The sequence below is a fragment of the Halichoerus grypus genome, chromosome X (assembly GCF_964656455.1).
Source record: "Halichoerus grypus chromosome X, mHalGry1.hap1.1, whole genome shotgun sequence".
Lineage (NCBI taxonomy): Eukaryota > Metazoa > Chordata > Mammalia > Carnivora > Phocidae > Halichoerus > Halichoerus grypus.
This window is the reverse complement of record NC_135727.1, coordinates 121,352,769-121,496,947: the sequence shown is the minus strand read 5'-3', so window position 1 is coordinate 121,496,947 and position 144,179 is coordinate 121,352,769. Positions and strand designations below refer to the sequence as shown.

The window sequence follows — 144,179 nt, the reverse complement described above, 5'->3', positions numbered from 1 at the left end:
CATCATGGAAATGCAAATCAAGACCACAATGAGATATCACCTCACACCTATTAGGATGACAATTAAAAAAAAGAGGGAGAACAAGTGTTGGCAAGGATGTAGAGAGATTGGAATTCTTGCACAGTTGGTGGGAATGCAAAATGATGTAGCTGCTATGGAAAACAGTATGAAGGTTCCTCAAAAGATTAGAAATCCAGCAATCCCACTTCTCGATATTCATCCAAAAGAATTAAAATCAGGATCCCAAAAATATATTAACATTCCTATGTTCATTGCAGCACTATTCATGGTAGCCAAAATGTAGAAGCAAACTAGATGTCAATCAACTGATGAATGGATAAAGAAAATGTAGTATATACCTATAATGAAATACTATTCAGTCTTCAAAAGAAGGAAATTCTGCAATATGCAACAACATGGATAAATACTGAGGACATTTTTCTAAGTGAAATAAGCCAGTCACAGAAAAACAAATACTGCATGATGCTACTTATACAAGGTATTTAAGATGGTCAAATTCATAGAATCCGATCAGTACAATGGTGGTTTCTAGGGGCTGGGGGGGGGGTGGGTAATGAGGAGTTACTAATAAATGGGTACAAAGTTTTATTTCAGCAAGATGAATAAGCTCTAGAGATCTGCTGTACAATGTTCTACCTATAGCCAACAATTATGTATTGTACACTTAAAAATTTGTTAAGAGAGAGTAAATTTCATGTTAAGTGTTCTTACCACAATAATACAATTTAAAAAAAGAATTGATAAGCAATAAAATCTAGAAATACTAGTTATTATTAGTTGATTCCTTTCTGTGCACCACATAGTCTTTTGAGGACTTCCATTTTCCAGACTGATTTAGGAATAAGTGGCATATATATTATATTGATCTTCTGTCATTTTTTTCAGGTCCTTTATGCCATTCTATGACATTTTGTAAATTCATCCAAAAGGGACTTGTGCATGCATTGCTAAATGTATTCCTAGGCATCTTTCAGTATTTTGTTGTTATTGATTGAAACATTCATATGTACTCTAATTGGACATTGCTAATGTGTAGGAGGCACGTTGATTTTGGTATGGTGATCTTGTACCAGCAATCTTGCTGAATTCTCTTTCTAGTTCTAGTAATGGTTCTTTGATTATTCTGTATTTTTCAAGGTGGTTATATCATCTACAAATTAGGATCAGTTATCTCTTCGTTTCTCATTCTCATACGTCCTTTATTCCCTTTTTCTAGTATTATTTCATTGAGTAGGCCCCCCATTAAATATTCAGTGATAGTAAGGGGAACAGGGTAGCTAGTCTTTTCCTTGACTTTAATGGGTAAGTCTTAAGATTTTACCAATACATATGATGTAATATAGGCTTTTTAAGAAATTATTGTTTTTGTTGTTAACAAAGGTCCTTTTTCTTTCAAGCTTTCTAAGAATTTTATCTTGAATGGATGTTGAATTTTACCAAGTGTTTTCTTTTTGTTTCCACTGAGATAGCCAAATAACTTTTCTCACGTAGCTTGTTTATGTAGTAGATTAGATTACATCAGTGTATTTTTATGTTTTACCAATTTTGCATTCTGAATGTAAACAAACTCTACTAAATTTGATGTATTAATTTTCAAAACCACTATTGGATTTTATTTGCTAATATTTTATTTAGAATTCTTTTAAAAAATCTATGTGCATCTGTAATTCCTTTTTCTTGTACTGTTTTTGGCTGGTTTTGATCTTAAGTTCATACTAATTTTATAAAATGAGTTTGACACTTTCCTCTTCTTACAGGTATCTGAAACAGTATAAATGTGTGTGTATATATATATATATATATGTAGTATAAAGGTACATATATATGTAACATATATACCATGTGTATACGTGTATATATATATTGTATAAACAGTATAAATGTGTGTGTGTATATATATATATATAGTATAAAGGTACATATATATGTAACATATATACCATGTGTATACGTGTATATATATATTGTATAAACAGTATAAATGTGTGTGTGTATATATCACTTATATACCATGTGTATATAACATATACATATGACACATGGAACTATATATACATATATATGCACTGTTTGGGAAATTTTTTTGGGCTGATCCATTGACCAGAACTCAAACTCAGTGACTATCCACATGTAATCACAAAGGAGCGTGGGAAACAGTCCAGCTGTGTGCCCACTAAGAGAGAAGAACACAGATATTGATTAGCACTAGTAGTCTGCTATAGTAGTTTAATACGTTCTAGAAAATTTCCATTGCATCTACATTTTTGTATTTATTGGCATGAATGTATTCATTGAATTCTTTATGACTTTTATAAATTTCTATTATGTCTTTGGTTATGTGGTTGTAATAGTGTTTATTAGCATGCCCTCTCTTTATTCATTTATCAGTCTTGCTAGTAGCTTATTTATTACTAATTTCTTTATTAAAGCTAGGTTTTTGTTTTGTTGAATCTTCCTATTGTTTCTATTTTCTGAATTTCTGTGTTATCATTGTCATGTTTTTCCTTTTGTTTTCTTGTGTCTACTCTATTGTTTATTTTCTAGTTTCTTGAGTTTTCTTATTGATTTTCCATCCTCGAAGTTTCAAAAAGTTCTCTCTCTCTTTTTTTCTTCATAAATCCCACCACACTCTTCCCCATTTGTATCACCAGTGGTCCTAAAGAAAGCTCCCAACCTGTCATACCAGGCATTTATCCTTGCCTAACACAAAGCAGACATACTAGGGGGTAATCTGTGGTAGCAATAATAGTAAGAGGCCTGTGGTTCCCAGACAAACTTACTGTACCCTAATCGTAGAACTTTATCAGTATAGATAGTTGAAACAGCAAGATTAAACCATAAATTAAAAGTAACCCAAAGCACACAATCTTAATTCCATCACATAGTTCCTTTTACTATACTACACAGGCCCATTACCCAAGGCACTCAGTTCCTAGCCATTATTTCTTCTTGTTCTACATTAACATAAAACAATCGCATGCCTGCATCTCAATTATACTTCAGTTCCTTTGTTTCCAACTAGGTTGTTCATATAGTGTGTCCACATTCACAGATATTTAGAAGAAGGGCTTAAATTGTTTTGCTAAAGCACAAGATACAAAAACAACACATTCGAGAACAACTCTAGCTGTAGAAATAGACAAAAAATGTGCTGAATCATTATCTACAGGAAAAAGGTAGGACAGTTGAAAGATGTCGCACAATATGGAATTAGTCTTGTAGGGATTAATGGGGGAGAGCAGCTGGGAGACAAGAATGCGTATGGTGGCCAAGAGTATGTGGGAATGAATTCCCAGTTCGGAGTTGGCGGTGCTTTGTGAGATCCTTGGTGGTAGAGGACATGGTCTTATTCACATTTGCATTTATCTATCCTGGTCTTGGCTCTTAGAAGATTCTCTGGGTGTTTTTTTTTTTGTGGTTGATTAACAACCAGAACTGAAGAAAGGGAAACGTCAGTGTGGTCGACTCTGCAATAGCTTGGAAGGTTAAAATACACGGTCAGAACTTTGCAATTATAGAATTGGAAGGAGTTATACATGTTAGACTGGAAGAGAATCTAGGAATAGTTGGGTCAAGCCCCTTATTTCACAAGTGAGGAAACAGCAGCTCATAAATATAAGGCATAGTTCTCATGGTACCAGGAATATAACTGATTAAAATTAATAATCATAGGGGAATTCAGGCCCGTGGGGCCATTTTGTAGTTATAGGAACTTTGGATACAACCAGATTTGATGTATTTTTGGAAAGCTCACTCTAGGTCAGGAGTTGGCAAATGATGGCCTGTGGGCCAAATTCAACTGGACACTTGTTTTTGTAAATAAAGTTTTATTAGAGCACAGCCATGACCGTACATATTGTCTATGGCTGCTTTTATACAACGATGGCAGAGCTGAAGAGTGGCATACGCTGTATGGGCCACAAGGACAAAAATATTTACTACTACTTGGTCCTTTACCGAAAGAGTTTGCGGACCCCTGTCCCAGGTAGTTGTATTCTCAAAGCTACCTTTTATTCCACAGCTGATCTAGGGGGCCTGTCTTTGTTGCTATTGCTTTAGCAATAAATTAATTTATTGCTAAAATTAATCTGACAATTGATAATTTAAAGAGTGACCCGATGTGCTATTTTTGAGACACAAAGTCGTCGAGGCAAAACTTAAGAGCCTCCAAAGTAACCATTCGCAAGAAATGATCCTTTCACAGATTGGGGCTTGTGGGTTTTCCTCTGGATGAGCGAGATGGACGTCGGGAAATGGGCTGAACCAGTAAAAGTCATTATGAAAGTAATTTCCAGCGATCCTGTAACATTTCCTCAAGAGGGCCTTGTCTCGGTGCCTCTTTAGACACTGCTCATTCAGCCGGATCGCCCTTTTGAAAGGCACTGGGATTTGCCCTTCTGAACACAACCCTCTGCCGCTGGGGAAGTGGAGCTCGTTATGGGTGAGGGCTTGCTGGAAGGTTCACATGTAACCCAGTGGCAGGAATGGCGCTTGGAGGAAAGAGGACAGGGAGCTCAAGACCACAGCCAGTTTAAAATGCTGCCTCATTAGTGGCAATTAGCACTCAGTCATGCCTGGGAGATTGTCCCCATAAAGCAGGTCAAATCAATTACTGTCTGCCTCTCAGACAAAGGAGGAGGCTCTTGCGGACGGCTCCAGCTCCTTCTGGGTTTCTGCGTCTGAGACCAGGAACGGTTTGGACTACACTTTAAAACCTTCTCTCCAGAGGAAAGCTTCCCTCTTTTCTTATGCTCTGTGTGCACCAAGAAATAATAGCTCCTGTCAAAAAAAAGGCCCGTCCGTAGCTCCAAGGTTTTGGTTGCAGGAGCACTGGGGCCGACTTGAAGGATGCTGGAAACTTTGTGACTTTGTGAATGCATGCAGGGACCCGGAGGGCTTTGCTCACGGCGAGGGACAGACTGAAAGCGAATGAGGTTCACACGTGACGTGGAGGCTAATTCCTCTCCCTGGCACATACGTAAACGGGCTCTAAAGAAAATCAAAGAATTGATTGCGTCCCCGCTCCTGGCTAAACTGGTGACAGCGTTTTTGTCTTTTTAGGAGGTGATGGAGAAGGGTCGGCCAAGGTGCTTCATGAGCTTCTGGGAAAAAAGATATGCAAGTGCCAGACAGGGTCCTGATGTGGCTTCTTAACTGCTGGCGATGTGCCCACAGGTGCTTTCTGTCCTTCTGCACAGCTGGAGCCCAGAGAACAGCAAGGCAAGCTCCTTGGGAAAGAGCTGGAGACTTCTGCTTTTTATGTAATATCTTATGTCAATAGCACTTTGGGTAATTTTCGGTTGGTGTTCGCAATAAGGCTCTCTCAATGAATATCACTTTGCGTTTATCTAGTTCCTTTGCTCTGATGCTGAATCCACTTTACAAGTGCCAGGAGCTGTTCTTCTGTGGGTGATATAAAGCTTCTCTTCACCTGCCCTCGGTCATCCATGAGGAAACCTCCCTAGGCTCCTCCCAGAATGCCCCTCCGAGGCCTCATTAGCGGTGGTCATCAGAGGGGTGGGGGGCAGTGCGGTGGCGAGCTCAAGGGCAGAGACATGCTGAGGTGTGCCTGGGGTCCTGTGTCTGCCTCCTCGGTCTCAGCACACTAATTGTCCTCCAAAAAACATAGCATCCTGGGAAAAAAAAAAACCCAGTGTTCTTGCTACGCTGAGCTTTACGGCACGTCCTTTCTTCTGGACCAGACTGCCGTCCCTAAGTCCCTTCAATACTGAAATTCACCAGCAAAAAGCTTCAAGTGGCTTTTCTCAAAATATCTGAGACTACCTGCATGACAGTCACTGAGGGTGCTTGTTAAAATGCAGATGACCAGGCGCCTCCAAAGCCTACGGAATTGGAATCTGAGGGTAGGGTAGTCACATAATTCTCACATTGACTAAAGGCTGAGAAGTGCTTGTTTGGTTTCCTAATGGCATGACGTTTCACTTATGGTCAGTAATCCTGAGGATATGAGACTTCATATACGCTGTATGTGATGCTCTCATTCAGGGTTTTCCAAATCTGTACTCTTTAGCGCGAACCTTTCTCTGATTTAGCCTTTTCTTTGCCAGTGTTCCCAGGACAGAGGAGTTGCCAGCCTAGGTCAGGACTCGGGGCAGCCATGAGACCAGAGGAGTTCTTGAGGCTCTCGGTTCCCCATAAATTGTGGAGGTTTCCATGGGAAGGAGAGCAGAAATTGAGACAGGCAAGGTATAGATAGAGTAGTGGGCTAGGAGCTGCGGTCAGGAATCCAGTCAGCTAAGCCAAGACACCAGCATCCAGAATGCCATGACATGAAAATGCATCTGAGCTTTTCAACAAGGCTTCCCTCTCTCCCCTTTCTTTATTTTTCCTCACTGGTCTGGACTTTGCTTGTCCTTTACCCCTTTTCACTCTGGGTGCACCCTTTTGATACTCCCCTCTTGATCTCTAGAATTTCTTTTCTCCTTGAACTTATATGGACTTTGTCAGGTCACTTCAAGTCCCTGGGTTCTATTTGTATTTGCTTTCTCCACTTGCATGCACGGGTCATTGGCATGGAGAAGGTCATGGAAATATATTGGCCGAGACCACTTTGAATCCATTCTCTGTGGCCTTGCCTGGCTCTTGCAATGGCTCTGCTGTTCTCTTATTTGCGTTTCCTTTCTTGCTTTTGCAGACATTTTCTCCACCTCTCAAAGCCTCAGTATGACTCCCGTCTCCCTCACTTGGAGCAGACAAACTTGTCTCTTATGTTCTGTAGAATATCCAGAAGACTCAGGTGAACTTGCTAATTCCGCCTTCTTCTGGTCATTATATCTTCACTGCTCCAAATTTATATTTCTACTTAACTCACCTCTTTTGTCTCAAGAACTCATCTCAGCCTTTCAAGGCTAACTCTTGCATGTAGGTTCAAGAAAGAAAACTTCATAAGTTTTTGGAAGTCCAGTATATTATACCTCCCCTTTGGGGGATTTACATGGCACATTAGCATATTTAAAGCTTTGATAAGTTGTGCAATAATAAAAAATGTTTAACTTTGTTTAAACCAGTGTTTGTCCTTAACTGTAGGACACTTTTTTTTTTTGGCAATACTGATTAATACTCTGGACAACTCATTTTGGAAAACATTACTTGAACATCTAAGAGGTTGAGAACTTATTTTAAGAATCAATCGGAGGGGGAGACGAACCATGAGAGACGATGGACTCTGAAAAACAACCTGAGGGTTCTAGAGGGGAGGGGGGTGGGAGGATGGGTTAGCCTGGTGATGGGTATTAAAGAGGGCACGTTCTGCATGGAGCACTGGGTATTATACGCAAACAATGAATCATGGAACACTTCATCAAAAACTAATGATGTAATGTATGGTGATTAACATAACATAATAATAAAAAAAAAACATTCAAGTAACAAAAAAAAAGAATCTTTTCATCCGGGGCACCTGGGTGGCTCAGTCGGTTAAGCGTCTGCCTTTGGCTCAGGTCACGATCCCAGGGTCCTGGGATGGAGCCCCATGTCAGGCTCCCTACTCTGCGGGGGGCCTGCTTCTCCCTCTCCCTCTGCCTGCCCCTCCCCCTGCTTGTGCTCCCTCTCTCTCTGTCAAATAAATAAATAAAATCTAAAAAAAAAAGAATCTTTTCATCCTATCTCCCAGTATAAACCCTTTTCCTTATGGCCTGGTGTCTTTTTGCAAATAATTGATCTTCAGTAAATGTTTGCTAAATGAGGAAATGAATGAGTCTATCTACTCACTAATGAATACTTGGGATGCCCGGGTGGCTCAGTTGGTTAAGCATCCGACTCTTGGTTTTGGCTCAGGTCATGATCTCAGGGTTATGATCTCAGGTTGCTTAAGATTCTCTCTCTCCCCCTCCCTCTGCCCCTCCCCCCACACCTGTGTTTTCTCTCTCTCTCTTAAAAAATAATGAGTATTTATTGAGTTGTTATTGTGTTCTAGGCACTGGCGATACAATGGTGAATAAGACACAACATCTCTTGCCCCCAAAGATCTTCCTTTTTAGTGGAGGAAGCCAACTATAGATAGATGAATAAAGATAGATGAATAATATCAGGTGATGACAGGGACTCAGATACTACTTTTGATGGAAGTGGGGTATCAAGAAGGACCTCTGTATAGTGGTAACATATGAGCCGAGGCCTGAATAAAGGGGAAGAGTGAGATACTGAAATATTTATAGACAGAGGACAGCAGATAGAAGGAAAAGCAAGTGTGTGTTGCTTTTAAAATATGTCTACAAATTCTTTGGTAGCCTCTCTTCAAGAGATGGAACTTACTACCCATCCCCATGAGTATGGGCTAACCTAGTGACCTCTTTCTTTCTTTCTTTTTTTTTTTCCAATTTTAGTATATGTGCTGGTGAAGCGAGCACTTTAGTGACCTCTTTCTTAAAAAGAGTATACGGCAGAAGTGACGTGTGCTTTCTGAGACCAGGTCATAAATGGCATTGCAGTTTCCTCCTTGACTTTTCTCTTAGGTCACATGCTCTGGAGAAAGCCAACAGCCATGTTGTAAGGACACTCAAGCAACCCCTCTTCCATTCTCATCTGGCTTGATGTACATATAATCTTGAGCCAACCGAGATTATTCAGCCCTTCCAAACTCCCCTTGGTTGGCACAATCTCTTGTGTTGAGCCTACTTCAGCCTGTGAAATAAAATCAACCCGAATCCAAAGTCCTTTCAAAGCTAAAGAGATAAATCTATGTGGTGTTGGCAGGATCTGAATTGAAGGGTAAGCAAACAGCAGCAAGGGATTATAAATCCCTGCTTGCTTCAACTATAAACCAATCTGTCCACAGCAAGAAAGCATTTAATAAAGGGTTTCATTGTACTGGAGGAAATGGAAAATTATACTCCATGAGTGAATGGTCTGCCAGCAACAGCCCGGAACCAGCAGTGTGGATGCCTTTTAATAGTTTTAAAAAATCGATAACTTTAGTCTTTTTAATTAAATTGCTATAAGTGGGAAGAACACTTAATTACAGCTTCTATTCCTTCATAAAATGTTCTCCATGAAGAACTAGTATAATCATATTTGGATTCTTCCCGGACAACATACATATGTATTTTTCATTGCGTTAGTGGGCTGAATTCTGTTTTTGATGGCCTAGAAACAAAAATGAGGATAAATGGGAAAAAGTAACAAAATGGAAACCTACCTAGACAGCATCTGTGACATCACAAATCCCAACTTGGGCACTAAGGAAAGGATGGGGGGAAAAACCCACAAGATTTCAAATAGCAGACACAGCACATCCTGTTCCTATTCTAAGCAAGAACAGGCAGGAATTGGCCAATGTCCAATCTTGAGAAGGCACTTAGAGATTTTTAATATATTGGTGAGAGCAGTGGGTGTTTTCAGGGATGAAATGCTAGCGTGGTGCTTCTAAAAATATCCAAATGCAATGGAAGTCACCTCTTCAGTCACTCTATTTTAATTAGAGTCTCTCCTCTGTCTATTTCTTATTTGTGCTTTCTTTTTATTTTTCGCATTCTCTTGCTGTCCTGGGGGCTCTCCTACGTGAGCACAGGCGGTGACGCTCAGTGGTACTGACAGGCTGCCAGGCCGGCTGCTGCCACTCTCCCCTGGAGCCCAGCTTACACCAGCCCCCTGCTCTGATTCATGATCTAGAAAATTCCCTCTGCTCAGGTATGACAGATTTGACCCTGCACAGATGCTGGCCACAGCTTAAAGACCCCTACCTTCCTTATTCTTCAAGACTCATTTTCTGAAGTGACAGACCTGAATGTCAGGTAAATAAAACCTTCCAACTTAAAAAAAAAAAAAAGGTCTTTATCTCACACACAAGCAAGATCAACTTAAAAGTCACCTTGCCATGCTATGGGCGATGACATAGCATAGGTGGCGGGAAGCCACGCGGAGGGATGTGACTCTGTCACGTGTGTTGTGAGAAGCCCGGGAAGCTAACGCACGTTCAACATGTTCAGTAAGTAGGTTTAGACCCACTGTAGCAGTTTTCTATAAAATCATATCGTGTCGTAGAGGAGCTGAGGCTCATGGTTGAGCTAGATACTCATGGGTTGAGTATCTATCTAGCTCTATATAAAGCTGCAGCATCATCAACCAGAAATAGCACATAGGACATGACAGGTAACCCTTGCTGCTACCTCAGCGCTGTTCATTCGGAAGACACGCTTCATCTCACAAAAGGCAGGGCCAATTCTCTTGTCTTATTTTACTATTTTAGGCCCCATCTTCCCAGCCTAAAAGCCCCTAAGTAGGCTCACAGGAAAAGCACCAAGATGAACAGATCACAAAGTGAGCCCTAGAACTAATGCTCATAGAAGTGAAAACTCTAGCTCAGAAAAGAACAACCATGTAACAGTATGGGAGAGCTTTTTTTTCTCACCCCACGCCTATAAAAGGAAAGCTGGATGGTCGCGAAGAATTGGTTCATGCAGAGGAGACCTCCTCTGAGTCTGTCTACACTTGGCAGCAGGACGAGCGCCCAGTTTGCCAGCAAAGTTCCCCTCTTGGCAGATCGTCAGAAAGGGCCTATGCTGGCCTGACTCTTCCTTCTGTCTTCAACCCTCTGCAGCCCCCATAGTTTTGCCTGTTGAGGTTGAGTTGGGACCAGTCTCTTGCTTTTGTATGTCCTTGGAAAGAATGATTGTTTATAGCATTAACAAGGAATATTTTTTGTGATGAAATTCGTAGTTTCTTTACTGGCACTTCTCTGTCAGTCTTCCCTAGGAAACCCCCAAAGAAAGAGACCATGCCCCTCTTACTCAGTGACTCTCCCAAAGAGAGTGATCTGGGTGAGAGGTCACCATCTTAGCCAATTGCCCTTGAAATATGTCAAAATCCGAATGAGACAGACTTGGAAAAGAATGATATGGTAGATTCTCTCTGGCTGAAATATTGGCAGCTATCAATTACCATTGATGCAATGGCTTTGACGAAAAGGCTCACCTTCTGAAAGCACAGATTAATGGAAGGGAATCCAACTGCTGTGCGAGCTTTCTTTTTTTAATTAAGGGAAGAAAGCATACATTCAGGAACAGGATCATACTTGCAAAAGTCAGAGGAAGAAGGAAATATGAAAAGTATTGGCCCTTCCAAGAAATCGTACATGATAAAATTCAGAACATGCCATCTGACACAAATCTATTTTAGATACCTTCTGTGATTCTGTGGTAGGTAATTGGCTCTGTAGCCAGCCTTGCCATTGCCAAAACGCCTGGGCTGCTCCCTTTCCTCCACGCCCCTATCAACCCCCATCAAACACACACAGAAACCCCGGGGGTAGGACCTGGGTGACTCCAATGCGCAGTCAAGGTTGAGGACCAGAAGCTGAGCACTTGTGCTAACTTTCTGTGCTGAAGTCAGAGCCTCCAGAGGTAAAATGACACAGATATATTTATCTTTCTTATCTTATTTGTGATAAATGGTGCCTGCACTTTAGCTAGATTAAATGTATCAGAAGCCTTTCCCTAGTCCCTGAGATTGAAGACCATTTCGTATGACCAAGCCATCCCTCGAAAGAACACTGATTATAAAAATGGGTAGTTCTCTAACAGTGAGCAAAATGTGCACAGAACTTTGTAATGCCACCCTCCGATCCTGGTCTCATACTCTTCTAGCTCACTGAGATGGGAGACTAGAAGGAGTTATTTGGAGCTTCTTGTTTTAAGTACCTGTCACAATTTGTGGGGGTATTTAGCAGCTTGCTGCCCTTTCCCATCTTTGGGACCATCACCAGTAAAAGTGTCACTTGGGCCAGCTCATCTTCTTCGGGCTTTGTCACCTATACTTATTCTGAAAAATGTCCAGGAGATAATGATATCATTTTTCCCGACACAAGGAGGAGGACAGGTGTGTAGGTGTCCTCGGCAGCTCTGCACTCATTAGCTTTCCTGGCTTTTAATGATGACCTGGCTCTCAGAGGAATAAAGGTAATCTGGAAAACTCACTCATCACGAAGGGCTAAGATCCTCGGGGGTTGATACTGCAGTGCCATTTGCAAATAGAGAACAGTGCTTTCCATTGACTTAATACAACAAATAATTGAGCCTTTTTGTGCCAGGCACTGTGCCATTGACCGCAAATACACTGGTGAACAAGGCATTGTACGGCGCCTGACTTCATAGAAGTGACCTCCTGATGGACCGCTCATGACCAAAAAGGACTGGATTATTAATTTTAGAATTTCAGGCATTTACAGAGAAATTTTTGAGTCATCTTGAATTTCCTTATATCATTGTCTACGGGATCCCGAACACTGCTCTCAGTAAGCTTGGCCCCGTAGCTCCCTTTTGCACAATCTGAGTGATGTTTATATAAATATATCTGTGTGCACACACACACAATCGGGTTTGAGTATTATTTGAATTGCAGGCTAAATACTTACTAAAAGCTTATTGTAAACCAGGTACTACTTGAGCAGACCCGGTAAAATGACTTTTAAGACAAAGAATATCTTATTTAAAAAAATTACCACCAGTACCTTCAGCTCTCCTTCTCTCATTTTTTCTGTCACTCTGGTATTTAGTTGAGCCTGTAGAAAAAAGAATCGTCGAGGCCCCTGCCTATATTTGCTCTCACAAGAGCCTTAAGGCATTGAACCTCTGGCAATCAGCACATTCCAGGCAGTTTGACTCAAGAGACGGTTGATAAGTTTTTGAAGAAAACAAATCTTAGCAGGTTACAGAAGGGAAAAAATGAGAGACAACACGCAAAGCATCACTGGAGTGGCATGGCGCCAGGGCTGCTTGGGTCACAGGGCTGAGCACTGGGAAGAGTCACTCGTGTTTATCATTTAGTAGGGTCATTGCTTGGCCTTTCAAGACTCTCTCTATTGCGTAAATTGTATTTTTTCCTTCTTTCCCCTGCATTGTTTGTTTTTCTGAATCTTTGAGAAAATGAAGTTTTACTAAATCCATTTTTTATGTTGTGCTTGGTTTTAACTCTCAGCATGAAAGCTATCTAAAATCATAGCACTTAAGATAGATTATACTGTGTTACTAAAGAGAAAATTTTAATAAAACAGAAATCATTTGGGAGAGTGAAAACAGTCTTTTGGCAGTTGTAGAACCTTAATAATTTCATCTATTTTTATTTATCTATTATCATCTATCAGTCATTTTGTTTCCCTTAGCATATATACCTTTATGCTTAATATAACCAGGAATTATGTAGGGATATGAAGGTTACAAAGATGAATAACCTTCTTTCCTAGTCTTCATTTTTGTATAGTCCAGCGTTTTGCCTAAAAATGACCAGACCTGTGTTGGTGATGGTCTGTTCCTGACAAGGAGGATGCACACAACAGCAGGGGATGACAACTCGAGGGCTCTTTTCTAAAGCCAACAAGAGCATGGGTGCCTGGGACAGCTTTTATAGGTCCCTCCGGATAGTGGTGACCAATGAAACCATAATTACTAATTAGCTGCTCTGCACAAGGCTCTCGCCAAGTACATTTTAAGGGATGGATGGATAATACTCCTTCCTATTTCTAAAAGAACCTAAGATCCAGGTGGAGACAAATGGACAGTAGAGGAGACAGGCATGACCCCAACCACACTTAGCCAGGGGAGTCTGAAGGACACAGAGGAGGGAACACAGGATCGGAAGCTGAGTAGGGGGTAGATAGGTGCAGTGGAGCTGTAGGGCATTCTAATCTGAGCACACAGTTGCCAGGGAAGAGCTTGAGAACCAGAATGTCCCTTGGGCCCCATGGCTGACAACCTAACGACTGGCACCATGCCACACTGTAATGACAGACACCTTCTCCTCCTCTCCGTCGAGGTCAGCACACTTCTTCTGTAAGAGGCCAGAGAGTCAAGATTTCTGGCTTTGTGGAGCATGCAGTCTCTGTTGCAACCACTCAATTCTGCAATGTTAGTGAAAGCAGCAATAGACCATATGAAAACGAATGGGTGTGGCTGTGTTCCAATAAAACGTCATTTATTTATTTTTAATTTAGATTCAATTAGCCAACACATATAGTACATCATTAGCTTCAGATGTAGTGTTCAATAATTCTTCAGTTGCGTTTAACACCCAGTGCTCATCACGTCAAATGGCTAATAAAGCTTTATTTACAGAAACAGGTGGCAAGTGAGATTTGGGCTGCGAGCTTTCATTTGCTGACCGCTTTTCTTTCTTTCTTTGTTTTTTAAGATTTTATTTATTTATTTGACAGAGAGAGAGAGAGAGAGGGAGCACAAGCAGGGGGAGGGGCAGAGGCAGAGGGAGAAGCAGGCTCCCCGCGGAGCAGGGAGCCCGACACGGGGCTCACTCAAGCCCAGGACCCCGGGATCATGACCTGAGCCGAAGGCAGACGCTTAACCAACTGAGCCACCCAGGTGCCCTGCTGACCCCTTTTCTATTCTACAAATCTATTATTTAGTTGTCCCCTGTTTTCTTTGCAGCCAATGGTAGTGAAGCAGCCATTTTCTAAAAGGAAACTTAAGGAAGAAATGAAAACAAACTAGCCCGTGTAAGTCAGCTTAGAAGATGGGTGTCAGAGCAGCGCCTTGGTTGCACAGTCAGTTGAGCATCCGACTCTTGGTTTTGGCTCAGGTCATGACCTCAGGGTCATGAGATCGAGCCCTGCATGGGGCTTTGTGCTCAGCGGGGAGTTTTCTTGTCCTTGAGACTCTTTCCCTCTGCCCCTTCCCCCCCATGCAGGTGTATGCATGTGGGTTCTCTCTTTCTCCCTCTCTCAAATAAATAAAAAAATCTTAAAAAAAAAAAAAGAAGATGAATGTTAGAGAACAAATCATGGACCAAACAGAATCCACAGAGGAGCTTGTCTCTAGTTCACCTGGCACTTTCTTGGCTCTAACTCCATCTTAACAAACTCCAGTTTTCAGCTTACTTACAAGGATGAAATGACCTGTTAGATTTTGGGCTCAGTGAATGGAAAGAAGTTATCTGATTTACCCATGTTTTGTCTGAGCCTCATCTTTTGGGCATGACCGAGCTAAGGTGGAATGTCCCCTAGAGTCACTAAATTGCATCTTTGCAGCATACACTATTGTAAACACGCAGCGAATTCTTATTCATTAATTCCCAGCAAGAGTAAAAGAAGCATTTCCTCAGAAGTCATGATCCCTATTATGTACAGTGACAAAGCCCATTCTTTTATGTAGTGCATAAATAAGACATTATTAATGATATGTAGGTAGATTATATTAGAGAGTGCATAATATCTTCAAATTTAACATTCTATTTCCCACACAGCAGTATGAATCCATCAATCTTTATGGAATACAGGATACAACGATAATTTATGATTCCTAAGCCCTTAATAGACAATAGCTCTTTCTCACACAGGAGATAGCAACAGCACCAGTAATATTAACAGAAAGAATTTAATATAAATAATATTCCCAGGCATTGGAAAACTAAAAAGGCAAAAAGGAAACATGTCTCATGTGGGAAGTACAACCTCTGTGGCTCAGCAAAAAAAGAGGAAGAGGAAGAGGAAGAGGAGAAAGGAGGAGGAAGAGGAGAGGTTGACGTTACTAAAACTAAGAAGCTTGAAGGACGGGGCCCACAGAAGTGGGACTCAGGCCTCTGGGGAGATGGCATGCCTGGCTGACGTTGGTGTCTCTGAGCTCAAAGAAGGGGCACATGGAGCTGGGACCTAGACCTCTAGGAAAAGTACTTTTCTAGTGAGTGATAGCTCCAAGAGCACACAATGAGGCCGGTTCTGAGAGTGTCAGCAAAATATCAAAGTAGAATCAACTGGTGCTACTGGGATGAACAGCCATTGCTAGGATAAAGAAGCATTGCTAGGATGATGCTGACAGAAATGAAAGCAAAGGGAAAAGAGCAATTTCCTTCTTCCTCTTCTGGGCTTGAAATGCTCCCCTAGCGTCCCCTATTGGCAGAGCTTAACAAAGCGGCTGAGAAGCTGCAATGTCGTTTGCAGAGTCCCAGCTTCAGCACACAGAGCTAAAAATGGAAGATTGGACCACATCTAATATTACTCAGCCATCAGAAAGGATGAATACCTACCATTTGCATCGACATGGATGGAACTGGAGGGCATTATGCTAAGTGAAATAAGTCAAGCAGAGAAAGACAATTATCATATGGTTTCACTTATTTGTGGAATATAAGGAATTGCATGGAGGACACTAGGAGAAGGAAGGGAAAAATGAAGGGGGCGGAAATCAGAGGGGGAGACAAACCATGAGAGACTATGGACTCCGAGAAACAAACCGAGTGTTCTAGAGGGGAGGGGGGTGGGGGGATGGGTTAGCCCGGTGATGGGTATTAAGGAGGGCACATATTGCATGGAGCACTGGGTGTTATACACAGTGAATCATGGAACACTACATCAAAAACTAATGATGTAATGTATAGTGACTAACATAACATAATTTAAAAAAAAAAAGGAAGGGTGGGTTTGAAGCTGAGAGTCAAGGCCTTAGAACTGGTGTGTCCTGGAAGAACATGCCTCTGAAAAGTCACATGTGAGTCAAATTGTATTAAATAGAATAAATTCTTTTCACCAACTGTCAGAATGATTTCGGTAGCTGCTTTATCTGTATTCCGGGGCGGGGGGCAGAAAAGCTGCAGACACTTGGTTGCTGGACATTTTGAGTTTTCCATGTCTCTCCTTTCTTTAGCCCAGGGGACCACAGACTTTTTCTGTAAGGAGCCAGATAGTAAATATTTTCAGCAATGTGAGCCATATGGTCTCTGTCACTCTACTCAGCTATGCCTTTGTCACCACTAAGTACTCAACTCTGCCTTTGTTGTGTGAAATCAGATGTAGACATACATGGAAATGGCTGTGTTTTGATAAAACTTTATTAACAAAAACAAGTAGCCATAAGGATTTGGCCTTCTCTTGCTCTAGTGCAGTGATTATCAACCCTGAATGCACATTTAGATTAATCCTGGAAAGGTTTAAAAATACCGATGCCCAATTCCAACTTCCAGAGATTGTTATTCGATTGGTTCAAAATGGGACCTGGGCATTCGGATGTTTTAAAAGCTTCCTAAGTGATGCGAATGTGCAACCAGAGTTGAGAACCGCTGCTTTAGACTCCCTGTAATTCCTTAATCAAGTGATCAATCATCAATAATTCTTAAATGCCCTAAGGGGATTCACAATTTGAAAGAACCCAGAGATGAATTATTTCATGAAAATTTTTTTGGAAACCAGAAACATCATATCCTCAATTATCTTTCATAAGTTCAGATTTCCATACATGAATTTTTAAAAAGTAGGAAGCAAGTGTATATATACAAATAGGACTCTTATGCATTTGTTGGTTTGGAGTAACAAGATCTATAACGAGACACTGGTGTCTTACTCATCTTTGTGTGTCTGGCATGCAGGGACGGTTGAAAAATATTTGTTGATGGAATAAACAAGTGAATGAAGAAAGGAAGGAAGGAGTTGCCATAGAAATCTTAATCATCATTCAACTGAGATTGTGCCAAGGCTTAAGTGACAACTACTATAAGGCCACCATTGAAAATATGTCATGTTCTTTATCCATTCATCTGTTGAAGGGCCTGGTGATGGGTATTAAGGAGGGCACGTATTGCATGGAGCACTGGGTGTTATACGCAAACAATGAACCATGGAACACTACATCAAAAACTAATGATGTACTGTATGGTGACTAACATAACATAATAAAATAATAAAAGAAAAAAGAAAATCTGTCATGGATATAATAGCCTTGACTTCTGTACATAGATTAATTTCCTTCAGGATACGGTAAAAGCAAGTGACACGACACCCAAATGACAGGGCAAGACCCAATGGCCATTTCATTTCCTTAGGCTGCACTTGGAAAATTCTATTTTTATTTACAGTCTCACATGTAGAGTCCTCAAAAACCCAACTGTTTTGGATGGTGTTATACTTTCCATAGCAATGTGTTTATGGTAACCTTAGTGGTATTAGCAGGGGAAAGGAGGAGATAGAAATATTAAGATGGTAATACTGTTTCCCTTTGTTTTATTGGACTGCTCCAGGCACTAAGCCTGATGGCTTGGGTAAAATGGGGACTAGTGGCTGTGACTGCAGTGGGGATGACACCTGGATGTCATTATTAAGAAATTAGCACGGCCAAAGCTTTATAGTCCCAGGCTTACATTGAATGCCTTAATTACCAATAAGATCTCCTCTTTTAGAAACACTCAGCTATCTAGTCCTCCTTTTGAATAACAAGATCTTAAAGTATTTTGAGTAGTTTAGATATTTTAAAATTCAAGTCAAAAGTGGAAAGAAACCATTATAACTTCCTAATGTATTTTCCCCATTAAAATGATTCTGTAGGTATTATCAGACCATAGAACCGCTGCCAAATAAGATGCCAGTTTCTGTGACTATTGTATGTTTTACTACAATGTATATTGGCACAGCTAAGTAAGGGGTCCTAGAGAAATTTTTTACTCTGTGGATTTCCAGACCTCTGGTCTCTTAGCCAGTCCTGACATTAGTTACAAAGTTAAAGATGTATAACTTCCCACCCGCTGCTCATCTGTTCTCAGCCTTGATTTAACATTGGACACCTGGGGAGCTAGAACACTCAATGGTGATGAGGTCCCACCCACAGACGATTTAATTGGTCCAGGGGGTCTGCTGGTACGCTTGCCCAGATAATTTCACTGTGTAGCCAATGCTGAGCACTTTTATGTTATGTCCTGTGCCGATAACGCGCTTTTCTAATTCAAACCATTTTGCTTCTACCCCCCCCACCACCACCATTTCAAAGGTCTTCCTGGGACTGGGACTTTGCCTTTTCTGAAGATCAGAGAACAATCTTTGAGTGGTCTTGTAGCAGGGCTGTTTACTTGCCTGTTGACCTTTATTTTATCTGCTTACAATTTGAGCTTGGGATCTTTGTGGAGTCTTTGCTAGCCTTCCCGTTAAAATGCATTCTGTGCCGGACTGCTAAGTGCTGCATGCTTGGCTGGGTGGCATTTATGATTGTGCCTATTATCAGCACACACAGGCTTTCACACTCTGCCTCCCAGCCCTTGTCTACCTTCCCAGCACCTTTTGCACCCCAGAGGACAGATCTTATTTATTCTGAGCGTCTGCCTTTCTCAGCCTATCTCATTACGTTGCAGTTTCCTGGGCTGTATCTGATTGTGTCCAAATAATTTATATAAGCCAATATATTTCATATAAAAAGTACTTTTGCTCAAGGAACTCAGGTATGTGTAAATGATGTCAGAATTCTTAAGTTTCTTCAAGTCACACGGTTTGAAAAGGAAGTAAAAGTTTTCCTCAAGTTCTTTAGAAAGGCGAAAGGGAATTCACTTGAAAGAAATATACAAGATTCAGTTCTAAACCAAAGCAATCAGAAATCTTATAAAGAAATTTATTTTATTGATGTCTTCCTTTTCCTTACTCTCCATTCCTGTAGCAGAGACAAGGCTATCTATCTGTTCAACAAACTGTTGTATTTTCCTCTTCCTGGGCAGACAGGAAGACTCATTTCCCGGGATTCCTCATAGTTGAGGCCGCACAACTGGGTTCTGTCCACTGGGTTGTTGGTGGAAGCTATCTAAGCCATTCCCTAACCAAGTCCTTAAAAGCATCCACCCAGTTGTTCAGTTTTCTCTTCTCCTGCTGTATCCTTGGAGGCCAGATGCAGCTACAAGATGGTGGGGTCTCCACCATCATGTATCCCTAAATGAGAAGACAAGACCCTCTTTGACCAACCATGTTGGATTTTTAATGACAGAGAAATATACCTTGGTTAAACCACTGAGTGTTTTAGTTACCATACAATAGCCTGTGTATCCAATTAACACATTTCATTTCTATTTTTTCCTTATATTTTGCTTCAAGATATAATTGAGAGAACAACACAAAGTTTGATGTAGAACCACCTGTTGAAGACAAATGATCAAAATCTTTTACCATGGCAGGAAGATAATAATAATCTATGAAATAGTCCCATTTCCATAGGAATTTATTATTTCTATTTATAATATCTCTACAGGAAAAGAGTAATGACCTATTTTATGCCATACATACACATAGCAAATTCTTACAAATACGAATTCACACAGAACAGAGATCTAACTGCTTCATGTATGTTTCCATACATCCATAGTGTCATGAGGCCCTAGATGGAAGTTGCCAGAATGTTAATCACACCCTTCTCCTTGAAACTTTCTTTCACTTGGTTTCTAGGACACCACATACTTCTGGTTTTCCTCCAATCTCAACATCCACTCATTGTCTCTTTTACTGGTTTCTTCTCGTCTCCTTGAACTCCGAGGTCTTGCTGCCCTGGGCCTTGGTCCTTGGATTTGTTCTTTTTCTACATAAAATCCTCACTTAAACTTCATGATTATTTTCATGGCTATACATACTATACATACATCAAGAACTTCCGAATTCATATTTCCGGTTTTGATTCTCCCTTGCGCTTCAGATTTGTAAATACAGCTGACTTCTTGACATCTCCATTTGGATGTCTAACAGACATGTCAAACTTAGCATAAGCAAAACTGAACTCATGCTTTCTCCTGGAAACCTACTCCTCCTACAGTTTTTCTTGTTTCAATACTAGGCAATTCATTTTTCCAGGTGCTCAGATGAAAATCTGGGGAGTCATCTTTGACTTCTCTCTCATCTCACTCATTTCCAGACTGACTGTAGAGAGAGGAGCTTCTCTGACCATTGATGGTGGAACCAGTTGCCCTCTGTCAACAAATACAGAATCCAACTACTTATTTCACCATTGTTCTCACTACATTCTCTGTTCAGATTATTGCCTTCTAGCTTCATTGCCATAATCTATTCTCAACACAGGAAGCTAGGGTAATCTTGTTAAAATGTTAGTCAAGTCATGTTATTTCCTCATTGAGATCCTTCCACTGGCTTCCTACCACACTCATAATAAAAGCCCAAGTCTTTATGATAGCATACAAAGGGTTATAGGATGGATCCTACATTGCCTCTCTGACATTCTCTCCTACAGCTCTCCCCCTGGGATCAAGTCAGCCAGGTTGGTCTCCTTCCCATTCCTTGAACAAACCAGGCATCTTCCCAACTTGATCAAGGCCTTGAAAGGGAAGCCTTGCTATTGTTCAGCCTGGGACACTTTTTCTCCCAGATAATCACATGCCTCCTCCCTCAGCTACTTTGGGAGTTTGTTAACACGTTACTTTCACAGGGGAGTATTTCCTGACCAGCCCATTAAAAAATGTACCTCCAAACTCAGCCCTCTTTATCTTCCTCCCATTCTTTAAATTTTTCCATATCACTATTCACCATCGGACACTTACATTTGTGCTTACTTGTTTATTTCCATTAAAATATAAACCCTATGATTATTAAGAATTTTGTGTATCTTATTTACTACTATATCACCAGCACCTAGAATAGTGCCTGGCACAACTTGAGTGATAAATAAATAATTGTTAAATGAATAAATAAATAAGGGAAGGCAGAAATGAAGAAATGGATTTTCCTCCAGGATTTAAGTGGCACTGGCCTTAAACCATTTCAGAAAGATTCTTAAAATATTATCACAGGGTGGCCACACATTCAGTGGATTCTAATTAAATCCCATTACTAACAGGAAATATATGCTGATGTTACAGCTTTCATTGTGTGTGAGTTACTTATATGTGACCTGCTGAGGTTTAAAGAGATTTCTAGTCCTTGCTCAGTGAAGATGGATAAACTGATTGTAATGCTTCATATGATTATATTATCCAGAGTCTAGTAAAAAAAAAACCAGAAATCATACTTGGTACTTCAGTTGAAGAAACTTAATGCAGGGAACTGATTGCACAGCATTGGAGGTTAGAAAGAATGAAAGGGAACACTGAGGTCATCTAGTGATTCTAAGTGAAGGGGGGAGTTGCTACTCCTGGGGCTGTGGGAATACAATAAAGAGATGGAGATCATCAGAATTAAGAAGTTTGGAAAACATATCACCTAGTAATTCCACTTTGAGATAGATACCCAAGAGAAATGGACACATGGGTCTACACAAAATTTGTACATAAATGTTCATAGTATAAGTATTCACAAAAGCAAAGAAGTAGAAGCAACCTGAATGTCTACCAGTTGATGAACAGCTGAACAAAATGTGGTCTATTCATACAACGGAATACTATTATGCCGTAAGGAATGAAGTACATGCTACAACATGAATGAACTCTAAAAAAATTACGCTAAGTGAAGGAAACCAGTCACAAAGGGCTGTAAGTTGTATGAATTCATTTACATGAAATGCCCCCAGTAGGCAAATCCAGAGACACTGTAAGTAGCTTAATGGTTGCTTTGGGTGGGAGGAGGGGTGGAAAGTGACTCCCAATAGATACTGGGTTTCTTCTGGGGATGGTGAAACTGTTCTAAAATCAGATTGTGTCGGTGGTGGCACAACTCTGAATATACTAAAAACCACTGAAAGGTATAATTTAAATGGGTAAATTTAATGGTACGTGAATTGTATCCCCATAAAGCTGTTAAAAAAAAGAAGCTTGGGAGAGAGGCTCTGTGGATCTCGGGCTCAGACCACTGATGAAGGGCCCAATCTGACCGCGTCTGGTACCTCTGAGGTAACATGATAAGGCTGGTTTGGGGATAGAAATGAAAGTTGGAGGCTGGAACTAGCTGCACTGCTGTGATAAAGGTCTATTGCTGTTGAGATGACACAGAAATAGCCAGGAGAAAGGTATTCTTTTTTTTTTTTTTTCTCCTCCGGGCTTTTATCTCAGTCTAGCTCCCCCTACCATCTGAACTTCACAGGAAGCCAGTTGGCAAAGGACAAACATAGTTTGCTGAGATCCAGTCCCAAAGCAGCCTAGAGGAGGGTGCATTAGAGGTATCAATGGCCCAATAACCGAGAGAATCCAGATTTGTGGTATCGCAGGATCCACACACGCTCTTGCACATATTCTAAATTCTATTAAACTGAAGTAACAAATTTATTATTGTGCCTAACGATATATAACTATCCTTTGCATAAACAAAAATGCTCTCATAGTCCCTTCAAAAAGGGGAAAGACTAAGACCCAACTATCATGAGAGTCATCTGGGGTTGGCAGTCACTACTTCTCTTTCTGGATAATTTTATCCCTCCTTGAGTTTAGTCACAATCACACTTGAGTATTCTGGAAGCTAAAGGCTAAACTATGACAATTTCTGCAATTTCTGAGTCTAAAATTACTTCAAAGTAAAAGAAAGACTAAATTTTGAAGTTAACTATCACGAACAATACTTACACAAAATAAAAAAGGAAAAGGAGACGAGAGGAAAAAAGGAATTGGTACCACATATACGCACATACACGCGTACACACACACACACACACACACACACACACAGTCAGCGGCAAGGAAGAAAATATAACTGAAGACTTCCTTTCTATAACCAAAGACCCATCACTGATGTTTGTAACTGCCTTCTTCCAATAGCCATTTCATATTCCTTTTTTCCTGGGCCAGCCAGTTGCTATTCTATTCTTTTACCTGGTTGGGTGGTTCTGCCTTTTTTTCCCCCCAGGGGACAGGGTAGGGAGGTTGCTATTACCATTAGCTTTTACTCTTGGACACAGAAAGTACCAGAAGGATTCCCAGAGAATCCCTTGGATTCCAGACATAATCTACTCTAACTCCACTGAGTAGCAGCAACTCAATCTCCACCTTGAGAATCCAGATCAATCGTCTCAACCAGGACAGGTCTTTACCCTTCTTTGCCTTTGGATTCAGGTGTGCCGGGGGAACAAAATGGCCAGTGGTAGTCTCAACTACCAATTTAATGAAATCATGGTCATGTCCCCTGCTTGGAACTAAGTCCTCCAAACCAGCGTGACCCAAGTAATGGGTTTTAAATCAAACATTCTGTGAGTAGGATATTAGGTGTAATGGTTAGAGGAGTTATTCCCACTTCCACCCCTTGATTCCTGGGCCTATGATTTCTAGCTTGTGGGAGCTAGGCATCGATATTTGTTGCTGATTCAAAGCATGTGCTACCTCCTGTGAGATCTTTTTTGTTTTACTTATCTCCCAACTGGTCATAACTAAACCTTTAGTCAGGCTTTTCTTTCTTCCATTAGACCGGCTGCTTCTGGGTGATGAAGTATGTGGTAAGAGCAGTGAATTCCATGGGCATGCAGTCATTGCCACACTTTTTTCTCTGTGCCCTGAGCCTTTGGTCAGAAGCAATGATTTGTGGGCCATCATGATGGTGAATGAACCATTCCGTGTGCGCACAGATGGTGGTGCTGGCAGAAGTATTATTGGCAAGGAAGGCAAATCAATATCTAGAAAACATGCTGCTCAAGCGAAGAGAGAACACTACTCCATGGGTGACAGAAGGGATCCAGTGTAATTAACCTGCCACCAGGTGGCTGGTGTGTCCCCTGGGAGAATGTTGCCATATTGGAGACAGCGTTGGTTTCTGCTATTAGTAGTTTAGGCACTCAGCAGAGGCAGTCGCTGTATCAGCTGGATCAGGAAAAGCTAGCTTTTTCCTTTTTTCTTTTTTTAAATTTAAATCCAATTAGCCAACATATAGTACATTGTTGGTTTCAGATGTAGCATTCAATAATCTATCACTTACATAGAACACCCAGTGCTCATCACATCACATACCCTCCTTAATGCCCATCACCCAATTACCCCATTCCCTCCCACTTCCCCTCCAGCAATCCTCAGTTTGTTTCCCAGAGTTAAGAGTCTCTCATGGTTTGTCTCCTCTCTGATGACTTCCCATTCAGTTTTCTCTCCCTTCCCCTATGATCCTTTGAGCTATTTCTTATATTCCACGTATGAGTGAAACCACATGATAATTGTCTTTCTCTGATTGACTTATTTCACTTAGCATAATACCCTTCAGTTCCATCCACGTCGATGTAAATGGTTAAGTATTCATCCTTTCTGATGGCTGAGTAATATGCCATTGTATATATATACACACCACGTCTTCTTTATCTATTCATCTGTTGAAGGGCATCTCAGCTCTTTACACAGTTTGGCTATTGTGGACATTGCTGCTATGAACATTGGGGTGCATGTGCCCCTTCAGATCACTACTTTTGTATCTTTGGGGTAAATACCCAGTAGTGCAATTGCTGGGTCATAGGGTAGCTCTATTTTCAACTTTTTTTTTTTTTTTAAATTTTTTTTTATTGTTATGTTAATCCCCATACATTACATCATTAGTTTTAGATATAGTGTTCCATGATTCATTGTTTGTGCATAACACCCAGTGCTCCATGCAGAACGTGCTCCTCAATACCCATCACCAGGCTAACCCATCCTCCCAACCCCCTCCCCTCTAGAACCCCCAGTTTGTTTTTCAGAGTCCATCGTCTCTCATGGTTCTTCTCCCCCTCCGATTTCCCCCCCTTCATTCTTCCCCTCCTGCTACATTCTTCTTCTTCTTTTTTTCTTTCTTAACATATATTGCATTATTTGTTTCAGAGGTACAGATCTGAGATTCAACAGTCCTGCACAATTCACAGCGCTTACCAGAACACATACCCTCCCCAGTGTCCATCACCCAGTCACCCCATCCCTCCCACCCCACCCCCCACTCCAGCAACCCTCAGTTTGTTTCCTGAGATTAAGAATTCCTCATATCGGTGAGGTCATATGATACATGTCTTTCTCTGTTTGACTTATTTCGCTCAGCATAATACCCTCCAGTTCCATCCACGTTGTTGCAAATGGCAAGATCTTATTCCTTTTGATGGCTGCATAATATTCCATTGCATATATATACCACATCTTCTTTATCCATTCATCTGTTGATGGACATCTTGGCTCTTTCCACAGTTTGGCTATTGTGGACATTGCTGCTATAAACATCGGGGTGCACGTAGCCTTTCGGGTCCCTACTTTTGTATCTTTGGGGTAAATACCCAGGAGTGCAATTTATTTTCAACTTTTTGAGGAACCTCCATACCGTTTTCCAGAGTGGCTGCACCAGCTTGCATTCTCACCAACAGTGTAAGAGGGTCCCCCTTTCTCTGCATCCTCGCCAATATTTGTTGTTTCCTGTCTTGTTAATTTTAGCCATTCTGACTGGTGTGAGGTGGGATCTCATTGTGGTTTGATTTGTATTTCCCTGATGCCAAGTGATGTGGAACATTTTTTTCATGTGTCTGTTGGCCATTTGTAGGTCTTCTTTGGTGAAATGTCTGTTCATGTCTTCTGCCCATTTCTTGACTGGAGTTTTTGTTTTTTGGGTGTTGAGTTTGAGAAGTTCTTTATAGATCTTGGATACTAGTCCTTTATCTGATATGTCATTTGCAAATATCTTCTCCCTTCAGGAAGAGCTAGCTTAAAGGAAGAAGGAACTCCCTCTTTCCTCCTCCTGCCTGTCAACGTTTCTCTAGTGCCCCCTATTGGCAAACCCAAACAGGATGCTAACTGGTAAAGGAGAAATGCCATTTAACTGACTCCCAGCCACAGCTTCCTGAAGCAGAATAAAGACTGGTGGATTTTGTTGTGAGAGACAATAGCTTAATAACCATTTGTACCTGGTAAATGTAACTCTCCCCTTCCGGGGGCAGAAGAAACAGCATCATGAGGCTGAGCCTTTTCGATGTGAACTGAGAATCATGAGGCATAAGTGAATGAGCATGAACTTTGCGGTCAAATCTCCATTCCACCACAGAACAGTTATGTGAGAAGTCGGGCAAATCACCTGATTCCTATGAGTCTCTGTTTTCCCATCCATGAATGGGTAATAAAAGCTATCTCATAGACCTACTGTGAAAATTACAGGAAGTATATGAGGTAATGTCTGTCAAAGCACTTGTTGCTCAATAAATATTGTTTCCTATCCCCTATGTACTCCCGGTTTGAGTCTCTGATCACTTACTTGAGTATGGAATTACTCATTACCTTTTAGCAGTGGTTCTCAACAGGAGTGCTTTTGCCCCCCAGGGTTCACTTGGAACTGTCTGGAGACATTTTTTGGTTGCTACAACTAGGGTAGGGGTGCTAACAGCACCTTGGGGGTAGAGGCCAGGGATGCCGCAAAACATCCTACAAGGTACAGCCCTCCACAACAACAACAACGACAATCAGGCTTTACATATCAATAATAGTGCTGAGGTTGGGAAACTCTGCCCCATAGCCAGGGCCACTATGATTATTATATGCTAAAGCCACTTTCTCAGATGGGAAGCCCAAAGGGAAGTAACTGCAAAAGTGGCTGAGTTAACGGATTCCTTGCCACATTGCCTTGATTTAGCTCCAAGCCTTGCTCCCAAATGGGTTCATAATGGCACTTTCAGATTATATTGCAATGGAATAGCACAAGAACGCTTACAGAAGATAAACAGCTGCCAAACTGGCCAGAGACCGGCCATCTTCCTCTTTAAATTTATAGCAGTCTGATCTTTGCCTCATGGAGCAGGGGATGAGCCAGCCACATACTCTCTTGCCCAGGTTAAACAACAGTGACCCCTAGGACAGCTTCAGCATCAGCAAGAAGAGCTAAAATATATGGAGTGTTCACTGTGTACCAGCCACTATGCTAAACATTTTCCATGCATTATCTCGTCTTGCTTTTCTTCAGAGGTCAACTTTCTGGATCTTCTTTCACATTCAGTCATCCTATTGGAGCAGATCAAAGTGTTAACCCTTTAAATGGTACTGCAGGGACATTCACAGAGCTCAGGCATTAATTATCCAAGATGGTAAGTGCTACTGTCGGTGGGAATGCAAACGGGTGCAGCCACTGTGGAGAACAGTATGGAGGTTCCTCAGAAAGTTAAAACTAGAACTACCCTATGATCCAGTAATTGTGCTACGGAGTATTTGCCCCCAAAATACAAAAACACTAATTGAAAGGGATACACGCACCCCCTATGTTTATAGCACCATTATTTACAATGGCCAAATTACAGAAGCAGCTCAAGTGTCTGTCATAGATGATTGGATAAAGAAGGTGTGGTATATATACACAGACCATGATTCCATTCCATTCCATTCCATAAAAAAGAATGAAATCTTGACATTTACAAACACATGGATGGAGCTACAGAGTACAATGCTAAGTGACATAAGTCAGTCTTCTTAAGTTGAACTTAAGAAACAAAACAAATGAGCAAAGGAAAGAGAGAGACAGAGAGAGAGAAAAGCCAAGAAATAGACTCTTAACTATTGAGAACACACTGATGGTTACGAGAGGGAAAGTGGGTAGGGGGATGGGTGAAACAGGTGATGAGGACTAAGGAGTGCACTTGATGTGATGAGCAGCGGGTGATGCATGGAAGTGTTAAATCACTATATTGTACACCTGAATCTAATGTAACACTGTATGTTAACTATACTGGAATTTAAATGAAAAAAAAAACAAAAAACCAAAATGGTTAAGTGCTATGTAGGTATTACGCGTTTAGTGTTCTCCTTCCCCTGGAGACAAACTATCTGAAGACAGAAATCAATCATTGACTTTCAGACAATCAGTTTGCTGCAAGTATTGTCTACATATAACTCAGGGGAAAAGCAACATCTCACGGTCTGCAATTTAGGAAATTATTTTGCACTTGTCTTTTGGCTTCTAGATTACAATAAACCGAAAGAAAATAACCTCACAAATGTTGCAGCGGAAGGCTCAAAGGCACTGTGATTTGGTGTTAAGATGGAGAAATTTTCCATAAATTTTGGTCACTAAATATTTGGCTTTGCGAATCAATAACAAAACACGATTTCGGAACGTGTGACTTGACAGATCTCTTCCTGGACGAAAACTCTAGAAGAGTCACAACTCACACCTACCTGTGCTCAGGTTTGCTGTTAATGGTTTCCCATGTTAAAGAGATGGTTATCCAGTGCCAGGAAAAGCTCTGGCTTTGGAGTCAGACAGATCTTTTATGACTTTGGGGGAGCTACAGAATTTTAAAAGGACTCAGGAAAATGAAGATAATGAGACTTATTTTACAGAGTCTTTCAGAGTATGGGAAGAACAAAGGCAGTGTGCCTCGTATAAAGTTGATGCCTTATAATAGTATTTGCACTCTCCTTCTGCAGCATTAAAATGGCATTTCCAAGAGATCAAGGTGAACATCCCTGAGTAAAAAGACATATCAACATCATGAAGCCCTTGATATGATACCCTCTTGCCAAAAACACATAACTTCACTCCAACTGTAAGAAATATCAAAGAAACCCCAAAGGAGGGATATGCTTCAAAATATCAGTACTTTTCAAAAGTTTCAAGGTCACAAAAGACAAGGAAAAACTAAGAAACTGTTACAGATCGGAGGAGACTAAGGGGAAATAATTACATACAAAGTGGGATCTTGGCTAAGATCCTGAAACAGAGTAAGTACATTAGGGTAATAACTGGTGCAGCTTGAATAAGTTCTGCAGTTTGGTTAATAATATGCTAATGCTAATTTCCTGTTCTCCATAATTGTACTATGGTTGGATGTCAACACCAGGAAAAGTGGGCAAGGGATACATGGAGACTCTGTATTATTTCTGAACTTTTATGTAAGTCTAAAATTAGTTTAGAGTAAAAGAAGGCAGATCCAATAATTTGTTGGGGTTAAACAAATACATGTATGACTTGTGTTAATTATGTGTTAATTGTATCATATTAATTTCCCCAAATTGTGAAGAAGATTCTTTTTTTAAAAGATTTTTTAAATTTATTTGACAGAGAGAGAAAGTGAGAGAGCAGGCGAGCACAAGCAGGGGAGGGGCAGAGGGAGAGGGAGAAGCAGGCTCCCCACTGGGCAGGGAGCCCCATGCGGGGCTCGATCCCCAGACCCCGGGATCACCACGGGAGCCCAAGGCAGACGCCCAACAGACTGAGATGCCCAACAGACTGAGCCACCCAGGCGCCCTGTGAAGAAGTTTCAAAAACAAGTTTTTTTCTTCTCCAAGGACTAAATGCACACTCTCTTTCACACACTTGCATACACACATATACAAACGCACATATGTTTGCAGGACAATTTGGAAATATATACCAAATGCTTTAAAATATGCATACATTCTGACTCTGCTATCCCACATCTAGAAATTCATCCCAAGGAGATCATGCTACTCTTTTATAATAGGTACTCAATAAATATTAGTTAAGTAATTGAATGGATTGAAGTATATAAATGAAGATGTCTTTCAAAGGTCGTCTATCACAATAGAAATAGAAAGAAGGAACAGTTTCAATCTATGTCAAGAAGAAATTGATTAAATAATGGTAGCCTCCATACAATGGAATAGCTTTTAATTGTTAGAGATGTTGATGTAGAGATTTACTGACATGGGAAGATGCTTAGAGTATCTTGCTAATTGAAAAAAAAGTTCAGTTACAAAATAATCTGTTTTGTTAAGAAAAATATACTTTATATATAGAAAAGCATATATATCCAAATGTTTTCAGTGATTGTCTCTGGATGATGGAATTCTGCATGTGTAACTCTGTTAAGATGAAAATTTCAGGCCAGACAAGAAATCACAACAGAAATTACAATAGATATGAAAGCGCCAAACGAGTCAGCGCAAGCATCACAAATGTGATTTTAAGGGACTTGTTCTAGGACTCCTGGACCCCTCAGCCACATTGAGGCTATAAAAAGGCATCAGAGAGAGGACTTAGTAAAGGAGATTGCAGAAGAAATTTCTTTGCAGAGGACCGCTGCCGAGAGCTATGGGGTGTCACTGCTTTTAGAAGGTGGGCTAGCAGGGGGGCCGTGGGGGAAAGCACCTCGGGAGTCTCAACTGCGTCGCCTGCTGCTGGGACATCCAGGGACTGGTGTCTGACTCTTGCCCAAGAAAGATTCAGAAGCCTGGGGACTGAAGTCAGACTCCTGCTCACAAAATGAAAAGGAAGGGGTGCCTGGGTGGCTCAGTCGGTTAAACTTTGGCTCAGGTCATGATCCCGGGGTCCTGGGATGGAGCCCCCTGTAGGGCTCCCTGCTCAGGAGGTTGCCTGCTTCTCCCTCTGCTGCTCCCCCTGCTTGGGCTCTTTCTCTCTGTGTGTCAAATAAATAAAAAAAAATGTTAAAAAAAGAAATGAAAATGAGGGTTCAGGAAGGGCCAAGAATCACCCTCGTTTCTAGAGCCAAGAGGGGGCTTCTGTATTTGGATGGCCCGAATTTCCAGTTTCTGGATGTCACATATGCAAATAGGAGTGTTCCCTGGACAGGGGGGCGGAGTTTGGGGAGGGGGAGCAACAGAGGTGTACGATGAAATATCCAACGTCTAAGGGAGAAATCAGATGCATCCCGTAGTCAAGGGAACTCAGTACAGAGGAGACCAGCAGGGAAACACCAAGGAGGATCTCGCATGTCCCAGGAGAAGCTGTGAACATCTTTGAAGATCAAGAGCACAACGAAGACAGCTTCAGGTGTTAGAAGATCACATAGGAGCATCTTTCCCCTCTCCTTCTCTCTCCTTCCACCCAGCTAGTCTAAAGGAGTCATAGAGTGCAGTGTAGCCCATGGGGATTTTAATGTGCATTTATCCAAAGAGTGACAACAGGCCAAAGCACAAATCGAATATCAGAATTTCCCAAAAGATCATTGAGGTCCCAATCAGGAGCTCGGGTGTTCAAGTGTTTGTCGGTCCTTTTCTTGTCAATTATCTCGGGTTATGTTAGTACTAAGGCTAGTGTGAAATAGGATGATCCATCCCTTCAGGAAAGAATGGGCATAGCATCTCTCTGGGAGCAGTTAAGGTTCGGCAGGAATCTATGGTATATACTGAAATGGAGGCTAAAGGCCACTTGCACTTTTTTTTTCATGAGACCAGAGTAAACAAGTATTAATTACAGAGGGAGTTCATATTCATATTCTACTGGAGAGATCTATGAAGTCATATACAAATAGTTCAAATATACGAATTAGTTTTTCACCAATACTGTGCTTGCTCATTGGAGGAGATAAAAGCATTGGAATTTCATTGCTGAAGAGATGACACATTTATTTTGGGAAACGTGGCGATTGTTTTGTTGGGACTACCCTTCTTTTCCTTCTCTCCTAATTCCCTTTTGGCTGTCTCCACCACCTTTTGACCATGTTTTCATGATGATTATGCTCTCATCAACCCGACATTCCTTCAACAGCTGTACTAACATCCATCCAGAAAACTCACTCCGCTGCTATTCCAAGCAGCGCATGCCCTGTGTATGCTGGAGGCCTGGTGCCCCACCCCCCCCCGGGATAGTTCAGTGTGTACCTCCTAGATGGTGGGCGGACTCATTTGAACTGGGCTTTCATCCTTGTTGAGGAAGAAAGTGGCAACCACATTTCTTTGGAGGCATGCTCTCACTTTCAACAGAGGAAATGCAATTGCACTAACTTCTTCCAATATAAAGATAGAAAATCCTCGTACTACTGCCCTCCCCACCCCCATCCAGTTCCAGCACTGGAAGAGCATGGTCAGAAAGCAGGATACTCCACTCTATCAACTGCTGGATTAACGTTAACGCACACTACCTTCCTTCCTTCCTTCTTTTTTTTTTTTTGGTAAAGATTTTATTTATTTATTTGACAGAGAGAGACACAGCGTGAGAGAGAACACAAGCAGGGGGAGTGGGAGAGGGAGAAGCAGACTTCCTGCTGAGCAGGGAGCCCGATGTGGGGCTCGATCCCAGGACCCTGGGATCATGACCTGAGCTGAAGGCAGACGCTTAACGACTGAGCCACCCAGGCACCCCCACTACCTTCCTTCTATGGAAGGTGGCGACTAATGCCCATTGCCCAGGGAATTACTTGCGTATGGAAGGCTGGTCTCATTTACACCTCTCTCGACGCACACTCACATACACACACTTGTTCCCACCATTAAGTTTGTTGATTATCAAGTGTTCATTGCATTTGCTCTGAAACCTGTTTATGCCACTTTCCTTTGTCATAGCAATTACACAATTTAATAAGGAAGAAAATTGCTATTTTAAGATTGGGTGCTTTGGCAAAACCCTTGTAAAGGCAAGTTACTCAAACACCGCTGTCAAAAATTGTGTGTGTGGGGGGTCACAACTCTAAAAGATTGGGGAGGTTTGTAAAAACTAGAAGCATTTTCACCTTGAATGAATTTGTAAGCGGCTTCAAATTCTCATTGCTCTTAAGACTAAACTGAACTAGAAACTTCAAAGTGCTAAGGAAGGCCGTCTGAAATCTAATTGGCAGACTTCTGCTAAAATAAAAAGTCATGGTCCTGGGGTGCCTGGGTGGCTCAGTCGTTAAGCGTCTGCCTTCAGCTCAGGTCATGATCCCAGGGTCCTGGGATCGAGCCCCGCATCGGGCTCCCTGCTCCGCGGGAAGCCTGCTTCTCCCTCTCCCACTCCCCCTGCTTGTGTTCCCTCTCTCGCTGTGTCTCTCTCTGTCAAATAAATAAATAAAATCTTTACAAAAAAAAAAAGTCATAGTCCTATATGGAAAGAACTGGTAAGTGCATATATATTGATCTGTTATTATTTATTGATTTATTCATACTTTTTTAGAGGGGGAGGGGCAAAGGGAGAGTGAAAATCCCAAGCAGGCTCCACGCCCAATGCAGAGCCTGACCTGGGGCTCGATCCCACAACCCTGAGATCATGACCTGAGCCGAAATCAAGTTGAACACTTAACTGACTGAGCCACCCAGGTGCCCCTGATATGTTATTATTTAAAAATAAGTATTATTTTTATGATTCTTTAACTGACTTTTTCAATTTAACCACTAACTTCCAGTCCTGAATGAATTGGAAAAATTCTACCCTGACTTAGAGCAGGGGTTGGCAAACATAGCCTGTGGACCAAATCCAACCCACTGCTTGTTTTTAGATGACCCATGAGCTAAGAATATTTTTACATTCCTAAATGGTTGAAAAATACTAAAAGGAAAATATTTTGAGATATAGGAAATTTACATAAAATTCAAATTTCTGCATCTGTTAATAAGGTCTTCATGGAACTGGATATGGCCATTCTTTCAAGTATTGTCTATGGCTGCTTTCGAGCTACAAGGACAGAGCAAAGTAGTTGCAACAGAAAGAGTATATGGCTCGTAAAGCTGAAAATATTTAGGGTCTGGTGTTTACAGAGAAAGTTTGCTGACCTCCGTCCTGGGGCATTATTGAGCACGTTCTTTCTTCTGCCCCTCTGTTTTCCTGTGGTATGGTGGGAGGCCTTTAAGGTTGCCTTCACCCCTCAGGGCTGTCTGGATTAATGCTGCCTTTCTCTGCTCTAGGATTCACACTAGGACAAAATGCTCTTCTTGGCAATCAGACATTTTTCTGTGTCGGAACTGAGTGAAAAGAATCAAGAGTGACCTTTTAATGAACATTATTTACTCACAAAGGCTTTATTTAAGTACAGACAACTCTGAGTTCATCTTTTCTCTTCTGCTTCCTTTGGGCCAGGTTGTCTGAAAGAACAAAGCAGTTCTTCTGCTTTGTTTCTATTCTGAAGGAATGATGTAGGGAAATGACCTGGAGAAAATTGATTTTTTTTTTTTTTCTGCCTGTGCATCTTGGTTTGATTTTCCTTTTGGAGTTGACAGATAATCCTCTTTTCTGATTTACTGGAAAATACTGGTATTCAAAGTTAGGTGTTGGACAGCCAAATATGTGATTTAAAAGGGAAAAAAAATAAAAATAAAACCCCCATGGATTACTCCCTTTTTTTGGCAGGAAGCAGTCAGAGACAAAAGAGAAAATAAGGAGGATCTAGAATTGCAAGTTTTTGGTTTTTTTTTTTCTGAGGCAAGGAAATTCCTAATTCTAATTCGCTATTAAAAATCGTTCCGGGGGACTTCATCACTGTTCTGGCGGAAGAGGGCTAGGATAATACAGGGTAATCAGCTTCTGGTGTAACTGGAAGTTTTGACTGAGGAACAAAGGTACAACATACAGCCGTGTTAGACTGCATTCCCTAGACATAGAGCCCACGCCAGGGAGTTTTGTGTAAAAGAACGTTGAGAGGGCGCCTGGGTGGCTCCGTCAGTTAAGCGTCTGCCTTTGGCTCGGGTCATGATCTCAGGGTCCTGGGATCGAGCCCCGCGTCGGGCTCCCTGCTCAGCAGGGAGTCCGCTTCTCCCCCTCTCATTGCTGTTCCCCTTGCTTGTGCTCTCTGGCTCTCTCTCTAGCTCCCTGTCAAATAAATAAATAAAATCTTAAAAAAAAAAAGAATGCTGAGAGAGGACAAATCAGTAAAGGAGTGGAGAAAGCAGGAGGAGGTAGGGAGGGATTAAGCAAGAAAGTGGTTTCAGGTGAAGTGTAGTGCCTTGGCCTGAACCTTTGGGGAGCTCGGGAGCATATAGCTCGGGGTCTGCTCCTTCCCTGAGGCAGGGAAGCCGGGCTTCGGGTTCCCGTCATCACACAGTCCTGAGGCATCTTGGGTGGGGGAGTGCACTCCCAGGCATCTCCGGCAAGGCCACTCCGATCGGCCAAGGGCAATCCTGCACAGAGGGAGAAGGTGCAGGGGAACAGCGGTGACCTTCAAAGCAGCTGGTCAAGGGAGCCGAGAGACCTGCGCCAAAGGCCATGGGATTAGACTCCAAATTGGGTGGTGAGGGCCACCATCACACAGCACTTGCAAAGAGTAAACAATTCCTAAGCCTCTCAGCCTCACCGAGGGGTTAAAGGTGTTGGGGGCCAATCTTCACCTGCAGGCGAGAGCCAACGAGGTGCTGTCTTTTATTTTCTTGTACAATGGACCAGACCCAGGAGAGGGGAACAAGAACCTTCAAATGAAGATCGAAGGGTTCATTATTATATGTGACAGAACACTGATTGCAGACTGTGTTCTGAGATTTAAAGTGACCACAGACTTTGCATTACCGAGGAATAAACAGAAAAATAATTACATTTCCCTCTTTGAATCCTGGGGCAAGCGAAAAGCGAGCCCCACCTGGGGGAATTTAAAGAGGGCAATGGGAAACTAAGAAGTGCACTTGCTTTGTCAACAGCATCCTGCAAGACTTGTGGAAATAGGGTTATCACTTTATGTAGAAGACACTCAAATTGTCTACTTAAAATGTATGGCTGAGAATCGCATCTGGAATTGATCAGAACTGTCAAGTCTGAGGAAACGGCCTTTTCATGTTTTTCTTGCAAGTTTCCGTCTTAGAATCCTCTTTTGATTTTAAAACATCAAATCTGGAGATACACAGGTAGAGAGAGGCAGAAGTTAGAAGTGCTGCTGACGGTTTTCCAGGCCCTAATTTTGACCTTCCGTGGACTCCAAGAAGTAACACTAGTATCCTTCTAAGAAGTTTTTGCTTAGCTGGCTTGAATGGACTTCTGTAACTTACAACTGAAATCTTTTAAGTACATCTTGTTACATGGGAGGGTCTTGGAAGCTGTGATTGAGTTCTCTGTGGGCTGGATGAAAGAAATGGGAAGACTTCAAGGATTTAGCTTGAAGCTTTGTTTTCAGGGTAATCACACTTGTTTTTAGTTTATCTTTACCTGTGGTGACTTTGAGTAGGGGTGGTTGATGGAAAGCCTCAGGGTGGACTTCCCAAGCCACAGCTGGGATGTTGCCGCTGTAGGACAGTATCATTTACATCCTTTTCACAGGTGAGGAATAGGAGACCGAGGGGTTTAAATCAGTGGCCAAAGATCACACAGTGGCCAAGTGGCAAAGCCTGGGAGCCTAGCCCGTCGGCCTCCAATGACCTTGCTCCTTTACTCCCTCCCAGCACGGTGGAAAAGACCCAGCTTTGGGGAGACGTCACTTTGAACGTGTCTGCTGTGTGCATCGTGGAAGGAAGCTTTTGTTTGGGAAGATTTGAAAGGCTTTGGAGGAAGGTTATTTGTTTCTGTTCTTGTAATACAATTAGCCTGTTGAATGTGAGATGAGAATAAAATGTTTTTCTCTGCTCAGTCTATCCATTTTAAAAGAGAACCAAATCTGCCGATGCTGACACTAATGTGCGTGGGGAAGCTCACCAGAAATGAAAACACTAATTTATCTCAGTCTAGTTATTACTTTGGCTCCTTCCTTCCCTCAGAGTGTAAATTGCTAAGAATGTGAGACTGTGTCCTGAATGGAGGTTTGTTATCATTTTGCTTAATTAAATAACATTCTCCAAGGCATGGAGTTGTAATTATCTCCTCCCTTTCTTATGCCCATTATTTGAAATCCTCACATTTATTTATAAAACATGGTAGGTTTTTCTTCCTCTTACTGCTGCTGCCAGCATGGTAGATAGTTCTTGTTCTTTGATTTTCACCGTATTGGAACAGATTTTCATTAAACTTTATGGCAATTACTTGTACAACATTTACAGGACTCATCTTTTCTCTGTAGATGGCAAGATTCTCATCTTGGGCAATTTTCTCTGGAAGAGATTTTGATTATGTAATTTTAAAATTCTATAAAACAAAAAGAGGAAATTATTATAAAGGTTTAAAAAAAAAAAAAAACCAAGCAGCTGGTTTCATTATCATTTTTCCTCCTGAGTGTCTGTTGATGTAAATAGTAAGCTTTTGCATTCAAGCAAATAATAGTTTTATATACAAGGTTCATCAGAGAAACTAAGCATAATAGTGTCACTATCATGGGCATGTTCACCTGTAACTCCCCAAGGAGGTAGGAGCTCCTAATTAACTCTATAGAGATATTTTATTCCACTTGAGATATATTTCTTTGGACAAATTCGACATCAAAATCTTGGGCAATGAGATCCCTTCTATTAAGTTTCTTATAAAGCATCAAAGTTATTTTTTCAAGGTCGAAAATACAAAAATAATACCTAATAACAGTAGTAAATATTGATGTCTGAGCCTGTGCCAAGTTTTCCATGCACTATTCAATTGTTTATTTATAGTTTTAAAACCACCTATTTGAGGTATAGCTGACATGTCAAAAACCGTATTTAATGTATACAACTTGACGAGTTTGGCGATAAGTACACACCTAGAAAGCCATCATCACCATCAAGGACCGAAACGTATCCATCACTTCCCAGAGTTTCTCTCTCTCTCTCTCTCTCATACACACACACACACACAACCTTCCCTTGCAAGGCAAGACCATTGGAGTATTTTAGAGGTAGTGATTCATTTTAAAGAAATCATATTTACGTTTCTCTGGGAAAATGCCCACAAAGATCTTTTTCTCTGCTCCATAATGCAATCGTAAGATGCCCAGTTGCTCTAGTAATCCATGCTAGCCTGCACACCAAATGACCCAAGTGGGGAGGGATGAGCAACAAAGAACTAGAAATGGTCTTCTTATCAGGAAAGACTGCTTGCTGTGAAATGACTGGCTCTTCCAAAGCAAAGAGTAATTTCTTTCACTCTTAGAATGGCTCTCTCAGCCAACACCATTGATTATACCTTAATGCGCAATATAGAGCAGCTAATAAAGACATCTGGGAAGTAACTGTGTTATAGGAAGGTGTTAAGAGCTTGTAAGTAAAGGAAACCCAAGAGCTTTGGGGCAGAAGGTGAAAGACAGATGGAAGAGAGGTTCGAAGGGAAATGGGGATCATCTTTTCAAACCAGACTTCTAGATTACCATGAACAGAAAGCAGGTAGACTAGTGAGACAGAGCGCCACCTACAGGGAGTACCTGCAAAATTGAAATCTGAGGTTACCCGCAACAGGTCTGCCAAAGTCCACCACTTAGAATAGGGGAGGACAAGTGACAGCCCATGGGCCGAATCTGGTTTGCCATCTGTATGGTCCACGAGCTAAGAATGGCTTTGTATTTGTAAGCGGTTAAAAAACCAAAGAAGGTTAATATTTTGTAACACGTGAAAATTACCTGAAATTCACATTTCGGTGTCCGTAAATAAAGTTTTGTTGGAACACAGACACACTCGTTTGTTTCCATATTGTCTATGGCTACTTTTTAAAAAATATTTCATTTTATTTATGTGACACAGAGAGAGAGAGAGAGCACAAGCAGGGGGAGAAGCAGAGGCAGAGGGAGAAGCAGGCTCTCTGCTGAGCAAGGAGCCCGATGCGGGGCTGGATCCCAGGACCCCGGGATCATGACCTGAGCCGAAGGCAGACGCTTAACGCTTAACCAACTGAGCCACCCAGGCACCCAGTCTGTGGCTACTTTTGTGCGATGTTGATAGAGTGGAGTATCTGTGCCAGAGACCGTATGAGACCATGGAATCTAAAAGACTGTCTGCCCCTTACAGAAAATGTTTGCCTGCTCCTGACTTAGACCTTCAGTTTACTTGGCTATGTTTTCGTATTAGAGCTGCAGCGGGGTTTCCTTCCTACAGATATTTTTCCTTAATAAAATAAATCTTATAACAATGTATTTATTACATTCTAACAATAGATCTTAACACTTTCCCTAATTTTGCTGCTATGCAGCCTTATTAGATTAGATGTCTCTTGTCTTGTGAGCAGCTCATCATCGGAGAGCCATATATCTGGCAGTGAATAATCAGCACTGTTCATTAATTTAAGTAAGATTCCAATCTTATTGAATTTCCCTTCAAATTGTTTTCAATTTAATAAAACCAAACTGCACCTAACAGAGGATTAAATGTCTATATTTGACTCAAACGTTGAAGCTGACTTTGTCATCCAGACTCTTATTAGAATGTGCTGGAGTTGTTTTTCTTAAGCCAGCAAGGGGATATATGAAATAAGGCTCTTCCGAATGGATCATTGGATCATTGGTGTGGGGGCAGAAAAACGTGGAAATCATGGGCTCCATTCTGAGGATGGAGCAATCAGAAGAGCTTAGCCTTGTTTGTGGCTATAACTGCATTTGAATGTTTCCATCTCTACCAGCTTGTGAGGACAAAGATAGTTTGATTAATATTAACGACAAATACAGATCTATGAATATTAATACTGAATTCCCCCTGGGCTCCCAGCTTCCATGTGCTTATAGGGAAATGCCAATGCCTTACAAAGGTCTCGTCCCCGTGCATTGTGGGGATCCTCGGGGCTGCCCCGCGGGTGCGTGTTTCTCAGACTCAGTCCTAGCTTGCTGTAGCTGCTGGCCAAGTGGGGGCTCTGAGGGTGCAGGTCCGAAACCTGCTAGACGGCTGTCCAGTGGTGTCATTATACCGGCGAGAGCTTCCTCTGTGGCCTCGGTGTGGCTGAGCTGGGCACGTGCTGTCTCTGGGGAGCGTCCCCTCCCCCGCCCCGCTGACGTGTGTCACTGCCGCTCCCAGGGGACAGAGGTGCAGCTGCCGCTGCCAAACCTCATTCCTTGGATCCCTTGATGTCAGCACCCAAATGGCCCCCTTCAAGGTGAAAAGGAGACTGAGTTTAGGGCTGTCCCACAGCAGGGCTGCTTAGAATGAAAGTGCCACAGGGTTTGGGGAACCCGCGGCTCCCATTCACACTCACGGTTTTTCTGCCTTTCTGGGGTCATCACCTAGTGAGGATGAGGAATCCCCAGAAAAGCTAAAATGACTATCCACTCCCACCCTCGGGCCACACTTCCAAGTTTGGCTGGTTGTTCCTGGAGTTCATCTCCATCATCATCATCAATTCCCTCCCAGGGCACTGGTCAGCCCTCCCTGTGAGCCAGTGTTTTGGGGCCTCACCAGTGTGTCGAACTTATTTATACACACCTGACCTCAAGTCACCAGTCAGGCTGAAGTGTACCTCACCCCCACTCCCCAGTTCCCAAGTAGATATGCAGAAACAAATAAATGTGCATGCGTGCCTGTGTGTGTGTGTGTGTGTGTGTGTGGTCTATTCAACTTTGAAATCTGACCAGCCAGGAATCCCTTTTACAGAATATCAGAGGATTCTTTTGCGAATGGAAGGTTTGATTATGGTCTAGTGTGAGAGAAATGATATATCACTTTTTATGTAAGTCCTTTACTTTGAGAAAATTATGTGGATAATAGATGCTTTTCTGATGATTTTAACAGATGCCTTTGAATGGATGAAAACTGCTATATTTAATTCAGTATATTTAAAATTTTTGTCCATTCACTTAAAAATATTTGTTGTGCATGTACTATGTGCCAGGCATCAGGAGAACTGTGGAGACACAGGAGGTCTCTGCCCTGGCTGGTGGATCTCCTATTCTGGTGGGTGAGTAATCAACACGTACATACATACAATACATACATACTTTTCAAGTCATGACAATTTTCGTCAGGCAGATGAAGGCAGGGTGAGGGGGTAGAGAGTGACAGTGGGGGAATGCTAGAGTAGAGAGACAGCATGGAGAGAGAAGGCCTCCAGGAGGATGGCACTCTGAAGCCAAGACCTGAAGGAAGCAATAGAATGAGCTTTGCACCATTTTTTGAGAAGGCGAGCATAAGAAAAGCATGTGCAAAGGCACTGGGCATAGGTTAAGACAGAGGATGGGTGGAGCTCCTAGGCTAGCACAGATGGGCATTCCTTTAGGCCAACCTTCAACCCAACCACACTCTCCTCCCTCTTTCCCTTTGGGAAAGTTTAATCATGCTCCCTGAAACTAATACAAGGGACACCCCCCCACCCCAACAACAAAAATCACCATTTATGAAGATCTGCTATGTTCCAGAGATTTTTACATAAGCCACTGACACCATTTGAAATGATCCTGGGAGGGAGGCAATTTTATCCTCATTTCAGATTAATCATGTGACCTGCCCAAGACCGTACAACTAGTAAGTGGTCGAACTCAAGTCTGTCGAGCTCCAAGGCCTGGGCTATTTCCGTCATTTATAAAGTTCCCAGTCTTCTCCAACCCCTGCCTCTGTCTTCGTATTAACTCTTCTGCACTAGATGGGTTCTGAGTCTCAGATGAAGACCCATTTGGCGGGAATAAGGAGAATGGAGAAGGAAGGCTGCTGGGAGACCTACCAGCTCCCTGCTGATCATGTCACTTCCGCCAACATTTGGAGGCTCTTCCCAGGCTCTGGCAGTGAGCACACAGAAGGAAGTCTCGCAGGAAGTAGGGGAAGCTCGTCTGCCTCACTGGCCTGTTGGTATCACGGAGTTAAGGGCCTGACACTAAGCATCTCATGGCCTACGAAGATGATTTCCCTGGAGCGGGCAAGTTATGGTAGAGGAGGGCCCATGCACTTACAGATCCTGCAGGCTTTCTGCCTCTACAGATCAGGTTCTCTATGTCATCTATTCCATCACCCTCACTCAGAGTATTTGCGGCAGCCAAGAACTGAGAATGTTCCACCCATTGCAGTGAGTTCAACGGCAATGTCACCCGCTCACTGTCCTGACCTTGGACCTGAAGCTCTGCAGGTAGAGGGGTGGGGCTCCCACGTGGAGTACCCTAGACACAGCTGGAGGACGGGCCTTTTTCTTCCAGAATCTCTGCAGGGAGATTTTCTGGTTGTGCAGGTCTGGACTCCTCAGGGATCATGGTTGGATGGAATCCAATATTCTCTTTTGTCAATCCAGCTTAGACAGGTGGGGAGCACTTTCCCTAGTTCCTGCCTGGGGACAGGAATCCGTTCTGTGTTTGTGAAATACCAGTCATGCTTTCGATGTCTCTCAAGTCCTCTGCTTCCAAATGGGAATCCTAATTAGTTATGTACTCATTATCCAATGAATGTAATTGTTCACAAATCCAATCATCTATTCATTACTCCTTTCATTCTTTTGCCCTCTGGGCCATCCCATTCAATTATCTAATCCAGAGAATGTAATGTAATAGTTCTCATCATCTGCACATGGCCACACATGGCACTATTTAAAAAAAATATCACTTCACATGTATGAAGATGAGTACAAGGCTAGAGTAACCACTGTGACAAACCCTCCCCAAATTTTATCAGGTTGAAGTAGTCAAAATGAATGAGTCACTTACATCAGAGAGCATCATGTGTCTTTTCACTCCAGTGGCTGCCCTGGGAGCCTGCTGTCCAGCTGCTCACTCAGGAACCCAGGCTCCTGCCTTGTTGTGGCTCCATCTTCCTCTAAGTCCTTGGAGTCCTCTCTATTCAACCAGCTAATTGAGAAAGAAAAGGAAAGGCCACATACATGAGGATTGTGGAGGGTCGGGACGGAGGCTTATATCTCTTTGTCTCACATTCTTTTGGTCCAGACTCAATCATTTTGCTGCATCACAGGCTGCAAAATGCAGCCCAGCTAGCTATCCTAGAGGTAAGAGAAGTGATCTGGTGAACACTTGGCCATCCACTTGAAGCCATGGTCTCTAAAATCAACTAGGTTGCTGCCTGCCCAGTATCCCATGTCACCCCAGTCGGCTCTTTCTCTTATATCAGTTATTTCAAAACTTAGTGTTTCCCAAATTTCTGACTCTACCATATTTCCCATTATTCTTTTATTATTATTGTTATTATTATGTTCAGTTAGCCAACATATAGTATATCATTAGTTTTTTATGTAGTGTTCAACGATTCATTAGTTGCCCATTATTCTTTTTTAAAAAGATTTTATTTTTTATATTGGTAAGTCATCTCTACACCCAATGTGGGGTTTGAACCTACAATCTTGAGATCAAGACTCACGTGATCTCCCGACTGAGCCAGCCAGGTGCCCCCTGCCCATTATTCTTTTTTAAAATAAAATATTTCAGCCATATGAAAAAGTATCAAGAACAAAGTTCACTTGTATATCCACACCCACATAGGAAATGAAATATTGCAAAGACAGTTGAAGCTGTCTGTCTATCCCTGATTCTTTCTCAGGAGGTGAGCTTGTTTCTTATTTAACAAAGAAAATCATAACTCCCTCAATGTCATGCCATCATTAATACAAACATCCCTGCTTCCATCAGCATTCCTTCCAGTTCTCTGTTGCCACACAAGAAAGCAATGTCTCCCCACTCCCTACGACTCCTTCCTCTTGCTCTCTCTCTCCCCCCCATTGTCCGAGACCTCACTCTGCTATTCCATCTCTCTGGGTGTTCATCACTTCACCATGATGGCTCTTGAGAGGTTTGTTGGTAACCCTCATATTGCTAAACCCAGTGGGCATTTGTAGCCATCTTTCCCCTGACCTCTTAGTGGTCTAAAGCCTATAGATGAGTGCTTAGTAAATAAATAGACTTGTTTATTGGCTTGGGTTCTGACACCACACTTTCCCTCCTACCTCTTTGACTACTCCATCTAGACTACTCTGCTGGCTCATCTCAAACTCCAAAGTTTTTCAAGGCTTGGTCCTAGGAATTTTTTTCCCCTCAAATTTTCCCTGCCCTTGACTTCAGTTACTATTTACATCCCGATGATCCACAAGTGTATTAAATGTCAGATCAGATCATCCTTCTGAGCTCCAAACCTGCATATCCAATGTTCTCCTCCACCTTGCCACTTGCATATTTTAAAGGCTTCTCCAATTCAATATTTCCAAAACTGGTATCTTGCATTTTTCTCTCTTTTTTTTTTTTTTTAAGATTTTATTTATTTATTTGAGAGAGTGAGAGCGAGCACAAGTCGGGGGAGAGGGGCAAAGGGAGAGGGAGAAGCAGACTCCCCGCTGAAGCAGGGAGCTGGAAGTGGGACTCAATCCCAGGACCCTGAGATCATGACCTGAACCAAAGGCAGATGCTTCACTGACTGAGCCACCCAGGCATCCCTCAAATATTTCCCAAATCTATTTCTCTCCATATCTACCATACCTTATCTCTGTATATCTTGTACCAGTTTTCCTTCTCTCCCTGTGATCCTACCACACTGACTCTAGAGGCCTTTAAATTAGGCCCACTGCTTCTGTCCCCTTTTCTGGAACAGTCTCTTTTTCTACTCTCTCTCTCCCTAATGACCTTGGAAACTCCTCTCATAATTTTGATCTCAGCTTCCGCATCCTTTTTTTTTTTTCCCCAGGGAATTATTCTGTGATTCCTCAGACTGGATCAAATTTCCCTGGTATATACTCTTATGGTTTACTGTATCTTTCACAGTACTTAAGACAGTATATTTATATTTGTATGATTATTTGACCAAGGTTCAATCTTCTTCACTAGATTATGTCGCCTAGTCCATAGTGCTAACCTCCATATTCTTGGCATATAGTATAGCACATGACACATATTTTAGGTGCTCAGTAAATGTTTGAGTGGTTTTAAGTACTGCTTATAGGCTAACAATTGCCAAAACTATTTCCAACCCAGTTGCTTCCCTGAGCTTCAGATCTATATAACGATCTCTTTACTGGGCATCTCTGATTGGGAATCCTACTGGCATTGCAAATTTAACAAATCCCAAACTATGCTTTTATCTCCTCCACCCCCATCCAAACCTTATTCTCCTCCTGAGTGCCTGTCTCAGAGAATGATTCCCCCCAACCTTTCATTTGCCCAAACTGAATACCAGGCATCAGCTCTGGACTTTTTGTCTCCCTCATCTTTTACTTTTGATGAAGCACTAAGTCCTACTCATTCTATCTTTCAATTATGCTTCCAATCTGTTCATTTCTACCCAAGCTCTTGGTCCCTATTCTAATTCAGGATATTATCAACTCTAGTCTAGATCACTACAAATGCCACTTTACTGGCCTCCCCCCCCCTCCCAGTTTGTATTCCTCCTCATTATTAACCTTTATACACAATAATATGTCTAAAATGAAAATCTGATCATACCTCTGTTTTAAACCCCTATATCATTCCCCATCACTCAAAAAGGCTTGTAAAACTCTGAAGGATCCAGTTCTGAAGGATCCATCCTCACCTTTCATTCCTCTCTCTTCTTACTTCATCTTCCATCCATGCTAGGTCACTTCTAGTTTATTGAATGGGCCTTGCTCTCTTATACCTTCAGATTTTCTGTAATAGTAAGTTACTGCTGCTTAACAAATTGTTCCAAAGCTTAGTGTTTTATAACAACAATCATTTATTACTTCCCATGGGCCTATAGGTCAGCTGAGTAATTCCTCTGATTTGGGCCAGATTCATCTATCTCCACTGGACTAGCTCATTTGTCTTTGCTTATTGAGCAGGCCAGTTGGGGGCTGGCTGGTCTAGAATGATCTAGCATGGCCTCATGTGGCTCTCTTCCACATGGTTTCTCATCGTCCAGAACCAGTAGTCCTGGTTTATTCTCATGGTGGTAGCAGAGTCAAAAAGAAAGAAAGAAATAAAGAGAGAGAGAGAGAGATAATGAGAGAGAGAGAGAAAGAAAGAAAGAAAGAAAGAAAGAAAGAAAGAAAGAAAGAAAAGAAAAGAAAAGAAAAGAAAGAAAGAAAGGGGGAAGGAGGTTGGGAGGAAGGGAGGGAAGGAGGAAGGAAGGAAGGAAGAAAGGAAGGAAGGAAGGAAGGAAGGAAGGAAGGAAACAAGCATGTGAGGCCTCCTGATGCCTAGGCATGAAATTGACATACAGTCATTTCTGTTGCATTCTATTAGCCAAAGCAAGTCAGGAGATCATCCCATATTCAACAGGTTGGAAATAGATTCCACCACTTGGAGGAGTTGCAAACCTACATCACAAGGGCTGAGTACATAAATGGGTGGAGAATCTGGACTATTTTTGCAATCAGTTTAGCAAATCTTTTACCTTCCTTTTGCAGAGAACACCTGTACCTCAGCCCTTCTCTTTGATAACTCATAATAGTCTCAATTTAGATGTCACTTCTGGGAAGCTTTCCTAGATTCCTCTAGATGTCTCTCCTTTGGACCTCATCAAGACAGCACGCGCATTAAATATCTGACTATTGATCTGATTCTCCAGTTAGAACATAAGTTCTTGAAGACAGAGACTGTGTCTTATTTGGTCACCTCCTAGCACAATGCCTGGCAACAGCAGGGGCTGTTATAGGCAAATTTAGATTTAAAATACACAATAAAAATCAATCAAGTAAGATCTCAATAAGCGAATTTAAATGTAAAATGCACAATAAAATCAATCAGTATCAACATGTGATTCCTTGCCACTTAAATCTCTGATTGAGAAGAACACAGCAACAAATACTGCCACCAACTCACCCTCCTCTCATTATTTTCCTCTTCAGTAGAAGCAAGGGAGCAGGATTTGAACTTTACTGTGTGGTTCTACTCATGCAGAGTGGCCACAAAAACACAATACAAACACCAGAATAACGGGCGTAAATCTACCTTATTTTCTTAGTGGGACAGAAGTATGTCTTTCAAGCCACCCCCCTCTTTTCTTAAATACCCTGCTCTCTACTCATCGCCTGTCTGGTAAGAAGCATTGCACTGCTTTATCTATAAATTACTTTTTCTCAGGGCTCAGTAATTCTCATCACTAGTCTCGTGTCTTCTGCAAATTGTCGACGTCTCACAACAGAGCTAAATCAGTATTCACAGTGCGGTCTCTAGAGCAGCGAGTGAGGCACAAGATGACTCCAACTTCCTTCACTCAGCTGGCTTCCTTTTTGCCATCTTATCACATTCATTTCCAAGTTGTTATTGCCTTTTCTTAATCGCCTCTTTCACTTTTTAATTGACTTTCTTCTTGCTGTAGCTGCTTCCTCACCCACACCTCGCCTCACCCCAGAGATTCTCATGTTCTGCTGTACTGTCCTCTTGAGGGATGGGAACTGACAAATTCTAGTCACATTTCTTTTGCTTTCCCATCCACATATTTTGTTCTCTTGCCAACTGTTGTTGTTTTAAGTATCTGATCCGACAGGAAATGCTCATCCCCCATCCCTATAACATTCATTTTAGTAGCAAGTTGCGATGACATGGGCCGTTCTCTTTCACAGCTTTAAGCCCATCAGGGCTAAGCCCATCATGTGCCAGTATGTACCCACTCCTCTGTTCCCATCATTGCCACTGTAACACATTTTCTTGACTTTTCAAAAACTGCCCCTGAGGTTAACTACCATTTATCACAAAAGAGAAGGTAAGTAATAAGTAATACAAAAAGTATTCCACAGAAACGCCCCACAAAGAACATTAGAGTTAGTCAACAAGGGCTCTGATTCAGCAAGATAAGCCTTAGGTTCTCAAAGTGACAGGATGAACTCTAAGTGAGCCACTATTCCCAGCCAGTAGGAGGTTCGGTATTCATAAGTCATGCCAAAGTAGCACCGTTTACCTTTTTGACAAGTTTATAAGACTAGGGCTTCAGTAAAATGTTTGGCAAAGTTTTCTTGGTAGTCTTGAGAACTGTGAGGAAGAATATAGGTAGGACGATCCTATGGCTGCATGATGATGTGGATGACTCATCAGTCCTACCCATAGAAAGTTGATTAATGGGGCTCGCATTTTTTTTTTTTAAATAAAGGGCCACGAAGTAATTTTGTTAGGCTTTGTAGGCTGAACAACTCAAGTCTGCCACTGTAGCCCAAGAGCAGCCCTAGACACCATATAAAGAATGTGCATGGCTGTTTTCCAATAAAACCTTATTTATAAAACAGACATGGGCTGGATTTGGCCCATGGCCACAGTTTGTTGGCCCCTGTCTTCGGGTCTAAGCTACCAACGGGCAGGACTACCTCATGCAAGTTTTAGTGACTTGTACAGCGGAAGAATTCGAAACCTTCAATCCGCAACTGGACTGTTGTCTTTAATGACTAGACCCCATTGCACTTGGTTAGCACTCACACCTGCTGATACACCCGTGTTCACGCACAAATGCTCAGTCACCATAGAAAGGTTTTCTTTTATTCTAATTAATATCAGCTATCCTTAGAGAGAAAAGAAACACCGAGCCCTATTACTACAGAAATCAGCGCAGATTAAGAATTAATCTACACATAGATGAGCTCATAAGAACATAAGAAAACATTAGCAGCTGATTAGAAATTAATGCTAAAATGCTAAATGAGGTTCTTAGATTGAAGCAACTACATCACACTTGAATTGTTAATATGGCAATTAGCTCAGCCACCTACAAAATACTTGTTAATAAATACTTCCTAAAGACTTCTGTTAAATGAGAGCACACAGCAGGTTTATGAAATATAAGTTTATATGGTCTTGAAAAATGTATTCAATGTGCTTTCTTTTTAAAAAGTCTAGTCACGGTGACTTCTCGAAAGAATTCATGCCATAGCTAAATTTCAAATATTTTGTCCTTTCTGAAACTAAAGCCCAATAATCTACAAAATGGTTCTCAAAGTGTGGTCTGCAACTAGCAGCATTAGCATCACCAGGAAACCTGTTAGAGATGTCAGTTCTTGGTCTTCACCCCAGACTTACCCAATCAGGGTGGGAGCCAGAAGTCTGGGTTTTAACAAGTCTTTCCAATGATTCTGATGCGGCTCAAGCTTGAGCACTACTGCTTTGCAATACTGAGGATTAATCGCAAGTAAGGTTGAGCTGTGTGTCCTACTGCGTGCATGGGGCAGTGGGTCCTACTGTGTGTTCACACTGGAATCACCTGGGGTACTTCATACATACTGAGTCTTACCTGTGTCCTACCCAGAGATTAAGATTTAATTGGTCAGGGATATGGCCTTGAAATGCTTAAAAAATCCCCACGTGATTCTTAACCTGTAGACATGCTTAGTAAACACAACAGTAGAAGAAGCCATACTCCAACCCAAACATGGTAGAAAAAACTATCTTGATGGTATGGAGGATGAATATCTGCTTCCTAGTTTCCTTCAGTTAGATTTAGCTCCATTTTGGTTGAAAAATGGTTTGTTTGCTGTATTTGTCTTTGGGAAAAATCCTGGGTCTTTTTTTTTTTTTTAAAGATTTTATTTATTTATTTGACAGAGAGAGAGACAGTGAGAGAGGGAACACAAGCAGGGGGAGTGGGAAAGGGAGAAGCAGGCTTCCCGCCGAGCGAGGAGCCCGATGTGGGACTCGATCCCAGGACTCAGGATCATGACCTGAGCTGAAGGCAGTTGCTTAACCAACTGAGCCACCCAGGCACCCCAAAATCCTGGGTCTTAATAGCATCCGCTTACACATGATCTTTGTGATGTTGAAAAGAGTGGTATATAATTGTATGTATACATGTATTCTTGTTTTGTGTACATTAAAATATAGTTTCTTATGCTCAATCCGTAACCATCGGGGAATGCAAATCAAAACCACAATGAGATATCACTTTATAGCTGTCAGAATGGCTAAAACCAAAAACATAAGAAATAACAAGTTTTGGCGAGGATATGGAGAAAAAGGAACCCACGTGCCCTGTTGGTGGGAATGCAAACTGGTGCAGCTACTGTGGAAAACAGTATGGAGGTTCCTCAAAATATTAAAAATAGAAATGCTGTATGATCCAGTAATTCTACTACTGGGTATTTACCTAAAGAATATGAGGACACTAATTCAAAAAGATATATGCATCTCTGTCTACTGAAGCATTATTTGCAATAGCCAAGAAATATATGGAAGCAGCCCAAGTGTCCCTCAATAGATGAATGGATAAAGAAGATGTGGTGTGTGTGTGTGTGTGTGTGTGTATGTTTATATATATGATTGAATATTACTCAGCCATAAAAAAGGATGAAATCTTGCCATTTGCAACAACATGGATGGACCTAGAGGATATTATGCTAAGTGAAATAAGTCAGTCACAGAAAGACAAATACTATATGATTTCACTCATATGTGGAACTTAAGAAGCAAAACAAATGAACAAACAAAGAAAAAGAGAGACAAAAAACCAGACTCTTACATACAGAGAATGAAGTGGTGGTTGCCAGAGGGGAGGTGGAGAGGGGAGGGGTGAAACGGGAAGGGGATCAAGAGCACATTTATCTCAATGAGCACTGAGAAATGTATAGAATTGTTGAATCATTATATTGTACACCTGAAACTAATACAACACTGTATATTAATTAAATAAAATTATATAAAATAAAAAATAAAAAACAAAAACAATAGTTTCTTCTATCCTTAAAATATTTACACACACACACACACACACACACACACGCTCATCTGTTAAGCCAAAAGTTCGTGGTGGCAGGTACACCATGCCCTTTGCATTAGTAGATGAAATCCTATGAATGGGGAGATGGTTTGGTTCTAAAGATAATGGGTATGAAATAAAACTAAAAATAAAGAATAAAACTAGAAACAAAAACTTCAGGAACTTAAAGATTTAAAACTACTATGCCAAAATAACTAAACAGTAAAATCAGCAAGTGCAGAACATCTAAAAATAATGATAATGTTGGTTATGCATATAGGATATGACCAATATGGCTTCCAGACTGCAAGTCGTTTACTAGACAAGCAAAAATAAAATAAATGAATTTAGAGGTCAATTCCAGAAGCAAATAATAAGAAATATAAACCAAAGGAAACAGAAGAAATTCATTAATAAATATACGAAGACATTAATAAATGAAAATACAGGAAAAAATGAGAAAAAAATAGCTGAACCATTACCTAGTCTAATTAAGAAAAAAAAGATGAAACTCAGCAAACATAATTAGGAATAAAATAGGAGCATCACATATAAGAGGAAATAGAAAAGAATTATACAAATACTCTACATATTTCTAAGCTAATACTTTTGAAAATTTGGATAAAATGGAAAAATTTCTAGGACTACATAGTTTTTAAGAAAATGATCCAGAAAGAAGTAAAATACTTAAATAGATCAATAAGTATAAGAGAAATTGAAAAAAAAAAAAAGGCAGTTTTTCAAATCTTAAGTTTCAGATATCCCTCAACCATTAAGACAGTTGCAGGGAATAGAGAGTAAAAGGACCTTTTCATCTTTTTACAAAGCCAGAAACTAGAGTAATGCTGAGAAGCATACCTGACATTCAAAAAGATTTTCACAGACTGGAGAACACGAGAGGGAGGTGGGGAGAAGGAGAAGCTGGTGATTTCACAAGGACTTCACGAAACGGCTCTAAGAAAAACTAAATTTTATTTATTGGCTCAAGTGTGAGGCCAGGAAAAGGCCTTGAGCCTTCTGGAGTTTTCCATTGTTCAAGGATGAATGGCCTGAGGGAATTATTTCTCTGATTCTAAATTTCTATCGACTATAAAACCATCAATTTAATTATAGATATTTTAAGGATAAAACAAACTATATTTTTTATTTTTAAAGATTTTTATTTATTTATTTGACAGAGAGAGAAAGAGAGAGAGCACAAGCAGGGGGAGCAGCAGGGAGAGGGAGAGGGAGAAGCAGGCTTCCCGCCAAGCAGGGAGCCCGATGCGGGGCTTGATCCCAGGACCCTGGAATCATGACCTGAGCCGAAGGCAGACGCTTAACTGACTGAGTCACCCAGGCGCCCCCAACGATCAAACAAACTATATTTAATGTACCTAAAACAAGAAAACATGCATTCATATATTTATATACCATTTTCTCTTCACTATCACAAGGTTGCATCTAAACCTTCTTCACACTGCAGAGTCTAAAAATTCCTGGGGCTCATTTCAGCACACAGTGATGGGCTGCTTTACAAAATCTCAGCTGCTGGACTTGACCTCTCCACCAGCTTTAGGATGACAGTCTGTTTGGTGGACTAGGAGCACCACCACTGTGCCTGCATTTCTTACTTGGTTAAACCCTGTTTCCTTTTTTTTTTTTTTAATCAAACCACATATCTGCTTGAAGAGATTCGGCTTCCTTTGAAAGTCAGCCAGAAGCTTTAGACTTATAGCTGTTTGGTGCCCGGGTGATAGTTCCTTGTCACATGTGTATGAGCTACACCAACCACTCCTGGCTTTCAGAATCCTGGGGTCTTTTCTGAGATTTCTTATTTCCACTGCCTTTGATGGCGTGTCCTGGTATTTCACAGGAAATCTTATATTTGCACAATGACATCTCTTTCCAGTGCAACACAGAAATGGGATATTTTAAAAAGCCAGTTTAAAAGACCATTAAGGTACCTATACTGCCCAAATCTTGGGCATTCTACAATAAAACCATCCTCTGATAAAAAGAACCAGGGCTCTTTGGACAAAGAGTTGACTCTAGGGCTGGGGCAGGAAATACACGAGTCTGGAGCACCTTGTAGTGCCAGAAATAAAATGCTAAAAAGACCCCCACAATGATGGGGGTATGCCAAGGGATGCAAGACTCAACTGAAAGAGTTCCCAATGGATAAAGCTGGAATAGTTTTTCACCGACAAAATGAAGTTATATAGGATTATAATTCAAAGCATAGAATAAATATCCACAAGTCCATATTGATATAAATAAATGACTGAATAACTAACCAGAGGAAAAGCAGTAAATCTCCCATGCAGAAGAATCTCAAATAATTCAGGTAGATACTCTGCCCTCGATGAGGTAGAGCATTACTCTCCACTTATGTGTAGGCTATGCACAGTGACTTCCTTCCAAAAAGTACAATATGAAAAGGGAGAAAAAAGAGTAACTTTATGGTGGAGATCCTGGACAAACACTACCTCAATCAAGTGATCAAGGTTAAGCTCATCATGTTAAGTCACTTTGAGTGTGTGAAAATTAATAAGGGGAAACCTCACAGAGGGGGACTCCGGGATGCTAGAAGGGTAGGTTGGTATGTACCACTCAATGTCAATTACAGGAAGAATTGTCAATTACAGACCTAACAGAAGAATCTCAAGAGGAAAGAATCACCAATTACAGCCCCCAAGAGGGAAAGATGTACACTGTATCTCCTATTAGACACTGACTACTCCTGCCACTTAGCTAATGAGAAACTATCATCACCCTCAACACTCGCTTTTCTTCAATAGACTCTTGTTCAGAACAGCCCCTCCCCACATCCCCTTTGTGTGTTGGACTTTTTTACGGTTTTGCTGTAGCTTCCTTGTCCTGGATTGCAATTCTCTGCTATTCCCGAATAAACCCACTTTTTTGGGATATAATTCCTTTATTTTTGAAGAAATGTAACTGCAAAGAGTGGAGGTTTTTTATTTTTATTTTTATTTATTTTTATTTTTTTATTTTTTAAAAGATTTTATTTATTTATTTGAGAGAGAGAGAGAATGAGAGACAGAGAGCATGAGAAGGAGGAGGGTCAGAGGGAGAAGCAGACTCCCTGCCAAGCAGGGAGCCTGATGCGGGACTCGATCCCGGGACTCCAGGATCATGACCTGAGCCGAAGGCAGTCGCTTAACCAACTGAGCCACCCAGGCGCCCGAGTGGAGGTTTTTAAAAGCGTATTTAAAACTTTTAAGAAATAAACCCATTTTTTGCTGGTAAAATAACTGGCAGTTTTATTTTTAAGGTTCACAATAACATCTATGATGTGATTAGAAGGGCACTTTATTTACCTCTGTGGCCTTCCTCCTCAAAACTCAAAACCCTCATCTATAAATGAGACAAACATCAGACAAAGTCCAATAGAGGGACAGTCTACAAAAGAGCTGACAAATTCTCCTCAATATTGTCAAGATCATCAAGAGCAAGGAAATTCTGAGAAATTGTCACAGCCAAGAAGAGTCTAAGGAGACAGGACAAATAAATATAATGTGGTATCCTGGATGAGTTTCTGGAAAAGAAAAAGGACATTAGGGAAAAACTAAGGAAATTTGATATGGACTTTAGTTAGTAATAATGTATCAATATTGGTCCATTAATTGTGACAAATGTATTAAACCAATGTAAGATGCTAATAAAAGTGGAAACCGGGGTATATGGAACTCTCTGTATTATATTCCAACTTTTCTTTAAATGTAAAACCATTCTAAAGGAAAACATTTATTTAAAAGACAAGGATGTAAATGTAAGTTAAAATTCAACTATGTGTAGCACTTTCAAAGCAAATCTTTTAAAATTAGTTGCAAAGCAAACATCTCAATGGAAGTGGCAATTAGATAAATAAGGTCCTTTAATATTTGTCCACATTCAAATATTCAGGCAATAACAACGCAGTCAGCATTTTATCTCTCTTCTAACATTATTTTTAAAATGTATATTGATTTCACAGATATTAAAATCTGAAAAAAGTTCACTTAGTATTAGGGATAATTAATTTATTTTTGTACTCATTAAGTTTAATTGTAATTGATAACAGAAAAATATTTATTTTTATTGCCTGCAATGCTCTGAGCTCCTGGGTCCCATTCATCTCTGTCTCCTCAGCACCCCACAACACAGGCACTCAACTGTATTTGAAATATGCCGGGCTGGATGCATAATGGCATCAATTTGTTGATTGATTAATAAGAGTGCCCGGCTCTGGCAACCGGGGTAATTACAAAAATGGAGAGGCAGTAGTGAAGGGCCCACACTCACACACTCACACACACTATTTTCTTTGGGCCCTTTATTCATGTAAGTGTACTCTTGCAGATGTGTTCTTTTAGATGAAACACGCTGATGTCAAACTGATTTTCTTTTGATTGTCCTTTTGAATTATTTTTTATGCTCAACAAAATGATATTTGAAAACTATTTCACCAAAAGCTTTTGCATGGTATGTTTAAATAAGATACACTGGGCAAGGGGCGCCTGGGTGGCTCAGTCCGTTGAGCATCCGACTCTTGATTTTGGCTCAGGTCGGATCCCAGGGTCTAGGGCTGGAGCCCCGCCTTGGGCCCCGCGCTCAGCTGGCAGTCCGCTCGAAGATTTCTCTTCCTCTCCCTTTGCCCCTCCCCCACTCCTGCGCACCTGCGCACGCTCTCGCTAAAATAAATAAATAAATCTTTTAAAAAATACAATGGGCAAAACAAAAAATGCAGGAACTTTACATTTTCTTGAAGACTTGTTTGGAGAACAGTCACCACGTATCTGCCGTGTACGCTGGAGGAACGGCAGTTTCTGGGGACGGTGATTCTAAACAACGGATAAGTCAAAGATGACCTGAAAATCTTGTGGCAGATTTGAGTGCTGTTAAATTATCAAAGAAGACTTTAATCTTTTCTTGCAAATTTTCTCCTTCAGTGATCCCGTATCCAGATATCCACCTTTATCCTCCCTGTTAACCCTTCCAAAAGCCCATGGTCCATCTGGATACTTCCTTCTCTGCATTTCAACAGCAAATTAATCACACGGGCTTGCACATTCTAAGCCTAAAGTGCCTGGAATTTGCCCACTTCTCTTGAATCTTGCCTCTTATGTCTGAGCTACCACTCTTCTCTAATGGATTTCCTTTCTTTGACTCTTACTCCTTCTGATCCATTGCCGCCCAGGAGCCAAAAGGATTGTTAGCAAATGCAAATTTGATGATGTCATTCTGAATGACTTCCCGTTGTTCTTGGCATAAAGCTTAGAAACCTTTCTACAGCTTCTCCTCTGTAGTGAAAACTGCAGCACGGTGCCTTGACCCTCTCCCCTCAGGATCTAGGTATTGTCCCTCCGCCCCCCGTTGGCTGCTGAGGGCTCACAGCTGTCTCTCCTGGGGAATCACCCTCAACCAGGGGCGATTATCATTTGATGACAGGTCAATGGTGGGATCTACAAAGGTCTGGCCCCTTGCCTCAATTTCAGACAAAACTGAGGGGCCATCCCGACTCCCCATGTTGTCCGCTGAGTCCTCTATTGGAACTACACTGAGGTTCAAATTCTCCCTCTGCTCAATCCTGCATCATCCCACCTCCTTTAGAGATACTCTTTTTTAGTTCACACCCTAACAACCTCCCTGTACTCAAATCTGAGAGGCTGTTTCTCAGAAACCCAGTTTAAGACACCACCACCTCTCTTGTCTCACTTCTCTGTCTCCGTGGAATGCATTCGCTGCCCCATCGCTGTGGTGATCTGGAGTTCAATCCTGCATCTGCACCAGGTGACAGAACCAAGGCTCATCATTTGACATGCTTATTCTTCCATAAAAGGAGAAGGCATCGGGCGCCTGGGTGGCTCAGTCCATTGAGCGTCTGCCTTCAGCTCAGGTCGTGATCCCCGGGGTTCTGGGATCCAGCCCTGCTCAGCGGGGAGTCTGCCTCTCCCTCTGTGCTCTTGCTCTCACTCTCTCCCTCACTGTCTCTCAAGTAAATAAAATCTTAAAAAAAAAATGGAGAAGGCGGTTTTATTTATTTTTTATTTTTATTTTTTAAAGGATTTATTTGAGAGAGAGAGAGAGAATGAGCAGGGGAGGGGCAGAGGAAGAAGGAGAGAGAGAATCCCAAGCAGACTCCCCGCTGAGCACAGAGCCCGACTATGGGCTCCATCTGAGGACCCCAAGATCGTGACCTGAACCTAAGTCGGACACTAAACCGACTGAGCCACCCAGGTGCCCCAAGAAGGCATTTTTAGATCAGAAATTCTCAAACTTTAATACACCTACAAATCACATTGATTTTGCTAAAACGCATGTTTGGATTTTTTGAGATTCTGCATTTCTAGTATCAGCTCCCAGGTGATCCCAGAGGCAGTCTGCGGACCACGCTCCAGTGTTAAGATTCCAGAAATTCTTTTAGATTCTTTGCATCTGTACTAGTCCGATAACAGCATAGAATTTGGGATCAGAGATTCTGGCGTCGTACAGATCGGGCTTCAAGTCCCCACTCTGCCCTTCCCAGCTGTGTGGCCTTGATCGAGGTGTCCTGTCCAGGTCTCAGTTCCCTCATTTATAAAATGGGAGGAAATAGTGCCAACTCCCGGGCACGAGTGTGGAGACTGAATGATCCAACATGGGCAGAGCACTTAGCACAAGGGCTGGCACACAGCCTTCAAAAACTGTCAGCTTCATATTATGACTGCAGATCAGCATTCCATGTGGGAACACGAAGAGCGTTCTTGTGGGTCAGTCACTTGAGCCACAGAGAGATACTCAGCTCGGTGGCGCGAGCAGCATCCCCTGTGAAGTCTCAGCGGCACAGAGCTGCGGAGAGGGACGTAGCCCAGAACGGACTGTTCGGGAGCCGAGAGATGGAGAGAGACTTGATCAAACAGAAGAGCAAAAGCTAGGAAGGGAGATGGCACCCTTTCTGGAATTTTCCATGTCATTTCACAGGTAAAGAAAGGCACCAAAGTCTCAGCTGCTGGCTGTTCGGTGGCCCCTGGGGCTGGGTGATCTGGGAAGCGGGCATTGGAATCCTCACAGAAGCAGAGGAGAACCCATCATGTTTTTCCCCTTTTCTGCCTTTTGTGCTCAGTAACCCCTCACAGAATACACCCGTAAGGCTCATGCTGGATTTAATCCTGGTACGTATATGTGTGACAAAAAAAAAAAGGAAAAAAAAAAAAAAAAAACCCCAAGAGTCCCCAGAGACAGCATTAAAAAGGATTCCACAGCCTTAACATGTTACTTTGATTCAGAGCAAAGGAGCTATATCAACAGGAAACACTGTTGTTTTCTCTCAGTAGGGATGGCTGAAAACAGCAGCTGTTGTATGAACCAGCGTGCCGACAAAGGGACAAAGGGACACATCTTGGAGCTGTGTGAGACAAGCAGGCAACCAGCAAATGTCATTAATTCCATTTCAGCCAAGAGCAAGCTCAGATAGACTGGAGAGGCAAGGCCACACGCAGGGCAGGAGAGTGGGGGGTGGGGGCCTGGGAGGTGGGGAAGGGGTGGGTCGAAAGCCGCCCAGCAAAAATGCTGCACCTGTAAGTCCTTTGTGGTCCCCAATATGAACAAACACACTGTCAGAGGAGGGGCAAAGCTAAGGCAGGCCTGAGTAAAATCATCCTGTTTTTACCTGGTGAAAGGAACTTGACATAGAGAAGACACATTTTCAAAAGACCTATATACAGCATCTCTCAAAACACAAAGGGAAAAGGGACCATGAAATTTAATTCACCTGGTTGTAACTCAGTCCTGTTTGCTTGTTAACAAATTCAACTGATATTAATGTTTTAGTCATCTACTAAGAGCAAAGTGTGCACAGTTCTACATGAACGAAGTTGTCCTATACTCACAACTCATTCATTCATTCATTCAACTTCATTTCTAGCTCCCTTTGTTGTTACATGTGGCCGAAGGATGGGGTTCTCACCAATGAAAGAATGTACTCCAAGCCTGGCCCATAAAGCCTCTCTCTCAGAGTCCTTGCTCTTCATTTGACTGCAGAACAGAGATTTGTAGGATCTCCTGGAAGACTGAGCCACAGGACAGGAGAGTGAGTCCTTGAATGACTGAATGAGTAGAGCACAAATACTCAGCTGATTCCACAGCCCCATTATACGTGTGAGAAATCAACATTTACTGTACTGAGCCATACACATTTTAGTGCTGTGTACCCCCGCAGCTAATCTACCCAGACTAACAGGTGTGCATAATGCAACGAAGGCATAGAGAATGAATTACCTTAGTCCCAGGGAATCTGGGAAGGCATTGCAGATGTGAAAACACTCAGTGGAGTGGAAGGAGGACTAGAGGTTTGCTGAACAGGCAAGGGAGAAGAGAAGGGAATTCAGGGGGCAGTCAGGAACAAATGCAAGGGAAGACATCACTAAAGAGCTGGGTTATTTGGGAAACTATGTTTTAGTGTGCCTGGAGTGATAGATGGCAGGTGAGGCTTGGGAGGCCCCAGACAAATGAGGGGCAGGGGTGGGCAAACGATGGCTCGTGGGCCAAATCCAGCCTGCCCCTTGTTTTTATATAGCCTGTGAACTAACAATGGTTTTGATGTTTTTTAATTGTTGGAAGAAATCAAAAGAATCATGTTTTGTGACACATGAAAATTATAGGAAATTCAAATTTCAGTGGTGATAAATTAAGTTTTATTGGAATACAGCCATGCTCATTCATGAATATATCGTCCATGGCTGTTTTTACACTAAAATGGCAAATGGCAGAGATGAGTAGTTGAGACAGAGACCATATGGCCCACTGAGCCTAAAATATTCACCATCTATCTCTTTACAGAGAAACTTTGCCAACCTCTGCTTTAGAGTCTGGACTCTATCATGTGTGATAGACTATATTATGATTCCCATACTTTGCTTCTCCTTGAATTCATACTCTGTCAAGTGACTCTGAATTCCATACCACTGGGTGGACTATATTTTCCTGCTTCATCGATGAGGACTTGGCCATGTGACTTGCTTCAGTCAATGGAACATGGGAGAAAGTAATAGTGTACCTGTTCTAAGCCCTGGCAATAATAGAAATCATGTTTTTGCTTTTCCTTCTAGTATTTCTCTCATTGTCACTAAAAGGACCCATCCCTCACAGCACAAGAATGAAAGGACTGTGGAGCAGAGCTACTGCAACTAAACCACAGACTCAAATCTGAAGCAGAGCCATTTGAGCCAATTCTCAGACCTGTTAATTCTCAGAGTGTTAATACATGTTTATTGTTGTATGCCAATGAACTTCGGAATTTTTGTTAAGCAGCAGTAGCTGACTGATACATCATGTAGCTGCTGTGGAGAGGAAGTTACTAGGTGCAAGCCTAGACACACTTCCTTATAACTAAATGTTGAAGAATATTAGCGAGTTAAGTTTGCTGAGGCCTCATGCTAAAGGAATGTTATGTTAATCATATAGAAGTCTAGTATGAAAGCAAAATTATTATGAATTTAGGCAGAGAACTCTTGGCTCTTTTTCCTTTTCTTGAGATCTGAATTAGGCCTCTGACATCCCTTCCCCAAAGTTAAGTGGTCCTATGTTTTCTTATAAATTTTCCTTTTCTTCCTTTTACTGCTGCTTGTATTTGTTTTGGCATACCTCTGCTATATCCTCAATTGCTCTCTAATAGGGATATGGCCTTCCCCACAATCTGACCTGTATAATTTTAGATCTTGAAAATCTTGAATTCATCTGTCCCAGGAAATTCTGGAATATGAATCATACTATGAAATGCCTAAGAAAGGAGGTGAGGTTGAACACCAAAAGTGTCCCTTTCAGGTTTCTTGGCTAATGCCTGTGTGGGTTGTCATGGTGATTGGAAAGAGATGGAGAACAGAGAAGAGATTGGGGAAGATATTGTCATATTGGGACCTATAGAACCTTTGTGAACATTTGCTTCTTGGAAATTAACTCAAGGAATTGCATCATTCACTAATTTGGTTTCCTGATTGTCACAAGATCAATGAAATCCCTTCAAGAATCTATAAGCTGGGATTTCTTCTTTCTCTTATCCCAGAGTCTAAGGGGCCATGGCTAGGAGAAGAAGCATCCTGGACATGGTAACATTGAAATTTAAACTTTAGAAATTTGCACACCTATTTTTTACATTGAAGTCTCTCACTTTCTCCTTCCAGTTGCCACCTGCCCTCTCATCACCAAAATTAAGCAAATAAGATAGAAACACAAAACCCCAATCATACACAAAACAATTAAATCACAATCTCTGGGAGATGAGACACAGGCATCAATTATCTTTTGAAACTCCTGGGTGATTCCAATGTGCAGATTAAGTTTAAGAACCAGTGCTCTAAGCCTTGTGCTTAGTAAAGCAGTGTTCTACTCACAAAGAGGCAGACAATCACGTCACTGTAAGAGTTGGGGGCATTTAGTCCAGACCAACACATGTATCAGATATTTTCAGTTTTAGAGTAACAGAAATCCTGACTCAAAGCAGTTCACTTAAGACCAGCGATAATGTCATGCAAATGGAAAGTTCAATGGCCGGATTCTTTTTGTCTCTCCATGCTGCCATCCATGGTGTCATAACTGGTGGTTCTACGGTTCTAAGGAGCACCTGGGGTTATATGATTTCTCTTCAGGTTCAGCCCAGGAGATAAAGCTTTCTTTCCCTCAACTATCAGACAGCATCCTGCCTTTGCCTTGGTTGGATCAACTTAGGTATGTGCCACCCCCCAATGCACATATTAACAAATTGCTAGATGTCTTAGCCTGGGCTGCTATAACAAAATACCACAGAGTGGGGTGGGGGGGTGTTTAAAACAACAGACATTTATTTCTCACAGTTCTGAAGGCTGGAATATCCAAGATTAAGGTGCCAACAGATTTGGTGTCTGGTGAGAGTCCATTTCCTGGGTTGCAGATGGCCACCTTCTCACTGTGTGCTCACATTGCCTTTCTTTGGTGTGTATGTATAGAAAAAGAGAGCTCTCATATCTCTTCCTTTAGTTATAAGGCCACTAATCCCACCATGAGGGCATCACCTTCATGACCTACTTTAAACCTAATTCCCTCACAAAGGCCCCCACCTCCAAATACTATCACTTTGTGAGTTGGGGCTTCAACATATGGATTTTTTGGGGGGAGGGTGGTTGACACAGACATTCAGCCCATAACACTAGCTAACTGGCCAGGGAACTCTTTTGCACTGATTGCCTTAGAGATAGGTTACAATTTATCCCTGAACCAATTACTAGGACAAGTGTTTTGTTTAGGCCAATTAGGAACTGCTATTAGAGCTGGAAGGGAGAATAATTCCACCTAGAAAGCATGGCTGCCCCATAATAGGATATGACTGGGTCCTGTTAGGAAGGAAGAAGTATGGGATTGGTGCTGGTTAGGCAATAAACAGATTGTCCACTGAAGAGTAGAGACAAAGTAGAAGACGTTTTGAGATTATTTTTTGGTTCCTCCATGGTAGGAGAACAGTATTGGATTTCCCCTAGGAAGAGGAAGCCCTTCCACACTTTTTTTTCCAATTCATGAGCCATGCAGAGAGATGACAAATATCACCGAAGTCTGATCATTCCTAAAGGTTTGAATTTCTTTCATCTTCTTAACCATTCTAGGAAAAGTGGAGCAATATGGGTGTTTTCCACCCAGTCAGCCAGAATACACCAAGGAGTCAGGAACTCCTCATTCTTGGGCCCAAAAGAGCAGACTCTACTTCCTTATCTTAAAAGCAATAGCTACTCTTTACCCCATTGGGAAGACATCAAGTTGCCCTCTGAATGTCTTCAGCAATCCCCCAACCTCAGTATAAGATGGGAGCTACTCTTGTAGGATTAGAGTAGCTCCCTGAGGAGTATGAAATCCAAAACCACTAGAGATTAGTCTCTTGGCTGAGGTAATCTCCAGTCAAAATGCAAATACTCTTTGTATTTATCAAGGAAATCATTAACATCTATAAATCTTTCAGTGTTAACTGGTGGATCAGAGAAAATCAATCCAAATGTCTCCTAAGAGAATTGAAGAGGAGGACAAGTGGGCTGGTTTTCAACCTTAGCTGCACATTGGAATTTCCACCAGATAAATTAAATCAGAACCTCTGAGGGTGAGGCTCTGGTATCAATCTTTTCAAGCTTTAACAGGATTCCAATGTTCAGCTCAGATGGAGATCTGGTCTTGATGAGGGCTTTTGGGAGACCTTTGCCAGGTGAAGCAGCTGGAAGGCTTTGGAAGCTGGAAGGTAGAATAGGTGGAGGTGAAACTGGGATAGAACCAAAGGGAGGGACAGCGCTGGAAGAGGAGTTTGGTAGGGTACCAAAAGCAATCTGTACCAAAAGAACAAATATCTCCATCTTCACAATTCAGCCTTGGTCTATCTGTAGTCTGTATCTGATGAAATGATATGTCCAATCCTCTGTTATGCTCTTCTCAAACTTGAATGTTCTACAAATCCCTGGAGACCTTGTAAAAAATTCAGATTCTGATCCAGTGGGTCAAGAATCAATCCTGAGACTGCATTTTTACCAACCACTGAGGTTATGTTGCTGTTGATTTGTAGATGAAATTTGAGTAGCAGTTATATAGTATATTATAGGATGTTACCATTTTTCCTGCTATAGAGGTACCAGCCTAATTTCCCCCTATTAACTTATAAATCAAATAAGATATAAAATTCAATAAATTTCCTGTTTATTAAAGATCGGACATGACCAGAGACACATATACTTTGTAGGGGAGGAAAAATATCCTCTACCCATCTTAGGTTCTCAGCTGGGTGTCTGTAACAAAAGACAGATTAACAAGAGAAAAGCATACACATTTATTTAATATAATCTTTATGTGGCATAGGAGCCTTTATAAGGCAATGAAAATCTGAAGAAATGGTTAAACCTGAGTGTTTTTATACTAGGTTTGATGAAGAGTGGAAAGTCACGGAAAAAACATGAAAGGAAAAAAGGTCATGAGCTAAGGGGGGAACCTAGCAAGTCCTCTTCGTTCAAATTCCCCTCAGCACACCTCCCTCTGCAGAGATCAGGATGTTCCTTTCTTCCAGGTATAGGGAAGGTACCTCAGCCTCTCAGGAAGATCTTATGACCTGCTTCAGGGGAAAGTCAGAGTACTTCCAGCATCTGCTATTTCTCAAACTACTTCAGCTTAAAACATTCCATCTGCCAAGGTGCCCTATTTTGAGGTAGCATGTCCTGAACTCATTACCTTCTGTCCCACTATCTGGCCAGACATGAGCACCTACAATGAACCTTTAGAGTTCCATTTGCACCATCTAAGCCATACTTCACTGTTAATTCAGCCTTTCTAATTTAGTAATGTGGAGTTCCTGAATGTTCGTATGTACTGAGGTCAAAGCTCCGAAGTTGAGAAAGAACAGCCAGAGACACAATAAAATAAAAAAAACTCTTTTAGAAGGTTGTCACATGTTCCCTTGGAACAAATGACCCATGCAATAAAAAGAAATGGGGCGCGGGGAGCATAGATTGAGGTCAAGTACCTTAAAGGCTCCAATAAAAGGAAAATACATTTGTAGAAAGCTGAATTAACCAAAAAGTGAACAGCAGGACTTCTAGTTTGCCTAGCAAAATAGACATACTGAATTAAACATTAACATCAGATTGATCCAATGCTGGTGATGTAATGCTGAAATAAATGAGTTTTATATAAATCATATTCTTAAGAATGTTGGCTTCCTACTGCCATCGGCATTTTAGCCCAACTGTCCTCTGTCTGGATCAAAAGGAACATTCCTTTTTTTTTTTTTTTTTTTTTTAGGTAGCACAACAAAAGCTTCAGATTTCTCCAAGGGCCATTTGTAACAATAAGCACAGGGTAGCACTGCCTTCTTATTCAGAGACCATAATCCGAATTTGAATTGGATTTCAATAAAGTAGCATTTGGAGTGCAAATAGGAAAGTAATTAAGGTAACAAAAAAAGGATGTAAAAGTATATGGTTCTCGGAATGCATCCTAAAAACTCTTTGGTTTGAAGAGTACCCCTAGCTGGAACCTGCACAGAATAAGTTGTGCTAATATAGAAGCAAGAAAGTGAATAGTTTTTTAAAAATATATCTTAGTCCTTTAATATTCTTTCAAATCAGCATGCCGGTATGCACAAATCTTTGCAATTAAATGGAAGGATAAAAGCAATGCACACATGCTTATGCCAGGGAAGCCTTTCCTGTGGGAGTTCTCTCTCTTGATCAATAAGCATGGACTGTGGTAACACCATAAGAGCCATGGGGGCCTGATAACAGGTTTGGCCCCGCAACCTTGAAACACATAAGGAAGATGTGATCTATTCTCTTACTCTTCACAACTGTTCATTCCCTCACTTCTTTGTAAGAGGACCCTTCTGCCCCATGGATTCCGGACTTGGCCACATAACTTACCTTGGCCAGTGAAATAGGAGGTACCGTGATGTCGACAAAGTTCAAACAAAAGCTTTAAATATGGTTGTGTGGTTTGGCTGAGCCTCGTGCTCTTCCTCTCTGCTAAAAATCGGGCAGATTCTACCTTAAGTGTTCCTAAAGTCTGTGTGCTAGAACAAGAAGGCAAAGCAAAGCAAGGCAGAGCCCATCAGAGCTGAGCAAAGCCACAATCCATACACCTGAGCCACAGTTAACTTGTTCCAACATGCCACACGAGTGAGAAATAAATGTTTATGATTGTAAGCCATTAAGTTTGGGGGGATTATTTGTAACTGCAAGCAAAACGGACTAATACAGAAATTGGTATATGGAAATGACATGCTACCACAACACTCTCTTCCTCCTCTCTGTATTCTCTCTCTCTCTCTGTACACACACACACACACACACACACACCATATGCATGCATATATATATGAGTTGTTTTAATTTTATTGGTTTTATTACCTTGTTCATATGCAATTTTAAAATGTTTCCTTAGTATCTTTAAGAAATAAACATTTATGAGGAGAATGCTGGTTAAGGTCATGGATCTGAAATGATCATGCCTATGTTTGAAAACTGGCTCCTATAAAATAGGGATTGTCAAAAAACGAACAAACAAACCACACAGGCCCAAAATGGAGTCACTTATGCTAGTCCATGTCACCAAACTGGAGCTTAATACTGAACCTAATTGCAGTTTCAACTTTCCTCAGGAATGTAGTTTTAACTGGTCAGTCAGGACTTTTCTGGTCAGCACCAATGTGGTAATCTGTCACATGGACCCTCTCCATCCTCCAAAGGAAGATGAAGTAATTGCCCCAATAAGACCCCCTGCCCTTCCCCTAATGGAAGGTGACCATGCCTGGAACAATCCTTTCTTTTCTTTGGCTACTAACTTCCTTGCCCGACCCTCCTTCCCATAAAAACCTTCCATTTCATACAACTCCTTGAGCTCCCCTCTACTTGCTAGATGGGATGCTGCCCAATTCGTAAATCACTTAAAGCCAATTAAATCTTCAAATTTACACAGTTGGATTTTTGTTCTTTAACAGGATAATAGTTTTTACAACATAAGATTTTTGTGTATATAGAACAAGTTTAGCCACTGAAGGCCTTACAAGAAATCCTGGCTTTTACAGAGCACTCAACACAAGACTTATTCGTATATTATGTTCGTGAATATTTATAACATTATGATAAAAATAATGTGTACAAGTTCAGAATGAGTAGCCCCTAAATGTGTCACTTTGATATGCAGATTATTTTGAGCTAAAACAAGGCCCAAAAATACTGAGGAAAAAACCTTGACATTCCCTGTAACTGTGTAAAAGAATTTTGCTAAAATACCTGCTCCAGGAAGAGAGCCACCACCACTGATAACTATATTATGATATGAACTAGGTACAGTAGACAGGGAGGAACCTAGCAAGGCCTGTTTGATGAAATTCCTCTCTGTGTTCCATTGTTTCTGGACAGCCCAGCAAACATTTGTTTACCCAACATTTACTCTTTCCATTCTTCCTGTGCATTGCCTTCCTTCCCTTTGAAGCCCTGGTTGCCTAAGCCCATTTCTGGTTCTGACATATGTACCTCATTTTGTCTGTCTTTGGAATCTCAAGTTTATGTAAATTTCCCATAGCTATGTAATTAAATTTGATTTTCTCCTGTTAATCGGTCTCATGTCAATGTGATTTTTAGACAAGCCAGAAGAATTTTGAAGGGTAGAGGAAAATTTTTCCTCCCCAACGAATGTAACTTAAAACTGGAAGTCTGTAAGGATATTTTTCCTTTTATAAAGGTTGAATATTTCTCCAGCTAAAAAATGAAACCTTTAAGCTTGTCCTCAGCAGCTGAGTTTAGCTTGTGGCTTAAGGTGAAAAGAGATGAGTTTAGGAACTGATGGAAGATAGTGCTGCAGAACAGCGTGTTTGTGTGTGTATGAAAGATAAAGAAGTCATAAGCGTGTGCCCATTGAGCATATGTGACTGGCTGGTCAGATGTTATAAATATTAATGCAAAAGCTAAGGTAAGAGGAGGACTTAATGCTAGCAGGAAAGTAGAAAAGAGAACTCAAGAAACAAGAACAGTGCCTGGCATAAAATGGGACTCCATAATGCAAGACCTCTTTTCTTTTTGTTTTTATTTAAATTACAGTAAGTTAACATATAGTGTAATATTAGTTTCAGGTGTACAATTTAATGATTCAATGCTTCCATACAACACCTGGTGCTCATCACAAGTGCACTCCTTAATCCCCATCACCTATTCAACCCGTTCCCCTACCCACCTCCCCTCTGGTAGCCATCAGTTTGTTCTCTAGAGTTAAGAGTCTGTTTCTTGGTTTGCCTTTCTCTTTTTCTCCCCTATGATCATTTGTTTTGCTTCTTAAATTCCACATATGAATGAAATCATATGGTATTTGTCTTTCTCTGACTTATTTCACTTAGCTTAATACTCTCTAGCTCCATCCATGTCATTGTATCTATCTATCTATTATCTATCTATCTATCTATCTATCTATCTATCTATCTATCTATATCACATCTTTTTTTTAAGTGGGTATGGAGCCCAACTCGGGGCTTGAACTCATGAGCCTGAAATTAAGACCTGAGCTGAGATCAAGAGTCAGATGCTTAACTGATTGAGCCATCCAGGTGGCGCCCCTATACCACATCTTCTTTATCCCCTTGGGCTGTTTCTATAATTTGGCCATTGTAGATAGTGCTGCTATAAACATCCGGGTGCATGTATCCCTTTGAATTAGCATTTTTATATTCTTTGGGTAAATACCTAGTAGTATAATTGCTGGATTATAAGGTAGTTCTATTTTTAGCTTCTTGAGGAACCTCCATACTGTTTTCCAGAGTGGCTGTGCCAGTTTGCATTTGCACCAACAGTATAAGAGGGTTCCCCTTTCTCCAGTTCCTTGCCGACACCTGTTGTTTCTTGGGTTGATTTTAGCCATTCTGACAGGTGTGAGGAGATATCTCATGGTAGTTTTGATTTGTATTTCCCTGATGATGAGTGATGTTGAGCATCTTTTCATGTGTCTATTGGCTATCTGTACGTCTTCTTTGGAAAAATGTCTACTCATGGCAAGACCTCTTTTCTACATTACTTAACTATCTATCTCCTCCAACTAAACTCATCACCCCTTGTCAACTGAACATGACCTGCCTCTGGGTTTGCTCTCAACAGCCAAATAACTCATTGTCATGTGACTTAAACTGCAAGTATACTTATCCCCCATTACATTGTGATGTCAGGGTTATGTGATATAACTTGCCCTAACACCAGAATTCATATTACTCTTCCAGAAATCTTTCATAAGGATGTAATAAATGATCAATATTCTGATTTATTTACAATAACATTAACTGCAGCCTTACCTATAGTAGCAGAACAAAGGAAACATTTTAACAGTGGAGAAAGGCTTAACTCAATTATGGACCACTCATATTCTGAGATATTATGCAGCCATTTAAATTCCTGTTTTCAACGTCCATTAAATGACAACGAAATATATGATTATAATATATCTTAGGCTTTGTTATAAGATTAAGGAATGACTTGCACAATATAATCCTGGTTTTATTAAAATTTATATATATGCATTGACACAAAGGTGAAAACTACAAGGAAAAATATCAAAAAATAAATATTAATTATATCTAGGTATTGGATTTATGGGTCACTTGCATTATCTTCTTACTTCTTTTAGGGACTTCAAAATGTTCTTGAATAAGCACATCTTGCCTTAATAAATAGAACAAGTACATTGTAGCTAAAATAATTTTATTAAAAAAATTTTTAAACCATTTTAATTTTTACTGAAAATTCATGTAAAAAACTGTTAAGTTAGGGAGTTGTGCCTTGGAACATTTCACAGAGTGAGTTTCAGGATACGGTTTCAAAAGATGCAAAGCTGACTGGAGCCATATCAGCCACAGCCCACTCAGAGCGAATGACTCGTAATGTGAGCAAGAGAAAAATGGTCCTATAAACCACTGTAAATGAGGGGCTGTTTGTTACTGCAAGAAAGTTACGTCAGATGATAATACATGAAAGCTGCATGACCTTGTTAGTTCTTCTCTTTACTTCTCCTAATAAGATTCATATGTTAGACTAAAACATTTTGGGGATCATCTTTTGCCTTCTCATTTTTCAGATGAGTAAACTGAGATTCAAACACATAAAGTAACTAACCTAAAGACACAGTGATTTAATTATAAAACCAGGATGGAATTTTTTTTTCTCTAGGGCTCCTTCATTGTTTTTCTAGTGGATGGGATAACTGAGAGTTTATTGGGAAGATCTTGTATGTTGGTACCCCCATTATCCACCTAGGTACCCCCCCCCTTTTTAAGTCAGAGTGCTACTGAACAGCACAATTTTTGGCCTCCCTGATGTAGATTACAGGTCCGAATATAAAAGCCGTACAAAACCTATATATGTAAAATTTTAGGAACTTATTAAAAGTTACTAAAGGACACCTACACAAATGTTTATGGTTAGAAAAGACAAAAAAGAAAATCAAAACAATATAAATATACCACTTCTCTACAAATTGGTCTGTAGAATCAATGTGACTTCAGTGAAAATCCCAACAGATTTATTTTTTAAAATTCAAAAGTTTATATGGAAAAGAGTTGAACTTGTCTATATATTCATGAAGAAAAACAGGGTGGGCTTATTTACTTTGGGGGAATATCATTATTTAATAAAGCCAAAAGTAAGATAATTAGGACAGTGAAGAATTTACACTGGGATAGAACAAATAAAGCAACAAAACAGGAATTTCTAGAAACAGATACAAAGATAGCATTTCAAATCATTGGAGAATAGATGGGCTTCTCAACAAATAGTGGTATGACAATTAGTTAATCTATAAAGAAAAAAAATTTTGGATCCTAATCACAGATCATCCACATGATCAGTTCTAGGTAATTTAGAAACTTAAGTGAGGAAAGCAAAACTTTCAAAATTCTAAAAGAAAAATAGGAGACTATCTTTACAAGCTGGGGGTAGAAAATAATTTTATAAACTACATATAAAAGTATGGACTATTGGGGCGCCTGGGTGGCTCAGCCGTTAAGCATCTGCCTTCGGCTCAGGTCATGATCTCAGGGTCCTGGGATCGAGCCCCACATCGGGCTCCCTGCTCAGTGGGAAGCCTGCTTCTCCCTCGCCCACTCCCCCTGCTTGTGTTCCCTCTCTCGTTGTGTCGCTCTCTGTCAAATAAATAAATAAAATCTTAAAAAAAAAAAAAAGTATGGACTATTAATGAAACAACTGATAAATGTGACTACATTTAAAAAATTAACAACTTCTAGTAATCAAAATATGCTATAAAGAAATTGAAAAAGTAAACCACAAACTGGGAGAAGATATTTGCAAATTATATGACCAACAAAGAATTAGTATCCAAAATACACTAAGAAATTATAAAAGTCCATATAAAGATATAAAAATCCATGTAAGTCCATATAAAGATAAGCAAACCAAGGAAAAATGATAAAGAGAACTTTACAGAAGCAAGAAACCTCAATGACCGATAAATTTATAAAAACATGCTTGATCTCATTACATTTCAGAGAAATTTAAAAGAAAACTACAATGACATGTCTTTGGATTCTAACAGTGCTATGGACTGAATTGTGTAACCCCCCCACAGTTTAAATGTTGACGTCATCCAATGTGATTATATTTGGAGTAAGGAAGTAATTAAGGTTAAATGAGATCATAAATGAGACCCTAATCTGATGAAATTAGTGTCCTTATAAGAAGATGCACAGAGAGCTCTCTCTCTCTCTCTCTTAGTCTCTCTCTCCACCCCCAGCCCACCATGTGAGGACACAGTGAGAAGGTAGCCCTCTGCAAGCCAGGAAGAGAGTCCTCATTAGAACTCAACCGTGTAGGTACATGATCTTGCACTTCCAGTCCCTAGTACCATGAGAAAATAGTTTTGTTGTTTAAGCCACCCAGTCTGTGGTATTTTGTTATGGTACTCAAGCCAAGACAACCAGATAGGCAAAATGTTTTAAAGTCTGACAATACCAAGTGGTATGCACATGAGTGAGGGGAAATCTTATAGATTCTTAGTGGAATCAGTACTTTGAAAAACTTTGGCACTACTCAGTAATTTTAAAGATAATCTAACTTATAACTCAGATATTCTACTTCTTGCTATTACCCTAGAATCACTTCTATGGGCACACAGTAAACATAAACAAAATCTTCTTAGCCCCATTTTTGCAACAGAAGTAAACACAAAACAAAATCAATAACAGCAACAACAATAATAAAAATAATATAAATACCTGTTATAGGATATGGTTAAGAATATTCTGGAATAATAATGAATGGAACACTACACAGCAGTGAAAATTAACAACCTAGTACTAATTCATCAACATGTGTTAATCATAGAAACAACATGGAATAAAAAAGCAAGTTGCAGAAGCACACCATTTATAAGAATTTCTAAAAACCCCAGTTTAACTAAACCATTTGCATTTAATTTTCTTTTTATAACTAGGCTCCATGCCCAGCGTGGAGCCCAATGTGGGGTTTGAACTCATGACCCTGAAATCAAGACCTGAGCTGAGATCAAGAGTCAGATGCTCAACCAGCTGAGGCACCCAGGCGTGCCGATACTGATGTTTTCTATTAAAAAGTTTGTATTCCTGGAATGGATAGTGCACCTAAACCATTTGAATTTTAGGAGTGTATATGTATGTCCATATGTGCTACAAAAGTATTAAAGAGAAACAACATAATAATACAAACACTGAAGTTGGGTAACGACTACCTTGGAGGAATAAGGGAGAAGGAATCAAGAAAGGACAAAGAGAGGTGTTCAAATTTTGGCAATGTTAAATTTCTTATCTTGGTAATTGGTACACAGGAGCTTATTTGATTAATATTTTATATGATGCACATATTGATTTGTATTTACCAAATATTTTATAATAAATGACAAGATTAAAATTATTGGCAAGTGTATTTGGCAATTATATGTGATTTTCTTAATTAATGGGTATATGTTCTTAAGTACTTTTAGACCACACTGGAAGAATATAACTAACAAGGTACGTGACTCATGACAGAATTTGAATCTGACTAATTGGAATTAATTGTTGAGAGGTACACTGTGAATTGCTCAATTTTATCATTAAGTACAGGGAATGAGAAGCCACTATGAAAAATCAATAAAACAACATCTCAAAATGTACCTTGCCTGATTATTCAATGCTTATGTTTAGCTTCAATTAATTATGAAAATTAAGTAGTTCTTACTATACTGGTAGCATTAACTCATTACTTTAATTTGCTAGCAGAAAAAATTAGCTGGTGACCTGAACAGGGAACGCCTTTCTTGTGGTATGTTACATTTGAAAAAATGATTAGTATGTCTCTTTTGAAGGGAAAGATGTATAGCCTCCTTTTGTAAGATATTTTTCTGTTAAGTGATTCTTACTTTCATATCAGTTAATATTATACAATAATAAATATTGCATAATATAAAAACATCAACCCTGGAGAGAAAAAAGTAATGATGTATTTGCTTCAAAATTCTGTACCGAACAGTCTCCCCCTCCTTAATAAAACTCTTAGAAATGATAGAAAAGATAGAAGATAAATTGACGAATGCATAATTAATCACAAAAACAAAAAGAGGACCCTGGGCAAATCAGAACTCTGAGAAAGTTCTGAAAGATAGAAAATCAAGGGGATGATATTGCAAAAGGAAACAATAGGCCCAAATGTTTGGAATTGAGACTTCTATCAAAAGGAGAAAACAACACCAAGCTTTCTTCATGACTGGATGTCCTCGATACCAGCAGCAGAAAGGGTGGGCTCCTGTGTGCTGCTTAGTGAGGTACAGCAGCTAGATTAGTCAGGGATATTCCTGCATGAACTGAGCCACACATTAGCAAAGGGGAATGTTTGTCAGTCTCTTGTGGGAGCAATGAGCAAGGGAGCTTGAGTCAAAGAATAAAGTAGCACTCCCGAGAAGAACGGGGAAACCAATCATAGAAGACAAAGTGCTGAGGGTCAGTGCTTGATTGTTCACCTCTCCATCCTCTAGTTTGACTTCAGATGCATTGAAAATATAATTTGATGTGAAATGTTGGGGGGTCCAGGAGTGAACCATCAAGAAAGAATTCTTGAGACGTCTTTGGTGCAAAAAAGGTGGTTTTATTAAAACCCGGGGACAGGACTCTTGGGCAGAAAGAGCTGCATTGGGGTTGTGAGGAGTGACTGATTATATACTTTTAAGTTGGGAGGGGGTTAGGGATAGCGTAAGTCTCTAAGGAATTTGGGAGCAAGGTTTGCAGGACCTTGAGGGGCTGGCTAGCTGCTATTAAGATAAGGTCATTTATGACTGTGTAGTAAAACCTTCGTCGTGAGACCCTTCAGATGTATATCATTGGACCACATGTTTGGAGGATGATTGCTAACACCTATCTTGTTGGGGGGGGGGTGTGGGTAGAGATAAAGGAAGTTTCCAAAGGGGTTTTTACAGGATCCTAGAGGTCAGGCTAATGTCAAGCTAAGGTGGCCTTTTGCCCTTAGCAAAGTATTCACATTGACACAGTTGAGTTCCTGGAGGAAGGTCACTCTGCCTGTCTTGAGTACTTGTCAATGGGCTGTGAGTTCTAAGGATATCTGTTTTTTTCTACATTTCTTTTGCCTTTGTTCTGCATATCACAATTCACTGCAGCATCTCTTGTCTATCAAGAGATCTTGATGACAAAGTTGAGTATACAAGTCCAAATTTCTATACATTTAATGAAAGCCAATTCTGAAAGGGAGACAACAAACCCAGCAAATGAAAGAATTTATATCCAAGGAAATAGAATAAGAAGAGCAGATGGGACGGGGTTTTAAAATAAGCTTAATTGGTATCCTCAGAGAGTGAAAAGGATTTGTACCTATGCAGAGGAACATAAAATTATAAAAAAGTACTAAATTGCAATCTTAGATATTAAAAATAATAATTATAAAATAAAAACCTCAACAGAAGAACTACATAGCAGATCCAGAAATTTCAATATCCTTAAATATTTTTGGAAAGGGACAACAGAGATAATGGAAGCATGATTCAATATGTGAGGGTTTTCCAGTGGTAAATAAAGAATAGTCTACAGATTAAATGGCACAACCAATTGCTGAGCAAAACAAATTGAACAATACTCTCCCTACTGCAAACACACACACACACACACACACACACACGTGTACACACGTGTATGTACACATTTAGACATGTCATTATGAATTTTCAGAACATCAGCATTGAAGAGAAAATCCTAGAAGACTGAGTGGATAAAAAATACATGAAAGTATAAAGATTATATTGATATGAGGATAAGCATTAGAAATTATGGGTTCATGGTAATTGAGCAGTATCATCAAAGTGCAGAGCAAAAAAGTCATTTTGACATTAGAAATTTTCATCAAGTTAAAATATCAGTGACATGTGACAGCAAAAATAATATTGTGACACAGAAGTGCTGTATCAGAAACTAATCCATTTGGAAACAATAAAAAATGTATTTGAGCAGGAAGAAAAATGAATACAGGGCGAGATAGTGTGGTTTAAGAGACAGTGCGAAGCAGAGAAATTAGTAAGACTTCTTGTTAAGTCAAAATAAGCATTAATGATAAATTTCAAAAGCATATTCCATAATACATCTTCACATCGAGGGGATGATGAAGAGAGAAGATAAATCTGAGCATGCTAGTTCTTTTAGTTTATTCAGGGAAGGCTATGTATACCGATTTACTTTAGTTCAGAGGAGGGCCAATAAAACTCAAACCATCAAAGAGCCAGAAAGAAGAAAAAGAGTAGCAAAAAAAGTAGCTATAGTAAAAAGAAAAAAAAAGATGGCCATAATATATAATAGATCTAAATATATTAGTATTAAAGACAAATGTGTCTGTAAACTATGATCAAGGTAAGTACACACATGAATAAAATGTATCAGGCACAAGACCACAAAATGAAAGGACTCAAAACTGAAAATAAGAAACAGAGAGGAGTTCTGTTCAGGCAATGGCAGAGTCACTTATATCCAACTATGAGTTCCAGAGATAACAATTAAAAACTGGAAATACATATTTTAAGGAAAAGTGTTTTGGAAGTGTGGTGAATGAAAAAAGCTGGAAGAAACTAGACAGAAGTCAAGCCTTGAAAGAAAACTGCACTGGGTTAAATTTGCATTTATATGACTTTTTGTCCACGGGCGCTTTTGGCAGGCCCATCGTGGGGATGCTAAAACTCAAGCACAGAGCCACAGTCTGATCTACTTGAGGAATTCGAAGATGGAGTTTTGAGCTACTAGACAGTGGGAAAGTGGGGGGCCTTGGTCTAGAGGAGGGAGCCGAAATCTGCATATTAAGGCCACCCAAATCCTGTGAACTGCGCATGTGTGAGTGAGATTCCAAGATTCCTAGGAAAAGTCAAGATCTGGAAGGAGCTGCTGCCTACCACCAAAAAGAGTTTTGAATTTGAGTACAGCCAAATTAATTGCCTACTAGAATAAAAATCCTCCCTTTTCAATGGAAGGTGATAAAATCTACAATCTCTACAATATTTTTTTTTTCTAAATTTGGTGAAATATTTTAACTCATGTATCTAAGGAGCTCCCTGAACCTGAGACAGGATGAATACAAAGAAAACCACACCCAGGCACATCATACTCAAGGTGCTGAACACCAAAGGTAAAGAGAAAATCTTGAAGGCAGCCAAAGAGAAATGATACATTTACCACATTGCAATGATTCATATAATGGCTGGTCTCTCATCAGAAAAAACAGAGGCTAGAAGACGTAGAATTGAAATCTTTAAGTGACAAAAGAAAGAAAAATCAATGCAGAATTCTATTTAAACACCCATTTAAAATGAAGCCTATTTTCCTTTCTTTCCTTCCTTCCTTCACACCTGCCTTCCTTAATAATTTAGTCCAAAAGCAATGCAAGGTAGTTGTTTGCAAGGGTGACACTGGAACCTACAGGGGTGAGAAGGACCCCTGTGGAGAGGTAGTGGCAGCCCAGAGTATGGTGTCAGACCTTGAGTAAGTTAAGAATGGCATCTGGGTTAGAGCAGACGTTTTGATGGGAAGGTTGGTTACATACCAGGGAATTGACTCTATAAGTAAATATATTGAAATAATTGGGGCCAGGTTTCTCACTGTTGGATAAAGGAGGTATTAATATGTAGGGAGAAATTTAGGCTGTACTTTATTGTATTGTATTGGAATTGGAGGTACCAGTGTGAATTCAAATATATATAATCAGTAGAAGTAAGCATGTATAGTACCTAGATCTTGGTTTTAAAATATGGTTCTCTAATAAAATGAACCAGGACTCCTTAGAGAAAAGGCTGGATCAAGATCAGGACAGGAAAATACAAGATTAGCTTGAAATACCTCATTGACCAGAAAGTAACAAGTGCTCAAAAAATTTATGGGATATTCCAAAAGGATACAAGTGGCAGTTTGAGGACGCTCCTACTAGTCCAATCAAGACTAATTTGAGCATCGAAATAAATGAAGAGATTAATGGATGACTTATTGAATAAACTAAGAGTCCACAAGTCTATACTAATGAAAAAAACCAAATGGATAAATAAATAAATGGTGGAAGAAAAAAAACTCTTCTTACAGAAAAAATGCCAACCAATAAATACAGAATGATGGGGTTAGAAAATCATCAGTGGATGTTTAAACTAATGGGTAAACATCTGATGAGGAAGAGTATTTACCCCAAATTACTCATAATTATAAAGGGGAAAAGTAACTTCACAGCGGAGAGCCTGAAAGACTCCAAATTAATCAAGTGATCAAAGTTAACACCATCTATACTGGGGCAAACTAACCTCATGTGCCTTCTGTTATCATACACTAAGAAGGACAAACAACTCAGGTGGTATTCCTGCAAATAAAGAATAACCTGGAATATACTCATGAGGAAACATCATGAAGGGCATTCTCCAAGATCATTGGCTTGTATCTTCAACAACATCAGTATTAAAAAGGGACAAAGAGGCTTGGGGATATAGAGAGTTGGAGTGTCCCTACCATGCTTTTAGACAATGACGAAAAGCTGGGGACAGTGCAAATTCATGAGTTTCCTGAGCCATTGGAAAGCTGTTTTCAGAGCAACCATTGACCCAAGAGTCATGAAAAGGCAGGCCCCGTTAGGGCCAATGAGAAGCAAGCATTGATTTATCTGGGGGTAGACTCAACCACACACCAGTAAGAAGAGTTCAACCAGGATAGTTTGCAAATTTACCAAGGTTTTGTGTGCACTGATGACAGAGTGTGAAGTGTCTGGGGACTGCATAATTTGGTGAATCTGAACCCTCTTCGTGGTTTTTCTCCACGCCCTACCCCCGGGTACACACAAAATCAATTAGAGAAAGTATGAAGAAGATGTTCTTTGTGGAGCAGGTGGGATGGAACAGGAGCAGCCGAGGAAGGGGCACGGACCCTTCTCCTCTCTGTTCCCCATGGAAAGAGATCCTGTCTTAGAATTTATAGAACTGCCAAAGAAGTTCCTTTAGTTCTTTCAAAGTGAAACTTGTATGGAAATCAAATATCACACAGAAAAATGCATGAGTAAGATACAACTTCATGCAGTTCATAAGTAAACACACCCATGTAAGCAGCATCCACATTGAAAACAAACAAAGCAGAACATTATCCAAAAGACTCCCAAGGTCCTCCACCCCCATGACAGCCCCAGCCACTTTTCTTCAAATATAACAACTATCCTGACTTCTAACACCACAGATTAGTTCTGCTCACTTTGGAACTTTGTATAAATGGAATGATGCTGGATGGATGTACAGTTAGTTTTAACATGCCAGGAAAATAAAGATAATAGACCATAAAATAAGCTCCAAATATCAAATCCTTAGTAACAGTGTCTCTTGGGTCAGGTAGTATTAGACAATCAACTGAAGACATCAGTGGTGACTAGAAAAGTGGGTCATGTCTGTGTAGACAGCTCTGTGTTCAATCTTAATGCTTTAAGTTTATCGCTGGAATCCTCAGTAGAGAGTGTACGCCCATTAAAAAGTAATCTGAAAAGCTTGAAAAAGTTCTGATACACTTGTTAACGTTAGGCTGTTATAAATGTTGAAGAAGCTGGGGACTTACTGAAAGGGCACAAAAAGAAGCTGGTAAGAGCACAATGGCAGCATCGGAATGCCCAAACCCGTCAGGGTGGGAAGAATGGTCCTTTAGAGCCACATCTTCCATTCTTAGCTTCTGAAGTTTTCCCCCTGTTTTAGCTGTAGTAGGCACCAGTGTTGGTCAGGAATATGATAGGGTTGCACTTCCCGCCTCCTTGAAGCAGCCATGCAACCTGCTTCAGCCAATACAATGTGATCAGAAGAATCTGTGTCCTCTCTAGTCGCCAGCTTTAAAAGCCAGTGATTTGCCCCAGTCCTATCGCTCTGCTGTAGTGATTACAAAGCAAGTGCTCAGGGAACACCATGAGCAGAGGCTCCTACTGACTGGTGTTACTCATATACCAGAAGTGAGAAAGAATTTTTATGTGCATTAAGCCATTGAGCGTTTTGGGCTATTTGTTACTGCAGCATACCTGAGCCCAGGCTTACTGAGGATTGGTTTCCATTTCTTTCTTGAAACAATTAAAAGATTAAATCATTATATGAATTTTGCCTTTGAAAGATAAGTCTTTGAGATTATCTGAGCTTACAGTGATATTGGTATATGATATTTTTATGTATGACAATTATTGGAAATCATATGGGCCCACTCAATAGTGACTCAAACGATCACTTATCCATAAAGCTCCCAAGGAGCTTATCAGTATTATAAAGTTTCAAACTCTTTCTATTCTCAATTAAATATCATTTAATTTAACTTAATTTAATTTAATTTAATTTAATTTAATTTAATAATGGACTGATGGGTAAGGCAGGACTTACAAAGTACACTGATGTCAAAACACTGGTTAGTGAGGAGCCCAGAAAGGATCAGAGTTCTATGAGTGAGCCTGAAGATGGCCTCCACTGGAGCCATGAGTTGTATCCATTTGGTCCAAATTCTCAATTTGCGCATCAAGATTATTCTAGGACTCCCAAAGACAGTGCGAAAAATTAAGTGGTGAAAATTACATAACTGTGACTTTTCGTTCATTGAAAATGAAGACCATCCACACCTGCCAGGTGTTGTTTGCACACTTGGAATTGCAAAGAACAGTGGCTACTTCTTGCTGTCACTTAGCAACAAACCTCCAAATCATACAGATAAGCATGGTGGGTGCTGAAATACAAAAATGAGAGAATTCTAAATATCAGGCCATCGAAATGCTTCTTACCTATTTTAAATACCATAATATATTGTTCAATATTAATCTCTGGTTTGTCTATTCAATCACCCAATCAAATATTTATGTAACTTTTGAATTTAATGTGTTAATAAATTATACATTTCTCTTTAAAAATTCATTTAAAATAAATCACATGCCTGTATCATGCACAAACTGTGAAAAGTAAAATTTGTCTTTATGAATTATGATTATTACTATATTTTAATTAAACTTTATATTAAATTATTTGACAGTATAATGATCTTAGATGAAGCGTATGTGCACATTTTTCCTTAAAACAATTTCTTTACCTCTTACCAGGCAAAAATGCCTAAATGATTAAAAAAATGTCCTAAAGAAGTTTATAGGATTATTGTATATTTTTATGAGAGAGGACCAGAAGTCAAGTAAGGTTTGTAAACAGTGTTTCAAGAAACCATTATTATCTTTATGAATATATTTCTAGAGTTGAAAATTCCATTAAATCAGTTGTTACATAATATTGATCCCTCCTAACAATTACAAAGCCATTTGCTGATAAACAAATCACTTTTACATACTTTCTCGTTTCACTGTTCTCTACAATTATCCAAGTTAAAGGGACTTGTCTGAATTTAGCAGTGTATTGGATCCAAGATGAACCTTCTATAAACTACTCACTCCACTAAACTAGGATCAGGAGTATACCCAAAAGTATTAACGAGGATGTAAATTGTATAAGAAAAATTAAAGAAGCCAAACACGTTTGGTCTAAAGAGAGAAGAAGAAAAAAAAAAGACTAAGGATTGCAGGATGGAGGATGATTACTATAAAATCTTCTAGTATTTTAAGGGGTAAATGAAGATTATTTTTATAAATCCTCTTCTCACACAGAGGAAAATAATCATAACTTTCATTTATTGAACATCTTATATATGCCAGGAGTCAGAAATAGATTAGCTCATTTCCATTTTACAATACTTCTCAAATTGGGGTTTATCATCTCTATTTTATTTTATTTTACTTTTTTTCTCTTTCCAAAGATTTTATTCATTTATTTGACAGAGACACAGCGAGAGAGGGAACACAAGCAGGGGGAGAGGTAGAAGCAGGCTTCCCACTGAGCAGAGAGCCCGATGCGGGGCTCGATCCCAGGACCCTGGGATCATGACCCGAGCTGAAGGCAGACGCTTAACGACTGAGCCACCCAGGTGCCCCTATCATCTCTATTTTAAAGATAGAGAAATTATGTTGTGAGAGAGAGAGATTGAGAGAGAGAGAGATGGGAAATAACCAGTAAATGCAGGAGTCAGGGAGCAAAATTGTTCTGTATATTTCTACTCAAAACCCTCACTTAGCCACTGTGATCTATTGGGCACATGAAAATAACATAAATTGCAACAAGACACTGAGAAGATTAAGGGTTTTGTTGTTGCTTTTGTTGTTCTTGTTTTATTTTGTTGGTTTGTTTTGAAATTTCTGAGCTTCCAGAAGAAAATCTCTGATTTGGGTGTGCTCAGACTAAGGCAGGCTTGGAATTTTTATTCGTAGCCTTGTTTATGTGGAAGGACTCAACCATGTCACAGAACATTTTGAGATCATGTGCCTCAATATTTTGCATTTCACATATCCCTGGAGACCCAGTTTCCTAGCCTGGGCTTGGTCTTCTCTCTACCGAGCTGACGCCACATGAGGAAAGAAGCCTTCCTGAGAACGCACAGCTTGTCCTTCAGACAACATCACCATTTGAAACCAAAGCATGGGGAACAATTTTTTTCTCTGCTTCAGGCATTAGGAATGCTATTACTCCATCAATCCCCTAGCAATGTAAATGTGTACATTGGCCCTCGAAAGACCCCCATATATATTAGTACTCGGTCTGCATATTTTCCACACATATATATTTTACTTTATTATGAATATACATTCAGACTCACCATACAGGATTCCCTAGTCTGCAAATGCTATAGTCTTGGTCCTCTAAAAGAGTGGTTACTAACCAATTTGAAGTTGCAAAATACTAATTTAATTTGATTTGATGACATTCTTTTCCCCTGAAAATGCCTTATAATTTTATATATTAAAGCTAACATTACTTTCTGGATTTCTTGTTTCTCAAGATAATTGGAGGTGTCCTGTGGTACTACCAAGCCAGGCTGGTAAGGACAGAGGAAGTTGCAAAAGTTAAATTCTAGGATGTATTCAGTTAGCAAGCGGGGCATAATGTTTTTTTTTTTTAAGATTTTATTTATTTTTTTGACAGAGAGAGACATAGTGAGAGCAGGAACACAAGCAGGGGGAGTGGGAGAGGGAGAAGCAGGCTTCCCGCAGAGCAGGGAGCCCGATGTGGGACTCGATCCCAGGACCCTGGGATCATGACCTGAGCCGAAGGCAGACGCTTAACGACTGAGCCACCCAGGCGCCCGCAAGCGGGGCATAATGTTGAACATCAGGTTTATCTTACCTCCTGGAGATGATAGTGGGTGGGCAGTAACAAACTCTCCCCAGGGGAGGCCCTTCTGATGGAGAAAACTAGAAACCTGAAGGTCCAGAGCAAAACTGAGTTGGAAAGCAATGTGCATGACCAGGTATCACAGACAAGAACAGGGGAGTGGGAGAGGATGGCTCAGTGTAGTTCATGAAATGGTTTGCCGGCCATCTTGTCTGGCCTTTATTAAACCAACCCAGCAGCAGTCCATGTGACATTTCTTTGGGGCATCTTAAAAATCCCATGTGGCCCCTGACACATAAACTATAAGTTAATGATGGTCTGCAGTAAACTTGAACCATCTTTGGTACCAGTAAGTGCTGTCCCTGACCATAACATACATAAGCAGATTGATGATGATAGATTAAAAAAGGAGAAAGGGGGGCACCTGGGTGGTTCAGTCAGTTAAACGGCTGCCTTTGGCTTGAGTCATGATCTCAGGGTCCTGGGATCGAGCCCCGCATCAGGATCCCTATTCAGTAGGGAGTCTGCTTCTCCCTCTCCCTCTGCTGCTCCCCCTGCTTGTGCTTGCTCTCTCAAATAAATAAAATCTTTTTTTAAAAAAAAGCAGAAAGGAAGAGATTGTTGAGAGGGAAATGGGGGAGAATTGAGGTAGTGTTCTGGGTGCTGAAGTGGAAGAGAAGGGGCAATGAAGAGGATGGTTGACATGGGAACAGAGGTTGAGCCATGAAGAATCCCTACATGCTGGCTTTTCCTCTTGTCTCTCCTCAGAACAAGGTCCTGAGGAACAAGGGGGTATTCTTTGGAGAAAGGTGAGCACAGCATATTGAAGAGGCTACGGAAATAGACACCTATTGGGAGCAAGTCCTCCCCCCCCCCCCCCCGCCTTGCTACCGATCCTATCACCAGATAGAATCTCTTTCATTCACTGCCTGTGCTGTTTGGGGAAATCACTTAATCTCCTTAAGCCTTAGCTTCTATATTTGTAAAATTTGAAGACAGTAATACTTGCTTTATGTATTTCATGGATACTCAAGTAAATACCATATGGCAAAAGCACTTGGCTAATTGTCAAGTTCTTGAAAATGAGTTATTAGTTCACTATTTTAAGATGTTCCTTGGGGGCACGAGTAAAATGCTCCCGAAGAACTTGGAAAGAATGTGTCTCAATGAGCATTAATCTAGTAACGCAGACACACACACACTCACACAGAGAGAACACAGCAGCGCTCAAACTAGGGGTAAACCTACATCTGGAATGTCAGATCTTAAAGTTGGACACACAACTTCAATCACAGGGTCCTGACTATACACTGAGGCTGAGTGGGAAAGTGAGTGTAAAGTTAGGGAGCAGAAACCTGATCCATTGTAATTCAACCTGTTTGGAGAAAGGTTGTGGACATATGATTATCCCATTTGATCATAGTGCTTCTCAAATATTTTTAAATGACCAATATTTTAAAATTGAAATAGAATAGAATAAAATAGAAAATACCTGAGGGCATCATGTGTTGCCAGGGTGAGAACTATTTTTAGTTGGTGTGTGTGTGTGTGTGTGTGTGTGTGTGTGTCTACCCCTCAACTCCAGTGCCTTTCTCTGCTTTGGCGTACTCTGTCATGGACCATAAAGTTGAGGCTTCTTCTTCTGATTCCCTGCTCACCTGACAAATTTCTGCCAACTATTTGTTTTTGCATGAAGCTTCCCTATGAGGAGAGAATGCCCTGATCCTCCACAGCCAGACTTCCAACGGTATTTGGCTTGATGTGTAAATTAATTACGGTGGTATTTGGCTTTATGTGTCAGTTTCAATGAACATGAATGATGTGAGTCTTCCCTTAAGGTGGATCCACTTTTAGTGTGGGGAATAAAAACCAAGTTTCTAAGCCGGGACTGGGGTGAAGTCATCAGCTTAAATGACACCGTGGGAAACATTTTAGTGACACATGACCTTCTCTGGTAACCTCCAACCTTGACCAGCTCCTAGGGTAACCAGTCCTTCCTGGAATGCCTGGGACTGAGAGGGGCTTCCAGGACATAGGATACCCAATATTAAAACTGAGACAGGGGCACCTGGGTGGCTCAGTCAGTTAAGCATCTGCCTTCGGCTCAGGTCATGATCTCAGGGTCCTGGGATCAAGTCCCGTGGCGGGCTCACTGCTCAGCGGGGAGTCTGCTCCTCCCTCTGCCCCACTCTCCCCCGCCTGTGCTCTTTCTCTCTCTTCCTCTCTCTCTCAAATAAATAAATAAAATCTTAAAAAAAAAAAAAAACTGAGATAGTGCCAGGCAAACCGGGATGAGGCGATCTCCCTACCAGCACTGTTTCATATGAGCTGCAGCCGTGTTCCTGGCCCAGTTGTCGGGAAGAAGTAGCGATGTGAGGGGCAGGAGGAAAAAGGAGACACTTTCTGCCCACAGGTGGGGACACATGAGCACACAGAGCAGGGGACCCAGCAGCTGCCCAGGCAAAGGGCTTGCATGGCCTACAGTCCCCCATCAAGATCACTCGACTGAGGTTACATCTCCTCAGGTCCCTGCAGAGTTTCCCTTTCTCATTCTCCTGACTGTTCAGGAGCCTCTGACCACATCACCGTCTGCCCAGGCACTGGTGCAAATAACTGGCGATAGGACCAACATACTGAGGCTGAGGCAAGTCTGGATCCACTGAAGGTTGGTTTCATGCACACACTGCCCTCTTAGTCCCAAACTTCAGACTCACCGAAACCCTACTTCTTCACTAGTTACCTACATGTGGTCTCATATTTATATTGTTCCACCCTATTGTTCTATTCCAGGGTTTTACCATCCTTTTACTCAAGAGTCTGCCACCCTGCAGAGTGTAGCTCACGGACTGACGCCATTTTTGAGATCCCTCATCCCAGCCTTGGAGCAGACATTCTACTAAGAGTCACCCTGTCTACGCCGGGGACCTCACTCTGCCTCTTTTTTTTTTTTTTTTTTTTTGAGGGGGTGGTGTTGGATACAAACATGGTGTTTATTGGTCCTAAGAAGGCAAGTCAGAAAAAATATCTTTTCATAAAAGGTTTATACATATTTCCTTTCAAGTCCAAAGGTGAGAGCGACAATTGAGCTGCAGGTATTTGTCTCAGAGTGTCAGCTTCTTTCACTGAGACAGATTTTGGACCCAGTAAATGCCCAGCTACCATGTACACAGTTGGATAAGACTGACAAATCTATACAACCTTGTTAACTATCGCTTAATGAAGATAGAGGAAACATTTTCATGAATGATTGTAAGTGTCACAATCAGGTTTGTTTTGAGAGGTGCTCTTTTAAATTAAATTTTTAATTTTGAAATAATTGCATATTTATATGCAGTTTTAAGAAATAATGCAGAGAAATCCTGTATACCCTTTATATACCCTTTACTCAGTTTCTCCCATTAGTAACATCTTGCAGAACTACAGTACAATATGGCAACCGGGATACTGACATCTATGTAGTCAAAATACGAACATTTCCATCAGCACAAGGATTTCTCCTACTGTACTTTTATTTTTTTAAAGGTTTTTTTTATTTATTTGACAGAAAGAGACACAGCAAGAGAGGGAACACAAGCAGGGGGAGTGGGAGAGGGAGAAGCAGGCTTCCCGCGGAGCAGGGAGCCCGATGCGGGGCTCGATCCCAGGACCCCGGGATCATGACCTGAGCCGAAGGCAGACGCTTAACGACTGAGCCACCCAGGCGCCCCTCCTATTGTACTTTTATAGCGACACCTACTAACCTCCCTCAACCCCTGAAAACCACTAATCTAGTCTCCATTTCTATAACTTTGTCATTTTAAGAAAGTTGTATAAATAACATCATATGGTGTGCAACCCTTGGGGATTGGCTTCTTCCACTTAGCATAATTCCCTGGAGTTCCATCCACCTTGTTACAGGTGTCAATAGTTCTTTTCTCCCTACTGCTCAGTAGCATTCCATCTAAGCAGCTGTTATATCTTAGGCAAGTCATTCTACTTCTCTTGACTTTACTTTCTCCTCCGTAAAGTGAGGGAGTTGGACTGGATGACACTACAACTTTTTTTTTCAATTGTGAAGTTTTTATTTTATGGGTTCTCATCTCCCCGTTGATATCATTTTATGATTATAGAACACAGCCCACTCTCTTCTCTCATACATTCTGCTTCCAGGCTAAAGGCAGGAATAACAAACCCTGTAGGAGAGGTGGTTAGGGCAGGAAGTGGGAGCAGTGAGCTGATCATGTCTGATGATGTTTTCTCCTGAATTTTATATCTCATGAATGACTATTGGGATAACCATGGGTTTGAGTTATGGGCCCCTCTCCTTTCTCCTAGCATCAAAATGAGCTTCATTACCTGACTTATGTCATTTGATTTTTGGCCTAGACTGAAAATCTGGTGGGCCAAGTACAAGGTTGAGGTCATAGCTAAAGGAAACCCTCAAAACAATCTAAATTGTTTAAGTTTTTGACACTTGCCAGAGGCCATCACAATAAAAATCTACAGCTTTGCAAATCATGTTCCAGTTTTGCAATTATTCATTCTGTATGGGGTTGTGGCTGGTGCTGTGGTGGAGGTGTGGGGAGTGAAATACAAGCCCTAATAGACTGCCATGAATAATGGAGATACATATTTACATTTGAGAAGAAGTGAAGCAGCACTAGGTTGATAATAACCATCCTCCCATCATTTCTACTGGAAAATTGGGGACCTTCCCTACTGTGCCTCCCTAGCACTTATATATTCAGGGTAAGGTAACTGCATAATACCTCTTAGATCCCACCTCCATGTGTTCTTTCTGGAAAAAGTTCACCCCATATACAACTCTGAGACCTAAACTTCCATCTTAACTTGTGCAGCTGCTCATCAGAACCGGGTCGATAATTCTGTATCATTAATTATCTGTGCTTTCACTCAGCTTCTCAATAGAGAACTCCCCCCCGACCAGTTGCCTAAGCCTCCATATGTCATTTATTTTTCTTGTGTCAATTTTCTCAGTTTTCAGATGAAAATATCTCAGCTAAGTGACTCCCGACTCTGCCTCTGCAACTCCCCAGGACATCTCCAATTATCTCAAGAGGTGTCACAACATTCTTCCCAAACAAAATTCTAATTAATTCATTAATGAAAAAATAAGAATTTTGGAGACAGTAGGAGAGGAGGGAGGACTCTAAGTTGTCACAAAACCTAGCAATGGCAGAGTATTCTATTGCCAGAAGGTTGGGACTTGCTGGGAATGACCCAGTCATGGTAAGCTGCAAGCGAGATTGAAAGAGATCAGACAAATGAAGAGTTGAACTGGACTGCCTAATTAGAAATGATTGAGTTTTTTAAATCCGGGCAGTACTGTATTTTCAAGCAAGGTGGGCATTATTTGGAATTATCCATAGAAACAATGTCACAAATAATGATTGGTTTCTTGGGACACCAAGGATTCCCAGAAGCTGAACTAATGGTATTAGTGTAAATTCTGGAAAGCCGGGTGGCGTGGGAGGAGTCCCTGGCATGCAGATGGGAGGTCCAAGACAGGGATTTACAAAATTTTTCTTTCAGAGCAATATTTAACATAGTTGGGGCTTGGCTTTGATGCTCTTCCATCTTTGCTTCCTTGCTTTTTTCTCTAGGTCTCTGTGTCCTAGTGAAACTTTCAGCCCATCTTCAACAGCCTATTCAAGACAGTCATACCCGGTCCCCAAATGCTCATGTTCTGCCACTTTGATAGTATGCAAGACAAAACTTTTCCTCAGGGAATTTTGGCCACCCTGTAAGTCTTTAAGATTGCCCACCATTTTATAGGGGCCCTGTTTCCATTCTCAGCTTTCTGCTCCTAATTCCCACTCTAATACCTGACATCTCAAACTCCACATGTACAACTGGGCTCCTGATCTCTTCCTCAATACCCTCTCCTACTACATCTCAGATAACAGTAACTTAATGCATCCAGTTTCTCAGGCCAACAGTCTTGATATTACTGTTGATTCTTCTTTCTCTCACACCTCACATCTCATCCTGCAGCAAATCTAACCACTTTTACCTGTGAACTGCTACTTTGGTAGAACCACCACCATCTCCTACCAGATTCTTGTAATTGCTTGCCGTAGTCTAACTGATGTCCCTTTTTCTACCCTTGCCTTTATATAGTCATTTCGCAATAGAACTGCCACAGCAATCCCACAAAATGTAAGCAAGTTCACATCATTGTGTTGCTCGAAATTCCCCAAGGTTTTGCCATCTCACACAGAGTAAAAATGGAAGTCCTTACAGTATATTACAAGACTCCATGATCTCCTCCCACCATTCCCCGACTGACCTGTTCTCTTACTTTTCTCCCCACTGCCTCCTCCACCCCCACCTCGCTGTGGATCACTGGTGTTCCCTCAACACACCAGGCCAGCTCCTATCTCGTTCCCTCTGTCTTTTTTCAGTATTCTCAAGGCTTGCTTTCTACCAACTTCCAAGCCTTCTTGACAAGCCTATTCTAAATACTGTTCATCTATAGATGAATGAATAAAGAAGTGGGAGATATATATATATATATATATATATATATATATATACATATATATATGTATATATATATAATGGAATATTACTCATTATATATATATATATATATATATATCATGGAATATTACTCAGCCATAAAAAAGAATGAGATCTTGCCATTTATGACAACATGGATGGGCCTAGAGAATATTATGCTAAGTGAAATAAGCCTAAGAGAGACAAATACCATATGATTTCACTTATATGTGGAGTCTAAAAAAACAAATGAATGAACAAGCAAGCAAAAAATAGAAACAGACTCATACATACAGAGAACAAACTAGTGGTTGCTAGAGGGGAAGTAGGTGGGGGATGAGGGAAATAGGCAAAGGGAATTAAGAGGTAAAAACTTTGAGTTATAAAATAAATAAGTCATGGAGATGAAGAGTACAGCATAGGGAATAAAGTCAGTAATACTGTAATAATGTATGGTGACAGATGGTGACTACACTTAGAGTGATGATCACTGAGTAATGTATACAATTGTTGTATCAATATGTTGTCCATCTGAAACTAATATAACATTATATGTCAACTATACTTCAATTAAAAAAAATAACATGCAGTATCAGGGCTTAACCCTGACCTTGTAATAATATTATTCAATGTCTGTATAAAATCCCCATTGGCATACACGAAACTATGAAAGGCCATTTCACACCTTCATTAATAAATGTTGCAATTACATTCTAAAAATACAGCCATGTTTACCAATTAATTTTAATGAACCAGGTTACAGGTAAGCATTCACTATGCAATATGTTGCTGATTAAAACCAGAACATTATTACCATATGGTGAAGTAAATAATCCTGTAGATATTCATGGGAAAGAGCATATTTTAACTCTTAATTTGTTACATTTGACATCAATCATTTTTAGAAGTTTGCTTCCCATGACTTGTATGGTTAAGCACAAATTTACCTACAATTATTTGGTCCCAAATGTTCTCCACTTACAGATCTCTCCCATTTCCAGGCTCACACCTCTTGTTTTATTCTATATAAGGAGCACCAGAATGGGCTAGTCACAGGTTTGCTTCTCAGTGGCTGTGTGACTTTGGACAAATCCCTGCTCTTTCTGTATCAATTGCCTCAATTGTAACAGGAGAACTACAATGACTCTCTTATTTCCTCCTTCATGGTATATCCTTCATCATAGATACACACAAACTCTCCTTTCTCTCCCCCCTTTCCTCCCTCCCTCTCTGTCTCTCTCCATCCCTCCCTCTCTCTCTCTCTGTCTCCCTCTGTCTCTCACACACAATTATTGACAACTTTCTTTGGTTTTTACATTTACATAGGAGTTGCAAGATAGTACAGAGGGTTCCTGTATATCCTTCACCCAGATTCCTCTAATATCAACACCTTCCACAGCCATGGTACACACATAAAAACTCAGAAATGTTTGTCTCATTTGAAATCACCTTGTGTTCTTCCACTTCTAACATTTTGTTCATCTAATTTCTGCTTCATGGGACACCTCTTCACTGTGTGCAGCTATCTGTCTTCACACAGGAAGTTCTCATGGATCACTCCAAGCCTTCTTCCATTGCAGTCTCCCAGACCTCAACATCATGTGGTAGCTCACATACTTATTTGACATTATTTCTTCTTATGCCTCATCTTTCCCATAGAACTGCCTAGCAAGAAAAGACTATATCTGGGGTCCTATAATGATGGAATGGAACAGAGCCTTCCCATGTACCCCCCCATTTCCCCTTGCCCCTGTTGACCATCTTGGACTGTTACATAAACAAATAACAAACTATTACTGGGTTAAACCTCTGAGATTGTAAGTTTATTAGAGTATTTAACACTAAATGAAGTATTGTAGAACAAATTAGGTAGAAAAATCATTGTGAGAAGTACACAGTTCTTACAATAAGAATGTCTAAACGGATGGTAAAGTTGATGGTAAATCAGTAATTATTTTTGATGTTTACCTACTATCGGATGGTTATGAGGTTTTTTTTTAAAGATTTTATTTATTTGAGAGAGAAAGAGAGAGAGCATGAGAGGGGAGAGACTCAGAGGGAGAAGCAGACTCCCACTGAGCAGGGAGCCCGAGTGGGACTCAACCCCGGGACCCCAGGATCATGACCTGAGCCAAAGGCAGTTGCTTAACCAACTGAGCCACCCAGGCGCCCTATGAATTGTTTTTTGAAGTATGGTCTGTATGCACCGGTTTTTCACTTGAGAAATGAAGAACAGGATGAATTTATGGCTGTATTGGAGATCAGAACTATATGAGTGGGGCCTCAACCTCCTTAGGCCTATGTTGTAGGTAGCTTTCTGCTATCACTACACCCCGAATCTCATGAGCACTTTTGCAGCCTCTTTGCCGTGTGATTCCCATAATCCTGGGAGGCTGACAGGACAAGAAATGTTAATCCCACTTTTCAGATGAATAAATCAGAGCTCAAAGATGTTACCTGAATTGCCCAAGGTGTGAGAACGGGTGTTGACAATCTTAAAGATCTCAAGTCCCTAAATTCCATAGGCCTCCACCTTGCAATGTGGGGATGCAGCATTACAAAATGATTTCTATTTCCCTTACTGCAAAATACAATTGTTCATCTTCGGGGTTTTATTCATGCTATTCTGACTCCAATGCCGTTGTTTTTACTTTCGGCCACTGTCACTTCTCTGATAGAAGTAGTTCTCTCCCTCCTTTCCTCCCTCCCTCATGCACGTCCACATACCTACATGTATCTCACCTGGCTATGGGGATGTAAAATGGGGTAGCGACTACGGAAAACAGTTTGTCAGTTACTTAAAATGCTGAACATAGAGTTACGATATGACCCAACAATTCCACTCCTAAAAATATACTCAAGAAAACTGAAAACATGGGTTCACACAAAAACTTGTACACAATGTTTATAATAACCCCAAAGTGGAAACAACCCACAGGTCCATCCATTTGAATTATGAGTAAATAAACTGTGGCACATCCATACACTTGAATATTACTCAGCAATAAAAAAGAATGAAATACTGATATGTGGATGAATCTTGAAGCATTATGCTACATGAAAGAAGTCAGACACAAAAAGACATGTGTTATATGATTCCATTAACATGAAATGTCCAGAATTAGTAAATCCATAGAGACCGAAAGTAGATTAGTGGTTCCCCTGGGTTAGGGTGAGGGAGAGAACAGAGAGTAAGTGCTAATGGATACGGAGTTTCTTTTTGGCGTTCTGGAGTTAGACAAGAGTGATAGTTGCATAACCTTGTGAATATGCTAAAACCCACTCAGTTGTATACTTTAAATGGGTGAGTTTTATGGTATGTAAATTATAGCACAATTTTTAAAAAGGCAAAAGAGAAGTCTTACCTGGCTCACACCTATTTGCAATCTACTGTTCCACACATGCATCAACTCCTTCAAAGAATCTTCCCTCGTATCACCCCCATGTGCTATCATAACTCCTGTGGAATTAATGTTACCATATTGTATTGTGATGACACGTGTTTTTGCTTTGCTCTTTCAGATTTTGAGCTCTTTGATGAAGGATTTATTTTAAAAAGTGCTTTTATTTATTTTATCTATTTATTTATTTTTAGAGTAGGCTCCATGCCCAATGTGGGGTTTGAACTCACAACCCTGAGATCAAGAGTTGCATGCTCTACTGACTGAGCCAGCCAGGCAACTCTTTATTTATTTTTGTTTAAAAAAATGAAACAGTGCTTTTAAATTTCCCAGAATGTATGGAAAAGGAAATTTTGTTAGTGATTACTAATGTTATTTCAATATTATCAAGAACCCAGCTACGCGAAATTGATTCTTTGATATTTGCTGAGTCCTGTTTTGTGGCACTTTATGGTAAATTTTTGTAAATGTTCCATATGTATTAAACAAAATGCACATTCCCTAAATTCCCTATAATGGATAATGTTTTAAACAGTATTGCTCAAAACTTCTATATCCTACAATTCTCTAGTCTGCTTGATCTACCAATTATTGAGGAAAATGTATTGAAATATTCCATTGTGATTGTGAAATTTAAATTTCTTCTTGTAAGTCTTCACTTTTAACCTTACATATTTTGGACATAGATTTTCAGGTGTATATAGGTTGGGAATTGCTATATCATCTGCTGAAGTTTCTTTTGAGTATTACGAAATATTTCTCTTTAAACCTAATGATATTAATTTTCTTAAAGTTCTATTTTGATTAATATTGGTATATAGCCATATTTGCTTTGTTTAGGCTGCATTTGCCTAGCATATTTTTATTTTTCGTCTGTGCATGCATATAAAGTAGGCTTTAAAAATTCAATTTGACTATCTCTGCTTTTAACTAGTAAATGTAGGGGTTTTGTATTTTTTGTGATTATTAATGTATTTAGATTTATTCAAACTCTTATTTTGTGTTTTATATCTTACTTTTTCTAAGCATGCTTTTTCTGTTTTTGTTCATATCAGATTGTTTGGGTTTCTTTATTTTTTTAATCACCTACTACTACTACTACTTTGGAAATATTTTGGAAGTATCTCCAATATATAATAGTTGTTACTTTTCAGTATGTAACTTGTATATGTTAAATTAATATTATTAAAATTACTATTTTTTATTTTCCTTCTAAATAATACAAGGGACTAAGGCTACTTAAACTATATTCAGCCTTATCCTCCAACTTCCATTTTACATATTATTTCCCAGTATTTAAAGTATAACTTGCTTTTGCTATTTCCCAAATTATTCCATTGTGATTACTGTTTTGTTAGAGACAATGTGCTTATATTTTTGCATCAATGTCCTTTGGCATCACCATTAATTTTTGTATCTCACTCCTTCCTTCTGTGTTCAATTTCCTTATTACAGAAACACATCTTTTAAAAATTTATTTTTCTGAGTAAAAGCCTGAGAATGACCAATTTTCTTACAAGTTGGCAGTTTTCTCTCAATTGTTGTATAGCTTTCGTTGGTACTAGTGGATGTCTGCTGACAGATTAATTAATTTATTGCTTTTTATTTCATAGGTCTTATTTCTGGTCAATTATAAGATGTTCCACATGGCTTTGATTTTCTGCAGTTTCTCAATGCTGCTCAATGCTGCTCTCAATCATTTATGCTGCTTGGAACCTGGAGGGGCAGGGCTCTTGAATTTGAGTGAGCATGTTTTTCATTAATTAAAGAGTCAATACAATTTTCTCTTTGTATATTGTCTGTCCTTCATTCTCTGTGTATCATTTCAAAAATTCACATTGGATATGTTGCTCTTGCTATTCTATTTTCTATTTTTCTCAACTTTTCCTTTGTATTATTCATTTCTTTAGCTTTCTGTGCTGCATTCTGGGTAATTTTCTCACACCCAAATTCTAGTCAGTTAATCCATGGAGACAGAAAGTAGATTAGTGGTTGGGTTATGGAAACATTTCTCCAGATGAATTTTGTGTTTGGTTTCCTGGGTGTTCTTGGTTCAAGTTGGTACTACAAATAAGAACCCCAAATCTGTGTTAGTTGAGGCCCAGAAGCTAAGACTCTCAGATGAGAGCACTCTTACTCAAGACCAGTTTAAGAAAGATGAAGACTCAAAGTTTCTTCTTGTGTCTATCTGCTGAAGGGTGGATTTTTATCTGTTTCACCATTTGTTTGAGGCTGAGCCCTTCAAGATCTTACTTCCAACTTCTCACCTCATTCAGGCTCAAGACAACAGTTTTGTCCCTGTGTGGGCATCAAAACCCAAGCCTGCAAATGACTAAGTCATATCAACTCTTCCAGGCAGCCACAGCGCTGGCCCACTTGCTGGCTTCTCTGGGATTTTAGCTCTTTCATTTCTGTCATCTGTATTTCTTATGACCACACATACTTACTTAAACTATTTTTTCTTTTGAGAATGTCCAGATATTTTTAGCAAGATTTTTTTTCCTGCTATCTTAGGCTACCATGTTGTTGGAACCAGAGGTTTGTAATAACTTCATAAAGGGATTCCTTGCATCCAATCTCACAATTCTCAAATCTATTTTTACAATTACAGCCAGAGAGATGATTTTGAAATGCAAATGTTACTCTCTGACTTAAAAATGTGTCATGGCCCTAAGGAAAAAGATCAACTCCTTGGCATGACTACAAGGTTCCCCAGGATATGAATCATACCTATCTCTAAAATCTTACCCATGGGGCACCTGGGTGGCTCAGTTAGTTAAGCACCCGACTCTTGATTTCGGCTCAGGTTATGATCTCGGGTTCCTGGGATCGAACCCCACGTCAGGCTCCACGATGCGTGTGGAGCCTGCTTAAGATTCTCTCTTTCCTCATTGTCTATTGTTGGTGATAAAGGATTGTTTTTCTGCAAACGGGTCATGTTCTCTTCTACTGCAGAGCATTTATATAAGCTGTTCTTTCTGCATAACCCCTCCCCACTTTTAGCATCTCTAATTCCTATTGTTCCTCCTGGTTTCTGCTTAAATGCTACTTCCTTCAAAAGGCCTTCACTATGTACACCCTGATGGCATGTGCACTTGCCACTTTATAACATCCTTAATCTTGGAATTACTGTCCAAGATCTGTCTTTCTGTCTTGGTGCTAAGCTTCCTAAGAAGTAAGACTGTCTATCTCGTTCACTCCTTTTGGTCTAGCAATTAATCTAGTGGCTGGCATATAGTAGGCCTTAATAAATCTTTGGGAACAAACAAATGAATAGATTAAGTACTCCATTTGTGAATGGAGTTCCCTGACTGAAGCTTTGCTTAACATCAGATTGCTGCCATCAGTTTTAAGAACAGAACAACTGTTTGGGCGCCTGGGTGGCTCAGTCGTTAAGCATCTGCCTTTGGCTCAGGTCATGATCCCAGGGCCCTGGGATCGAGCCCCGCATCGGGCTCCCTGCTCTGCGGGAGGCCTGCTCCTCCCTCTCCCACTCCCCCTGCTTGTGTTCCCTCTCTCGCCGTGTCTCTCTCTCTGTCGAGCAGGGGAGAGGGGAAGAGGGAGAGGGAGAAGCAGACTCCCCACTGAGCAGGGACCCCAACACAGGGCTCCATCCCAGGACCCTGGGATCATGACCTGAGCTGAAGGCAGATGCTTAACGACTGAGCCACCCAGGCGCCCCCAGAACAACTCTTTAAGGAAATTTCTCTTTATATATATATATATATATATAGTGTTATTGGGAAAATTGTGATTCTTGGGAAGTGAAGACTAAAGCAAGGTAGAAACCCAAATTCCTCTTTCAACTCATGCAAGGAAGGCTCTGAGCTGAACAGGCCAGAAGGGAGAAAGACAGGCATGGTTTACAAAACTTCAGCGCTGGCATAGTAATGAGATTCAATCAATGAGAATGCTTGGATGAGACAAAGGAATCTTTTAAAGGTGAGCAAAGATAATTTTCTATTTCTTCTGGATCAGCGACCTCCAGTGGGACTTAGAAAAGGCTTGGGACACATGTCGCCATGTTGTCAAAGAGCAGGTCATCTTGTCATCAAGTACAGAGTAAGCATGGAATCACTGGACTATGAATCAATAATACAATTTGGATTTCATCACCATCATGTCAAGATACTCCTTACACTGCCATCTCCAAAACCATTTATTTTAAGAATCAGGTATTCACTGATTAGAAGACCAGAATTTGTAATTGTGTCCAATACATTTTTATGACCACGTGAAATTTGATTCTATTTTCTTTTTTTTTTTTTTTAAAGATTTTATTTATTTATTTGAGAGAGAGAGAATGAGAGACAGAGAGCACGAGAGGGAAGAGGGCAGAGGGAGAAGCAGACCCCCTGCTGAGCAGGGAGCCCGATGCGGGACTCGATCCCGGGACTCCAGGATCATGACCTGAGCCGAAGGCAGTCGCTTAACCAACTGAGCCACCCAGGCGCCCGATTCTATTTTCTTTTAACTTGAAGTTTAATCATTCACTGTTTTTGCAGATAACATCCTTTCATGCTAATATTCATTTTTACTGCAGGACACAGAGGCAAGCCTCTTTTTAAAGCTTCCTTCTATGTCAAGATATAGGATGAACATTACTTTTGATATGTGGTTTGTCTTTGCTTCTTTTCTTTCATCCTCCTCTTCCCTTTTATTTTTTATTTATTGGCGGAGGCAGAATGAGAGGGAGCTTAAAGAATGAGGTGTTTTCTTTTCAGAGTTTACTAAGTATCCTTTCCTATCGACTCCATCAGGAAGATAAAAAACAAAGCCAAAAAAGTAATTTTAAAAGATAAAACAAACAAAAAGCAAACATTTCAAAAGTGATTATTCTTATTTTCTGAAAAAAGTCCTGATACAGCAGTCTATGATATAAAAATTTGACCATTTAAAAAGCTCTCTGTAGATATATCCATTACTACCATGGGAAGTAGATGTTAGAAAAATTTAAAAGTCTCTATTAGAGGGAGAGAATAGATTATGAAAAGCAATTCTCAGGGCAGTGATGATATCTAAATTGTCTCCCTTTACTTCCAATCGTTCATCAAATATTGACGAAATTTTTTACTTACTTAATGTGCCTGAAATTCTGATATTGAAGATTCAAGTAGCATATCAAAGCTATCTTTTAAGAGTTCAAATTCCTTTGGAAGGATTAAGGAATCATTTTCATGTTAGTGTAAATTAGTTCAACCAGACTGCTTTCATATTATCTCAATTTCACTGAATAACTCAGACATTCAGAGTTTTGATGGGGAAGGGATAGAGTATTGGGGACAGCACGAAGATACAGATATCCTTTTTTTCATTTTTACATTTTTTTAATTTAAAAAAATTTTTTATTAACATATAATGTATTATTTGTTTCAGGGGTACAGGTCTGTGACTCATCAGTCTTACACAATTCACAGCGCTCACCATAGCACATACCCTCCCCAATGTCCATCACCCAGCCACCCCATCCCTCCCACCCCCCACCACTCCAGCAACCCTGTTTGTTTCCTGAGATTAAGAGTCTCTTATGGTTTGTCTCCCTCTCTGGTTTCGTCTTGTTTCATTTTTCCCTTCCTTCCCCTATGATCCTCTGCCTTTTTCTCAAATTCCTCCTATCGGTGAGATCATATGATACTTGTCTTTCTCTGATTAAATTATTTCACTTAGCATAATGCCCTCTAGTTCCATCTTTGTCATGCAAATGCAAGATTTCATTTTTTTGATGGCTGCATAATATTCTGTAAGATACAGATATCCTTAAGAGAGGGGCAAAAAAGGCAATATAAGACTCATAAAGAGAGATAGGAGAGTCCTAAAGTAAAAGGGAATTTTATTCTTCCTCCCAACACCTGAATTAATTCAGTATTCAGGCACTGTATATAATAGTATAATAGTATAGTTAATATATATATTATACATAATATATATATAGAGAGAGATATAGTTAATAATACTATTAATATTAGAGTCTGGCTAAATCACGGTTTATACAGTCTTTTAGAGCTATCTATATGACCTAGTTGCCATTTAAATATATTTATTGGAAAAGATATTCTGAGGTTGGAAAGATACCTTGAGATTCAAATCTTGATGTATAATCATACTTTTGATATTATAGATTGTTCCTAAGTTGCTACGTGCATCATATCACATCACTTTGGAATATAAAATTTTAGGCCAGATACAGTAAGAACCTAGATGCTTAATTATTAGTTATTCTTTCTTTGAATTCATAAAGAAAATAAAAGTCTTAACATATCCACTCCTTGCCTGGGTGGGGAGAGAAAAACCTCTCTCCAGTACTTTTCCAGACTAATGCTTATTTTTGGAGAGTAAGCTGTTAGAGTCTACTGACATTTATAAGGAAGAAAGAGAAAAATCCTCATTTTTTCAGTTCTCAAGTTGTCACCTATCAGGAACATAGCCAAGAACAAAAAATAAGTTATAAAAATATCTCTGAGTGACCCAAGTATCAATATGCCCTGTTTTTTACTCATAGGAAAACTACTCAGATTAATCTCAACCCTTATTTACTCTTACTTTACATACACTTCCAGTAAGTTGCATTGTCTGGTTTCCAAGTCCAAAACAGTCTGGAAGCTGTGAACTAGAGATGGTATGGGAAGAGGCCCTTATGTAACCTCATGGAACATTGTAAGTGACATATTACTTTTAAGAGAATTTATCTTTATTTTCCTTAAAACATTTTTTTGAACCTTATCTCTCTTGAGTAAATACTCTTTCCCAACTTTAGGGCTGAGTACTTCAGACATTACTTAATTATCTCTCCCTCAATTTGATGAGGTAGGAATTACTATCAGCATGCATTCTCTTCCACTTCTCCTCCCTTTACTCTCATAGAACTAAGTGGTTAGGTAGGGATATTACATTTATTGAATTCATATTAAATTCATATGATAGGTTATGTAATATTTGAAGGATAGCATGAAAGGTATTGTTCTAGGAAAATTTGCTATCATGATTGCTGTTAAGAGACTATATATATATTCATATATCCTGACCACTCCACCTAACCTCTTGCCCCACCCCACCATTTCCATGGTAGATGATTTTTGCCTCTCATCAGAGAAGGGTCCAGGAAGGACATGGGCAGGTTTCCTGCTTATCCCGCACCAGCAGCCAATCACCTTATACAGTTTGCTCTACCCTTAAATTTAGGCAAGCCTGCAAGCATATGTATGTATACGTACAAAATGTTCTCAAATTCACTAGTAATCAAGGAAATGCAAATTAAAATCTGTTCATATTACTTATAATAAGAATACATTGATGCTAGGAGTAGAAATTTGTAAAACAATTTAGAGATTAACTTGGCGATACGTACCAATGTTATATCTATCCTAGTACCCAGAAATTCTACTCATAGGTCTATGTGCTAGGATTAACTCTCACACATGCACATACAGACAGAAATATAACACTACTATTGGAAGCAATTTTATGGTAGAAAAATCAGGAAGAATCCAAATGTCCATCAGCAAGACAGTGTTCCCATTATTGCTTTTCTACCCAATAGAATAATAAAGAGCAATGAAAAATCCACTGGCCCAGAGCTACATATATCCACATGGATGAAAATCCAAGTTTAATACTGAATGAGGAAAGCAAGTTTCAGAAGGATACAAACAGTATACCATTTATATAAAATTTAAAACACTAAATATTATTCAAGCAAATATACATACAAAATCAAACTCCAAAGAAATCCTCTAAATCCTAGGCCATGATTACCTTTGGAAAGTGTAAATTTTTATCAAAGAGGCATCAACAAGGAGCATTAATTCTTTTGGTAATATATCATTTTTTTAAGTTGAGCGAGACATACATATGTATCTGTTTTATTATTTCAATACTTTTTTGTATGACTGAAATATTTCAATATAAATTAAAAATATGTAAAATTAAGGGTGCCTGGCTGGCTCATTTGGTAGAGCCTGTGACTCCTGATCTTGGGGTTGTGAGTTTGAGCCCCACATTGAGTGTAGAGATTATTTTATATATATATATATATATGTATATACACACACATATATATATATAAAATACTGGTTACTACTAAGTCACAAAAACTGACACACCCAAGCCAAAACTCTCTTAAACGAATATCATCAAGATGACAATGGAGTTACATGTGAGACAGGAAACCATCAAAATCCTAGAGGAGAACATAGGCAGCAACCTCTTTGACCTCGGCTACAGCAGCTTCTTACTAGACATGTTACCGGAGGCAAGGGAAACAAAAGCAAAAACGAACTATTGGGACTTCATCAAGATAAAAAGTTTCTGCACAGCGAAGGAAACAATCAACAAAACTATGGAATGGGAGAAGATTTTTGCAAATGGCATATCTGATAAAGTGTTAGTATCCAAAATCTATAAAGAACTTATCAAACTCAACGCCCATAAAACAAATAATCCAGTTAAGAAATGGGAAGGCATAAATACACATTTTCCAAAAAAGGCATCCAGATGGCCAACAGACACATGAAAAGATGCTCAACATCACTCATCATCAGGAAAATGCAAATCAAAACCACAATGAGATACCACCTCACACCTGTCAGGATGGCTAAAATGAACAAGTCAGGAAACGACAGATGTTGGCGAGGATGTGGAGAAAGGGGAACCCTCCTACACTGTTGGTGGGAATGCAACCTGGTGCAGCCACTCTGGAGAACAGTATGGGGGTTCCTCAGAAAGTTGAAAATGGGACCCTATGACCAAGCAATTGCACTACTAGGTATTTACTCAAAGGATATAAAAATACAGATGTGAAGGGGCACATGCACCCCGATGTTTATAGCAGCATTATCAACAATAGCCAAACTATAGAGAGAGCCCAAATGTCCCTCGAATGATGAATGGATAAAGAAGATGTGGTATATATACACAACGGAATATTATTCAGCCATAATAAAGAATGAAATCTTGCCATTTGCAAGGACATGGATGGAGCTAGAGTGCATCATGCTAAGTGAAATAAGTCAGTAAGAGAAAGACAAATACCATATGATTTCACTCATATGTGGAATCTAAGAAACAAAACAGATAAACATATGGGAAGGGGGAAAAAAGACAGAGAGAGGGAAACAAACCGTAAGAGACTTTTAACAATAAAGAACAAACTGAGGGGGCGCCTGGGTGGCTCAGTCGTTAAGCGTCTGCCTTCGGCTCAGGTCATGATCCCAGGGTCCTGGAATCGAGCCCCACATCGGGCTCCCTGCTCGGCGGGGAGCCTGCTTCTCCCTCTCCCACTCCCCCTGCTTGTGTTCCCTCTCTCGCTGTGTCTCTCTCTGTCAAATAAATAAATAAAATCTTAAAAAAAAAAAAAAAAGAACAAACTGAGGGTTGCTGGAGGGGAGGTGGGCAGAGGGTGGGCTGAATGGGTGACGGGCATTAAGGAGGGTACTTGTTATGATGAACCCTGGGTGCTGTACGTAAGTGATGAATCACTGAATTCTACCCCTGAAACCAATATGGCACTAATTAGAATTTAAATAAAAATTTGAAGAAAAAAAAAGCTGACAATAGAGTTGCATTTCCCCAAAATTCAATTACTTGCTAACCTCCACTAATAGAAAAAAAAAAGCTGAATTTCAGGAAGTGGAAAGATGCAAATATTCAGACACAAACGGGTACACACACACACACATATGCATAGACACACATACTCACCTGCACACTCATTAATAGCTATGGTAAAAAAATTCATGTATGAAAAGCATGTATATTATACTTTGAAAAATATGATAAGTAGGCATTTTAATGGCCATAATAAGTGACAACTAGCTTCAGGGAAGAGGACAAAATAATACATTATCCAGAAACAAACTGCAAAAGCTCAGGAGCATGGAGTGATTTAATGTAGGCCCAAATGTTTATGATAATAACATATATTATTATTATTATAGTCTCTGCTTTTATTGTCTATAAATCTGTCAGTTTTTCTGTCCATCCTTTTATTCCCTTAACACTACACTTTAACCAATCAAGCAATGTTACATTTTCTACTTATTTACTTCTAGAAGCTCAACCATCAATAACACGCCCCTCTAACTCATGCAGATGCATTGATTATTCCTAAGTGGGCTAATAAAGAGGGGCACAGAGGGAATTCCACTCCTTGAACAGTGTATTTCATTCCAGGTCCCTGCTGCCTATGTGAGCGAGGAGAAATGGCTAAAAAGCAAAGCCCACTGCTTTGTACCGGCCTCACCATATCATGGATCTGTAGGAGCAGTTTCTATAGCCGGGAATTAAGGTCTTCATACTGGTTTTTATTTTCAGAGAGAAATAGTGTTCTGGAAACTAAAAAATAACCCATTCTTTTTGCTCGGGATCATTGAGATGCCCTATTGTAGAATTCCTTAGTTGTTTGCACCACTGATGTTACGTATCTTCTTGCTCAGATGTAAACTCCTGGATTCAGTCCACTAAGCTTATGTAAATAACTTGGTGAGATTCATTTAGAGTGAAATTTTAGTTTCTTTTTACTCCTGAAGGTGATGGTTCTAATTTTTAGCAGAAATGTGCCCTAGGCTAGCGGGTTCGGGCTTAAACTCGTTTCTTATTCATTGTCAATAGTTGCCTTTTAGGTTGATGTAATGAGTAAAGCTTAGCGGTGAAGTCCACCCAGACAGGATCTTTTTCAAGAAAGGCATGCTGCGTAGACCTTTGTCCCAAAGTAAGGGAGCAACTAGTCACAAGGCCAGCTGAAGCCTTCCACTGACACCTCTACTTTATGATGCTCAACAGGGAGTCTGCTTCTCCCTCAGGGAGTCTGCTTCTCCTTCTGACCCTTCCCCCCCCATTCTCTCTTAAATACATACATACATACATACATACATAAAGGAAGGGGGGAAAATTGACGACTGCAGGGCTGAGAAAGTACTCTCAAAGTTTTTGTCCTTGACACCTCACCTTCCATTCTTTGCCCCTTTCATAGCTCTCTTCTCAAGACAATTCCCCCATTGTCTCCTTTACTTTTTCTATCGTGGATGAGTGTTATCTAATAAAATAATTGAAAACAAGTGCTTTGGTGAGTCACTTTGCGATGTTGGCCATAAATTTCAAGAGATAATTTGCAGGTTGACATTTTTAAGAGATTTATCACCATCCAAGGGAAGAAACACACCTACTACATTTATTGTATGTGTTGCTACAATATGGTGCTCGTGACTTGATGATAATCTACAGTTCATGCTGTAGTGGGATTTATCCAAAATGAAGAGATTTCTCTTTCTTCCACAAAACATGTAACACGCTATTGACCATATAAAGAGGCAAGTTAAATCTATGTTATTGAACGTTGAGTTTTTAGAATATCTATAGTGTTCACTTCAAAAAGTGCACATTCTTCTTTTATTAGTAAAATTTTTCTAGTTTGTATTTGTCATTAATCTTACTGTTACATTTTACTGAGACTTTTACTTTATAATCAACTCCTCAGGCTTCAGGCCAACTTGATATCAAAAGGTTTCTCACAGGGTGGCTGGCGTAAGGGGAAGATGAGTGCAGGGTATGTGGAAATTCTCTACTATCTTTGCAACTCTTCGGTAAATCAAAAATTATTTCAAGACAAAATGTTTTCTTTTCTGTTGTTTTGTTTTTAAAGCCTTCTCAGGTGAATTTTTTCATTTGTCAGTGTGTTGACATTGGATTGAATTTTCTATCTGAACTTTATTAATTTTTTTCTTTCTTCTTTTCTGAGACAGCAGGTATGTGCCAAAGAGTATGGTCAAATATGTGCAACTTTTATGTCAAAAGTATGTATTCTTGTGAGAGATTTTTTTTTTTTTTTTTCCATTAAGAAGGGAAAAATGGCCATTTCTTTTAAACATCGAGAGCCTAAGACAGTGGGTACACTCTAGAAATCCAGCTGCTTCTTGAGGTCCATGTGCAAACAGTGTTTCTCCTCTTCACATTGAGCAACAAGCTCAAACTTCAGATTACATCATCGGCTATAAATTGTTTTATTAAAAGTTTCTCTAGGATGGCTTTCTTCAAATCCTTTTATTTTTATCAGGAAAAAAAAAATTTTAAGCAGAGAAAGTACTCAAATAATTTAGGCAGAAGTGAAAATTAATTTCAGCGTATGTTTTCCAATCGGGTTTCCATTTTATAAACAGAATTACAGAAAGCAAAATTTAGCATAAATGGGTGAATTTCGGGTCTTATTGGGCTGATATCTAAAAGCAGATCAATGGGGTGCTTGCTTCAGCACCGCACATACTAAAATTGGAACGATACAGAGAGGAGTAGCATAGTCTCTGCACAAGGATGACACACAAATTTGTGAAGCGTTCCATATTTTTATGTCCTTTAAAATTATGTTCAGTTCTTCGCTTTAATAAAGTCACCCTGGGGGGGGGCGGAGCAAGATGGCGGAGGAGTAGGAGACCTGGATTTCGTCTCCTCTCAGGAATTCAGCTGGATAGGGATCAAACCATTCTGAACACCTACAAACTCAACAGGAGATCAAAGAAAAGAAGAGCAACAACTCTCTGAACAGAAAAGCGACCACTTTTTGGAAGGTAGGACGTGCGGAGAAGTGAATCCGAGGCGATATTCGGGAGGATAGACGGCGGGGGAGGGGCCTCCGTCAGCCGCTTCTGGCAAGTGATAGAGCCACGGAGCACAAAATCGGAACTTTTAGAAGTCTGGTCCGCTGAGGGACGTCACTCTGGTGGCGAAGTGGGGGGTGGAACCCTCGCGGGACAGTGTGGTCTCAGGACCCTCGGGGTCACAGAAAGACCGGGGGTGCCTGAGTGTGGCAGAGCTCCCAGGTATCGGAGCAGGGAAGCCGGCTGGAGAGACGGAGCCCAGGCGCGGGCTCTCAGCTCGGGGTTGCTATAAACCGTGATCCGCGGCACAGTCGGGCCACAGCTCCTCCAGCAGGGACCCAACAAGCGGCAGATCCGGGGAGACTCACCTTCTTCCCCCGGGAGGAGAGGTGCGGGAGCGCACCGCGGGGATCTGCTGGGTTTGGAGACTCCACCCGGGGTCGGGTGCCAGATAGAAAGGCGCGGTCACAGGCCGGGTGAGCGAGGAGTGTGGCCGGAGACCGGGGAGACGGGAGTGACTGACTGCTTTTCTCTGGGGGCTCGCTGAGGAGCGGGACCCTGAGTTCTCGGCTCCTCCGGGGTGGAGACTGGGAGGCCGCCATTTTCACTCTCCGCCTCCAAAGCTGTACGGAAAGCTTGCAGGGAACAAAAGCTCCGGAGAGCAAACCCGAGCAGATTACTTAGCCCGGACCGCAAAGGGCGGGGCAATTTTGCCTCCGGCAAAGACATTTGGGAACCACGGCAACAGGTCCCTCCCCCAGAAGATCAGCGAGAACAGCCAGCCAAGACCAAGTTTACCGATCAATGAGAACGGCAGAACTCCAGCGCTAGGGGAACACTGCACATAGAATTCATGGCTTTTTTACCATGATTCTTTAGTCTTTCAAAGTTAATTATTTTTTTTAACTGTCTTTTTTTCTTTTTCCCTTTTTTCTTTTTTTTTGAATTTTTCTTTTTCCCTTTTTCAACCAACATCTTATCAATCCCTTTTTTAAAAAAAAAAACATTTTTATTTTTCATTTTTAAAGTCATATTCTATCCCTTCATAGTAGTTACCCGTATTTTGGGCATATATATATATAAGTTGTTCTCTCCTTAAAATCTTGAGATAGTTTCTTCTAACAGATCAAAATATACTCTAAATCTCTAGTGTATGGTTTTTTTCTACTCCCCTGCCTGATCACATTCTCTCCCTTTTTTCTTTCTTTCTTTCTTTTTTTTTTAATCCTCTTCTTTCTTTTTTCAAACAACTTATCAAATCCTTTTTTAAAATTTTTTATAATTTCCATCTTTACAGTCATATTCCATCCCTTCATCATATCAACCCTTATTTTTGTACATATATAAGTTTTTCTTTCTTTAAAATTTTGAGAGGGACTTTCTTTTAACAGACCAAAATACACCCAAAACCTAGTGTGTGGCACTGATCTATAATCCAGCCTGATCATATTTGATCACATTCTGTTTTTGTTTTGTTTTGTTTTGTTCTGCTTTTGTTTGTTTTTATCTTTATCTTTATCTTTTTTCTTTTTTTCTTTCCTTTTCCTTTTTCTCTCTTTCCCTTTCTTTTCCCACTGCTTCAGGTCTTTTCTGATTTGTTTAGAGTATATTTTCTGGGGACGTTGTTACCCTGCTAGCATTTTGTTCTCTCATTAATCTATTCTCCTCTGCACAAAATGACAAGACGGAAAAAATCACCTCAACAAAAAGAACAAGAGGTAGTACCGACTGCCAGGGACCTACTCAATACGGACATTAGTACGATGTCAGATCTAGAGTTCAGAATCATCACTTTAAAGATACTAGCTGGGCTTGAAAAAAACATGGAAGTTATTAGAGAAACCCTTTCTGGAGAAGTAAAAGAACTAAAATCGAACCAAGTAGAAATCAAAAAGGCTATTAATGAGGTGCAATCAAATATGGGGGCGCTAACTGCTAGGATAAATGAGGCAGAAGAAAGAATCAGCGAGATAGAAGACCAAATGATGGAAAATAAAGAAGCTGAGAAAAAGAGAGATAAACAACTACTGGATCACGAGGGCAGAATTCGAGAGATAAACGATACCATAAGACGAAACAACATTAGAATAATTGGGATCCCAGAAGAAGAAGAAAGAGAGAGAGGTGCAGAAGGTATAATGGAGCAAATTAGGGCAGAGAACTTCCCTAATTTGGGGAAGGAAACAGGCATCAAAATCCAGGAAGCACAGAGAACCCCTCTCAAAATCAATAAAAATAGGTCAACACCCCGACATCTAATAGTAAAACTTACGAGTCTCAGAGACAAAGAGAAAATCCTGAAAGCAGCTCGGGAGAAGAGATATGTAACCTACAATGGTAGAAACATTAGATTGGCAACAGACTTATCCACAGAGACCTGGCAGGCCAGAAAGGACTGGCAGGACATATTCAGAGCACTAAATGAGAAAAATATGCAGCCAAGAATACTATATCCAGCTAGGCTGTCATTGAAAATTGAAGGAGAGATAAAAAGCTTCCAGGACAAACAAAAACTAAAGGAATTTGCAAACACGAAACCAGCCCTACAAGAAATCTTGAAAGGGGTCCTCTAAGCAAAGAGAGAGCCTAAAAGCAACATAGACCAGAAAGGAACACAAACAATATACAGTAACAGTCACTTTACAGGCAATACAATGGCACTGAACTCCTATCTTTCAATAGTTACCCTGAATGTAAATGGGCTAAATGCCCCAATCAAAAGACACAGGCTATCAGATTGGATTAAAAAACAAGACCCATCGATATGCTGTCTGCAAGAGACTCATTTTAGACCCAAAGACACCCCCAGATTGAAAGTGAGGGGGTGGAAAACCATTTACCATGCTAATGGACAACAAAAGAAAGCTGGGGTGGCAATCCTTATATCAGACAAATTAGATTTTAAACCAAAGACTGTAATAAGAGATGAGGAAGGACACTATATCATACTTAAAGGGTCTATCCAACAAGAAGATCTAACAATTGTAAATATCTATGCCCCTAACATGGGAGCAGCCAATTATATAAGGCAATTAATAACAAAAGCAAAGAAACACATCGACAACAATACAATAATAGTGGGGGACTTTAACACCCCCCTCACTGAAATGGACAGATCGTCTAAGCAAAAGATCAACAAGGAAATAAAGACTTTAAATGACACACTGGACCAAATGGACTTCACAGACATATTCAGAACATTCCATCCCAAAGCAACGGAATACACATTCTTCTCTAGTGCCCATGGAACATTCTCCAGAATAGATCACATCCTAGGTCATAAATCAGGTCTCAACCGGTACCAGAAGATTGGGATCATCCCCTGCCTATTTTCAGACCACAATGCTTTGAAACTAGAACTCAATCACAAGAGGAAAGTCAGAAAGAACTCAAATACATGGAGGCTAAAGAGCATCCTACTGAAGAATGAATGGGTCAACCAGGAAATTAAAGAAGAATTAAAAAAATTCATGGAAACCAATGAAAATGAAAACACAACTATTCAAAATCTTTGGGATACAGCAAAGGCAGTCCTAAGAGGAAAGTATATAGCAATACAAGCCTTTCTCAAGAAACAAGAAAGGTCTCAAGTACACAACCTAACCCTACACCTAAAGGAGCTGGAGAAAGAACAGCAAATAAAGCCTAAACCCAGCAGGAGAAGAGAAATAATAAAGATCAGAGCAGAAATCAATGAAATAGAAACCAAAAGAACAGTAGAACAGATCAACGAAACTAGGAGCTGGTTCTTTGAAAGAATTAACAAGATTGATAAGCCCCTGGCCAGACTTATCAAAAAGAAAAGAGAAATGACCCAAATCAACAAAATCATGAATGAAAGAGGAGACATCACAACCAACACCAAAGAAATACAAACAATTATAAGAACATATTATGAGCAACTCTATGCCAACAAATTAGATAACCTGGAAGTAATGGATGCATTCCTAGAGATGTATCAACTACCAAAACTGAACCAGGAAGAAATAGAACACCTGAACAGACCTATAACCACTAAGGAAATAGAAGCAGTCATCAAAAATCTCCCAAAACACAAAAGCCCAGGGCCAGATGGCTTCCCAGGGGAATTCTACCAAACATTTCAAGAAGAATTAATACCTATCCTTCTGAAACTGTTCCAAAAAATAGAAATGGAAGGAAAACTTCCAAACTCATTTTATGAGGCCAGCATTACCTTGATCCCAAAACCAGACAAAGACCCCATTAAAAAGGAGAATTACAGACCAATATCCCTGATGAACATGGATGCAAAAATTCTCACCAAAATACTAGCCAATAGGATCCAACAGTACATTAAAAGGATCATTCACCACGACCAAGTCGGATTTATCCCTGGGCTGCAAGGTTGGTTCAACATCCGCAAATCAATCAACGTGATACAATACATTAACAAAAGAAAAAACAAGAATCACATGATCCTCTCAATAGATGCAGAAAAAGCATTTGACAAAGTACAGCATCCTTTCTTGATCAAAACTCTTCAGAGTATAGGGATAGAGGGTACATACCTCAATATCATAAAAGCCATCTATGAAAAACCTACAGCGAATATCATTCTCAATGGGGAAAAACTGAGAGCTTTCCCCCTAAGGTCAGGAACGCGGCAGGGATGTCCACTATCACCACTGCTATTCAACATAGTATTGGAAGTCCTAGCCACAGCAATCAGACAACAAAAAGAAATCAAAGGCATCCAAATTGGCAAAGAAGAAGTCAAACTCTCACTCTTTGCAGATGATATGATACTTTATGTGGAAAATCCCAAAGACTCCACCCCAAAACTGCTAGAACTCATACAGGAATTCAGTCAAGTGGCAGGATATAAAATCAATGCACAGAAGTCAGTGGCATTCCTATACACCAACAACAAGTCAGAAGAAAGAGAAATTAAGGAGTCGATCCCATTTACAATTGCACCCAAAACCATAAGATACCTAGGAATAAATCTAACCAAAGAGGCAAAGGATCTGTACTCAGAAAACTATAAAATACTCATGAAAGAAATTGAGGAAGACACAAAGAAATGGAAAAACGTTCCATGCTCATGGATTGGAAGAACAAATATTGTGAAGATGTCAATCCTACCTAGAGCAATCTACACATTCAATGCAATCCCCATCAAAATACCATCCACTTTTTTCACAGAAATGGAACAAATAATCCTAAAATTTGTATGGAACCAGAAAAGACCCCGCATAGCCAGAGGAATGTTGAAAAAGAAAAGCAAAGCCGGCGGCATCACAATTCCAGACTTCCAGCTCTACTACAAAGCTGTCATCATCAAGACAGTATGGTACTGGCACAAAAACAGACACATAGATCAATGGAACAGAATAGAGAGCCCAGAAATGGACCCTCAACTCTATGGTCAACTAATCTTCGACAAAGCAGGAAAGAATGTCCAATGGAAAAAAGACAGTCTCTTCAACAAATGGTGTTGGGAAAATTGGACAGCCACATGCAGAAGAATGAAACTGGACCATTTCCTTACACCACACACAAAAATAGACTCCAAATGGTTGAAAGACCTCAATGTGAGACAGGAGTCCATCAAAATCCTAAAGGAAAACACAGGCAGCAACCTCTTCGACCTCAGCCGCAGCAACTTCTTCCTAGAAACATCGCCAAAGGCAAGGGAAGCAAGGGCAAAAATGAACTATTGGGACTTCATCAAGATAAAAAGCTTTTGCAAAGCAAAGGAAACAGTCAACAAAACCAAAAGACAACTGACAGAATGGGAGAAGATATTTGCAAATGACATATCAGATAAAGGGCTAGTATCCAAAATCTATAAAGAACTCATCAAACTCAACACCAAAAGAACAAAGAATCCAATCAAGAAATGGGCAGAAGACATGAACAGACATTTCTCCAAAGAAGACATCCAAATGGCCAACAGACACATGAAAAAGTGTTCAATATCGCTCGGCATCAGGGAAATCCAAATCAAAACCTCAATGAGATACCACCTCACACCAGTCAGAATGGCTAAAATTAACAAGTCAGGAAATGACAGATGTTGGCGGGGATGCGGAGAAAGGGGAACCCTCCTACACTGTTGGTGGGAATGCAAGCTGGTGCAGCCACTCTGGAAAACAGTATGGAGGTTCCTCAAAAAGTTGAAAATAGAGCTACCATATGATCCAGCAATTGCACTACTGGGTATTTACCCCAAAGATACAAAAGTAGGGACCCGAAAGGCTACGTGCACCCCGATGTTTATAGCAGCAATGTCCACAATAGCCAAACTGTGGAAAGAGCCAAGATGTCCATCAACAGATGAATGGATAAAGAAGATGTGGTATATATATGCAATGGAATATTATGCAGCCATCAAAAGGAATAAGATCTTGCCATTTGCAACGACGTGGATGGAACTGGAGGGTATTATGCTGAGCGAAATAAGTCAAACAGAGAAAGACATGTATCATATGACCTCACTGATATGAGGAATTCTTAATCTCAGGAAACAAACTGAGGGTTGCTGGAGTGGGGGGTGGGGTGGGAGGGATGGGGTGACTGGGTGATGGACACTGGGGAGGGTATGTGTTCTGGTAAGCGCTGTGAATTGTGCAGGACTGTTGAATCTCAGATCTGTACCTCTGAAACAAATAATGCAATATATGTTAAGAAAGAAAAAAAGAAGAAGAAGAATGTAGCAGGAGGGGAAGAATGAAGGGGGGGAAATCGGAGGGGGAGAAGAACTATGAGAGACGATGGACTCTGAAAAACAAACTGGGGGTTCTAGAGGGGAGGGGGTTGGGAGGATGGGTTAGCCTGGTGATGGGTATTGAGGAGGGCACGTTCTGCATGGAGCACTGGGTGTTATGCACAAACAATGAATCATGGAACACTATATCTAAAACTAATGATGTAATGTATGGGGATTAACATAACAATAAAAAATTAAATAAAAAAAAAATAAAATAAAATAAAGTCACCCTGGTATCAAAAAAATAAAATAAAAGCAGATAACGGGAATGCAGACACTCCTAGATCTTTGATACGCACAATATTAGTTACTACTTGGAAAAAAAAGACATACCAAAACACATCTGGAATTGACCTTTCTTTCCTTCTTTTTTGCCCCTGGCATAGTCATCTTGCTAGCCACATGCACCACGCATTCAGAGAAAGGGCCATTTTAGTATGGCTGCTGAATGTTATATAATGTGCTTCTAGGAAGCACCAATATATATGGAACCCTCTTTTACAAAGCTACACCTTGCACTGGGAATTGGAAGGCAATTTATTTTCAGAGTCTTTCTTTTTCTCTTTGGCTGGAAGGCTCAACCAGCCCTTCCTAGGTAGTCTCCCCTTGGGTAATCTTCCTAGCAACATCTCAGCAAGCAGACAATTCGTTTTTCCTTGGACAAGCTACAATTCATGTTATTGGGCAGACTGAAGATGTTCTTGTAAGGCTGTTCTTAATCGAGCTCTCTATTCTGGGTGCTCCTTCAGTCACTTCTACATGTGGGATTACCTTAAGGTTTCTCTTCAACCGGAAATGCTGCCACGTTCTAGGTTCATGGGTTTTTTCTACCAACTTCAGACATCTGGAGTGCACTGGCTATGCCCAGAGAGAGGTAGATGACCTCTTTGAGACCTCTAGTCTCTTCTTTCTTGTCTTGATGGGCCAAAATTATTAGTTGCTTATGGTAGGGTGGACATGTTGAATCTCAAATCTGCCAATGCCCCAGGCCAACTTATTGAGTCTTTTGTCATCTATAAAATAAAAGTCATAATTCTTACCTCTTAGAGATTTTGTGACAGTTTAACATGATTGATTTCATATCTACATAGATACAGATATATAAAATCCTCCTGCATGTGCTCCATATCTTTGGTTTTCTTACGTTTTCATTTAAATTCCAGTCAGTGAACACACAGTGTAATATTAGTTTCAGGTGTACAATTTACTGACTCAACACTTCCATACAACACGTGGTGCTCATCACAAGTGCACTCCTTAATCCCCATCACCTATTTCGCCCATCCCCCCACCCACCTCCCCTCTGGTAACCATCAGTTTGTTCTCTAGAGTTAAGAGTCTGTTTCTTGGTTTGCCTTTCTCTTTTTTTCCTTTGTTCATTTGTTTTGTTTCTTAAATTCCACATATGAGTAAAATCATACGGTACATGTCTTTCTCTGACTGACTTCTTTTGATTAGCATAACACTCTCTAGCTCCATCCACGTTGCTGCAAATGGCAAGATTTTATTCTTTTTTATGGCTGAGTAATAGTCCACTGTGTATATATACTACATGTCCTTTATCCATTCATCAGTCAATGGACATTTGGGTTCTTTCCATGATTTGGCTATTGTTGATAATGCTGCTATAAAGATCGGGGTGCATGTATCCCTTCAAATTAGTTTTTTTTTTTTTTTTTGGTAAATACCGAGTAGTGTAATTGCTGAATTGTAGGGTAGTTCTATTTTTAACTTTTTGAAGAAACTCCATGCTGTTTTTCAGAGTGGCTTGCCTTTCTGAAAAGGCTCTTGCCTTTTTATGTGCTCCTAGAGTTGGTAGTGGTGGCTACTCTTAGTCCCTCTAGAGGGCAGCCCCAAGCAGTATCCCTGAGAAGCCATCAAGTTTGACCCACTCTGTGGCATATTTCTGCCCAGATGTCTCACTTTTTAGCAATAAGTGGAAAGTCTTTCAGGGGGCCTAGTGGAGCAAGACTGATACTAGGGGTGATACTAGGAAATGTTTCTTCAAAGCTGACACTCTATCTGCTGCGTCTTGAAACCTAGTCCTTCAGTGACCCAAAAGAGCCCACCAAGCAGGCAATAATAGTTGTTGCTTCCTCTGTAGTGTTGAATGTTGCTACCAAAAGAACTAGGCAAAAAGTCCTGGGCTGAGAATCACAGAATTCAAACTGAATCACAGATATTCTCTATTCACTCAAGCCCACAGTCCAAACTAAGTGCAATAATGATGCCAGTTTGTTTATGCATAAGCACATTCTCTATTATGGATTGTTTAGTCTGCCATGCTGTTCTATCCAACCCATTATGCTCTTTCTTTCATTGCTCCTTACTTTAATTCTATTGACCTTTCAAACTTTAGCTTAAAATCCATCTGTTCCACCAAATCTCTCTAGATCACTCGTCTCAGCCTGAAGTTATGTATCTCTTCTTTGAGTTGCTGTTGGTATAGTCATGCATTAGCCTGTGATTATCATCATCCTCTCAAAGCGCCATTTAAAAATTTCATTGTTATCTAATGAGAAACATGTATCAGGTTTATTTTCTCAAAAAAGTTGGCGAACCCTTTGAGAGAATACATTATACCTTTTTGGTATCTGCCATAATGCCTACAATATCTTAGTGGATATGATATTTTCATTTGCATAATGGCTTCTTCAAATACCTGCAAACCATCAACTCTCAAAGATTTCAGCTACTGGAGAAGGTCAAGTGGATATGAATAATCCAACACTTGAATTATTCAAAAATCATTTATACTGAGTTTTGGAAGATATTAGTGGCAGCTACATTCTTTCCCTAATAAATGATTTATAAAAAAAATAATAGTAACATCAACACTCACTAGGCCTTTATGCTTTTCAGAGCTCAGCTCGAACTAATGATTCACCCATATTTCTCCAAGCACCTGTAACAGAAGGTGAAAAGATAAGGCCCAGTCAAGGACTGGTTATAAGAAAAGCCTAGAGATTACAGTTTCCTTGGTACTCCACATAGTACCCACAAGCATATTGGTCTACACCTATGCATTTGTCACATTTCACTTGTGTTTCTCACTGATAATAGTTGATAAGTGAGAGCAGCACACAGCCTACATTTACATTCTGGTTTTCCCATTTCCTAGCTCTGTAATCATGGATAACTTACCTAACCTCTCTGTATTTGAGGATACTCCTGAACAAAATCGGAATAGTAACAGTGCATATTTCATAGGTTTTTTGGTATGGGACTTAAAATGGTTTATGTAAGATGCTTAGCACAATGTCTCAAATGTTAAAGAGAGAATGAGCAAGTGCAAGAATGCAAGAGAAGAAGAGAGTCACTAGAAGTTTTATTTTCTTCCTTTATTCTCCTAGAATCCAAAGTGTAAAGAATACCTGAGAGGGAAGAGTAGCTACATGTAAAGATAACCCAAACCATGTTCTTCTCTTGGGAGAGAATGATAGGAAAGAAAAGCAGTACAAAACCAGTGCAAGAGCAACTCGTAAATGGGTACAGAATTTCTAAGTGTGAGCCATTGGAGGGATGCTATTAGCTACTGGAGGCTACATGTAAACAACACAGAGTGCTTCAACCAATAACATATGTTTGACTTCCAGAAGCTTCCAGAGGGTGGACTTTGTGCCTAACTCGATTTATAGGCCAACTGATGATATCATTGAATTCCTGCTATGATGTTGGGGCTGGTGACCCAAAGAACATTTAAGGGCTCAAGGTTTTGGAGGGGGAGGTGGGACACAGGTGCAAACATAACTACAGCTTGGAGCAGGAGGAATGTGAATAAAAAAGGAAGCAAGAGTTCAAGCTATCACATAAAAAGTGCCAAATTAGGGCTACAGAAAGAAGATATTACCAGAGTCACTGAGAGAGAACTGTCTAGAAGGGGTGATTTCAGCCAGACGTTGAAGGTTGAATAGGAGGTTAATTTAAGCATGCCACAGCCATGTATTAGGATAAAAAGAACACTCACTCTTGCCTCCAATAGGCCTGAGGTTAGACGCCAGGTTCCATTCTTCATGAGCTGCATTTACTAAATAATACATACTTTCAAGACTATTGTGGGAAATATTTGTTAAGTATCTAGTATGGTGTCTGGCATATAGTATAGCCTCAAATATAATAGCTACTATTGGTAACCATAGAGTCTTGGAGTATTCTTTTTTTTTTTTTTTTTTGATGATGGTGTTGCCTTAAGCACTGGTAAGCACAGCTGTTTCACATTTCCTCTCTATGAGCCTGAGTAGCAGTGGTAAACATCTGCAGGGGTTTCTGTGCTCACCTCCCTGAAAATACCATAGGGAAAGGACAGCCGAGGTTCAGAGTATCCAGAAGCCCACGACAGAAGCAAAGGAACAAGCTCAAGCCAGTCATGACAGCAAACTCCAAGGACAGTCAAGGTCCTTGGAAAGGGCTGATCTATACTGAACAATAAATCTGGGACACTTTGCCTTTATCTTTCCTTCCTCCTTCTCCTTCACTCCTTCCTTCCTTTTCTTCAAGGTGCTTTGCTCTTCCCATCAATGGATAAAGTCAGCAGCCTAATCAAACTCCTAAACACTAAGAGTTAAGGGATTTATTAAGTCACTCTTCCCACAGACATTGGTGTTTCAAATATTTCAAGGGATGGTAAATGTTTAATTTAAATCATGCATGCCTGAGAGTAGGAGTTTGGGTATTAGCAGTCAGTCAACGATGCGGTTGAGAGGGGGGTGGTTATGACCAGAACTACTGAATTCATTTGAAAAATTTATATGGAGAAAAGCATGGTGGAAGGAAAAGGTGCTTGCATTTAGAATTAGGGGAGCTACCTTAAAATCCCAACTCTGGCACTTTTTAAGAATTGATCCTTGTCAAGTAATTTTACTCTCCTGTTCTCATTTTCTCCAGTGAGTAATAAGAATGAAAATCCTTAACTTATACAGGATGTTGTGAGGGTTAGACAAGCACTTCTCAAACTGAATGTGTACACAGACTACTTGGGCATCTTGTTAAAATACAGATTCTGATTCAGGAATTCTGGAATGGGGCCCAAGGTTCTGCATTTCAAATGAGCTCTCAGATGGTGCCAATGCTGCTGATCCAAGGACCCCATTTTGAGTAGCAAGAGGCTGTTAGATAATGTAATTAATGATAAAGTGGGCTTTCTTCCCAGATAATTGGGTGGGAAGAGATCATTTCTCACTCTGGCTTGCTACCAGTTACAAAAATAAAGTCAAGTCGAGGCTGGAGAAATGTAGAGAAGAAAAAATTGCTGTCAGAGTTTGGGGAGGGAGCTACTGCTTAATCAGAAAGGCTGAAAACTGTATTTTTTCACCTTGGAAGGAGCTGCTCAGCAATGGCCTGGCCAGGAGTGCTTGAGGGGAGGCCAACGGTACTGTGAATTTTCCTCATCCAAGCACCAAGCGATGGCTGCCAATGTTTCCTAATGAGGGCTGTCTAGTTCCAGTGTGGCCTTTACTTGCTGTTCATTTGCTCCTTTTTCACTTGGTTGTAAACAGGATTGATGTTTATCTTAGGGAGACTAATCTCTTAGTTTCAGTGTTCTCGCATTTCATTTTCTTTCTACAAATGTGAGTGAGCTGGAGTTCTAAAAGTTTGCTTCATAAATAATCTGCTCTCAGAATGATTCCTGCCCTACGCTTCATCCTTTCTCTCTCGCCTTCCTGGTCTTGCTCGCCCTGCTAATGACAGTAAACTACATTCTGGAGGAACTTAGTGCAGTATCAATGCAGCCACATCATTAACACTGTCTCATTTACAGGCTCAATTATCCTATAGTTGAAAAACACTGTGTTTCTATACATAGGATTAAAACCGTCCTCTTGACCTAGAGTTAGTTAATTTTAATCAGCTGGGAAAGTGTAACCATGCCAGCCAGGGCAATATGACCTCCTGAGTCTATGCACACATTGTTGATAAACACTTGTAAAGCCCCATGTCAGGTGCTAGTCATGCACAAGACATTATAGAGAAGATAATTAGAGCAATCAAAAAGGAAAGCCAAATTCTCCTCTAGCAGGATGGAGAAGACAATGTGAAGGAGCTAAAGGGGAGGGAGGTAGAAGTTGGATCAATGTTCGTTTGCCTAGGCGGGCAGACAAACGGGTGTTTCATGTGCAAAGTGAAGGGAGGTTTAGTGAGTCTGTAAAATGAATTAAAAATTTGTGTTAAAAGAGCTTTTGGTAATTTAAAAAGTTAATCCTCGACAACACATTTAAAAAATTAAGGGGTATTTTAAAAACACACTTATTGAGGTAAAACTGACATATAATAAATATCATGTATTTAAGAAGTACAGTTTAAGTTTTGACATATGTATACACCAGTGAAACTACTACCACCATCAAAATAATGAACATACCTATCACATATGCTGCCTTGTGGCCCTTTGCAATCCCTCTTCCTGCCCTTCCCATCACATCCCCCATCCCCAGGAAATAACTGATTTGCTTTCTGTCACTATAGTTTGCATTTTATAGAATTTTATATCAGTAGAGTCCAATAGTACATACTTTTTTTGATTGACTTCTCTCACTCTGCATAATTATTTTGTGATTCATCCATGTCATTATGTGTTCATTCTTTTTATTGCTGAATAATATTCCATTATATGGGTATATCATTGTTTATACATTAACCTGTTGATAGACATTTGGGTGGTTTCCAATTTTTGGCTATTACAAATAAAGCTTTGATGGTAGTCTTTGTATAGGCATATACTATCTTTTTATCAGATAAATACCTAGGAGTAGAATGATCAAATCATATGGCAGGTGTTTAACTTTTTTTTTTTAAGATTTTATTTATTTATTCATGAGAGACAGAGAGAGAGAGAGAGAGGCAGAGGGAGAAGCAAGCTCCCAAGGAGCAGGGAGCCCGATGCGGGACTCGATCCCAGGACCCTGGGATCATGACATGAGCTGAAGACAGATGCTTAACCATCTGAGCCACCCAGGCGCCCAGGTGTTTAACTTTTAAAGAAATTGCCACGAACTGTTCTCCAAAGTGGTTGTATATTCCCACCAGCGGGGTATGAAAATTCCTTTCTCCATATTCTTGCAAACACTTGATATGTTCAGTCTTTGTTATTTTAGAACTTTGAATGAGTGTAGTAGTATCTCATTGTGGTTTTAATTTTCATTTCCCTACGACAAATGATATTGAGCATATTTATATTTATTTGTCATCTGCATGAAGTGCTTTCTTTGATGAAGTGTCTGTTCAATCTTTTCCCCATTTCATATTGGGATATTTGTTTACTTTTTATTAAGTTTGGAAGTTTTAAAATATATTTTGGGTACAAGTCTCTTATTAGAGAGATGGTTTGCAAATACAGAGCTAGCACTTCAGTGGATTCAGAGGTGAATAAGAGCTAGACCCTGTTTCTAGGAGCTCACAACTCAACAAAGGGATCAGGACAATAAAAAATAATTGCTGAACACCGTGTGAGCTATAATCAAGCCCCTTGCTGTGGGAGTGTAGAAGAGAGTACAATAAATTTCACCCAGGAGAGCGTGGAGAGATTTCCCAGAGGAGGGGAACTTAAAGCTTCGTTTTGAAATGTGAAGAGTTGGGTAAGTTAAGAACATCTGTAAAAGAACACTCTAGGCAAAGAGAATCTGTGCAAAGGCAGGAAGGTAGGTTTGGGAATCATGAGTTCTGGATGACCAGAGGGAACAGGGAAGGGTGAAAAAGGGTAAGACAAGGAAGGCTGAGACTAGCTTGTCAGATTGTGGAAAGTTTTGTAGGTTAGGCTTAAGAATCCGAGCTTCATCTTCAAAGCAATAGGGAGTCTGGTAAAGGGTTTTAAGCTTCAGAGTAAAATGGTCAGATTTGCATTTTAAGAAAATGTCCTGCAGTGATAGTGAAGGATTAGAGGATAATGAATTCAGAAAGATTGACAAGAACCTAAACAAAGCAGTAATAGCATGGATAAGGGAGGAGGGAATGGATTCTCAAGATATTTAAGAGGAGTGGTAGCTGTTGGTAAATGTTTAGATGTTATGCGTGAGGGAGATGGCGGTATATCGGCTGGCTCCCAGATTCTAGTTGAGATAACAGGATGATTTGGGGCATATTCCTTACATCCAGGAATATATGAATTGTAACAGGAGAGGTGGGGAGTATTAGGGGTTCATCTCGTATCATTGATTCATTAATTCATTAATTTAGTGCATTTTTACTGAGTTTCTACCATATGTTAGGAACTAGATATCTGATGGAGATCAAAGTAGATAGCCTTCACAAAGTAAAAAGTCTAGCATGGAAGAGAGAAAATGAAATAGTCCCACAAATGTGTAATTTAAAAGAATTGGCTCTGAATTGCCTAAAGTAAAACAAGAGGGTTTTTGGATAGTGCATTCAGGTAGATCTCAGTCTCAAGAAACACTACCTTGAAGAAGTAGTTTAAGGGGAAATCTGAAGGAGGTAGGCTGAAGAAGATCAAAGAATAATGTTTCAAGTAGAAGGAACAAGGCAGGTTAAATACTACAGGTCATCCAGGTGGAGGTTTCCAATAAGTAGATAGAAATGGGTACCCAGAAACAAGGCCTCAGATGGAGAAGTTATCGATCCATGGGGGCAAGTAAAACCATGGCAGAGAATGAGAACTTTGAGAAAGGGCTTGTAGGATGAGGAAAGAATAAGACTGATACTTGACTTGTGGCATATCAATATTTAAAGTGCAGGCAGAATAGGAGAACAAGTCAGCTAAAGAACAACGAAGAACAGTCAAGCATCCAAGAGAAGTGAGATGAAGCAAGGAGAGAGGAAATTCAATGCCCAATGGGTGGAAATGACTCTTCTGGTTTGTGTAATTCTCCTTCCCTCACCCTATATAGAGCCCTTTGCCTGGTATTAACTGATTCTTTTATTTAAATATATTTTTTTAAAGATTTTATTTATTTTAGAGAGAGAGAGAGAGAGAGAGTGAACGAGTGGGAAGGGACAGAGGAGGAGGGAGAAAGAATCTAAAGCAGACTCTGCACTGAGTGTGGAGCCCAACACGGGGCCCGATCCCACAACCTCGAGATCATGACCTGAGCTGAAACCAAGAGTTGGATGCTCAACCGACTGAGCCACCCAGGTGTCCATGGTATTAACTGATTTTTTGGATTGTCTTTTGCCAGGCTGAACCAGGTCCCTGCTTCCTTATTTTCAAGGAAGGCATGCACATAAAGAAAAATATTTTTTATATCGGTTCTAAACATTCTCAAGGGAACTTGTTTTGGCATTTTCCCCTTTGCCTGTCATTCTGAAGAGTGATTAAAAATTTTGGATTCATGAAATCACTTTCCAGCATCTTTTAAATGTAATTACATTCCAAATTGTGTGCTTTGTGAAATGAGTCAGAATATTGTGGTCATTTCTTCTCTTCCGGGAAGAAAAATCAAGACCCCCAAAAGAAGGTCTTCCCATTCTCTAATAATGGCATGCATCTGTACATGAAGAATGTTTGTTAGGCAGGCTTGCTGCAAGGCTCAAACTAACCACCAAAGAAAAACTATTACCCTTCTCTCTGCCTCCTTGCTTCTATGAGTTGGTCCTTCAAAGTCTAACTCATCGTCTTCTGCATAAAGTTAATTCCAATATTATAGTCCTCAACTCATTTCCCTTCTAACAATCATTTCCTAAGAACCTGATATGTACTGTGCACTATGCTAAGCATTATTGAACAATACATTGCCCTGCTTAACTTCAAGCAATTTTGTGAGGAAGGTTTATGACACCCATATTATAGAGGAGGAGGCTGGGTCTTAGAGATGCTAAATGATTTGTCAGATCTGTTGAACTCTAGTATCTTAAACAAATAAAGATCATTTTATCACTCAGGATATGCCCAGTTATGCTGCAGTAACAAACAAAGCCCCTGTCTTAATAACAAATGTTTGTTTCTCACTCACATGGTATGTGCATCCTAGGTCGGTTCTGCTAAATGTCCCCTTGCCACATGACCCAAGCTATCAAGGATGTCACAATCTTGAAAGTTGTTGATTGTCAAGGTAGAAGGAAAGAGCTCTGGATGGCTCTGTATCAGCAATTCAATGCTTTGGCATAGAAGTGACAGGCATTGCTTCAATTCACAGCTCACTGCCAGGGCTAGTCATTTGGCCCCACCTAACCACAAGCCATTCAGAAAAATGAAAACTGACTCAGGACTTGGAAGGCAGAAGAGTACGAGCTGCACCAATGACCACACAAAGTTAGAGAAGTTCCAAGTATTAGATTTCTGCATCCACTTCAGTGCTTGCATTCCAGATGGTAGGGGATAAAGATGTTAAAATTGTATTGCAAAATCAAAAACAAAATGAGATATCACTTTTAAACCCACTAGGATTGCTATAATCAAAAAGGCAGAAAGTAATAAGCGTTGATGAGGATACAGAGAAATTGGAATCCTCATACATTGCTGGTGAGAACATAAAATGGTACAGCCACTTTGGAGAACAGTCAGACAGTTCTTGCAAGTGCTACACATGGAGTTACCATATGACTTAGCAATTCTACTCTAGGTATATACACAAGAGAAATGAAAATATATGTCTACACAAAAACTTCTACACTAATGTTCATAGCAGCATTATTCATAATAGCCAAAAGTGGAAATAATCCAAGTGTCCATCATCACCTGAAGAATGGATAAACAAATGTGGTATATAGATACAGTGGAATATTACTTAAAAAATTAAAAAAATAAAACAACGCAGGACTGATACATGCTACTACTTGCACGAACCTTGCCAACATTACGCTAAATGAAAGAATCCAGCTACAGAAGATCACATATTTCATTAATCCATTTATATGAAATGTCAACAATAGGCAAGTCCATAGATATAGAAAGATTAGTGGTTGCCTAGGACTGAGGGCGTTGGGAGGAAATGAGGAGATGTAGCAGGTATCAGTACTCACTTTCTGGCTATTAAGGAGAACTGACACTGAAATCATGATACTGTTCCTAGAAGAGATCCATTAAGAATGGTAACATCTGGCAGGAGGGAAATACCTCCCAAGCAAGCATCCTGCAGACCAATGAAAGACTTTTTTCAGGCAAAATTGGGTTTAAATGTGAGGGAGGAGGAGGGAGCTGAGATATTTTTATTGTCATTGACCCAAGGAGGCAGATCTCAAAGGTGAAAAATAACATTGACGATCTTGCTATTACTTTAAGCTATGATGAATTTATCATGTGTAGAAACTAATCTGTATTTTGGATTGTTAAAACTCTTCTTCTGAAAAAGTGTAAGCTCCAAAAACTTGGAGCTATGTGATTTGAGCACCCCCAATTTTTTTTTATTTTTATTATTTATTTAGTTTTTTAAATTTTATTTTTTTATTTTTTTTATTATGTTATGTTAGTCACCATACAGTACATCATTAGTTTTTGATGTAGTGTTCCATGATTCATTGTTTGCGTATAACACCCAGTGCTCCATGCAATACGTGCCCTCCTTATTACCCATCACTGGGCTAACCCATCCCCCCACGCTCTTCCCCTCTAAAACCCTCAGTTTGTTTCTCGGAGTCCATAGTCTCTCATGGTTCTTCTCTCCCTCTGATTTCTCCCCCTTCATTTTTCCCTTCCTTCTCCTAATGTCCTCCATGCTATTCCTTATGTTCCACAAATTAGTCAAACCATATGACAATTGACTTTTTCTGCTTGACTTATTTCACTTAGCATATTCTCCTCCAGTCCCATCCATGTTGATGTGAAAGTTGGATATTCATCCTTTCTGATGGCTGAGTAATATGCCATTGTATATATGAACCACATCTTCTTTATCCATTTGTCTGTTGAAGAGTATCTTGTCTCTTTCCACAGTTTGGCTATTGTGGACATTGCTGCTATGAACATTGGTGAGCACCCAAAATTTTTTTAATGGCATACAGAAGTTTAGGTCTCAGAAATAATTTTCTATGTGACCCAGACATATTCCAAAGTGGAAATCAAAGTATTTGAGACACTAAACTGCCAATGATAAAAATTAACAAAAGTAATTACTCTTTGAAACTTCTGTTCAAGAGATGTGCATGTAACCTGATGAAATACAGCACTAAGGAATGTCTGAGAAGCTGTGAACTATATTCATAATTCTGTCCAGGGTGAGACATGCTCTCTAAGCATACTCACCGATTTGAAATGGTCTCAAGACAGTGCAGCCAAAGTGTTAAATAACTGTTATTTGCAGACAAAATTTTGTTTAAGAAAATATGACCTTCTTGGGACAGAACCAACTGAGATAAAGAAGGAGACCCTGGCACAAAGCCCAGATCTCAAATCTTGGGAAAAGATCAACTACTCTTCCCTGTCTAGAACATTTAGAATTTTGACTTGAAACTGTAAGAAGGTTCACCAGGGGTGGGGGCCTGTGGGTAAGGGCTTCCGTCTTCACCCCCACCTTTTCAGTGAAGGGTGATTCAAAATTGGGGGAAGTTCCCTACGAGAACTTTGGCTAAATGAAATTTGATTTTAAAATACTTGGAAAGAAAAATTCTCTAGCTTCCTTCGACAAATTAAAAAGGATCCTGAGAGAGGGAAGGGCAAACAGGAAATACAACTCAAACAAGAAATTTTTGAGGACATTGGAACCCCTGAAGGGAAGAGGGATTAAGTCCTTCTGCAAGATAGACTGACGATAGAACCCCCACCCCAACCTTCAGCAGAGCAGCGGCCATTAACAGAAGTGATAACCTCAGGAGATCTGTAGGTGAAACCACATGGCTCTCAGGTATGGGCGTTGCCCCTACCTTAATCCAGATGCTAATTAAACAAGGAATATGAAAATCCCTTACCATATCCCAAGCAAGCAGGTGTCCAAGACAGTTAAATTATTGCAAATCCTAAATTCTGAAACACATAGACTACCAAACTATTAAAAATAAATTACTTGCTTCTGGCTCCTTCTAGATCCAAGTAGGAATCTCAACATGCAATGGGCCTGTTTAGATTTGGGCAAAGCTATATCTCACATTTGGAGATCTTATTATGCCCTATTCACCAAGTTCTTTAGAAGAGAGTAACTGATTATTCCTTGTCTGTAGTAATTATACACAGAATTAAACATTAGAGGGGCTAAAATCCCTGTAAAATGTTGCATAATTGCATCAAAATATTCTACAGCTACAGTTTGCTAAATTGTCATATTTGTTTTATATGTGGATTAAAACTTTTGGAATATGTCCAAAAATGTTGGGGGACTTGATTGTACAGGGATTTGGGGATATTCAAATGTAATATGATTACAGAATTACAAATGAAATGTGCTATAACCCAAATGCGCTAGTGTTTTCTGAGTCAGCTCTTGTAAAATGTAGACAATTCATAGAAATTATTCTACCTGAACTCTTGGGATTAAGTTTTATAAGTGTCTCAAATTTCCCAATATCAATTTGGTTGTATTTTCTAACACTTTTAGTTGGTTTTTGAAAAGGTAGACTGGTACAACACTGAGATAAATAATTTCAGTATATTTTGTATCAGTTACCTATTGCCATAATAATGCTACATGACAAACAAAAAAACCTCAGTAGCATAAAACATTAAGCGTTTATTGTTTAAGCATCTGGAGTGGTTGGTTACAGTGGCTCTCCCATTCTTGGCTAGGCTCACTCACATGTGTGGATCTTGCTCACTGTTGGTTGATCTTGGCTAGCTGTGGCTTGGGTAAATGGGACGACTCAGACATGCTACATGTATCTTTCATTCTCCTGGGTATGTTTTTATGGCAGAGGCAGAGATAAGGGAGGGACTGGCATCCTATTACCTTCACCACATTCTACTGGCTGAAGCATGTCACAGGACCAACTCAGACACAAAAGATGGAAAAATACCTTCTGCCTCTTTAGTGAGAGAAATTGCAAAGTCATGTGGTAAAGGGTGTGGACACAAGAAGGGGAATGCAGGTGAAAAACTGGGACTCCTGACAGAATCAATCTGCTAATATATATAAACACAAAGGTCTCTACAACTAATGAATCGTTGAACACTACATCAAAAACTAATGATGTACTATATGTTGGCTAACTGAACATAATAAAAAAATTAAAAGTTGTAGTTCAATATTAAGGTCCTCATGATAAATAATAAATCATGGCACTCTGACCCATAACAATGAAAAGTCAAAGAGCTTTGGGAAAAATCTTAAAGGTTTATAATGATCTGTATTGACGCATTCCATGTGATTGCTGGCAAATTTATGGGAATCTAGTTGAATTACTGGGTAGCCTGTGTCTCTGTATTCTTTGGTGTTCTCTTTGAAGGATATTAGGATTTCTTTTTCTTTTTAGACAATTGGTGATGACAGTATAGACAAGGGAGATCATTCAGACTAAGGGATGGTGAACTCTTTCTTTAAAGGGCCAGATAGTAAACATTTCAGGTTTTGTGGGTCAGGTAGTCTCCATCACAACTATTCAACTTGGCCCTTTTAGTGCAAAAGCAGCCAGAGACCACATGTAAACAAATGGGCTTGCCTGCATTCCAATAAAGTTTTATTTTAAAAAATCAGGCCATGAGCCGGATTTGGCTGATAGGCTGTAGTTTGCTGACCCCTGATCTAGACTTTCATAATCTGGTGCCAATTCCACGATGCTTTAAGCAAAAGAGAAAGAAGAGAAAACAAAAGACTTCTAAATTTGGAGCAACAATATAAATCAAGAACACTGTTGTTGTAAACTATGGCAGGGTATACCAGAAGTTACTGGAAGGGATAAATAAAATGGATTAATACATTCTCATGCTAGAGAAAAGTAAAAAAGGATACCTGAATACTTGGATTTTGGAGAAGAAGTGCTTTTTCTGCCTTATGTCAGTGGTTTGAAGCTCCTGTGTCATGTCGCTCTGCTTTGAGTTTCCTTGTGAAATAATACAATGTCCTCTCCCTGCTACCTAGATGTCCATCCCTTTTGGCCAAGAGAACTGAAAATGAACCTGGAATATCTTGTTGAGGATATACTTTTTAAATATCTGGAGATGATGACCCTTAAAAGGGTCCCTCTCAGGCATGCTGTGACAAATTGAACACCAACAAGGAAGCAATGATTACACTAAATTGGGATCAGCTGAGCCTGTGGATGGCATTAAGTCCAGATTGACACTCACAGAAGGCAAATGACAAATATGCACTCAAGAGAATATCCCTACTGCCTACCAATTTGAGTTAATTATTTGTATCCAATTGTCAAAACAGGAAGAGGGTGGAGGACAAGTAATTCAAGGGACAAAGTAATATGGACCACATCAGTTTGTTTAACGGATACAATACTTTCCTTTCTTTGGGTAGTTTGAAATTTTTTTATGCCTCTCATGTGAGCTACAAATTAGCATATTCCCATTAGTCATGTCATCTCTCCATGGAGGTCTCAAACATAAATCCCAAACTGAGTCATCAAATTCTCTCTCTCTCTCACACACACACATAAATATTTCTCTTCCAGAGTTTCATATCTCTGTAAATGAGACACCTTCCACCCAACTGAGCTAGCCACACTCCATGTTCAATTGATTTCTGAGTCCTGTGTACTTTTCCACTTATGCGTCTCTCAACTTTACCTTCTCCCCATATGTATCACCAACCTGGTTCAAGCCATGATTTTTTTGTGACCCAGACCACTGTCATGGCTTCCTAACTGGTCCCCTCCATGAAGTTTTGTTTCCCTCTGGCACATTCTCCATTCTCCAGCTACATAAACACAAATATGGTCATATCAGCATTGTTTAAAACTCTTTGATGCTTCCTAAATCCTTTATAACAAAGACCAGATGCCTAAACTTGGCTCATGAAGCCTTCCATGATCTAACTACAGCCTGCCTATTCTGCCTCGTCCTCCCCCTTTGCCCACTCTGCTCAACCTGAGCTGTCTTGAATACACCAATGCTTCTATGCTCTCACACTTACTGTTCTCTCCCCACACCCATGTTTCTACACTCATCTCTTTTCAACCTCCAACCCATTCCCCTGCTTCCCTTTTGTACTCTCCTTCCCTTTAGAGGGCATTTTCTGTCTTACCAATTTATATTGCAGGACTCAAGAAAGTAGAGGCTGCTTCTCATTCACACAGTGTTGCGTTTCTAGTACCCAGCACCACTCTTGATACATAACAGATGTTCCATAAATAATTGTTGAATGGGTAAGTTAATACTTTAATTATGTTACTATGTGTGACTTTGGTAGGGGTTACCAAATTTCTTTCAGAGAGAAAAGATGCTCAACATCACTGATCCTCAGGGAAATACAAATCAAAACTACAATGAGATGTCACCTCACACCTGTCAGAACGGCTAAAATCAACAACACAAGAAACAACAGGTGTTGGTGAAGATGTGGAGAAAGGGGAACCCTCTTGCACTGTTGGGGGGAATGCAAACTGGTGCAACCCCTTTGGAGAACAGGATGGAGGTTCCTCAAAAAGTTAAAAACCTTATAATCTAGCAATTGCACCACTAGAATACAAAGAATACAAAAATATTAATTCAAAGGGATACATGCACCCTGAATTTTATAGCAGCATTATCTACAATGGCCAAATTATGGAAACAGCCCAAGTGTCCATCGATGGATAAAATAGATGTGATATATATACACAATGGAATATTACTCAGCCATTAAAAAGAACAAGATCTTGCCATTTGCACTGATACGGATGGAGCTAGAGAGTATTACGTTAAGCAGAATAAGTCAGTCAGAGAAAGACAAATACCATGTGATTTCACTCATATGTAGAATTTAAGAAACAAAACAAACAAACAAAGGGGAAAAAAAAGAGAGAGGGACAAACCAAGAAACAGGACTCTTAACTATAGAGAACAAACTGATGGTTATGGGGGGGATGGGTGAAACAGGTGATGGGGATGGAAGAGTGCGTTTGTCATGATGAGCACTGGGTGATGTATAGAAGTGCTGAATCACTACATTGTACACCTGAAACTAATAGTACTCTGTTAACTAACTGCAATTTAAATAAAAACTTAAAAGAAATTCTTTCAGAGAGACGTACAGAATGTATAATTTGGGGAAAACTACATCTTTGGCTAGACTTGTAATGTTATTAATGTCAGAGTCCATAATTTTCTTAATTAACTTTATATCTCCATAAAGCCTCACATGAGACCATATGATAAATGAATGGTTTATTATCACAAATTCCCAAGTTCCTTAGTTCCAAATAAGCAATGATTCCATATTTATTTCTCTTTCTCTTTTTCTGACTAACTTTCTAACTCTGGAAGGTTGTATATATTTCTTTTTTTAAAAGATTTATTTTTTATTTGGAGAGAGAGAGAGCGCGCAGGGCTGAGGGAGAGGGAGAGAATCTCAGGTAGACTCCCCACTGAGCCAGGAGCCTGATGCAGGGCTTGATCCCATGACCCCAAGATCATGACCTGAGCCAAAATCAAGTCAGATGCTCAATCAACTGAACCACTCGGGCACCTCAGGAAGGTTGTATATATTTCTCCTAATTTGGGACTATAAACAAATAGTTATTTCCCCTAGTTTCAAAAACTATATATATTTTTTTCATTTACAGTCTGATAGGATTTATGAAGATATAGATTTTTTTTACATTTTTTTATTATTATGTTATGTTAATCACCATACACTACATCATTAGTTTTTGATGTAGTGTTCCATGATTCATTGTTTGCGTATAACACCCAGTGCTCCATGCAGAACGTGCCCTCTTTAATACCCATCACCGGGCTAACCCATCCCCCCACCCTCCCCTCTAACATCCTCAGTTTGTTTCTCAGAGTCCATAGTCTCTCATCTTCTTAACTTCTTTGTGTCTTGTCAGAAATCACAGACATTCTTTCATCGTGTAAGCTGAAGTCAAATGAAAGATATGGTCTGCCAGCATGTGGAAAATCAACTCTAAATTAGCTGCACACTGAAGTAGAATAATAAAAAAGAAAATGCACACAACTGGGTTTCAGAAAGGCCACACTCGAGTCCTGGCTCCAGTGCCTCCACAATATGTAACAACATGGCAAACGTACGGAACCAGAATCCCTCACATGTAAGCTTCACGAGAGCAAGGATTTTGTCTGTTTATCAACGTAGAACCGTGTACCTGGAATAGTGCATTGTACTGCAGATAGTTACTGCCCAATAACTGTTTGCTTAATGAATGAAAAACGAAGCTTTGGGTCACAGATCTTTTTAGTTTCAAGTTGTTACAAAATGAGGTGATATTAATAATTCTGGCAATTTTAGGAAATTATTGGGACAGGCCGAAACGTATGTTTGTAAAGATTTTAAATCTAGAGGTAAGTGCACAAGTTTAAGATGTTGTTATCAACGGCTGTGTGGCTTTCCTCTAATGCCTAATTTTACTGGATTATTTATTTCATCACATATGGGAGTTTATGCCCTATCATTGCAGTGAGTGATTAGTGTTCTTTCATTCTAAGTGCATTATAAGTTTGAAATAAGATGTGAGATTACAGAGATTGTCAGTAACACTCATAACTTGAAAACAGTTTGTGTTTAGGAAAAAAAAATAATTTCAATACAGTGGCAAGTTCCAGGGAGCCTGATTTCACATGGAATAATTTCAAAGACAACAAGGACACATTTGTATAATTAACATGTATATAAAACTTGGCAGTTTTTAAACATTCCATATCCATTATCTTATTTAATTTTTGCAGTAGTCCTCTTGTATGTAGATGGTATTATTTCTGTTTCACAGATGAGGACAATGAGGCACAGAGAGAGTAAATAAATTGTCCAAATTCACGCCCTGGTAAGTGACGGACCCTGCCCTTGAACCTGGATTCTTCTGCCTCCAAATGCTTTGCCAATTACATTATATCACTGTGAAGAGTTTAGACCAAAATATGAGACTGGAGGGCGCAGCCTCCAAGGCTGCTTTCATTTCTGTCACCAACTATAAGTTTCAAGGGGTTCCCCAAAGCACCCTCAGTTTCAATAATTCACTAGAACTCAGAACTCACTGAAAGCAATTATACTCAGGGTTATAGTTTATTATAGGGAAAGGATTTAGAATAAAACCAGTCAAGGGAAGAAGTGCATAGAGCAGAATCCAGGAAGGTTCCAAAACAAAACTTCCATCGTCCTCGTCCTGTGGAGTTAGGATATGTTACTTTCCAGATATCAATACATATGGAGTATCGCCAAACAGGGAAGCTAACTCGAGCCTCAGGGTTTGGAGTTTTTATTGAGAGTCCATTATGTAAGCATGATCAATCATTTGACTGCCCACATGATTGATCTTGGTCTCTAAGCCGACTGCCACCACATGACCCGAAGCCCACACCCTATGTCACAGTGTCAGTCTTTCTGGCATGGCCAGCCCCTCACCTTAAGACTACATGGGAATGGCCAGCCCCCCACCCTAAATCACTTGTTAGACTATTCAATAGGACTCAAGGTACCCAGGCAATGACACTCCAACAGGCACAACATTACAAGAGCCCAGAGATTACCTCCCAGAAACAGGGCAAAGGGCAGACCTTTTCTCTGGGCCAGGCCAAATTCTTCACCTCACAAACATGCTGGGAAAGGAGTATGCCCAGAATAGAAAGATGTAGAAAATGAAGACAGCTGGCAAATGCTTATGGATATACATGTATGTGTCAACATGGCTTGTTCGAATCAAACTTTGAATCTTCATTTGGTTTTGTGGTTATACTCTCCTCTGGCCAGATCGAATGAATTGGGAAATGTGGGAAGTCCTAGATGAAAACGATTATACCATTGCCATGGTTCAGAAAGAGCCGTCCGAGCTTAGAAGAAGAGGTACAACTGGGGAAAGTGATGAAAACATGAAGCCCCTTGTTTGAGGAGGAAAGTCTGCTTGGTTTATGGGTTTTTCTTTTTAGGAGCTCTTAGCTGTTTTCAGTTTAAAAAATTGATATCCATTATGAGACCAGCAACAGTCAATTCCTGGGGCTTTTTGCTAAAATTAGTTTTGATACCTTAAAGAATATTGATGACATTTTAGAGTAGAACAGCCTAACAGATCCAAAATAAAAGCTTTCTAAAAAAGACTTTATCCGTTAGCTTTATCAAAAGGCCAAAAAAGAAATAAAAATGTGTTCTGTTATTAGACGTAAAGGCTCCAGTCATTTCTATTTATACAACTGCTCAACTTTATCTAGCATAAAATAAAATAGAAGGTATTATGGGTATTAAAGAGGGCACGTATTGAATGGAGCACTGGGTGTTATACGCAAACAATGAATCATGGAACACTACATCAAAAACTAATGATGTAATGTATGGGGATTAACATAACATAATAAAATCATATTAAAAAATAATAATAGATAACATAGAAGGAAGCAGTACCATATTTCTGAGTGAGCCAGGTGGTGCATACTAATTCTTTTTGGCTTATAATTTATTTTCCTTTGGTATAATTTTTAACCATTGAAGTAGATGATGACGGTCTCTGGTGTCTGGAAACCCCAAGCTATTCCTTCCCATGCCCTCTTCCCAATCCTCTCCCCTCAGAAACCCCCTTTTTAGCTCTCTAAAAATCTAAGATCTCTTTCCTGGACTTCTCTGGGAAGGAGGCAAATCTATGATTACCAGAGTGAATTAGTTTCATGGGTTACTCCTCTTTCCAAGAGCATTTGCAATTAAGAGAATATCGTGGGGATGAAATTTTCCAATTTCTAATTTCTATACTGGGTTTGTTAGTTAGGATAAGCAAAGTTCTGCTGTAGAAACAAACCACCAAATTCCAGTGCAATGACACAGAAAAAGCGGATGCCTCATTTAGGGCACAGATTCATGTGGGTCGGGGGCTTCTCTTGCCTGCCCTTCTTCCAAATGCTGACTCAGGGACTAGTGACTTTTATTTTGCAACTCTGACATCTTGGAGTCCTTTGCTTCTAGCTGTATAGACCAAACAGTGAGAAAGGATGGAACAGGTGACCAGCTCTTAGTTTCCTGGGACTGGATATGATACAACACTTGTCTTCAAGCTGCATAGGTCAGGATTAGTCACAGAGAAGCATGACAGCTGGAAAATGTAGAAAACAAAATGAATATATTTGGGGGATAGAGGGAATTTTAGGAATCTGCAAATCATACTAGCAGAGAATTACCCACTCCACCAATAGATGAGCTCAAGTTTGTATCAAGAGCTTGGCAGGGATGCCTGGGTTGTGCAGTCGGTTAAGCATGGGACTCTTGGTTTCGGCTCAAGTCATGATCTCAGGGCCGTGAGATCGAGCCCCACATGAGGCTCTGCACTCAGCGCAGAGTCTGCTTAAGATTCTCTCTCCCTCTTCCTCTGAGACCCCCCCACCCCACTGCATGCTTGTTCCCTTTAAAATAAATAAATAAATAAGTCTTAAAAAAAAAAGAGTTTGGAAAACCTTTACTGTGACTCTAATGTGAGCCGAGAATTGTGCTAAGTTGTGGGTGTGCATGCATGCACACACACACACACACACACACGCACAGACACAGTGTTGTTATTACCTTCAAGAACATCACAGTTGAGTGAGGGAGGTTGACAGGTAAACCCCTAACTACAGTGTAGTATGACATTGTCAATAACAGACATGTGTACGAGGAACATTGGTACAACGTGTAACTCTTCAAGATTGCAGTGTGAAGGTGAAAAGTAGGGAGAGCTTGCCAAAGGAAGGAACCTTTGGAAAGGTGTTGAAGGAATTTTGCAGGCAGAGAAAGAGGAAGGGTAGACCTGGGAGGGAGAGCTAACAATGTCAAAATGGCAAGAGCACCTGAGAATGAGGAGTGTTGAAGAAACTAGGGGGGAATGCAGCAGGTTCATTCCTGGGTAGGGTTGGGGTAGGACAGGAGGCTGGAGAGCTGGGCAGGGCTCAGCCTTCGTGGGTTCTTCCTTTTAGCCACGCTGAGGTGCTTATCGTCCCGTGGGCAAAGGGAACCACACGAGTGTTCTTGGCAGGGAGATGATCCATGTCTAAACTACTCCTGAAAGCTTAAAACATTCCTAACCTTTATTGAGCTTTCAGCATGAGCCATGCACAGAGTGGAGCATTTCGTGGACATGACCTCGTTTCATCCTCTCAGAAGCTTTATGAGGTATCATTATTATCCCCACTTCCAGACGAGGCAACTTGGGAAACAGAGCAGGCCAACTAGTTTGCCCAGGGACATACAGCTAGTACGTGATGAAACCAGGATTAAAACCCAGGCGAGGGGCACCTGGGTGGCTCAGTAGTTAAGCGTCTGCCTTCGGCTCAGGTCATGATCCCAGGGTCATGGGATCGAGCCCCGCATCGGGCTCCCGGCTCAGCGGGAAGCCTGCTTCTCCCTCTCCCGCTCCCCCTGCTTGTGTTCCTCTCTTGCTGTCTCTCTGTCAGATAAATAAATAAAATCTTTAAAAAAAAAAAAATAAAACCCAGGCGATATGAGGCTGGAGTCAGATCCTTTTATCTAGACCATAGCTGTCCAACAGAAATGGAATCTGAATTATATTTACATTATGTTATATGTAAATATATGGATTATAGATTAAGAAAATTTAAATTTTCTAGTAGCCACATGAAAAAGTAAAAAAAGGTGAAATTAATTTTAATAATTTTTCATTTAACCCAATAGAGCCAAAATATTATTATTTCAAACTGTCATCAATATAAAACATCATTCATTCGTTATCTCATGTCCTTTTTTTATACAAGGTCTTTGAAATCTGGACTTTGACACTTGCAGCACATCTCCATTCAGACTAACCACATTCCCCAATATCTGTCCCATGTGGCAAGTGGCTGCTGTATTGGACGGCATTGACCTTGAAGGATTATTTCCGTGGTTTTTTTTTTTTTTTTTAAGATTTTATTTATTTATTTGACAGAGAGAGAGCGAGAGAGGGAACACAAGCAGGAGGAGTGGGAGAGGGAGAAGCAGGCCTCCCGCGGAACAGGGAGCCCGATGTGGGACTCGATCCCAGGACCCTGGGATCATGACCTGAGCCGAAGGCAGACACTTAACGACTGAGCCACCCAGGCGCCCCTATTTCCGTGGTTTTATTCTGTGAAGTATTTATTTACGTTTGAAGCACAACAATTTAGCTAAAGGGTACTAAGAAGTCATACAACTAAATGTCTGTCCCTGTTTTCAGGTGGTTTGATTGTAATCACACACATAGATTGCACAAACACACATGAAACAGCTCAATTTCAGATGGTTTTCTCCTCTCACGACTTCTTCTAAAGTCCTCCTTTCCTCCTCATGGCAGGACTCAGTAATTCTACCTCAAATCCTACATTAGCACATCTGGCACCGAGAGGTGTCATGGTTCATTGTCAGGATTATAAATGACAGATGGACTATTCACATGCCACATACACTATCTGTCCAGTATCTAGGAAATTTTCTCTTCCAAGTTTGATTTCCTCCGAGTGATGGTAGGTGTTATATATGCCAAACGTGTTTTGAATGCCAATGCGGAAATTCTAGCAATTCCAATTAGGGTCGGCTTGTTGCATTCATGGGAGGAACATCAAACATGGATAATTGAGTTTCCCAAAGAGGGGATGACCTCGCTGTTTGCCCTTCACAAATACACATGCTCTCTTATTCTATTTAACTAAACTCCTGCCTAAATATGTCTTGTGGGAAGGAAGAGTTTATATAAAGCCATTGAGTAGTCTCTCTCAAGCCCCCTGCCTGTGGCAGACTTCCTTGTGCCCATTATATACCTTTATTGAAACCTACCCGTCTGCCACTCATGCCAACCAAGATAATTCAGCCTGGATTTTGAAGTGCACAACACACAGGATAAATCTGTGGGAAAAAGGTTGTGGTGGCTTATATTATTGCCAATGGAGTAAATTTTATCTCTTTCAAAGTCTACAATTTAATAAACTTATTGGAGTTTCTATGACTAAAGGATTATCCTGGATATTGGGAGATGACGATCTACAGTAAACCTCAGTTTCTACATCTATAAAACTGAGGTAATGATAGAACCTGCCTTGTAGAGTTGCCAGAATTAAAGTGTGAAATACAGAAAGCACTTAGCTTAGCAGCTGGCAAAAAATAAGTGGTTGAGAAATATTCTCTCTCATTGTCTTTCTTTTTCTTTCTATGGTTATCATCTTCTTGTGGGAAGGCAGACACATAAATACCTATAATGAAAACCATAGGCCAGCCAATGCTGGTTGTGGTGTAAATCAATACTGGGAGGGTAGAAGAACTATTCATTCTGGTTAGGGTTGGATGTTTTAGTGGAGGTGGTAGCATTTGCCCAGAGGTTTGAAGCATGAGAAGGGAGAGAGAGAAAAGAAGGAAATTCTTGGCAAAACTATAGTGGAAGGGTAGCCCATAGCTCAGGAATATGAACAGAAGGATTGGTGTACTGGGCTGTGGGATTTGGCTTGGAGAATAATTTGGTTCTCAGTAAGGGCCTTGAATATAGGACTGAGAAATTTGGGACTTTCTCAATAAATGCACAGCCATGACTCACTTGTGAGACAGGCAATGACAATACAATGTGTGTTTTTTAGAAAGATAACATTGAAGTCATTGTAGAAAACAAAATTAAGATGGAGACCATCTGGGCAGCTTCAAGACATGGCTGATATTTAAGATGGGTCATGAAAAGTTAAACTTTTTTTTTTTTTTTTAAGATTTTATGTATTTATTTGTGTGTGTGTGTGTGTGAGAGAGAGAGAGACAGAGAGAGAGAGAGAGAGAGAGAACAAGTGGAGGGGAGGGGCAGAGGGAGAGGGAGAAGCAGACTCCCCACTGAGCAGGGGAGCCCGATGCGGGACTCAATCCCAGGACCCTGGGATCATGACCCGAACCGAAGGCAGACGCTTAATTGACTGAGCCACCCAGAGGCCCCGAAAAGCTAAACTTGTTGACTTGACTTTCAGGCCTCACTCACTATTAGTACAAAGACATTCTCAATAATCAGAAACTATGTCAGTGATTTTTTTTTTTTACCCTGTGTATTCTCAAGACTTGAAGAGTTATAAAATAGATTTGGAAAATACTGCCAACCCTAGTTAAGACAATAAACAATTTGAAGATCTCTTGTTTTCAGTATCTGGTATAATCACAAACACGCTGCCAAGAAAAAAGCATGGGAGACTTTTAAAAAATTCCAGTACCTGTGTCCCACCCAAGGCCAATTACATCACAGTCTCTGGGTATGAAAACCACTGATCTCTCTTAGGTGCTTGATACAAATGTGGATATTTAATAACCAATGACTTATGATTTACGATAATCTATACACAGTGTTGCACACAGATTATCATTATAATTGGTTCAAGTCTTCCCTTCCCTACATGCATTTGTAGACGAGCGACTTATCAAGAAAAAGTTCACAATTCCAATGCCTCTCCACATGGAATTCTTTCTCTTCCATGATAATGAGAGATCACCAGAAGCAAAGGAGTATCAGCCTAGTGTACTGCTTCTAAAATATTCTACCAAAGTACCCATTGTGGCAAAAAAAAAAGTCTACTCTCAGGGAACTAGCAGGCTTATTTTTTTGAACTAAGCCTTTTGTGAATATTACATTTGCACAATATATTTATATCTACATAAACACACACATATTAAATGGTATCTGGGGGTCCTTTCATACTAAAAACATTCAACATGGACATTTTTTATGATCTTATAAAAGACTGGAAGTCAGACAGTTGTACAGTCATTAAAGAGTTGAAACAGGAAAATCCATGAAGGAGAGGGGTGTGTGTATTTTTGTGTGCAGGTTGTTTTGTTTATTAATTCTTTGGGAATCCATTACATAGAGATGTGAATTTACTCAGTCTGGATATCTTACTTCTCCTAGATCAACTTTAAAGCTTACATCTTTTTTTTTTTTTTTTTTTTTAGTGTAGCTGACACCTGCCGCTACGTTAGTTTCAGGTGTACAACACAGTGATACAACATCTCTATATGTTATGCTGTGCTCACCACAAAAAAACCTTACATTTTTATTTATTTGCTGATTGGTTGCTTTTTCAAATGGATGTAGTGAACAATTTCCCTACATTGTGTTTGGATCATGTGTTTCTGCATAAAGCTATCCCCAAATACAGTGGCTCAAAACAGCAATGATGTATTACTTCTCGCAAATCCGTGGGTTGACTGTGCAGTTGCACCTGCCCTAACGAGAGCTCACTGCTGGTGGCTCTGCTTGGATGGCTGGGCTGCGCTCTTCACATGGTCTTTCATGTCAGCTTCTCCACGATGGTCTCAGGATTCGTGGAGGGCAAAACTCAATGCACACGCATGGCCTCCACTTAAATTGCATTTGTTGATGTTCTACTGGCCAAAGCAAGGCACACGGACAAGTCCAGAGTCCAAGTGGGAGAGGATTACCCAGGGCAAGATTTCTGGGAGGCGTGATCCATTATTTAACAATCTACCAGAACTCCTTGTCCATTTGACAAAAGTGGGAGACAACACTGATTTGAGGAATGCTATGAAGACATTCTCTCTAAAAAAAATCTCTTTGGATACATGCACCCCAATGTTTATAGAAGCATTATCAACAATAGCCAAATTATGGAAAGAACCCAAATGTCCACTGACTGATGAATGGATAAAGAAGATGTAGTATGCACGTGCACACACACACACACACAATAGAATATTACTCAGCCATAAAAAAGAATGAAATCTTGCCATTTGCAGCAACATGGACGGAGCTGGAGAGAATAATGCTAAGCAACGCAAATCAGAAAAAGACAAATACCATATTTCACTCACATGTGGAATTTAAGAAACAAAACAAACTAAATTCTACACCTGAAACTAATATTACACTGCATGCTAACTAACTGGAATTTAAGTAAAAACTTAAAAAAAATCTCCCTTTGTTGTGTTACCAGAGAAACCATCGTCAGAGTTTCATCGCATTTGGATTAAGGCAGGGGTTCTCTCCCGGAGCTCATTTCAGAACAATTGTGGTATTTTCTCAAAAGACAGGTACCCGGCTCCCCACCAAAGCAACCGGATCAAATCACTGCATAGTTGATTTTGATGTACGCACGTCCTGGTTAAGGCTGACTGAGTTAGAATTCCATTTTCAGTAACGACCAGTTAACTTGTGTGAGACCAAAGCAAAAGTGACAGGCCACTTCCTGAGGGGCAAGGCCAGCTCCTCAGGGTGAGAGCTGGGCGGGGAGGTAACTCACCGAGGTCTCGGAGGCCTCCTTTTCAGGTCCTGCAGAAGCAGTGGGGCTCCTCACCGTGCGACGCGGGAATGGTTGTCAGTGCTAGTTTTGTTCTCCAGTCTCTCAACCCAAACTGAGAGTTTCGTTTTAGCATTTTGTTACCAAAAATGTAAATGACTAATCCTTAGGAAGCTAGTAATCCCTTTACACTGTATTTTAGGTAAGTAGCACCAGGTGAACAAAAGCAGTTACTTGCTGATGTGCTTAGGGCTCACTCTTGTCGAAGACAGCCAGTATCATAGATTAGCACGTAATTAATTTATCCATTTAAAGGCTACAAAATACTTGAAGGGATTAAAACCACACTAATGAGCTACTCATTGGTGACTAGGAAAAAGTAAGAGCTCATTTAACACCAGACTTAACTATGATCTTAATTTAACTCCAGTTTGTCTTTGAAAGTTGAATAAAGCAATTTGTGAAGAGTTTTCTCCTAGTATTTCTCTTGCCGACCCAGGCCTCTGAGGTTTTGGAGCAGCACGTTGGCCTTCTCATCTCCCTCTGCTAGCTGTGTATTCAGTACGTACACTCTGGCTGCTCAGGGGAGAGCACTTGCTTGCCCTTCTAACATCCTTACGTCCTCTCCTCCAGTTGGCAAAGGCGAGGGGAAAAATAGCAGGCCTCGTTGCGACTTTCCAGGTCTCAAGTTGAGAAAGTAATTGACTCAAACCACCTCTTCTTTTCTTCGAAGAAGCCTACATTGGCATGCATAATTGTTATAAATGCTGACTTCAATCACATGCTTAAGATTATCCATTAACCATTCAAACAGGCACCTGGCTCCTTTTGAAACCAGTCTATTTTTAAAGGGCTACACCCTCTTTTTATTTTTGGACACTGCCTTTGAAATTCATTTAAAAATAACTGTTTCCAAATGAGCAGGTAAAGGCATTGTTGAATGCACCGGATGATGCAATTGGAGATAGGAAAAGCTGAGGGCTTTTTACACTTGCACGACTCAGTCATCATGCAGATCACATAGGTGCCTGTTGAGCAGAGAAATAGCACTGATTTGATTCAGAAGACTGGACCTATAATTCTGGCTCTATCATCAATTATATTTGAAGTCTTGAACATGTCATTTCACCATGTGGGGATTTATCTTCGTGTGGTAAAAATAGGGTGGTGGCGCACTAGTTTATTCTGAAAGTGATTACCAGGGCTAATAGTTGACAATTATGAGCACGTTGTACTCTTGTTGATACTGATTTGATTCAGGGTCTTGTTTGAGGTCATAAATCTTTTGATAACCTTCTCATCAGCGTTTGGGAATCTAAATTTATTTTAAGAAAATGCTATACAAGTGCTTAGAAAATGAGATTGAGGACTGTTCTTATGTAGCAGGAATTTTATGCTTGATGCATTAATAATTTGCAGAGGTTTGTTCTTGAAATCCAATCTGTGAACCTCTGTGGGATTATATATTCTCCAGAGGCTCTCTTATAAATTACCATGAATTGGACAGTTAGGAACCTACACGTTGATTCATGACCAGACCTGGTAGGTTAGCAAATTATTTATAGCTGTATTCTCTGAGGCAACTGCAACCCTTTCACTATCCACTAAAGCATTCTACATGTAGAAGATTGGAACAATCGCTAAGAAGATGTCATTTGAAACTGTTCTGAGACTGGGCATCTCAAACCTTAACACGCACAAACCACCTGGGGATCTTGTGAAAATGCAAGTTCTGAGTCAGTAGGTCTGCAATGGGGCCCGAGATGGTGCATTTATAGCAAGTTCCTAGCTTAAGCCACAGCCGCTGGTCCACAGACAGCCCTCTGAGCAGCGAGGCACTAAGGGATTGGGTAAAATGTGTATGGATTTCGTATCAATGATAAGTCAGTTTGCCCATTATCAAGATAGACTGTACACCACTTCCAAAACACACTACCTGAGCTAACAGGAGAAGGATCTCTTTCCAAATGGCACATCAATAGAATGGCATGTTTCAACTTTAAATATTCATGACTTGTCTTCCTCTTGTTTCTTTCAAGCGTTTTGACATTTACTTAAGTAATTACTGTCACTTTCAAATGGCGGCCCATATTTTTGTCCTTTGTAAATCCTCCTCTGTTATTATTCATGCCTTTGTTCCATTTCCACTCTTGGAAGCTGCCTTTATCTGGTTTGCCAGGTGGATTCTGCACATATTCGGAATTAATCTCCATGGCCCATCAGAGTGTAGCCAACTTCATTTAATCAACGGAAGAACCAGGGAGGGAGACAGTGACTGGGAGGAGAGATTGGGAACCTGATGACCACGGCCGCTTATCCTGATCAGACAAAACAAAAAAGCCACTTTCCGCTCACGTCTTCTTAGAACTAGCAACGCCAGAATCTTAATGTGTTTTGCTAAAGCCCTTGCAAAGAGTTATCTTCTAGACACACAGATTGACATGTTAGCTTCATGTGGTCTTTGTTTCCCAAGATTATCTATATTACAAAATATTTCAGAACTGACAAATTGTCTTCCTCTTTGTGAGTCCATTTGGGAGCTGAGTGGTGGGAGACACTTAGAGGGAAAGGGAAGGGACATGTGCTCCTAATTGTGCTAAAATCTCTAAATTTATTATTAATCCTCTAAGCCTATTTAGTGTATTTAACACATAGCCAGATATGCATGAATCTCATATGAATGGCTGATTTTTTTATTAAAGGACAAAGTCATTTTCTGATTAAGAGGCGCTTCCTCTTTTAATGAAAAGTCTTTTGGTTCTGCTCTACAAAAATAAATCATCAAAGCTCTCTCGGTAATGGCTGTAAATATTTTGTACTTGTGCACTTTTAAAATAAAAGTTGAAGTCATTTTAAAGTCGATCAATTAGTCTTTGCCAAGGTTAAGTACATTTGGGTATTAGCATGCTATTGCATAATACAGTGAGCTGGCAGAACAGAAAGTAATCAGCCAAGTTTAAAAATGCTCATAGATTCTTTATTTTCTGGTGACCTTGAGGCAGGCAATTAACAAATGCTTTACATTTTAATTTTGCAGGTAAAGAAAGCCAGAAGGGGTTAACTAAGTCCAAGATCTGAGTGAGTCAGATGGACGGTGGAGAAGCTACTGTTTTATGGTCTCTGTCACTGTAGCAGTTGAATTTTGGGGAAAATCATATTGGAAAAAAATGACTTCCTGATCATTTTTCTTCACCACTGATAATATACATTGTTTTTTCTCCTGGCAGGCATTATGCCTCCTTCTTTTTCCCAAGAGACAAAAGAGCAATCCTCATAGGCAGCTTTTTGTTATGTAACTCACTACTGTGGAGTGTGAGTACCCACATGCAGTAGCTTGTAGAACACCTCCCACCCCATTGTAAGTGGCAGAATAACACACACACACACACACACACACACACACACACCCTTTGCAATCAGAACTTTCAGATTCTGCCAGACTTCATTTGGAATCATCAAGGTTGTGTGTGTGACATCAATGAGTGTGCCTGTTAGGGAGAGAGGGTTCTCTGTGGGGTGTGCTGACGTCTTGCTCTGAAATGACTTCAGGGCTAATGCCCTGACTCCTCCCTCTGGGACCACAAATCCATCCTGGCACACATCTGCAGGGGAAAAAAATAGCTCACAGTTTCATTGACTCAGGTGCAGCCTCTTTTGGCAGCCTCTGGGCCACTTTAGGTGCGGTCTGCCACCTGCGTGCTTGTGCACATCACAGAGCAGAGAGAGAACACAGCGCTACCGCTCAAGATGCCCTTTGCTGGGCTCATTTCCATGCTGCTTTGGTAGTTAATCTTTTGAGTCCTCCTTTCCGTATAATCTCTCCGCTCTTGAAATGGCTGAAATCGACTCTGTTTACCTTATTTAATGTGATGGATGCTATTAAGAATTGCTTATATATGGTTAATCTTCTTTCCCCTTTACTCAGATCCTCATGTGAGATGTTTTATTTTCACTTCCGAGTGATCTAACACTTGCGATTTGGCACCGCCAGTTGGTCAAGTGATCAATAATCTGTAAAGCATCACAATTTACTAAGGAAGCTTGCTATTTACATGGGCCTTTAATGCACTACTGCAAGGGGCAGGAGGTGTGCAGCAAGGAGGTATTACATTATCTGTTTGCTCTGTGATGCCTCTCTGTGGTGAGCATACTAGTACTGGAGAAAATCACATTGGAAAAAAATGATCTCTTTAGAATTACTCCCTAATATTGATTCAGATACCAATGAATGATATCTGATAATAGAAAGAAAATTCATGGGGCGCCTGGGTGGCTCAGTCAATTAAGCATCCAACTCTTGATCTCAGCTCAGGTCTTGATCTCAGGGTCCTGAGTTCAAGCCCTGTGTTGGGCTTCACACTGGGCATTGTATCTACTTAAAAAAAGGAAAAGAAAACTCATTCATTCTATGATTTTTTCCATCAGAGATTGGGGGGTTTTATAAAATGAGGCCTGACATGGGAATAATAAACTTAAGTGTCTACTCCATAAATGGAATAATGCCTTGTGGTCCACATCACACCCTTGAAGTGGTACTGGTGGTATCACTTCAAAACTAGATGATTAGAATTATAGTCCAAATTGTTATTTATTTTCTTTCTGATCCTACTTAAGAACTCTTTGGCTACTCATAAGTCATGAAAATAGTATCCTATGTTTTCTTCATTGCTCTACTTTTACATTTATATCTACATTCTATCTAAATTAATTTTGTGTATGGTGTGGGGTAGTGGACAAGATTCATTGTTTTTTCCATTTGGATATTTAAATAACCCAGGGCCATTTATTAAAAAGATCCTTTCCCCCGTTGCACCAAAGAATCAATTTTGTCATAAGTCATGTGACTCTATATCGGTGGGTCTGTTTCTAGACTCTCTATTTTGTCTCAATGGTTCACTTGTCTCTCCTTGTACCAGTACCACATGGACTTAATTGCTTTAGCTTTATATAAGCCTTGATATCTAGTAATGTCCTCCAGCTCTATGCTTGAAGATTGGTATGGATAAATAAACTGGACAACTTAGAAGAAATGAGTAAATTCCTAGAAACATACAATCTTCCAGAACTAGACCAAAAAGAAATGACAAATCTGAACAGATTGGCTGCAAGTAATGAAACTGAATCAGTAATTTAAAAAACTACCAGAAAACAAAAGTCTAAGACCAGATGGATTCTACCAGACATTTAAAGAAAAGTTAACACCCATTCTCCTTAAACTATTCCAAATAATAGAAGAAGAAAGAAAGCTTCTAAACACATTCTGTGAGGCCGGCATTACCCTGATACCAAAACCAGACAAAGACACTACAACAAACAAAAACTACAGGCCAATAGCCCTGATGAACACAGATGTAAAAATCCTCAACAAAATAGTAGGAAACTACATGCAACAATACATAAAAAGATTATTTACCACAATCATGTGGGATTTATTCTAGGGTTGCAAAGATGGTTCAATATTCACAAATCAATCAATGTCATATACCACATCAAGACAAAGGATAAAAATCAAGGATCATCTCAACAGATGCAGAAAAAGCATTTGACAAGATTCAACATCCATTCATGACAAAAACTTTCAACAAAGTGGGGTTAGAGGGAACATAGCTCAACATAATAAAGGCCATATATTAAAAACCCACAGCTAACATCATACTCAATGGTGAAAAACTGAGGGCTTTTCCTCTAAGGTCAGAAACAAGACAAGGATGTCTACTCTTACCACTTTTATTCAAGATAGCAATGGAAATCCTAGCCACAGCAATCAGATAAGAAAAAGAAATAAGGGGCGTCCATATTGGTAACAAAGAAGTTAAACTGTTGCCATTTGTAGACAACAGGATACTGTACATAGAAAAAAGCCTAAAGACTCCACCAAAAACCTATTAGAAGTAATAAATAAATTCAGTAAAGTGGCAGGATACAAAATTTATACCCACAAATCAGTAGTGTTTCTATACACTAATAATGAAGTACCAGAAAGAGAAATTAAATAAACAATACCATTTACAACTGCACCAAAAAGAATAAAATACCTAGGAATAAACTTAACCAAGCAGATGAAAGACTTGTACTCCAAAAACTATGAAACTCTGATG

The 144,179-nt window shown here is 40.1% G+C and overlaps 1 non-coding gene across 1 annotated transcript; it reads left to right on the top strand.

Annotated features, from left to right (window-relative positions):
• The first annotated feature begins 103,879 nt into the window (after window positions 1-103,879).
• On the top strand, window positions 103,880-103,984 carry LOC118545577 (U6 spliceosomal RNA). Its single transcript, XR_004922152.1, has one exon. It is a non-coding gene; the product is annotated as a U6 spliceosomal RNA (small nuclear RNA).
• Window positions 103,985-144,179: the final 40,195 nt, after the last annotated feature.